Source organism: Maylandia zebra, linkage group LG20 (genome assembly GCF_041146795.1).
Source record: "Maylandia zebra isolate NMK-2024a linkage group LG20, Mzebra_GT3a, whole genome shotgun sequence".
Classification (NCBI taxonomy): domain Eukaryota; kingdom Metazoa; phylum Chordata; class Actinopteri; order Cichliformes; family Cichlidae; genus Maylandia; species Maylandia zebra.
In genome coordinates this window covers 34,549,644-34,693,822 of record NC_135186.1, presented here as the reverse complement: position 1 = coordinate 34,693,822, position 144,179 = coordinate 34,549,644, and the positions used below count along the sequence as shown (strand labels likewise).

Below are 144,179 nucleotides of genomic sequence, written 5' to 3'. Positions count from 1 at the left end.
GACGGAAAGAGAGCTGACAGCTTTGTCCAGTGATTTCATGAGATTTGAAAAGGTCAGCTTTGAGAAACAAACAGAATCAAGGAGAAGAAATTACAGCTTGGTTATTGATTATTGTTGTTTGTTGAAGAGCAAAAAGAGATTTATCTTTACGAGAGCCCTCGTTGATCAAACATATTCCCCAGCAGTAGTGAAGAGAGAGCTGAGCCAGAAAGCAAGCTTTTAATTTCATTTAGTTGTGCCCAGGAGCTCTGGGAAGTGACCGACAAAGCTCGCAGATACAAGTACCCAAAATTAGTTTCCTCCATAGGGTGGCTTGGGTCAAACAGATAGGCTGAGGAGCTCAGACATCCAGGGGGAATTCGGAGTGCGGTTGCTGCTCCTTGGTGTCGAAAGAAGCCAGATGAGGTGGTTCAGGCATCTAATCAGGATGCCTCCTGAGCACTTCCCCTTGGAGGTTTTCCCAACTCAGAGGAAACCCTTTGGTAGATGCAGGAGTCCCTGCCAAGAATATATATCTTATCTCTGAGGGAGCACCTCAGAAGAAATTAAAGTTGCAGAAACACTTAGTAGTATATACAAAAGCTTAGTTGATTGACTGATATAATTTGACTTGTGGCATCTGGATTCCAACAGGAGGAACTGGAAAACAATGCTGGAGAAAAGGATGCCCTGCTTTGCCAGAACCAACTTTGGGTAAGCTTTGGATGGATGTTCCTAACTGGATTCTTTCCTGCACCATAAAACAGAGTCTAAACTCTCATTTCCTTGGTATATAAAAGTATTTGTTATAAGAGGACAAAGGTATTTAAACATTAAGTAGTCTCCATTTAAGAAGTGACGTGAACAAGCAAATCAGGGAGTCAGAATGTACCTGAAAAATCTTAAAAAGCCCTGAATTCTGTTTGTTAAGGGACTTTGAAGTTATCACAGAAGTTCCTTGAGAAAGCACCGAGGGCCATTAACTTTTGATGCTTCGTCTCATGAACGTGGCCCGAGGACTTTATCTCTCAGGGTTGCTGCCCCTCACGTTCTCATGAATACCCATTCCCTCTCCAGGAATGAGAAAATGTTTAACTTCTGACTGTGACAAAGTGGAGAAGCAGTTGTAATTCTCTCCATTTGTCCCATATGTGTTTACCTTTTTTTTGCACATTGTACACATTATTCTGTTTCTATGTATTTGCTATGATTTGCTATTTGTCAAGTAACATTGCTTCACTCACTATCCCAGGTTTGTTTGTGTAAGCGTTCTGTTGCTGGCAAATCAAACATTCTGCAAATTAAGACAAATACTAAGTTATGTTTCTTTATACTTTATTATGTTACAGATTAAGTCATTTGTTCATACTTACTCTGTTTGTCTTTTCAGTCATCATGAGTGTCAGGTGTGGGGAAACGCCCACTTGGCATTTCCTCATTTTAAAGTCCTGATCATGTAACACATGACATCATCAGGTCAAACCATGTGGAGGGGTTTCTTTTTCCAGAGAGATGCTTCCTTTTGTTTGTGTTAATGTTTAAAGGGATTTGTTGAATGTTTTTCCTTTTGTTAATACTGCCATTTAGTTGTGTAAATGTGCATATTAGAAGTGTGTAGAGGTTTTGTGTTTTTAGATAACCTGAGTAGAGTTTTAGATCCCTCAGTTGAGTGAGTGGTACTGGCTGGGCAATTGGAGGGAAATTGATGGCCCTATTTAAAGCCAGTCTCTACCAGATGCAGGAGAGAGGAGAGGTGAGCTGTGTCACCAGAGCCATGTTATGCTGAGTTTTGTTAAATGAATTGATTTGGGGAAAGTTTTGTTAAGTTATACATTAAATTAAGTTCACTGCAAATAAATTTCTCACCTTGGAAACCCAAAATGTCTGCATAGTCTGCTTCCCTACCACCTTCCTTGACGTTCGAGTGTGACTACTTCACACTGACACAAAAGTACATTTGGACTCAGTCTAAGAGGATAAAATAACCACTCATTTAAAGATCCAACTCTGTTATGATTTCATGAATTTGTTCAACAAAATACAACTGGGGGTTGGAGGGCTGTGATAGCAAGTACATTTTACACTTTGTTAGGAACTGAATTGGTAACGCTTATGTTTTCGTGGCCAGCTATTATATTCCTTTAAAGTCTCCATTATGTCCAGGGTCAGATTTGCTGGAGGCAATAAGGGGATTTCCCTGTGGTCTACATAGCTTTGCCTCTGCCTCTGGTTATTTTTATCCCTTAATTTTGCCCCCTACAGTATCCCTTTCACCAAGTGACTTTTAGTGCTGAAATCTTAAACAGACTGCAGTGTAAACTATGAAGAAAAGCAACATCAATTATGGTCTTTTGACCAAAAGCCTGCTGTCTATCTCTGTAAATGGACCGAGGGTGGCCTTCTTTGCTGTCTGCAGATTTGTAGAGAGAAGTAACACACTTCAACTGATCGCCGAAAGCAATGGTAGGAACGCAGAAAAAAAGGCAGTCATAAAAGTAAACGGTCCTTTTATTTTGACAAGTAAAGATGAAAAACTATTCACAGATCTGGACTATCACTAATGTCCTACACAATTTCTTTCCTCATCTATTTGGGTGAAAGCATGTTGTGCTGCTGCATCTTGAACTTACTTTAGATTAAATATTGAAGATGGCTCGCATGACCAAATGACACTAAGTGAAAGATGGATTCAATTCTGCAATGATGAAATAGCTTTTAACCTTTTGCATTATGCATGACTGCATCCCCTGTGTACATGCAAAGGAAACATCAGACTGAGAATATATATTTAATGTTATATATAGATATAGACAGAGAGAGATAAAGTTCTGTAAATGCAGTGTTAAGTTCCAGACTTAATGTATTTGAAATTACTCTATAAACTTTGCATAGATATGGATTATTTTCATGAATGAAAGACATTTCATCCCATACCGGGTTTTAATTTTCAGAAATGTATCCTGATTATTTCAAGTCTGGACAAACTGTGCATGCAGTGATTCCAGTTCAACACTTTATTCATATTTATTTTATTTATTCTTGGAGTTCATTTTAGGTCCTGCTGATACATGCACTTCTAATTTTGGAAACGTAACTTTTTCTGTGTTTTGACCTTTATAGACGTTGTACACGGTGAGGGTTAGGGTCATAATCCCATCTGTTAATCCCTGATAATCTCATTTGCTTTTCCACTGTCATGTGGACAGATTTTTTTTATATGAAAACAGGAAATACTTGCTTTAAAAGAAATACTCTGTACTTGTTGACAGATAAATAAAACTCACTACTTTTGTCCCCATAAATCTACACTCAGTAACAAGATTATTATTATTATTTCTAATATTTGTTTTAGTTGCTTTTTTTAAGGGTTTTTTTGTAGTGGGTGGACAAGCAGAAGGCCATACAATTGTGCCACTGCCAAAATCTTAGGCCATGACAGTATATGGGGTCAAAAAAGTCTTAAATCTCTTAACCCTCTCAAGGCAGGCGTTGCCGATTTGCAACAGTTAAAAACTAACAACCTGATTACCCCACATACATATTTTATGAGGTTTTTTTTTTACTCAGAAGTACCACTGCAGGACTTGGTTGTGCATTAGCAACAAAAACTTTAATTTGAGCCTGAGAGGATTAAATTTAACTTTGTAAACCTGCTTCCCATAGATCGCGATGATCTATGGGAATATAACAGTAAATACTAAATACTGAATATTATTGTGCATCATGTAGGATCGACATGTGCTTTGAGGTAGGAGCCAAAAAGGGTGTAGTTTGTGGGTGTGATCACCCGTGTGTACACCTGTGAGCATGGACGCGCTTGTATTTAAAAGGTTCCTTCATGTAATGATCTGCTAGAGGGTGTGGGGGGGCCACAGCCCCGTCCTCCTGGGCATGAAGCAGGTATGGAGGAGATCAAGACTCCAGACATCCAGAGGTCCCCAGAACACAAGAGACCAAGGAAGACCAACAGAGGGGCAGCCGCTCCACTATCCCAGGAAGAGCTGAGGAGAGTCCCAGATGAGGGCTCACTCAGCAGCCGCGGAGCAGAAGCCAGGGGGGTTGCAGTGCCCGTGAGCTCCGCCGGCAGCCAGCTGTGCCAGAGTGACCGAGCCCCAGGCCAAGAGGCCGAGGGCACCCCACCTCCGAAGTGGCCCGAGCGAGCCCCAGGCTCCAGGCCCCGATAAGCAGTCACCAAGGAGTGAGCCGGTGTGTACCTGGACGCCCATCCCCGGACACAAAGAACCACCAACGCACCGATGTCTGAGGGAGTTCGCCACTGGCAAGGGAAGTGGTGGTAGGGGGAGATAGGCCTCCAAACCTTGGAGGGCCTGAGATGTCCCCAGAGAGGTGGCGTCTGATACCCGACCTGACATATAGACACAGACATACAGGCACACACAGATACAAACATCCATTCCCACCCTCATGCTCTCATATGCAATTATTCAACACTCAACCAACGTGGAGACAGACATAAAGAGACGCTGTACACACGATCACACTCCCCAAGTGTACTCTAAGCCCCAGGTCTAGGTACCCTTGCTCCTGGAGGGGGAAACTGCACCCAGACCCAGGTAGTGTTACCCTCTTCCCTGGGGTGGAGTGAAGCAGACTGCCCCGACTCCGCAGCAGCAGGGAGGCCCCACATTCCAGACCCCAATTGGACAGCCAACTCCTCCTCCCAGCCTCTCTGCCCCACCAGGCAACAGAGAACGGGGGGGTGTGAAGACTCCAAACCTCCCTCCACCCGCTCATTGTAGTGTTGATGCATGTGTGTTCTAAGGTGCATTTAAAACCCAGGAGGGCATGGAGCTACCTGCCAGAGAGCAGCAGGTAAGCACATAGCCCCTCCTTTGACCCTGATTTTTACAATTAAGTCTTTTTGTAAACTGCAAACTTACATCAATCACTTGCCTCTGCCAGTGACTGTGAGACTGATCGCTCCAGTGTTTTCATACCAGGTAGGCGGGGCCAAATGTCAGCCTCTGTCAGGACTTCAGGCTTGTTATCATGACAAGCTGCAGTGGAGAAACAAATGAGCTTCAATAAAGCTTTGATTTGATTAAAGCTCAGTGTGTGTGTGTGTGTTTGTAAAGCCCTGAGTCAGATTGTGCTGCCAGTTAAGCAGCTGCTCAGTCAGCATCTACAGGTGTCTCACACACACACACACACACACACACACACACACACACACACACACACACACACACACACACACACACACACACACACACACACACACACACACGTTGGTGCATATGTCTTTGTGAGAACCCTTGTTGACATAATGCATTCTTGGGTCCCCTGGTATTCCAAAATAAAAGTGTCTTTACATTAAAAACTGTTGTCTGACAATATCCATGCATGTCAACTTTTTCCTAACCACATCTTAAACACACACACACACAAAACAACTCACGTTCAAGTCTGTTAACTTTGAAAACTGTCCTTACTTTTTCTTTTTTTAAACAAATGTTCCCCTTTTTAAAAATGTCCTCTCGTTTACAGACGTCTCCTGTAACCACATATGTCCCCACAATGTCGTAAACTCCCATTGGTCCTCAGAAAGATAGTTGCACAAGCACATACACACCCACAGGGAGCCACTCTCCCAAATTAACCGTTAATCATAAATGGTAAAAAAACGTGCTGAGTCATGAGTTTCCCCTCTTCTTCTGCTGCTCCAAGCCTTGCACACACACACACACACACACACACACACACACACACACACACACACACACACACACACAGAGCATTGGTGGTCTAAGTAATCATTTCTTCCGTCAGTGTGTTTTCTTTTTCTGCTGATGTTTGTGGGAGTCCGCAGACGTTTAGATCAAAAAGTTGTATTGTGCAGCTTTTTTCCCTGATATATCGTGTGATTAAATTGTTGTATTTATTTTTTATTTCTTCCCGTCTGTGTAACATTCCAATATTCGTTTCTTTCCACAGAAGGACCACACGGATTGTGCTTGTTGTATGCAGTGCTGGGTAAGATGTCTGATCCACTACTGCGGATGTTCATGTTTAACGTGAAGCAGCTCAAAGTTTATTTCAAACAGGCTAAAATCACCAAGCTTACATTCATAATGCACAATCCACAAACCATTTAACAGTAAGAAAGTGGACTCATTCTGCCAAATGTTTGAAAGGAAGTTCTTCCATTTAAAGTGAAGCGCTTACTCGGACATTACAGTACCATCTGATCATTGGTGTTCACCTAACTAAAGACGAACATAGCTATCATCACATTACATATTGGTTTGTGAAATCCTTTTTTGAAGCCTTAAGATGCATGTTTTCGCCATCGCCATCAATGTGTTTTGAAAATGGGCACAATAAGAAAGGGGCGGGTCTGAGTGTGAAACTGCACCCACACTCAGCGTTGATATTCCTCCTTTCTGATACTTAGAATGACCAAACTGTTTACAGACTGGGAGGTGAAGGTGCTCCAGGTGGGATTGAGAGACATCATTCATAATTGTGTTGAAAATTTTCTTAAATTATTAGCTGCAAAAAACTGAAAAACCTAATGAAATAACAGCATGGTTTTTAAAATGTTTTTTGGGGTTTTTTTTTTTATCTGATGCATGTGTAATCTCAATCTCGTGTAATTGCTTATTACTAGGGTAGCACGGTGGTGTGGTGATTAGCTGTTGCCTCAAAGCCAGAAGGTCCTGTGTTTGATTTCACCACTTGGTGATGATAGCTGTGATAGGCTGTAGCCCCCCGCTCCCCCGACAAGGATAAACAGAAGAGAATGGGTGGCTAGATGGCCAAAATTACTCAAATAAGTCAAAAACAGACATAAAATTACTTCCAAAAGATTTTTTTAAAGTGCCTGAAAAGAAAGGGAACTAAACTGGAGCAGTGAATGTCACGTACTGGAAGGAGAGATGTTTCTTAGAACTAATTTACCAGCTGACTATTCGACAAAACAGAAAACAATCACATATAAGTTAAGTATTAGCCAAAAACTATGTTGTGTGTATTTTTAATTCAGTTGAATTCCAATTAATTTTTATATTGCACCAAATCCCAACAACAGTTGCCTCAAAGCACTTTAATTTTTAAGGTAAAGACCCTACAATAATATAGAGAAAACCCCAACAATCAAACAACCCCCTATTAGCAAGCACTTGGCAACAGTGGGAAGGAAAAACGCCCTTTTAACAGAAAGAACCCCCTGGCAGAATGAGGCTCAGGGACCAGCAGACATCTGCCATGACCGTTTGGGGTGAAGAGAGGAAGACAAAACACACATATCTGCATCTACGTATCTCGTCAAACAGTTGCACACATTCCTAATTGGAAGCAAAACTGTTAACAGTGTCAGGCTCAACAAGAAATAATCACCTTGAGGTGACAGTTGTTATGATTTAGTGCTATATAAATAACAGATAATTAAATGAAATTGAATTGGAGCTTATGACCATACCATCTCCACGCCTGATCTCGCCTGGTTATTACTTGAATGGAGACCATCTGGGAATACCAGGTGCTGTATACAGCACAGTGGAGCAGTGGCTAGCTTCGTTGGTTAGCTGGGTTCATATCCACCATTTGTCTGGGAACTTTCTGTGTTTTCCCCTGTGCCTGCTTCGGTTCACTCCAGGTACTCTGGCTTCCTCCCACTGTACAATTATAAAATCTTCGTAAGTGTGAATGTTAGCATAAATTATTGTCTCTCTGTGTTAGACCTGTGCCAGGCTGGCGACCTGCCCAGGGTGTACCCCGCCTTTCGCCTTATTGTAGATGGTTTAGGCTCCAGTCCCCAAAACAGACTGGCAGCTGCCACTAGTTGGAACCCTGCCTGGTGGCTGGTGACACCTTAGGGCAGCGGTCCCCAACCCCCGGGCCACGGACTGGTACTGGTCCGTGAGTCGTTTGGTACCGGGCCTCGAGAGTTGAGGCTTGGGTGTGAAGTTTATGGTTTTCAGGGGTTTTATCGTTAACTCTTTTCCGGTGTTGTAGTTTTGTGTCTTATTTTGAAAGAAATGTTTACACGTTACCATAGCAACCAGAGAGCATTAAGGAGCAGAGAGGAGGATGTTACTCTCAATGTTGTTCGCGCATTTCAGGAGGATGCTGCTAATAAAGTTAGACAATTAAACAGTGATTTTGCATTTATTATTATATTTACGTGTCATTTTATTTTGTTATACTTATCTGCAACACCTTAAAGGCATTAAACCGGTCCATGGTGCAAAAGAGGTTGGGGACCGCTGCCTTAGGAGGCTTGGGAATCGAGAAGCGACCAAGGCGACAGGACCCCTTTGAAAGACGGACAGTACACTAGTAGCAACAAGGCAGGGCAGGAGACCAGCAACTGAGTTGGTCTTACATAATCTCCACCCAAGTCTTCATATGAACTCAGTTTAGCATTAGCTGCAGTAGTACCACCAGCTAGCAAAGCCAGCAGGCTATATTATTCTTTACAGTGTGTCATGTGCAGCAGACATTGTTGGGACTAATGTGTCATTAAGTAACGCGTTACAGTAACTACGTTATTATTGTGGTAACGAGCACGGTAAGTAGTTATTATGCCAAAATCAGGAACGCGTTAGTCGTTACTGGGATTTAGATAGGCTCGTTATTCGTTACTTCGTGTGGTGGCTATCGCTGAGCTTCTACAGATTCAGTAACATTAGCAAGTGGTGGAGGCCAGCAGGTGGATGAGGGAAAGGGGAGGCAGGAGGAGGAGAGACCCGAAGCGGCCGCCGGTCCGAGTGTCAGGTGAACTGAACTTCAGGTAAGAAGTTATGACCTGCAGTCTCGTTTCGTAATATTTTCGTTTCGTATTGAGGTGAAAAGGAACACAGTTTGTGACTTCAGCTAGAATGAAAAAGACACAAAGCTGGATTTATTCTGCGTCTTTACGCTGCAGCTGCCTCTTCTCCTCTCATTGTCTCCCCTCTCTCTCCTGTTTCTACTTCAATCATGAAACTGATCAATGATCAGCTGATCGGCTTTTCTCTCTTGTTTGTTTATCGCCCACTTTGGGCCAGAAAGAGGAAACCAGTGGATGTCGCGCTAAACAGCAGCAGCACGTTTAAGCTTGATCAGCTGTTGTTAGAATTTATTTAATATTAATTTCTAGTATCAGCTGATGTTTGCTGGAGCCACAGCTGTAAAGCTGCTGGTCATGATGTTGGTTTGGATATGTGGTGAGAGGGAAACATGAAGATGAAACCAGGAGATGTCCTTACTGAATCATCAGAGCTGTGATGGAGAAACAGGTTTACCTTTTAGGTGACATGAATGAGTTGAAGGGAAGTTATGAACTGTTTCTGAGAGACAAATAACACCAGGATCCTTTTTTAGGTAGCTGACAGCTGGTAACTGTGCAGGGGCGGGTCTAGCAAAGTGTTGCCAGGGGGGCAGGTAGGACATTAACAGGGAAAGGGGGGCACAAAGACATACTTTTCTTTCTTATTCTCATTTAAAATGTTTCGCTTTTAATAAATAATTATCTGAATCTTACAACAAACGATAGATAGATTGATGCATATATACCATCAGAACAGTGTACATCACTGTCACAACAGTGTTTGTTTTCATTCAAAGGCTTTATGATTTTTCCTATAATGGTGGCCGGTCAGTCAAAACGCCCGGGATGATTTTTTGTCCCAGTCCAGCCCTGTATGCAGCTCATCTGCAGTCTGGTGTTACCCACATCTTCCTATTCAGAAGGCAGAATTTCTGAGTTCTGAGTACAATGAAAGCACCACGACTGCAGTTTTTGTGTTGGATGTAAAAGGGAACATGACGCTGTGACGTAGGCTAGAATCATGGCGGCGGTCAACGACGGTCCAGGCGTGGGATTTCTCTCGTGGAAATATGCAAATTATCTTTTCCTTTCTATTGGTAGGTGGCACAGTGCAGTTGTGGCAAGTAAGCAAGAAGACTGGCAGTCTGGCTGAGTATCCAGTTACAGAGCAACACATTAACAAGAGAATTCTGAGTAAAACCAAAGTTACTTTGCCTAGTAACTAGTTACTTTGAAAGTAATGAGTAACTTGAAGTAACTGAGTTACTTTTGATAGAAGTAACTAGTAATGTAACTAAGTTACTATTTTAAAGTAACTTACCCAACACTGGCAGCAGACACACTCCAGGGCACCCATGAAATATCTCAAGACAAAGTAATTGTTGTGGGAAGATCTTGAATGAATGAATGAATATTTCTATGATTGGATAACTCTAATAAATGCGAGAGTTTTCATAAACCTGATAATTTCCCATCCAGGCTGTATTGTCTGCATCTTTGTCAGAACCTAACGAGCGTCATTGGTTCGTCTGTCTCTCACAGTTGAGGGAAATTCCTGGTTCATGTGCTCTGTTTGATCTCACAGATCATGTTAAAGTTAACAATCACAGTGGTTCATTAACTCTTAACGACTGAAGTCACAGCGCCGTCCTCTGCTGAGAATCTTCATAACATAATTGTTTCATCATGAGTGTGTCTGATGTCAGCAGGTCAGATCTGTTTCTGTTAATTACACTGAAGATTTTCTCCCCCAGCAGCTTTAATTAGGTCCAACATTTAGAAACGGATTTAACGGTATCAGCAGGAATTGTTGCTTGTGGCTCGATTCTTATTTTCCAACCTGATGATGAACTTTATGAGCTGAGCTGAAACTCTTCGGGCTGTTTTTTCTCCTCCTGTTTGCACCTCCTCCTCCTCCTCCTCTACTTTCTTCTTCCAGCAGCAAGCAGGTCAACTTTTCATAAGCATGCAAAAGTAACTGTATGTAAGGTCAAAACTGACTTAAGAAGCTGTATAATATATGAGTGTAACTAGTTTGTGTTTGAAAAAGGGCTCAAAGAAGATTTTAGCAATTGAAATCACTAAAATTGTGCATATTTCAGTAAGTTTATGTAGAAGTGAGAACCCTTTTCAACCTGATCTGACTGCCTGACATCCGCTTTATCTGTTTGTTGTGATTACTCTCCAAAAACGGCCAAAACACTAATCACAATTGTCTCTGTCACACTCCACAGATTTTCATTAGCTCTATTTCTGGATAGCTCACTGCTAAGCCGAGCTTTTTAGGGGTTTTTCTTAACGGTTTCCTGAACATCAATATTTAGATGAATCGCTGTTGGCCTGAAGATGGTCCAGGGGGAGATTACGCTCTGTTGATCTGGTTGGCAAAATAATTCAAAGGACACAGCATTACCAGCCTCATATTTTGAAAGGGCAGTGCGTTCGTATCCAAATACATATAATACTGCTTTGTCTGCTGCAGCTCTTCATTGCACGTGAGGTGTGCTTTAGTGTCGGTGTTCTGAGACTCAGGCCACCAGTATATTGACCACTGACAGGTTCAATGGTTGTCCATGAAGTGCAGGGAGAGATGGCAGCATACGTCTCAGGGTTAACAGTCAAGAGACCCTGAGTAGTGTTCGCAGCCTGTTGGCATGTTTTGTGTCACTTTAGCAAAGACAATTTAACCGTCACCGTAAAACTTAAAAAAAAAATATGCAGGATCAAGTCCTAAAATTAGAATTTTTGAGCTTGAATTCAGCAGGGTTTAGTTTTTTAAATGGGGCTTTGGTTTGATGCCTGGAACAAGACATGTGGTTAAAACAAGCTTTAATGTAACAATATGAAAAATGCAGTTAAATGCCAAATATATATTTTTTTATGTGTCCCAGAAAACTTGTTTCCTGGAAGACTATAGTCTTTCTCATCACAGCACACAGTGTGTTATTGATAGTGACACCGGAGTACTGTGAAGTACTTTTATTTGTTCATAGCCTAAAGTTTTAGCATTTTATTGTCACCCAGTTGTTTTTCAAAAACTGGCATTAGTTTGTAGATTGTGTAAAAATGACAAAAGAAAGAAAACAGCCTTTTTAAAATGATGTAAACTAAGCTCTCCTCTTATGTTTGAGGGCTGCGTATTCTCTCAAGCATTTAAGCCCTTGTGTGATGATTCAGATCCAGTTAATATTCATGCAGCGTGGAGAGAGGGACCTTTGCTGGTTATTCTCTGAAGGACTTTTACAAGCTTTTCCTTATAAAAGTAAACATAATCTGCTGACCTTTGTACAAGTCTGATACAGACTAACATTAGGGTCATGTGTCGTGTTTACAGCTTTATTTGACGTGCTGCGGGGCATCCTCGACACAATGGTGCAACAGTATTACCTCAGCTGATTCTCATTTGGCCAACTCACAACTTAAATACAAGAATCACACGGTCATCACCAAATCAATACATTGATTTCTCACATCTAAGATGTTTGTTTCCCACACTCATGCGCACATGGTATCTCTAATGGCCGATCCAGGTCACAGGAGTCATTCAGGCCTTTCACTGGAGCAGGGTCCCTTCACTACCAGACATCAATATAATCAATGACTCAAAGCATAAAAACATTGAACAGCTGCTGCAAACTGACAGCGAACAGAGATTAAAGTCAGGTCACGTCAATATGGATTTATTTAGGCTAATCTCAGAAATTCCAAGTATGTACACCGAGGGGGTTAAACCTTTTGACCACATCTTGTTGGAATAAACATTCACTTTATTGCTAATCGACTGACGAGGCATTAGTTTGCTCATTTTTTATAATCAAAAAACATCACCTTCCTTTTTTTATAGCTCAATACGATATTTGAGAACATGCAGTGTAATTTAATTTATTTCTGTTTAGGCTGTCTTATGTTGTCAAGGCACATGACATTGTAGTATAAAACCATAGACCCTAACAATCAGATGAGCAGCACTTGGCACCCGTGGGGAGATCTCCAACAGAACGTGGCTCGGGAGGGGTAGCCATCTGCTGCGACCAGTTGGAGGAGGAGACGGAAGAGTGAAAAAAGGAGGAGCTTGAAGAGACCATGATCAACAAACAGCAGAAAATGCAGTAAATGCTGATGATTTGCAGGAGCACCATGTAAAGAGATCGAGAGTGAAAAGAGCTGAAGGAATGAAAAACCTCAAGTCAAGTCAGGTGGCATTTATCGTCATTTCAGCCATCTGCAGTGGAACAGGAGACAACGTTCCTCCGAGGCCCTGGTGCTACGTATCACATATAACAGACGAACACACGACTACGTGAAGTGCAATTTGTAAACATTGCACAAAACAAGACAAGACAGCGCAACACTAGACAGAACAGGACGATACAGACAGCAGACTCCCAGCAGTCTGAGCCAATAGCATCATATTATAGGATGAGTCACCATCACCTGATCCAGCATTAACTATACACTTTATCAAAAAGTAAGTTTTAAGCCTAACCTTAAAAGTAGAGATAGTGTCTGTATCCTGAATTCAAACTGGGAGCTGGTTCCCAGTTTGAAAGCTGAAGGCTCTGCCTCCCATTCTACTTTTAAATACTCTAGAGACAACAAGTAAACCTGCAGTCTGAGAGCCAAGGGTTTCATATGAAATAGATATGGGTTAACACTGTGAGGTCTTTAAAGTATAATGGGGACAGTTTAATTAAAAACCTTGTATGTAAAAAAGAGGATTTTTAAAATTCAGTTCTTGATTTACAGTTTTTGCTCGTTGCTTGAACACTATAAACCCATGCTTATACTAAAGTAACACAACTTGAAGCTTTTGTTACCATACCTCAAACACATGTACCCATACCTTAAACAAAAGTGCTGCTTTGCACTCTGGTTGCAATTATGCAACACACTTACTCCTTTATGCAACACACATGGTCCTGCATGCTACACTCTATTTCATACATAAGACACTTCGTTCAAAAATGAAATTTCAGGGTGCCATTTGGAAAACACATGTATCCAAAATACAAAACACATCGGGTAATTGCAACCACTCAAATATACACCTGAAGGCACTTACTTGCAAAACTGAACACCAATTAGCCAACCACAAAAAGCCCTCAGTTTAGCCATTTCAAGAACTTTGCAAGCATGGATGGAGGGAGAGCAAGAGGAAGAGGAGGAGGAGGTCAAAGAGGCCATGCACGGACCCATATTTCTGATGATATAAGAGCAACTTTGGTGGACCATGTCATCAACCACGGCCTGACTATGAGGGAAGCTGGGCAGGGAGTCCACCCACATCTAAGCCGTTTCACAGTGGCATCTGTAATAAGAAAATTCCGACTAGAAAACAGGTCTGTCTTCACCTCCATACCTTCTGCTCTACTCAGATGGTTTCATAGCACTGTTCTACAGTATATCACATTACCATATCAAGTGTACGGGGTGCTAATGCTCCTTTTGCAGCCAAAGTGGTAGTTTCTGTGAAACATACCATGATTACTTATATTGAAGTACAGTGTTGTACAGTGGATGATACAGTATATACAGTAAAGTACTGTAAGAAAAATAAGCAAACCAATGACAATATGTGGTTGTATTTCTCTAGAATGACTCGAAGACCTTCTGGGGGAGGACGCCAACGCCTGTTCACACAACGGCAGGAACTTGCCGTTGTGGACCTAGTGAGGGCAGACAATGCTATCCGTCTCCACCAGCTACGAAAGCAAATACTTGCAGACAGGCAAGTGTTCAACAACATAAACCATGTGAGCATCACCACCATCAGACGCATCTTGGGAAAACACAGCATCACCATGAAGCAACTCTACACAGTACCATTTGAGAGGAACAGTGACAGGGTCAAAGGACTTCGAGCTGAATATGTACCATATCAGTACCACATGAATACATTCTGAGAGCTACACAGGTACCCGTGTGATGGGGTTCTGTATGTGTAGCACTGTAGTACAGTAATATGTTCTCTCTTTTTTTTTTTTTTTTTTTTTTTTTTTTTACAGAGAATCTTGGCCATGGATGGAGCTGCACAGCCTCATGAATTCATTTTCATTGATGAAGCTGGATTCGACCTGTGCAAAACAAGACGACGGGGTCGTAATGTAATTGGCCAAAGGGCAATTGTGCACGTTCCAGGGCAGCGCGGGGGAAATATCACATTGTGTGCCGCCATAAGCCTTCGACGGCTTCTGCATCATCATGCAAAACTAGGTCCATACAATAGCCAACATATACTCACATTTCTAGATCTCCATGATATAGTTGTACAGAATAGACCAGATCAGCCCAGGTTTGTGGTGATATGGGATAATGTCAGTTTCCATCGGGCTGCTCTGGTCCAGGCCTGGTTCTCCAACCACAGTCAACTTGAAGTGGTATGCTTGCCCCCTTACTCACCATTTTTAAACCCTATAGAGGAATTTTTTTCGGCTTGGAGATGGCGTGTATATGACCGCCAACTACATGCCTGCATGCCTCTTCTGCAGGCAATGGAACAGGCCTGCGGCGACATTCAGGTGACAGCAATCCATGGATGGTTTTGACATGGAAGAGGATATTTTCCCCGGTGCCCAGCGGGAGAAGACATTGCTTGCGATGTTGATGAGGTCCTGTGGCCAGACCCCAACAGACGGCGGGATCCATGAGCCCACGTATGCACAATTGTCATGATTTTTTGTTTACAGTATAGTGTTTTTTCTATTACTGTATTATGGGTTGTTTTGTTTTTTTTTGTTTTTTTTTGCTTTATCTGAATTCATGGTACTGCAATGTACAATATTGAGTAGGCCTATTTGCTTTTTTGGTTGTTTGCAAATGTGTCTCCTGAAAATATGCCTTCTGAATGAACAATGGAAATCAAAGACTGCAGTGCTTTATATAAAGTAGACTAGTGTGTTCCTCCTGCTCTGTAGGTGTTTGCATATGATGCAAGTATGTGTCATTTTGTCAACAGAGTTACATTTTGACAAAGGAATGTTAGGTTTTGACAGCAGAGTTTAGGTTTTGAGAGTAGAGTTTCAATTTGGTGCAGATGTGAATGGTATATTTCCCAGTGTTGTGTCATGTTTACTTGTGTTTAGGGTTTTGGCACAATGAGCAAAGTTTTGCAAAATGTGTTCAGGCAACGGGCAAAAACTGTAACAGGAAGCCAGTTAGAGAAGGTGATATGGGAGAAATATGATCAGCTGAAGTCTTTAGGGAAACCTTTAAGAACAATAATGATAATAAGGACTCAAAGTCCAGTCCAGCCAGAGGTAACAAACACATAAAGAAGTTTTTAATCCTTAACAACACTGCACAGACGCTATCGAGACATTTAAAAATCTAAAAATAGAACTATACTGTTTAAGCTAGAGCGCTTTAGAGTCCTATTCAATCTGAGCCATCGCACAAAAACCTCCCACGAATCATGAAGTTCTTCAGTATTTGGACAACCTTTATGTCTATCTGATTGATTTCTTCTTGCAGTCAGAAGAGCCGCCTTGTTGTAATAATAATAATAAATTCAGGTTTAAGAAACTTCCCTTATAATATATAAAGTCAGTGTTTAGTGCTAACAGTAAATTGATCTAAAAGCCATTGCTTTATGTTGAGGTGCAAAATGTGCTGACCAAAACTGATGCACTTTCTGACCGGCTCTGACTTTTGTGTGTGTGTGTGTGTGTGTGTGTGTGTGTGTGTGTTTGTGTGTATTCCTGCACATTCAATCTGAGTGGGTCTGAGTTCATTATGATCGATATCAGTCAAAATATTCAAATACTTCTGGACCAAAACTGCAAAATAAGTCGGTTTGCAAAGTGAGTCCATCTGCAATGTTTGGACCCATGAGAACCTCTGAAAGCGACGGGCCCAGTCAGAGTGAAGGGAGTGGTCTGTGTGAATTATTAATAAATGATGGTCGTCATGGGAGGGCCCATTAACAACACATTTTAGAGGGACGGAAGAAAAACACACACAGAGTCTTCAGACAGATAACGCTCTCTCTCTCTGTCTCTATTGAATTCTGATATCTACGTTTCTTTGCTGTGTGTTTTGGGTCTGTGTGTTTTCCTGCTGATAAAACTTCTGGTTTCAAACTTTGTGTCTGATTAGGAAACTTCTTAAGACTCTTCTTTCTCGGTTACTTCTATTGTTCCTTGGATTTGGAGGAGAATGTATAGGCAGTACAAGATTTAAATAAATCTCTCTGTTTTTCTGTCAGTCCCTTCCTTATCACTATAAACAGACATCTGCACATAAATATTCAGAATCTGCACGACAAGATTTTCGGTAGCAGAAAGTTTCTGGTGTCTAGTGTGAATTCTATTGACCAATCACATCTGAGCACTCCTTGTTTAAATGCAGGTAAACAGTCCTTGTGAAGAGTCTCAGAGTAATATTCTTAGGCATAATGTAATGTTAAAGGCGCTGATTATTACGAATCAATTATTGATAGATGTCTGATAAGCTTTTTAAAATATATCTACATTTGCATTTCAATTCAAATGTATTTACACAGCGCCAAATCACAACAACAGTCGTCTCAAGGCGCTTTATATTGTAAATTAGACCCTACAATAATACATACAAAGAAAAACCCAACAATCATATGACCCCCTATGAACAAGCACTTTGGCGACAGTGGGAAGGAAAACTCCCTTTTAACGGGAAGAAACCTTCGTCAGAACCAGGCTCAGGGAGGGGCGGGGCCATCTGCTGCAACCAGTTGGGGTGAGAGAAGGAAGACAGAATAAAAGAAATGCTGTGGACAATGACTGGTACGGGGAACAGGAGGTCTGCCCTGGCTACCTCACATGCCCCGAAATATCAGTCCAAGAAGATAAGCAACTTGCCAACAGGTTCCCAGACCGATAACTACCTAACATTTGGCTTAGAAACCAATTTTATAACAATAGTGACAGGCCCGTTGAGTCATCTCAAGATATGATATGATATGACATCAGTGTAAGTGTTGTATAATAATACTGTGTTAGTAACAGTACTCTTGGTATTGAATTTACTGTTACCAATCAGGGTATTATCAGAGGTACTGATTGCCCCCCCAGTAACAGACTAGAATAATCTCTCCATCCTTGGTGAGGACGTAGAGGAAGCAGTTAAATCGCTTGGGGAAATCAGTAGGAGTGGAAAATATACCCGCAGGATTAATAAATAAAGGAGGAGATTAGAGAATAACTAACACCATGGACACAATCCCTAATCATTATTCTACCCAAGAAACGTAACTTACACCTCTGGAAAACTGTCCTACCATCAGTCTGATTAGTCAGCCAAGTTAAGGTAACGCTAAAGATACTGCTAAAGCAGGTTTCAGAGCACGCTATGTCCTACCAAACAAATCTAACTGAGGCCACTATGGAAGAAACACCTCGAACAACTTCTGCAGAAATAGAAGAAAACAAAACAGGAATCCAAAATATAAAGTGCAGGAACTTAAATGATAAAAACCTAAATAGAACCAAAACACAGGATCAGGAAAAAATGAAAATTACTATGAATTCAAACCGTTCTTATAAAATAGTAACAAAAAATCTATTTATTCAAGTCCATGAACAAGAGTTGTGACATTTATTCCATGTCAAGCATGAATTTGTGATTTCATTAGGAATTGAGAAGTATTAACCAGAAGTATTAACCAGAAGTGCATATTTCATCCAGAGAAAGCAGGGAGGCTTCTGCAGAAAATAAAGCTTTAAAAATGTGATCTTTGTATTTTATCCAATTTTTCCTAATTGCAACCAGGTTGCCACATTAGTTTTACCATGCATACCATATGTCAGTCAACTCACTCTCATTGGTAGTTGCTTCAATGACTTGGCTTAAAGTTAAGAGAAGTTTAACTTGGGAGTCACTCCGTTCAAGTTATTTCAATGACAGCTGCTTGAAGTCACAAAGGGTCATCAACCCTTTATGGTCTCTGGTTGCCACGTTGCTATTTCCTGTCTTGAAGCACCGTAATACTTGGTACTGAACATTTACATGTTGGGAAAGACACCTCAATCTTTGTAGGTCAAACTGAAACACATCCCTGATGTGTGTTTCAGACATTAGTTCACACGTCGATGAACTGAGAGTACCCATGACCACCGCACAAAATTTGGCATCAACACATTAAAGAGGTGCAATTGTACACACCTGTGCACAGTTCAAATTTAGATCACACATGAAAAGTTTGCTCCCACTTATACCTTCTTCCAGTCACGTTGTGACTCATATCTGAATTTGGATGCATGGTTACACTCTTTGCATCGTCTGCACGTTTTAAAGGTAACTGTTGATGTTTACTCACTTTGGATGAGCTGATCTGACGTCCATACAACAGGAAAGAGAGTTGGCCAGGGATTATACTGCACTGAACCTTCTCTCCCCCTGAGCTGACGTTAATGAGGCTCTGAGTGTTTGTTGTTGAGATGAAAATACCCACAATCCCTCAGGAGAAAATTAACCACCTCCCTTCAGAGATTCAACCAAAAAAAACTGTGGGAAGCCGTTCACTGCAGAAGAATGTAATTTTTAATTATTATCCTCATCATTTAATGACTTTATTACTTTCTTATTTACAGTTTTTGATTTTTGTTTGAATGTAACAGACGCAGACGAATCCCACGTGGACTGGACTACTCTCTGAGCTTCTCAAAAACTACTAATATGCCCTCTCCAGAGAATAGACCAAATCGAGATGTGTTGTTCATCACTGATTTTTTTAGGTCGGAATCCACACATCCCTAAAGAACTCAAATAATGAATAAGTCATAGTCATAGTCATCCAGACATTAGACACTAACCAGAATTATCAATTCCTCTGAAACGCCTTTGGAATGCATATTTAATTTAGCCTGTTTCCAGGTGATAGGCATGTCCCACTGGCCCAGTTTATTTACAGTTGATGTCTCTAATAGGAACTGGCAACAGTTGCCATGGAGCAGCGAATCAAAAGTGTCTGCTCTCCAGAGACAAAGCCAGACCAAAATATGCACACCTCCCTGAGGAAGCCTGAGTCCACCAGTGAATATTGTTTAGTTACAGACTAATCCCTGGGCAGACAGAGTTTGATCACTTAGCTTCATGATGTCAGCGCTAACATGTTGTTTAAGAAATAATAAATCCGTCTTAATCTGTGCTCTAGAGCTAAAACAGGGGTGCATTCTCTGATCTAGATTTCATTTAAGGATAGACTAACCAGGATTTAATCAGGGTTTAAATGGTTAGTTTTACAGCTAAATCCAGAACTACTTAAATATTTCTGCAATAATAGAATTCAAACTCAAGCTTGCCATGTTACTGGCATGCACATCCAACGCATTTTTGTGGAAAACCAATCTTCAAAAATACTCAAAAAAAAAGTTGCCATCAGGCCATAGCGAGCTGGTCCGGATGTTTCCAAACAATTCCCAGGAGACGGCAGCAGCAGGGAGAATTTCATGGTTTGATCCACGAGTTTAAACAGCTGCTTTTGTAGATCTTTCAGGATGTCAGTGGGGCAGTTTAGGCTCTTGTTGGCAGAGTAGGGCCCACACGTGAGAAGGCAGAGAAACCATTTCAGACTGCTGACTGACCCACGGCAGCCTCTAGCTGAGTGTCTGAGGTAAAATAGTATTATTTTACTATTTGCATATCATTAAGTATTTGGTACCTGTACGCGATTTGTGTAACGAGTGTGCCTGTTGCCAAATGCAGTGATCTGATTGGTCAGATCTGATTTTTTGGTTCAGAAAAATTGAGCTTGGTTTTTAAAAAAGTAAATACCACAAATTCATCCAATGAAATTACACGGTTGTGAGGACAGGTGTATTAAGAATAGCTTGGTCCGAAAAATATTTTTAATGCATGAAATATTTGCACATCTGATGTGTAAAGGCCTTAACTCAGGAGTCATTTTTATCTGAAATGTTACAATACATGATTATTATATAATATAAATACTCTGATCCAGTAATAATCTATTTTAAATATATACTCATATATATTTTTGTAGTACTGTAAATCAGCTTATGTTCAGTGTGTTTAAACTGCCATCTTACTTACTGCCTGAATACTGTAATCCAGGACTAATTCACAGCCTAAGTGCTAAATCCAAGAACTAAATTCTCTAATAAAGGATTTGCTCTAATCCAGAACGCCTGCTGAATTAAAATGCTGAAACATAGAACAAACTTACAGCATAATCGCTCTGATCCAGGATTATCTTCGTCCCCAGGACTCTAATAGTTCTCTAGTCTTGAACTACTTGAAAGATAAATCACTCAAAGTCTGAATACTCTTAATACCCAAACCCAGGATGTCAAAGCAGGATTAATCCAGAACCTAGCTATTATAATCCTGGATTCTTTTAGTATTAATGACCTTTCACAAATCCATACCTAATAAACAGCATAAATATCTAAACAAGTTTTAAAAAGGTCCTATTCATTATGTCTGACAGGTGTATGATGGGAAATGAAGTACCTTCTATCTGCTCAACTCTTCACCCTCTCTATCTCCTTTCATTTTCCACTTTCTACTAATCAATTGACTTATTATTATTGATATCTGTAATAAAGGGAGTAAAAGAAACACACACACACACACACACACACACACACACACACACACACACACACACACAGAGTCCGGTCTTTAAAGCTCCAGCCAATTAGCTAATGGCTCGTTAAAAATGGCGTCCATTAGAGCTACTAATCAATCAGTTAAGCAGAGCAGATGAGGATTTAATTGATCTGCTTCAACTTTCCTGACCACATGATGCAGTCGCCACGGCAACCACATGGGACAAAAATGATAATGAGGCTGAGTCAGCACGACTGTGTGTGTGTGCATATAACACACGCTTTGTTATATAAATTATGTGTAGATATTAACTGTTGAGGACAGGTTAATGTCTCTTTTCCAGGAGAGGTTCACTTTGTTTAATGGAGACATGAAAGGACTGCTAAAAGGCTTTAGTAGACACTGGTCCAGGAGTCTGGGGGCATTCGGTCTCTGTTTCTAGTTTTAGTTTAACACTGGATAGGAATTTATGAGCTATGCTGCAAAAACAAACACTAATGCTAAATGTGACCATAAATACCCATGAAACAGAGAAATCACTGGAAAAATAGCTGCACAAATACCACAAAATTATAAACAGTTAGTTCAAAATGCAAAATTACTAAAATGGAAACAAGTGAAAATGTTGCTTTGAAGAGGGAAAGTCTTGATGCATGCTCAATCATCCAGGAAATCCCAGAAGGTTGATTCTGTTCATCTGGACGTTTTCAGTGGGAGGAACATTTCATCACTCGTCCAAGTGACTTCTTCAGTCTCAGCTGACTGCAGGTTTCCCAACCTTATAAACAGTACATTTGCACAATAACTGACACTAGCACCACTGAATGAACAATGGGCTGGGAGGTCAGGTTCTTGATCATTAATATGCAAATTGAAAAGGGAAACTTACTCCCAAGAGACACAAAAATACTACAAAGATTATATTAATTTGAAAGATAAATGTTTGCCACAGAGAAATACAAAAAGAACAAAAAGTTTCTATGAAAATACATAAAATTACTCCAAAAAAGACTAAAAGATGCTACAAGGAGACATAAAATTACTGCAAAATGGAAAAAGGTTTCTATAAAGAGATTCAAAATTCCTCCAAAAACACAGTTTGCATGTTCTCCCCTGTTTCCTGGGTTCTCTCCGGGTACTCTGGCTTCCTCCCACAGTCCAAACACATTAGTGTTAGTGGGGTTAGGTTAACTGATAAGCCCTGCGTCAGATTGGTGACCTGTCCAGGGTGCACCGGGCCTCTCTGCGGTAGCAGGGATGGGCTCCAGTCCCTGTGACCCTGACAAGGATAAGTGGAAGAGAATGGATGGCCAAAATTACTCCAACAAGTCAAAAACAGACACAAAATTACTCAGAAAATGTTTTTTTTAAGTTCCTGAAAAGAAAGTGACACAAAATTAGAATAAAAAGGTTTAAAAAATGTGCCATAAAGAGAGAAAAATTACTACAAATACACAAACCTTCCACAAAGAGACAGCAAATTAGTAGGAAAAGTTAGTTGTTTTTAAAGTTTCTACAAAGTGAGAGAACATTAGTGTAAACAGATATAAAACAGACAGTGTCTACAGGGTCTGGACAGGACAACATGGCTAAGTTTGGATAGCGCTTTACTTTAGCATTCTGCCCCGTCACACTGAAGCCTGGACCTCAGATATCTTCACAGTGGCAGTATGCTGTTTTCAGCATCAGTGAGCTGTAGTTTTATCAGCACAGACAGCAACAATACAACAATACAACACAGCCACACAATGAGAGCAACCACATGTGGAGGATGGGTTTGTGTGTACGTGTGCTTTGACTCTGGGACTGCTGCCCATGAAGTCTCATTAATTTCGTGGCAACAGGCCCACTGGACTACAGACAGAGAGCTAAACCTTCTGCTGATGAAGCTGTGTTCAAACACCAGCAGACAAAACTGTTCCACTGTGCTTCTCTGGTGCTGGCTGCTTCCACGGTGTTTGTTGGTTTTTGTAAGGACCCGTTTTACACCAGGTTTTTCCCCAGCCATCATTTTTTTTAAGTCCGCTTTTTTTCTTTTTTCTATACACAAATCCCGTGTTCAGAGCCAAACTGGGCACCAACCAAAGAACGTCACAATAGATATATATTTTTAGGAGCACACAGAAGTGATTCAAGAACATGTCTAAAATGTTCTCAAAGTGAAACCAGACCTGTCAAAAAAGTGCACAGTCACAGCTGTTTATATGCTGCTGCAAAATTGGTATCGTTGTTTGTTTTTGCTTTATTTTCTGTCAAATATAAACTGTTGCAGTGCTGGATATTAATATGAAACATGAACAAAGTTGCAGTGGCAATAATAAGATCATCTCAGGCACACAGCTGTAGCTGTGAGCGCAGACGTCTTTGTTTGCAAGCAGCAGCCAATCAAAAGAAAACTGGCTTAAAAGGGGAGGAACTAAAATTGTTTTTTCAGACTGAGGCGCTGCACCAAGGCCCAACATCTGCAAATCATGAAAAGCTACTCTAATGGAAATCCAATGAGAATATAAGGAGAAAAAAGCGAATCCGAGTATTTTGTAGAGTTGGTTACTCCAGGGTCTTCAACTGTGTGTTTCATTTTACGTCATAATTCAGACTTCAGAGTTATCACTGAGCCATGACTGCACCAAGGACTAAGTAATGTGACACTAGCCACAAAATCGTAGCAAGCCTTAAAATGCAGGGGTAAAAAGGGCAGACCTGCTAATATACGATGCTAATAGCAGACTAATAAAAACATTAATTTCACTCACCAAAACTGAAACATGGACGTCTTAGGCAGTCAAACCACACAGTAAATCATTTTATTTGTCAAGTAATTTAATTTAATTGTGCAAAAAACACCAGCTGCCTGTGTCTGCATGTCCAGATTTCTCCAGATGCGTGACTTTAAAAAAAATCACCCACCATAAAAACAACAATGAAAAAAACGCCACAAACATGTTATGAAGGTACTTTTTGTAAGTATGCTATACAAATTAAACCAGGATGTTTTCAGGTCGGTGGTCATCTCTGTAGTAAGAAATATGAAGCTGATTTGATTGGTTGGTTTGAGCTCCTCCAGTGTATGACTCCATTCTGTCCAAAACCTCTCAGTTAAAAGCCAACGTATTAGCAATGTCTTACTGGTGGGGAAGAAGATTCCAGATTATTCAAAAATTGTTCTACTTGCACATTCTTCCACTCACCAAAACTGAAGCACAACCTTCCTGTACCTAACGAGCTTTAATATTAATGAGATAATTCCATTAAAAATGCTCCAAAAGGCACCATAAACATGTTGGACAGCTTTACCAGCTACAGCTGCCTGTGACGGGATACCTGCCAATGGATGTGGCCACAACCTGAAATATATTCAGCCGTCCTTGTTTTAAAAAAGAAGAATCTTTCTAAATCTGTGTGTACCAGCAGGTGTCACCAACACTGAACCCTCTGATGCTTCAGTCAAATCTGGACACGTATGACTGAGCTCATGTTGTGTCTGAGCTTGAGAGGTGACATCATGGTGGTGGTGAGGTCATACAGTAGATATTACTGATGGCGGCAGTCACTGTGCCAACATAGAATATTCTATTACAGGGTGTGTGCGTGTCCACTCAGCTCTCTCATCTTTAATAGATGCCATCTCTTCCACTCGAAGAGTTCCTGCCGTCTCGCCTCCATCAGACACATCTGAGGACTCTAACCTGAAACGCTGCTTTCGTGAAATTTAAAAACATCTCTGAGGATTATTGTGTTTGTTGTTCAGTTCTGTGATCCTGAAGCTTTCACAGGGAATGTTGATGCCATTTCTCATTCGGTTTTAGTTAACTGAATATGAGTCATTCAAACACGAGCTTCTTCCTCAGCACTGTTGCCGTACAGTAAGAGGTTCGAGGGTTCGATATCGTTACCTTCACGTTCCCCTAAAAGCTTCATCAAAGACATGGTAGCATAATTCTCAAAGCATTAACTGTATGTGGGCTTTTATTTTGAAGATTTGCTGGAGTCTGTGTTTTGTTCCTGTGTCTGACTTTCTGGGTTCCTCGGCTGCTTCTGCACAGCTTATGCAAAACATAATCCCACCACTATTTTAAGGAACAAGGAGTGCAGAGCTGCTTCTGAAACGTGCTGTGAAGCATGTGCTGGAAATGCAGGCGTGCATATTGAGTGGGTGCAGTCAACTCTGGAACACGTCACAAGTGCACCGGATATATTCCTGTGGGTACAACTCTCTGTTTCTATTTATGACGCTTAGTCACACAGACCTAGAGACTAGTCGGCAACCCTCTGACAACCTCCGGTTGCTAAGGTAAAACGTAGATTCCAGTTGATTGCTGGAGGTTGTTGCCTGTCGTTTTTTTTTTTTTGCCAAAACCAACGTGTTTCAAAAGCTAAAACTTTTGTTTTGAAGGAGAACAGTCTTCCTTTTCACTTTGTATCACACTCCTCACAGTTTCTCGACTGCTAAGTGAGTATTTGCAGTCACATGTTGTGACTGGTTTGTGGCCATATCCCAATGGTTTGGTCCCATCGGGGAAAATCTCCCAATAGCCTGAACGTCATTTTGCCCTTTTCTGACTGCTTAACGTGACCAGTGATGATACACAGTCAATGGACGTCTCAGAATTTATTTATATCACGCCAACTAAAGAGAATACACTCTCGAGCCAGTTTTATTGTGAGGTAAAGATCCGAAATTATTACAGAGAGAACTCCAATGATCAAATGTTCCCATATGAGCAGTGCTTGGGAGAGCTGAGGAGAAAGAACGCTCTTTGAAGAGGAAGAGGCGTTTTGGGAGACCCGGGCTCTGAACTCATCCAGCTGGGGGGTGAGGGGAAAGAGACGAGATGAAAAGATGGGGCATAAAGAGACTGAAATCAATCAAACTGGGGGCTGGTTCCAGAGAAGAGGGGCCCAATAGCTGAAGGCTCTGCCTCCCATTCTACAGGGTGGGCCATTTATATGGATACACCGTAATAACATGGGAATGGTTGGTGAGTCCTGTTTGTGGCACATTAGTATATGTGAGGGGGCAAACTCCTCAAGATGGGTGGTGACCATGGTGGCCATTTAGAAGTCGGCCATCTTGGATACAACTTTTGTTTTTTCAATAGGAAGAGGGCCATGTGACACATCAAACTTATTGGTAATGTCACAAGAAAAACAATGGTGTGTTTGGTTTCAACGTAACTTTATTCTTTAATGAGTTATTTACAAGTTTCTCTTTGTTCACAGCCATTGACATGTTGAAGAGGTTAACACGTGAGGAGCGGATCGAAATTGTGTTGATATCTGGTGAACGCAGTAACCGGGTCATTGCAGCAGATTTCAATGCAAGACACCCTACGAGACCACCCACCTCCCATGCTACAGTCAGCAAACTGCTTGCTAAGTTTCGTGAAACTGGTTCAGTGTTGGATTTGCCAAAATGTGGACGCAAGAAAACTGTCACTAATGAAGAAACATCAGTGGCTGTCCTAGCTTCATTCAGCAAGAGCCCACAGCGTAGCGCTCGCCGCATGTCACTGGAGAGTGGCATTAGTCGAACATCCCTTTGGCGGATATTAGCTAATCACAAATGGCACCCATACAAACTCCAGCTACTGCAGCATCTCAACGAGGATGACCCAGATCGGCGCACAGAATTTGCAGAATGGGCAAAACAAAAGTTGGAACAGGACCCTCAGTTCATGCAGAAGATTTTGTTCAGTGATGAGGCAAACTTTTATGTGAATGGTGAAGTTAACAAACAAAACCACCGCTATTGGTCTGAAACTAACCCACATTGGATGGATCCCTCCAAGGCTGTTGGAACAACAAAAGTGATGGTTTGGTGTGGTATATGGGGTACAACGATAGTGGGTCCATTCTTCATCAATGGAAACCTCAAGGCCACTGGATATTTGAAATTGCTACATGATGATGTGTTTCCCTCTTTGTGCACTGAAGCTGGCACGTTCCCTGAGTTTTTCCAGCAAGATGGTGCACCACCACATTATGGGTGCCAGGTCCGAGCATTCCTAGATGAACAGTTTCCTGGAAAGTGGATTGGTCGTCGTGGGCCAGTTGAATGGCCCCCAAGGTCTCCCGATCTGACCCCCTTAGACTTTTATCTTAAGGGTCATCTGAAGGCAATTGTCTATGGTGTGAAGATCCGAGATGTGCAGCACCTGAAACTACGGATACTGGATGCCTGTGCTGGCATTTCTCCTGCGGTGTTGCTATCAGTGTGTGAAGAGTGGGAGAAGAGGGTTGCATTGACAATCCAACACAATGGGCAGCACACTGAACACATTTTATAAGTGGTCAGAAACTTGTAAATAACTCATGAAAGAATAAAGTTACATTGAAACCAAGCACACCATTGTTGTTCTTGTGACATTACCAATAAGTTTGATGTGTCACATGGTCCTCTTCCTATTAAAAAAACAAAAGTTGTATCCAAGATGGCCGACTTCTAAATGGCCACCATGGTCACCACCCATCTTGAGGAGTTTGCCCCCTCACATATACTAATGTGCCACAAACAGGACTTTAATATCACCAACCATTCCCATGTTATTACGGTGTATCCATATAAATGGCCCACACTGTACTTTTAGAAACTCTAGGAAGCACAAGTGAGCCTGCAGCCTGAGTGGGAAGTGCTGTGTTGTGATTATACTGTGAGGTCTTTAAGATACGATGGGGCCTGGTCACTCGGGGCTTGTTGAGGCTCCGGACAGGAGCAGCTAGTTCACAGGAAAACAAGATCATTCGGCTCTTTGTGTTGCCCCGGAGCCACCTGTCAGCTTACAAAGAATCTTTCCTGTCAGATTTTGCTCCTGTAAATCAAAAACAGACTTGAGTCTAATCGGGTTTACAGCGAATGGCTGAACAGAGCGTCAGTTAACCACAGACCCAATTTAATTCCGTTATGGAAGCTAATAATGTGAGTGAAGTCATCCATAACAGCCGGGAGTGATATTTCTCAGATGTCTCTAGTGATGTTGAGGTCATTTATTGTTTTGTTTTTTTTAATATTTTTTATTTATTTTATTTTGCTGTGTTATAAGTGAACACCCTTCTTTGTGTCTGACGTATTGTGACTTTTATTGTGAAATCCCAGAGAGGCTGCAAATAGTCCTAATGAGCCGCAGAGGTTAAACCACCTGGCAACAGCCGGGAAGCTTTTGCATCATTTATGATAGGTTCTGAGCTGGTCACATGATGCTACGTGTCATATTTAATGAATGAAGTCTGGCCATCATATTAAATCTTCACGTTTACAGCAGAAGGAACTCAGTCTAAAGTGTTCTTATATGGCCAGCTGTCTCGTGACCGCTTCTTCTTTTGAAATATAAATGAAAGGCATTAACACCTGAGCACCAGAAGGATGCTCGGGTTTGCCTTTTTCCTTCTTATAGCTTGAAAACAAAGATTATCTGGCATTTGATGAAAAGTTCACAAAATGATTTCTAACAATGTCGGGAAGATTAAACAAAATGTACCAAGAAAAGTCTTTAAAACCCTCAAAGGTACCGTCAGTTATTATATAGAAAAAAAATGTTGCTCTCATTAATGTACATTGATTAGAGTGTAGTTACATCTTCCAAAAAAACTGATATGTTCTTATAAACTTAGGCCTTGGCACCAGTTTGTGGAAGTCGCCATGCTGAGCCGCCATCTTGAATACAGTGGCTGTAACGGGCTTCGCCCTTCCACCTAATCGCATTCATGTATGTAGTACACCGTATAAGTTACTTTTATCACAAAGAGCTCTTTTAATTTATAAATAAAAGTGTAACATTTGGACATTAGAATTTTACCTACCGTATTTTCACGACCATAAGGCGCACTTAAAAGTCTTAGATTTTCTTCAAAAAGTACGGCGTGCCCTATAGCGCAGTGCGCCCTGTGTGTTGTAATGAGGACGTAGTAGAGAACAACGTGAGAACGCTAAAGGGTGAAGTGTGGCGGAGTTGGAGGAAAGACTCGAGCGGTGGATCATCGAGCAAAGAACGAGCGGGAGAAGCGTTTCGACGGTCACCATTCGGCTAAAAGCAGTTTCACTTTCACTTTTTATGAAACGGTGCCATTTTTCCATCAGGACCGGGACTACGGTAGCGCAGCAACTTCCAGCAGATTATAAGGAAAAGCTGGCCATCTTCCGCTCCTACTGCAGCAAACACATCGGCGACAAAAACATCCAGCCCAGCCACATCACAAACATGGACGAGGTCCCGCTCACTTTTGACATCCCGGTGAGTCACACTGTGGAGAAGAAGGGGACCAGCACGGTAGCGATACGCACAACGGGGTATGAAAGGTCGTCTTTTACTGTTGTGCTTGGCTGCCATGCTAATGGACAGAAACTGCCGCCTATGGTGATTTTTAAGCGAAAGACTTTGCCTAAAGAGAAGTTTCCAGCAGGAATCATCATTAAGGCAAATGAAAAGGGCTGGATGGATGAGGAAATGATGAAAGACTGGCTGAGGGAGGTGTATGTAAGGAGACCAGGTGGTTTTTTCCACGCATCACCATCGCTGTTGATCTGTGACTCTATGCGTGCCCATCTCACAGCCGATGTGAAAAAACTAGTGAAACAAATGAACTGTGAGCTTGCTGTCATTCCGGGAGGCCTGACGAAGGAACTCCAACCGCTGGACATCGGTGTGAACCGCCCGTTCAAAGTAAGGCTGCGAGCGGCCTGGGAGCGATGGATGACCGGTGGAGACCACAGTTTCACTAAGAGTGGAAGGCAGCGCCGGGCGAGTTACGCCACAATTTGCCAATGGATTGTAGATGCTTGGGCTAACATGTCTGCTGGCACTGTTGTTCGAGCTTTCGCAAAAGCCGGCATCATTTCCGAGGAGCCGCACGGCACGGAAAGTGACTCTGACAGTGAAGAAAGTGAACCTGGCATGTTTGATGGAGATTTAGCACAGCTGTTCAATTCAGACACAGAGGATGAGGACTTCGATGGGTTTGATTGATGATAAAAATGTGAGTACCAAACTTTGTTTTGCTCCTGCTTTATTATTAAATATGCACACTTGTATGCTTGTGTGTTGTTGATGATGACGATTACCGGTAATAGAAATGTGAGTAAGGTACCGAACTCAGGTTTGCTCCCGCTTTATTTTTAAATACGCATATGGTACTTATATGCGCCCTATGATCCAGTGCGCCTTATGTGTGTGTTAAATACAGTAATGGCACACATAACTGAGACTGCGCCTTTTAGTACAGTGCATCTTATGGTCGTGAAAATACGGTAATTTTGCTTTTTTATGAAGCCAGCAGGACAACGGCAGGATTCTCCGTGAGGTCTCCAGTCTGGTTATAAGATCCATGATCCATTATCCATAAGCCAAAGTCCTGTACACGAAAACCAGGAATGAGAATTGTAAAACATTTTGCATATAAAGGAATATATTACACGTAAGGGTCAAAGGTCATACTCAGCCAGTCAGTGCTGTTCCTTCACCTGTCACAGCAGTATAATCATCCGTCTTCTCCTGTTAATCTGGAACATAAGGAGTTAATCTGTGACTCACAGCATCTCATTCATAACCGAGACCATCAAAGACTTTTCTTCATCCTGTAATCCCTCGCTGTTACTAATCCCTGTCTTCTCCGCTCTTCTCCATCTTCCTTTATTTCCAGTTTTCATCATTTATTCCTTTTCTGCGGGATCCTTAATCTGCTTCTCGCTCCGTTCACATCACCATATTCTCTCTCTCTCTCCTCGCTCTGCGTTGGCTTCTTTCGTCTTCTGTATTTTTATACCCCTCATTTCTGTGCGTCTCCATTTCCTTTATCTCATCTCAGAGTACTGAAAGTAACAAACCATCAGGCTTTCAGAAAATGATCACAAAATTATTTGGGAGATGCTGGTTTGGACTGACATGTTTTCCCTGATGAAACCCACCTGCTTCTCTTGTCTTCCTGTCAGCAGTTGGTCTGCATCTCCACATGTACAGTAACTCTTTCTAATAGCGATGGCTTATTTCCCCGTAGTCCTTCTGCAGAGCAGCAGGATTCACACAGGGAGAGCTAACCGTTCCTGACGTGCTGTTTGTGGTTGTTTCATGCTTTTGTGGCATGTTGAATTATATTTTGTTTTGCGAGTTTGTGGTAAGCAAACGACTGAAAAATGAAGCCAAAGCCTCAATGCCAAAAACCTGCAGCTCCTCTAATGGCCACTAGAGGCTCTCTGGAAAGTGAATCAGCCATGAAACTACCTGCTGTAGAAATCACTTTTGGTCTCTTACTACTAACAGATTTGCAGGGATTTCCTTTAATAAGTATCTGAGTTTTTTTAAGGCTTAATGTTTCTGGCGTCGTTGACGGGTGTACCTACACTGCTTCACCTCCACTGACTTCAGTCACTGAACCTTTCCTCTTTGTGCTGTTTCTCCCTTTTGGAGAATTTTTTTTATCAAATTATCTGACGAATTATGTGACTTGATGTAGGGTTCGAGAAGTCTGTGCTTCAGTTTTGGTGATAAAAGTCTTGTATTTTATTAGTCTGTTGCTCAGCCCTGATTGGCAGATATCTATACAGTTTAGTTTATGGAAGCTGCTCTCCGTAGCAGAGCCAAACTATTTACTTATTTATGTATTTGATTTGCATATGGCTGTAGGCCAAATATTCTTGGTGTTTTTTCTTGCTCCTATGTGCAAAGCAGGGCTGAATTCTATAAGCAGAGGACATATATGAGGTTGTATGATATATTATCTGATTAAACAAAAATCTGGAATCTTTTTGCTGAAAGCTAGTTGCAGTCTGAGCAGGCTGTTGTGCCCATGTGTAAAAATGCTTCTGCAAAATAAAGAAATAAAAATGTGTGGTAGCTGCTGTGCCACACATTGAGCCATGGTCTTGGGGAGGTAGGCTGTTGTTTCTCTCTCTGTGTAGCTCTGGGCACTTTCATGTCTGGCACCAGCTTTGAGTGGGTCAGCTCTGCGTTCACCCCCCACACACCTGCAAGTTGTTTCCAATTGTGTGGCTGTGTATTTAGGAGCCAGCTCTGGTGATGGATCTCCACCTGATCATTATTTCCACCATGGGCAATTTGGCTCCGTTCTTCATCCTCGTTTCCCCAAAGTTGCTTGTCGCCTCCTCTGCAGAGCTTCGTACCCAAAGACTCACTCTTACCTGTTCTATCTCAGTCGCAGATTCTGTCAGCAGTTTCGTTGTATCCCTGTGGAAAACTTTCCTGTCACTGGAGACTCACCTGTCCACCCACTGTCCACCACCCGCACCAGAAGACTCTGTCAGCCTTTTTGCAAATACCCCTATTATCGTATCTCTGCAAAGTAAGGCTAACAAACACACTAATCAAAGCAGCCATTCATACTTCTCCACTTACCTGTACTGACTCCCTTCCTCTCCCTCCACAGACCCTCTCAGACCTGCGGTGCTGTCTTTTGTTCCTGCCTGCTCCAGTCCCTGTTATTTACTTCACTCATGTAAACACTGTAAACCTGCTTTTCACTGTCTGAGTCTGCTTCCTGGGATTATTTAAAAAAGGGCAATCATGACAATCAGGATGTTTGTATGTTTTACCTGTCAGTCCAACCAAACACAATATAAACCATTACAGAGAAATCTGAGGGGGATTTCTGAGAATCTAAAAACGCCTAAAGAGCATCTGAAACTTGGCTCACTGTGTCCGTAACATGAATGATCATGGAGTCTGTTCAGTGCTCTGATAGCAAAGATGAGCAGAGGTACCGGTCGTGTCAGCACTGTGGACCGAGCCGTTATTGGAGTTGTAAAGTTGTGTTTAAATCATAATTTGGGGCGAAACTTTTATATTTTTTGAAGCACTGGCCTCTGAAAATAAAGTTATTTCTTTGTCCCTCTCATTTCACTATGGGCTTCCAAATAAATGCCTGGATTTGTTCCAAGATGGCTGCCTAGCTGTGAGACTTGCTTCCAGCAGGACTTTGCTCTGGCTCCAACAGACCAACATGGCTGAGGCCAGAAGGCGAATGTTGAGGCTTCGAAATGTGGAGCCCAGAAACCAGTGGGGCCATCATGTGTGGTTACATCATTATCTCCATCTTTATCTTTCTGATCATTTTCTAGAATATCTTCTCCTCCTTTCATCCTTTCACGCCCTCTCGTCTTATTTGCTACTTTCCTTTTCCTTCATCCTTCTCTCCTGTCCAGAGTCCATTTTTTCTTCCTCCTCTTGCCTATATTTCACTAATCGTTTTATCCATGCAGCATGACTCTCACTCTCTCTCTCTCTCTCATGCACACACACATGCACACAGCAGAAGGACACATTACCCCCTGTATGAACCGACTCAGCTCTGCCAGGATCAGGGGGGCTGCACAGTGCTGATAACACTCTCTCTCTCTGGAGACTTCAGCCGTCTCTGGTTTCATGTTGCGGCCGATCGATGAGTCTGAAGAATATTTCTGTCAGAACGCACGAAGACTTAAAGACAGAACCAACAATGAGATGGCGAATACGATGAAGCATGCACAGCAGTTAGACGTGATGTGTGTCGAGACGGAGGCCGAAGCCTGAAAGACCTCAGAGGATCAGAGTCTGCTTCACGTCTGCTGGTGTCAGTTTATCAAACACGATCCAGCATCGTGGGAAGTGCTGCCAGCGCCCCCTGCAGGCTGAAGGCTTCAGCTCATCTGAAACTGGACACATCTCGGTCCCTTCAGCTGAACCTCACTCTGCTTTTTTTCATATAAGCATTGTTCCAGATTATCTTCAACTGCTTTCTTAATATTGTTTCCATTTCATGCATCATGCTGAGAGTCACAAAGAGAAAAAATGGTGTAAGCTCCCCTACAGTCTGCAAAAAACATAGCTTTTCACAAGTGTTTGTGTTGTTCTGTAAAATATATAAGTAGCAAGGTCCTAAATCTGTTAAAGTTTAGACAACATTAGTATCTGAAACAGTAAATCATGTCAGCGGTGATGCAGGGTTAACAGTTTGGATAGGTTGTTGCTATAGTGTGACTGAGATGACAGGACTTAAATACCAAAGTACCTGTTCAGCTCCTGCAGCCACGGTTGGACCCGAGTGCAGACACAGACCACAAAAGGTTTATTAACAACATAGAGATTTTGCTGTAAAGATCATTTCAGGGCTCCTCTCAGAAGTGGAGAAGGGAGGGCTGCAAATTTAACAGGTGAGTGAGCAGGAAGCAGGTAAGTGATCTGGTTTTGAATGAAAGTCCAATTAATTCCAAACAGGTGCTGAGACAGTCCAACTGAGCTGTGAGAGAGCACACCAATAGCTTCTTGGAAAAGGAGACAAGCTGAATACCAAGAAACTAGACCAAGAGGAAGAACTAAGTGAGCCTGATGTAACCGCTGAGACGGCTGTATGATCAGGTAAAGCTGGAGACGACTAGTGCTGCAGATGATCGGCAGATGTGTATCAATGAATTGCACAGCACCATGCGGAGACTGGCCCTCTCAGCGATCTCCATCATCAGGCCGGAGACTTTATTGCAATTTATAGTTTGTGCAGTTCACCTGGTAACAACCCTAACAGGGTTTAAGGTTAGGCTTTGCTTTTGCTTTAGCAACATGCTAAACAGGCTAATAACCTTTAAATTAAAGAAGAAGAAGAAGAAGAAGAAGCCATCTTTCATTTTTCCATTTCGTGTTCAAAACAGGACAAGACTCTTACCTCTATCTAAAAGTTATGCCCTTTACATTTTTACATAATATGGTGCCATTTTGGAGCATTTCAAATTGCTTTACATCAATACAACCATTAGATCCCATATTTTAATAATATTCATTGATTAACACCACAGTTACAACATAAACTGCTAAAATTCACTATAAAGGGGTAAAAGGGGGCTGATATGGATGGCTGAATGATCAATACCCCCCACTCCTATGGTGCATGAGTTCAGCAAAGGTCCTCACAAAGATATAAGCACAAACCTTTGTGTGTGTGTTCACTATAATGACTTATTAATCTGTCCATCGCTCATCCGCTCGCTTTAGCCACTTTTACGATACTGCACTTTCAGTCGGGTTTCAATTGGCTGTTTAGAAAAAGCCATCATCCAATGAAGCATGCTGCTGCCTCTGTGTGTTTCTACTCCACCCGACAACTGGAGGAAACCTTTTAAAGAGTTTAATGTGTGATTTAAGATGTCTGAGCTGGGGTGAGGAGTAGAAGTAGGGAGGGGGAAGAAAACCAGAGCGAGAAGAAGAAGAAGAGAGAGTGGTGGAAAATTCTAAAAACAGACAGAGAGGGAGATAAACAGTCTTTATGAGCGCTGACATTTTTATGAAGCAGAGTGAGTGTGTGTGCATGTGGTCTTGTTTTTCTGTTTTTATGGAGTCTGAGATCGTGTGTGTGTGTGTGTGTGTGTGTGTGTGTGTGTGTGTGCGCACGCACGCACTCTGCTGCCCTCAACAGCTACTGGCTGGTACAGCAGCAGAGGTACTTTTTGTAAATTCCTGTTTAAAAATAAATAATAATTTCAAACATCAACAGAATGTAACAACCAGTTAATATCATTTCATGTCCCAAAAGATCTGAATATGAATTAAAAACAGGCCCATGCTAGCTTTTATGCAATACCAATGTGTACCACAAGAGGGCGCAGCAAGTCAATGTAATCATTATTTAATTAGTGAATTGAGCACATCTTCATTTATAATGTGGACCTGGCAAAGACAAAGCTGCTCAAACAAGTCACACATCCACTAGAAAAAATTACAAAAACTACATAATTACGTCAAATCTTAGTGCAGCATATGCAGAAACATGTACAAAAAATGTCTAGCAAGGTTTATATGCTGTTGTTTTTTTATTTTATTTATTATTTGTTAAGACAAGATAAGATAACTCTTTATTGTCATTGCACAGTCATACATAGTACAATGGTACAATGAAATTGGAAAACTGTCCCACGTCGGCAATACATACAACACAACATGACACGACACAACATGACACCGTAACTTAACTTAGTGTCCTGGGTGTGTACAGTCCCATACAAAGCTGCGTGTCCTCTTGAGACAGCGAGTGTTGTACAGGTCCTTCAAAGATGGAAGAGGATGTCCGGTGATTTTTTGGGCCATATTAATGACCCTCTGAAGTGCAAAGGTGAAAAAAATCGAATATATAAACAAAATTAAGAAAAATTCCTTCCTTTTCTGGGACTGATCTTTTAATTGACTGAAGTTAAAAACATGGCCTGTGGTCTGACTAATCAATATTTTAAAATCCTTTTGATAATCACGGATACAGCGTCCTCCAGGTTAAAGAGGAGAGGGACCACATAGGTTATTAGAGTCCATTTTTTCCTTTGGTATGGGTAATATGCACCTCTGTAAAGGCACCATTAATGCTGAATGTTAGTAAAATAACAAAAAACCAAAATGCGTGTTCCAAACTGGCCCAACTGTCCTCCAGACACAATGAAGACATTTATTACATTATGAAATATGTCTGTGAAGGTTCTCAGTCATCCAGGTCATCGTGGTCAAAGGAGCTTGCAAAGAAAAGCGTCTGGACTTCTTTAAGTTACTTGAAGACGTTTCACCTCTCATCCGAGAAGCTTCTTCCCACTAGGTTTATATCTGGGACTCTCCACCATTTGACCTTAGAACTGAAGAAGCTTCTCGGATGAGAGGTGAAACGTCTTCAAGTAACTTAAAGAAGTCCAGACGCTTTTCTTTGCATTATGAAATATGACAAAATGTTAAGCAGCTGTAATATCCCAACCATTTAAACCATTGTGATGACCTAAAGATCATGTTAGAATAAAAACAAAAACCCCAAAACAAAACAATAAAGTCCAGTATTTTCAAAGGTGTAATATTGTCTTTTAATGATTTCCAAATTATTCCATCCTATTTTTAGTTTTTTTTAGCTGTAATTTAAGTCAGCTGTAATTTTTTTTAAGTCAGCTGACTAAAGATCAGTAAGGATTATGAGAAAACATTTTTGCCATGGGACCCTCGGTTCATGCAGGTCTTTATCCAGTCACAGGCCAATGAAAAAAAACAAACAACTAATGTGAATCTGATATACTTCAGACATAGTTGTTTGCATTTATATTATTTAAATAAATATTTTTTTAAATACAAGTTCCACATGTAAATAATTACCTGTGGAAATAGAACAACAGAGCAGGCTCTTGTCCTTGTTTTGAAACAGGCCTGATTTTAATGGACAGTGTCTCCCTCTGTTGGATAGACTAAGGAACTACTAATTAAATGAGCGTTTAATCTGTATACTACATATTTTATATGTATATCGTATCTGATACAAATAAAATGTAACATGCTACAAAACATGGTGGTCTAAATTTAAGTTAATTTTTTTTCAGAGATTAAAATCTCATGTGCAGAGACTACACGCAGATCGTAGTATTTCATTAATTCGTGGCTTATGTGCATACACCTCCAACAATATGTTGTTATGAGGGTCATGTGTACCAAACAATAAAATAAAAATTTACACAATAATTGGTGAATTTAAAAAACATTCAAATTAATTGAAATGCAATTAATTATCACGTTAAAAAGCAATGTAAGCTACTAAAGGAATTAACTGGAATTATCGCATGGTATTTTTCATTCAACAAAAGATGTAATATCACGTGAGGTACAAAAAGATAATAATTATAAATTCATTCAATGCTTACTATAGAACAATAAAGTGACGCAACGATAGGTCACGTGCCTCCGCTCTTCCGGCTCCGTGTCCAATCATATTTCAAGATGAGCTGGCACTAAAATACCCGGAAGTGTTTACAGCAGGAGGCTAAACTAGCAGCTAACAGCAGAGTCAGTGGAGAATTGAAGCTCCTGGAAGTGCAGTGCGGACGCATCTCCTAGCCTGTGTGCGGTGCTTGTTAAGGTGAGTCCCACCTGTTCACTAACAATCAGCACCCCGATTCTTTCCAGCTTACCGAGGCTAACTGCTCCTAGCAGCAACCAACAGTTAGCTTCAGCGAGTGGCGCGAAATAAGTGACTTGTTTTTGGAAACAAGCGCTTGGAATAGATGTGAATTTGAAACAGAATGCTCGGTTTTCCAGAAAATAGACTGAACCTTCAGTAATAACCTGGGTAATTCTAAAAGAAAACGTAACTAGTAAGGGGAAACTAGCTAGCATGCTAGTTCGCTAATGTAAAAAAACAAAACAAATTTAATTACTTCCCAGCACATAGTTCATTTTATGGACTTTAGTTCCAGCAGATACACAGACCTGCAAATTTATCTGCTCACTGGAGAGTCTGCAAATTGGGAAGATGTGAAATGAGTGCTGGTAGGAGAGTAAAGTTTTTAGGTCAGACAGCTGAGTGTGTCGCAGCTGGTAAAATGTACTGCCAGTGAATCTTTGTGGGTTGGTTTGTTGGCTGAAGTGAGCTGTAACAGGGAGCACAGTGTTGTGGGATCGATGAGGGGCGTTATCAGTGTTTTAATGTGTAAGGAGGCGTGATGCTGCGCTGTGTTTCTGCAGTTTTTGCGGAGCCGCAATGACACAGCTGTTCTGAGCTGCCATATCTGAAGCAAAGCAAACCCCTCACGAGTGCTCACACTGCACACAGCCAAAGAAAACACTCAAATGCTTTATTCAGATTTTGTTTTAGCTTTTGTCTTTTTCACTTATTGTTGTCAGGGATCGTCTACAAAGACGTCAATCTCAGAATAAGGAGAAGCCTCCGGCCTCCACCCATCGGGTTGCTCTAAAGTGGGCTGTGTTGCTTTTCAGTTTTGTGGAAGAAGTAAATGAGTTTATTAGATTTAATCTTAAAACAGGATTAGGAGTGCATTTTTAGAAAAATGTCATTAAGCTTAGCTGAAAGAAGCCATACACTGAAAATCCACTTTCATGGGGTTGTAACATTTTTTATAAAGTATGATCTGTGAAAATCTGGCTTCCACAACATCAGCAACATGACAGTTACCCATTTACATTTTTTCTTTTTTTAAATTTCATGCCGAACTATGTGAAAGTCTTGAGCCACTCCTCGCTTCTTTTTCTTTAGTTTCCAAAGAGTCAGACTTTTTCAAAGTGGTGTTAAAGTAATAGTTTTCCAATCTTTCAAATGTTTTTCTTTGGATGTTTGTTCTGCCTTTTCACTCATTTTCAGTCCAGTCCATGCTCCATTTTCAAATAATTTTATTTTGGCTTTCTAACCTGTGAACTATTCATTATAAAAAGGCACCTAATTCAAGGGATGAGCCAGTGTTGTGGCTACACGTGGCTGACAGTTCAGTTTTATTTTATTTATATAGTGCCAAATAACAAAAACTGTTGCCTTAAGGTGCTTTATATTGTAAAATACAGACCCTACAATAATACAAGAAAACAGAGGAAACCCCAAAAATCAAATGACAAGGTGCAGTGTGTCCTTAAAAAAATGTGAGGAAACTGGGCAAAGTGTCGTGCCTAAAAAGCTACCGGTATGTCTACCAGGTGAATTCAGAAATGGTCTCAATGAAAGGCTGGTTGTCAAGAAGCCATTCTTCAGGAAGGGAAACTGGGAGAAAGGTCAGAGGCAGATTACACAAGAACTCCTATGGAGCAATGGATCCAGATATGAATTTTTTTTTGTCTGGAGGTTGGGAGAGCAGTACAACAGTGAGTGTCTACAGCCAGCTGTTAGACACAGTGGAGACTGTCATAGTTTGGAGCGTTTCAGCCAGCAGTGTGTGGTTCACCACTGGATTCATTTTTCAGTAAGACAAAGATCTCAAACACACCATCAATACAATAAAATGCATCTAAAAGTAAAAATAAAATAGATGTCAGTTACTGACATCTACACAGGCAATCACAAGAGACTCCACCCATTCCTGGTCTCACCTGTTTGGCCTGCCGCCCTCAGGGTGAGGCTACAGGTCTATCCAGACTCAGGAACAGTTTCTTTCCACAAGCCATCATACTGAGCACAGATACACACATGCCCCACCTCAAAACACACACCTCTCTCATGCATACAACGCATACACACAACAACATGCATATTAGCACCCTTGCACATCTGTATAAACGTTTTGCATTTATGTTGTTTGTATTTTTATATTTGTTTCTATTGTTATTTGTTCTGAATTTAATGATTGACTCACAGGTGTGAATGTGAGTGCGAGTGGTTGTCTGTCTCTGTGTGTTTGCGATGGATGGATCTATTCTAAATGCTGCTCACAGGAAGTTGCTTCTGTATTTGTTGAATGTCTGATGTTTAATGACAATAAAGGGATTTGGATTCTGATTGGCCTCCCTGGAAAGCAAACTTTAACATTATTGAAGTCTGAGATCATCTTTATAGAGCGTGGAACAAACGGCAAGGCAAGTTTATTTATATAGCGCAATTCAACAGCAAGGTGATTCAAAGTGCTTTACAGAGACATTAAAAAACAGAAACAAATAAAAAGCATGATTTAAAATGGAGAAAAAAAAGGAAGGAACAGTAGATAAAATCAGTAGTTAAATGTAAGTTTTGAAATTTAAGCTTAAAAGTAAAACACTGTGGATTTGGTGCTTTATTCAAATGCAGCTGAGAACAGGTGAGTCTTCAACCGGGATTTAAATAAACTGAGTGTTTCAGCTGATCTGAGGCTTTCTGGAAGTTTGTTCCCAGAAACCAGCTAACATCCAGAACAGAGCTTTGAATTTCCTTGAGTCATTCCTGAAGACCTGAATGACAAGAAAGCTGACTAGAGTTTAGGCTGTGTTCAATAATAAAGGCAGTTACAGCAAATATTGACTTTCAAGCTAATACAAATGTTTTTTTTGCCTTAATATACTTATGTTTGCATGTGTTTTGTATCTATAGTATTTCCAATTTTCCTAGTAAATTATAAAGAAAGACGGTTGGCTTCACACTTTTCGCCGGTACTGCTGCAAACCAGGAGGAGCTAAAATGCAATAGGTGCTAAGCAGAGGTGCTGTGAAACTGCCACTTTCAGTTTAACTGTTGGATTTAAAGTTTTGTTAGGGTCTGAGTTTTACGTGACGGAGCACACTGTTCCTGCCTCGGTCAGTTGGGTAGTTTGTGTGACTGGTATGTTATCACGTTAATTCTCAATCTGATGAAATGAATATGTTAAACATCAGAGCAGCACATCAGCCAGAGGCAGCCAGAGCACTGATGGATGAAAGTGTCTGATAACTGGGTGGATTAAAGTCATACAGTTTGTTCTAATGTGCACTAACTGCTGTACGTTGTGAATGGCAATAAAGTAGTTATTCTGTTCTTCTGCTTATTGAGAACGATTAACTGTAGATGTCATGATCAAGTGCCATGTGATGGTGTTTTTGACATGTGAACCTGCTGTGTTTCCTGTTCAGAAGTCAGGATGAGTCTGCAGTGGACTGCGGTGGCCACCTTCCTCTACGCTGAGGTCTTCTTAGTTCTGCTGCTCTGCATTCCCTTCATCTCACCCAAGAGGTGGGTAACACCTGACTCTCACACACCTGTCTTGGCATCAGGCTTTTTCCAGCTCAAATCTGATAGCGTTACCTTGGCTTAAGATATCTGCCAGTACAAACTACTGCCTGGAAAGGTCAGTAGTTTGTAGTAAACTAGCAGCTGGAAAGAAATGACTTTCAATCCATTTCACTTTTAAATGAGAGAGATTATCGTCTAAGCTGTCAGTCAGCTGGGTTTGACCGCAGTTTAGTCAATAAAAACATTTGCAAACATACAAACAAGGTGTTGGCGCACCAGTGTGGAATATCTCCAAACTGTTGACACTTTTTTGTTCCACCGAGTTTATGCTTGCCGTCGTTTGAGTTGATGTATCAGCTGGAGCTCAGAGTGCCACTTTACACAGAGGGAAAGGTGATAAGGCTGTGGTGATTTCACAGATGCACATGACACAACCAGTAATGTCGGCTCATTGTTGCCGAGCTTTTGGGCTGGTAGGGGACCAGTTTTGATGCATGCATCCCTACACCGATCCTTTTGTAGTTTAGTACACCTTGAAAACAAAACAAAGTATCACAATCACAAGAAAGTACCTCTATAGAAATCAGACATTTTAACAACCCTGCTGATGGATGTGTCTTTCATGGGAAAAATTACAGACAATTAGACAATTCTGGATATTGAATGTTTTCTCTGCCTTGCTGAAAACTTCCCCAATCATGGATTTTCGATACTGTCACACGACAAACAGACGGCGAGATAAATCTTGGCCCATCTGGGTTTAAAGCAGCCAATGCAAAGCATTTACAACATTGTGTCCGTGTGCTGTTGGCTCCATGAGAGGAAGCTTTGGCCGTTAATTTTTAGCTGGAGAAGCGTGAAGCTCGCTGATGGAAGCAGCAGAGTTCAGTTTGTCCTCAAACAGAGCAGCTCTGTGTGACTGTGATCACATTAAAAGACCTCCTGACTGCCGAATGATGAGCTCTGATTAACTCTGCACACACGGCACAGCGCTGATACGAGCTGAAATCCAACAAAGAAAAAAGTCAATAAAAGTAGAGAAGTTTTAGTGCTAGACCTCATAGAGGAGTTTTTAAATTATTTTATCTGACTAGATATCAAGAATTAAAAATAGCCTTTGTTTTGTTATTTTCATATGTGAAAGAAAGTTTATCATTTTTATCTGATTGACTGTTTGTAGCAATGGTGTAACCTAACATGGATAAATGCAATAACATGACCTCTGCCTATGTAGGCTTTGAGCAACAGTTGCGTTTGTTGGATGGTACATTAACCCAGAAACAACAAGGATAAGTAATATTGTTGTCCCTTTTAGTCAGTTTCACACCGCAATATCATTGTTCTTGATTCATGACTCCACAGATGGAAGCAGGAAAACAACAACTCAACTTACTTTACAGTTTTGTTGCTAACCATAATTACAATTTAATAAAACAAGGTGTCGACATGTTTTTTGTTTGTTTTTTAGACAACAAAAATAAAAATAAAACAAAATGAAATTGTACTTAAACTGTGTAAAATGAAAATGTGCAATTTTATATAATAGCAACGTGGTTATTCAGACTGAAACTTTGGTGTATCCAACTCCCTCATATGGAAAAAAAACCCCAAAACTGAAACTGTTAAAAGTTCTAAAAGTACTAAGAACTGACTCTAGAAAATGGCTCAAACTAAAGCAAATTAAAAAAAAAATTCTATATAATATAAACTAAATAAAAATAAATATAAAACTGTACTAACTATATTCTTAATAACCAGCTTCCTGCAGAGGTCACTGCACAGTTGAGCTCATGTCTGTTTTTGTTTGGCCCCTAGAGGGGGCTAGAGCTCCAGGCTTAGTTGCTGTGTTGTAAAACATTAAGATCACCATTCATTCGTCCATCCTTTCTCTTCTGCTCTCTTCCTTTTTTTTTCCATCACTTCAAGCGTGCTAGGATCACTTTTGGCTCCCAAAAGATGCGATAAGATGGATTTTAATTATCCCAGAAGTTCAGTTCCTGTCCTGCAGAACCAGTAGTGTCCAACAGAACATTTAAAAATTAAATAATGGCTTCATAAAATAACAAAAAACTCATTCAGATTACTCCAAACAAAGAGTAAAAAAATAAACAAAGAAAAGAAAAGTGACTCTAATGTCTCTATAATGTAAAAATGTATAAAAGTGAACTTCTTGAAGTTGCCGACTGATTTGTGTTTTATTCTCCTGGTTGTTGTTTTTTTAGGTGGAACAGCATTTTCAAATCTCGCATCATAAAGGCCATCACTCTCTATGGAAACACCGCCTTCATGGTGGCCATCGCCATCCTCGTCTTTCTGCTCATCGGTACGTCTGCAGTGCTTTTGTTGATTGGTTGGGAGGTGGCCTTTAGCCAAAGTGTAGTCGATATTCTGCATTCTTCCAGTCTGTGGAGGACGCTGCTGTAGCTCCATTTCAATCAAGTTTGATGAAGCACGGGTAAACAACGGCACCATCAGTTCCTTACTTTGTAATAACAGCGTCTTCAGAGTCCAGCTGATGAAATGTTGCCAAACTCTTTATCAAAGGAGTGTTAGGCAGAAATAATGTGTGGCTTTTATAACATTTAAAACTAAATTAAAGTTCGGCATCAGTCTGTGATTTTGTAAAGCATCAAAGTAACTGCAAAATTTTCCCAGATACATAACATCTGTCGTAGTTGGATCACAGGGATCGCAGATCACAGGGATTCGAGATGTTTCCATCTAAACATAGAAGCTACTCATTTGGTTGTGCAGAAAGACAGCTTTATTTTTTCATATGCTTAAATGTTGTTTAGGAAGTACAACTGTAATTACATGTTGTATTGTGACAGTATATCCAGTACTTCTCTGCTCAGTAGCCACATTTATCCGCCCAGGTTTACCACACATCGTGATTTGAACTAGCTTCTAACATAAACCAGGTTTTTCCTGCCAACGGCCTCACAGAGAGTTTACTTAGAGCAAGAGGTTTTCTACTAATAATAATTATTTTAAGCAGTTGTTTAGTTTAAGTTCGGATTTTAAAAACATCAACCATTAACAGTTCAGTACCTGTGCCAGAAATCAGTTCTGTTGTGTGCGTGTGTGGTAGGACAGTGTTTGCTCCCAGTAAGCACCGACTTTGTACCTCAGCCAGCAGGGAAGCAGCAGAGCTACAGTGCAGCTACAAAATAAGTTTACTGTGAATTAAAGATGCAGAAAGGTGACGTTTCCGTGTGTTTCCTGTACAGATGCTTTCCGTGAGGTGAGGAAGTACAGTGTGACGGAGAAGGTGGATCTGGCAAACCACCCGACAGCCATCGAGCACATCCACATGAAGCTGTTCAGAGCACAGAGGAACGAGTACATTGCTGGCTTCGCCCTGCTGCTCTGCCTGTAAGACACACACACACCCCTCACCTCAAGCTGTTTAAGTTTTAGGATCAGCCACAGTAGCCTCACTTCACTGGAAAGACTTTAAACCAAGGATACAGCTGTTAGCTTTTGTGCTAGCAATCGGATAGTTGCTCAGAGAACGACCTAAACGGTCGAACCAGATCGGCTTCATAGATCGGCACATCGCCACTAATATCTGATCGAACTTTCTGGATCAGGATGGGAACGATACATGATGCTGCCTCGTGCATCTGGACTACTCGACCTCATGGAGTCTAAATTCTGTTTGTGTGTCATTATAGCCAGACCGACTCTCCTCCATGGGCTGTCGTTACAGATCTGAGCTCTGTGGGTTTTCCGGTGGGTTTTTTGTTTAGTTTTTTTCGATTTCAATCACAAAAAAGGTGGTTTCATCTTCTTTGCCCTCCCACTTCCACTTAAGAGTCTCTTTATAAAGGGAAGGGTAAGATAAGGTGCTGTAAACTAGTTCCTAGGCAGTGTCCCATCCAGGTAGTAACCAGGCCGAGCTCTGCTTAGACTCAGAGATCACAAAAGATCAGCTGTGCTCAGGGTTTTTAAAGAAGGTGCAACATTTCTGAACTGCGGCAATTTTTAAAATTAAAGACACGGTCTTCTTATTCCTTGTTTTTTGTTAGATCATTAAAAAAGTATTAATTAAATTAAAACATATTTCAAAAATAGATCCAAAATAAAACAAACAATGCAAATAAGCGCACTAAGTTTTAAAAGAGGCAAAGAGCTGCCTGATCCTGTGCTAAAATTGTCACAATACAGAAGTCTGTTTGTGTTGTTGGACACATGGCCACTTTTTGTGTTACAGACTTTGACTCTGTTGTAATTCAGCAGTAATAGTTTTGGTGTCTGTAGCACGTATGTTGTCCACATTCTCCACCAAAGTCTGTCATCCTGCTGTAAAAGAAACCAGAGCAGTGAAACCAGTAACTTTTTCTACACCCCTTCGCCATCCTGTTAACCATTTATCCAATTAAGTGTCGCATGGGGGTGAAACTAGTGGTTTTTAATGCCTAAATCTAACAGTTTCAACACAATTAAAATCAGGAGCTGAAGTGTAAAATTGTTTCCAGCTGTGTGAGCGGTGAAATCATTCACCACAAACTCCGAAAAGAACTGCAAATTAAGAGATTTAATGCCATGAAGATTCCTCAGACTCTTGTTGAGTTTCCTCCATTTTTGACACAGAGTGGATGCTGCACTGTAAGAGTGTTATTAGTAAGCCTTCATCATTGTTGGGACGACTTTATAGCCGACTTTCCCTTAATTAAGGCTGATTGCTTGGGAGTGCTGAATCAGTCGAAGCCTCCACAGGAGCATGCAAACAGAGCGAAAGGGTCGTCGGTGCACTGAGGAGTGAGGAGACGACCACATATGGGAGTTAGGACCAGCGTGCAGCTGAACTTCTCTCTGAACTTCTGTCCTAAAGCGAGCTTGCAGTGGGATACTCAGTCGCACCAGAATAGACCCAACAGGCCGACTGATCTAAACTCAGAGGAATTTAAAGTCGGGCGGAAAGAATGAGCAGCTGACCGTGTGTGTGTCTGTCAGTGTGTGTTTCCACTGTACAGTGTAAATCCCCATCCAGATTGGACAGAGACCTCACAGGTGCGAAGCAGCCTGATTGGCTGACCCACTCAGAGTCAGACGTGACTGAGTACAACTAATCTCAGACTTCAGCAACATGGCATGTTGTTACTGGTCTGACGGCTTGTTGTTGGGTTGAAAATCCATAAAGTTACCAGTGAAGTCCATCAAAGAAGAAGGCTTGTTTCATTCGCCATCCTCACATACTGACTTAAGAAGTCAGTATGTGAGGATGGCGAAATCTATAAATAGATTTCCCTTTTTACAGCAGGAAAAACTGAAATTACCCATTCCTTCATTCCTGAGGTGAAATCCTCAGATCCATTGTCTTAGATCATTTCTGATATCGTGTCTTATTTGGGACAGGGTGAGGAGGGAGGTGTATGATCTGCTGTGACCCCTAAAAGGAACAGCTGGAAGTAGTATTTACTTTTTGTATGTATCACAGTTATTGTCAATACCTGAAATTTGTCTCCTGTGTTCATCAGAAAGTTGCAAAACAAAGTGTGACTTGGAGACCAGCCTGTCTGAATCCTGAGTTTTCACAGTATTTGAATGCATAAAAAGCCTGATCTGAATGCACTGATCTTACACTAAGACTACGTCTTTTTACGGGAGGGTAAAATACAGCAAGCTCTCAAATCAACACCCTGTAGATAATTTGAGAGATTTATATTAGTTTTGCAGCTTTACTTGAACCTTAGAGGGTCTTACTTACGACGCAGCAGTTGGTGAAATTTATGACATTTGCATGCGTATTTTATTGATAACAATTATTTGCTGACGGTTCAGTTTGAGTTGCTGCTGCTACAGTCAGCTGGCTTCTCGTGAGTGTTGTGTGAGATTTTATTTTGAATCTTTCTAAATATTTAGTTGAGCAGTCAGTGGTCATGTGACCCTGACGGATCTTGGTTGACCTACAGCTGGTGGGTCTAAGTGACAATAAATCAGGACAGATCAGTTTGGTGCAGTTTTGATTGCAGAGTTGTTCTGTGCCCCCTGGTCGCCTGCAGGGGGCAGCAGCACGTCCTTCTTGTTGCTGCTCTTCTGGGGTACTTTTTGGTGTGCAGCAGCTGCTGCTCTGTGACTCACTGTGGCAGCGTAGCATGTGATGCGACAGCTGCTGTAACGCAGATGCCAGGAGGAAGTTTAGACCGTGCCCTCCGCTGCCAGGCCGCTGTGATTGGGAACTCCAGCTCAAGAATTTCCAGCCTGAGCCAAGAAGAAGACTGTGGAAAGGCTGAAGCTCTGGCAGCTGCCTGGTCAGATTATTTCAGGCCTGTGAAGTAACTGACAGCCGTATTTGGAACAGACAGTCGCTCCTCCTAGAGACACTTGAGATGGAGAAATCTCTTTTATTCCTCGTGTAAACTACTCCACTTTTGGTCACCTTGAAGCAGTTTACACACCGATCCAAACAGGCTGCTGTGGTGTTGCAGAAGATAAATCAGACTTACAACCTGATGTATCTATTAAACCGCTAAAGACACCAAACTTAAACCTAGCTATACACACACACCCTCCTGCTACAACAAATATGGCATCCAGTGACATGTGTGGAATAATCCACCGCTGTTCCTGACTAATGCACTGTTTTTTCGACATTTTCCGTGTTGTTATAGTAAACATTCAAGGCTGGGGAAAAAGCAGTGAGGGAATTTTAAACCATGAACAGTGATGTTGCTAAAACAATCACTTTGTGCCTTTGCAGAAGTAAAACATTGCTTATTAACTACTTAAGAAGTAATGTATCATCCTGCGTGTTCGAATACCTTTACAATACTCTGCACCATCCGCTGAGCTGTGGTGTTATTAACAGTTAACATATTTTTCAGCCTTACTTATGCTAACACAGCAGCACAGATCAATAAGGAGAACATACTTCTAGGTGTGGCTTTTCAGGCAAATTTTGTTTTCTCTCGTTGTTACAGTAGTGCATATTTGCCTCACCATAAATGCCCAGAGTCACCCAGTGTGATTAATCTTGAGCAAAACAAAGACTCTTTGGTCTAAGTGAATGTGTCCCGCTGAGTCTCTCACCTTGGTCCCCTTTCAGCACCATGTGATCAGGCTGTTGGTCTCCATTTGGCTACTTTTCAGATCTCCTCTATGAATCTGTCAGAAACCAACTGTTGCCCTTGCACAGACAGCCTTTGTGGTTTAAATCACCTGCTAGTTTTGAGTGTAATTCTCTACCAGATGACCTCTCCAGCTCCTCTTCAGCTGTTCTGTCCCCAGTTAATTGTATTTCATTTGAATTCTGTTGAAAAGTCAAGAAAATTCTTGTTGTAAATACTGCGGATTTAAAAGATCATTAAGCCCCAGTGTGTTAGATTAATAACTGAAATTACAAAATTTAGCACAATAATAATAATAGTAGGGCTGCCACGATTAGTCGACTAGTCGTGATTATCAAAATCGTCTGACTGATTTAATAGTTGATGTGTCGTTTGAAGTTTGGTAAGATCCCAAAAGACGCAGGAATAAGTAGCAGGATTTAAGAGTGTAATAACGGACTGAAACAGAAGATGGCAGCACTGCATGTACAAGGATGCCAGCTGCCGTTAAACCCCGAAGAAGAAGAAGCAGCTGTGTCCCAGAATTCATAGCGCAGCCCAGCTTAGTTTCCAACAATGGTGGCAGCTAGTTAGTTTTAATATTACTCTTATTATTCTTTCTGGGTCACAAAATAAACGTTCAACATATTTTCAGGCGAGAATGTAGCTGTGTAAACCTCAAATATCGGCTCAGTTTATCAGGACACCACATATTTTCAAAAGCGCTCCGACGTTTTCGGAGACGTCTGTTACCCACTAGCTCGATAGCGAGCCGGGGGCTAGGTCACTAGCGCGGTGAGAACACCGGACTCCCGGCAAATTGTTTTCAAACCCACCGCTGTCTTTCGCTACTCAGGTTAAATATATATGAGTCACTTAGATAAATTAAAAATGTTGTTGTTTGGTTTTTTTCAGTATTTTATTTGTTCCTGAGTAAATCGGCTGAGTTTATTAAACTTCACTGAAACAATCTGCACATTTAATTAAAATTTAATAAACTACCATCTAGAGCAGGGCGATATGGCCAAAAATATTTATCACGATATATATTTGAAAATTTGCGATAACGATATAACTGACGATATAATTGATGCGAGACAAAATACAACTCCACAACATTACTAGCGCAAAAAGACAACCTTTCATTTATTTTCACTTAAACAAGAAGCTGGTTTTTATGTACATTAAAGCTTTATAAAAATGTAACAGTGCAAATGCAAATTCCTTGCTGAAAGTTTAACCAAAAAGCATTTCCAGTAGAAATGGGCTGACATATCCTGAGCATAACCATGTATAATATCCACTGAAGTTAAAAAGAGGTGCTTTGCAACATTAAACTGCAGTGTGCAGTACGCATTTTTCGGACCATAAGGTGCACGGGATTATAAGGCACATTAAGCGAAACAAAGCAGTCAGATAAATCAAACTTTATTAAACTCATTCTTCTTGCTTCCTCCACTTCTGTACCATTGATTCATTAATGTTGAATTCTCCGGCAGCTGCTCTATTCCCATGTTGTTGCAGTATATTAATGACTAACCTTGTATTGTGGATGGATTATCTCAGTTGTTCTCCTGACTGAAGTTTGGTCCGTTTACAGCATCCTGCCATGCGATTGCATTTGTCTCTAACTATCAGGAACCTTAACGTTAACTTTTATAAGTGGAAAAGTGTTAGTGTTCGTCCTCCAGCTTCACTGTTTATGTTATGCTAACATAGCTGTGTCGCTAGCGATCACGTAGCACATCATTATATACCAGCTAGCCCAACTTCAGTAACCCTACAAACGTCACTGCTGTTTAGTTTCCTGTCTTCATTTATGTTGGAAGTGATAGCAGAGCTGTACGTTTGATTTTTTTTCAGAAATCTCTCAGTCAGAACGTGCTATATCATGCTAAGGTAACTAGCGAAACTAGCGAGCTAACTTCCGCTAGCTTCCTGCTAACTTCTAACTCCGTTAAATGTAATAAATTTTGTTTTCATGGATGCCTGGAAGTTAAACTTCATAGTTACACCTGGTAAAGCAGCAATGCTGATCGTTTTATTAAAGATGAAAGAATTTAGACAGTTTTTAACTCTCAGTGATGCTGCAGTGTTGTTTGACCTGAACGATACGGAGTTTAGGACCCAGATTACTCCCAGATTTAAGAGCATCTTAGTCCGACAAATACGACAATAACGATGGCCGCTTGCATGTTCTGCAAAAAAAATGTGCTTTGTCGTGTATCTGACGGACAAACACCAAACCAGTTCCACATCACTGAAGTTGCACCATTTTTACAAACCAATTCTGGTTCATCTGTTTCACTCAACAATCAGCCATGTGCGTATGAAAACAAAGGCACTGCGCATGCGCGTTTTACTCATATTCTATCGCGATATTTCATTTTCCTATCGTTGCCTAACATTATACCGGTATTACCGTGAACGGTATAATATGGCCCAGCCCTACTACCATCTTGTCTTTATTTTTAGTTAGCACTAGAGCTGCCACGATTACGTCGACTATCAAAATCGTCGACGACTGATTTAATAGTCGACGCGTCGTTTGAAGCTTTGTAAGATCACAAAAGACGCAGGAATAAGTAGCAGGATTTAAGAGTGTAATAACGGACTGAAACAGAAGATGGCAGCACTGCATGTACAAGGATGCCAGCTGCCGTTAAACCCCGAAGAAGAAGAAGCAGCTGTGTCCCAGAATTCATAGCGCGGCCCAGCTTAGTTTCCAACAATGGCGGCAGCTAGTTAGTTTTAATATTACTCTTATTATTCTTTCTGGGTCACAAAATAAACGTTCAACATATTTTCAGGCGAGAATGTAGCTGTGTAAACCTCAAATATCGGCTCAGTTTATCAGGACACCACATATTTTCAAAAGCGCTCCGACGTTTTCGGAGACGTCTGTTACCCACTAGCTCGATAGCGAGCCGGGGGCTAGGTCACTAGCGCGGTGAGAACACCGGACTCCCGGCAAATTGTTTTCAAACCCACCGCTGTCTTTCGCTACTCAGGTTAAATATATGAGTCACTTAGATAACTTACAAATGTTGTTGTTTGGCTTTTTTTTTTTTTTTAGTATTTTATTTGTTCCTGAGTAAATCGGTTTGTCTGAGATTAAAGTTATAGTTTTTACACAGCTGAATAAACGTCAAGCAGACAGCTGATTATCAGAAGTGTGAGATGCTGGAGAATATACTCCGGTGTCCTGTTATATTTTAGATAGCAAGGAGTTTATTAAACTTCACCGAAACAATCTGCAAATTTCATTAAAATTTAATAAACTATCATCTTGTCTTTATTTTTAGTTAGCACCTTAAAAGCTTAAAGCTGTAAGCTAATGATAGTTATATAAGAGCAGATGCTGCTGGTGCAATAAGCTGTAGTTTTACGTCCAGTGGATGATGATCTGATTAGTCGACTAATCGCAAAAATAATCAGTGACTAGTCGACTATCAAAATAATCGTTTGTGGCAGCCCTAAATAATAGTGAGACTGTTTTTTGGGCATAATCGATCAGAGTGAATGTGTATTGGGTCACTTTTGCAGCTCACAGAAACTGGTCAGTGTGTATTTGACATTTTGTCAGCGCTGTGTGTTGCTGGGGAAGTTTTACACCCTGAAAATAGCTGCAGGTTGAGTGTGAGTCAAACTGCACAGACAGAACCTGCTGGTTTCTGCTGTTTGTCAGAATGTTCCTGAATGCATCACCAATGAGATATTTACAACTGGCACATGGCTTCAGCCTCACATGATGGGGAACCAGCAGCCACGAGGTAACTGCTCACCGAGGTGGTAAATTTACCCCCAGCAAGCTTCACATCTGCAGGTTTTTTACAGAGTGAAGTCAGCTTCAAATTTCAGCGTCCTGTTACTCATCTCTGCAGGAGAAGCCTGATTTTACATTCCTGTGTTTAATGTTTCATTCAAATAGGTTATTCATAACAAAAACACTGAAACTAGGCAAACTGTTGTGAAGACAGTTTGCCTAGTGAATTAAAAGCAAAAGTAGAAAATACTATTTCAATTAAAATCAAATGCTAAACTGTCTGCTTGTTAACCTACTGTATGTGCACTAAAAGCATCTCAATACGTGTCATTTTGTCCACAACCAAAGATGGAGCAGGTGGGGATCTTTTCACATCAAAAGTCTCAGAGTCTGGAGTCTGATGTGAGCTGAGAGGAAACGCACGGTTCATACTTTCATTTTATTTTTCTGTCTGATAACTATGTTGGCAGAAGTGCTCTGAAACTTTCCAGCCTGCTCAGAATAAACTCTGGACTACTCCTTTAATCCAAAGCTGCAGCTCAGTGATTCTCTCCCACAACTTACATGAATGGGGGCAGATATTCAGTGTACCCGCCCGCCCTCCACCCACAGTGAGCTACAATTACATCACCGCCTGTCGACGCCACACACAGCACGAACGCCTCACACAGCACGCGGGGAAATGTCAGGGGTCACAGTGTGTTACTATACATGTATCCATGCGTGAAGCGACTCCTGACTTTGTGATGTCATAATCCCGGACCTCTTTACTGGGAACATGGTAATCCTGATCTGATGATTTCAAAATCTCTTTACTGCGTTGTTGCTTCTGTTCAGAAGCTGCGGTCAGATGACCTCATGCATGGTTTACTATTCCTCTTTAAAAGATACCTGCAGATATACTAGGCAACTCTGTTTTTAAGTAATTCAACATTTATGTAATTTTTCTGTGGAAAATATAAATGAACCCCTGGAATCTGCTGCCCCTCTTTATTAGGAATATCTTGTGGTAGATGTTTTGTAAAACAGATCACTAGTTTTGGATACTCGATGGCTGGAATTCACAAAATTCAAAGCTCGTTCATTTGGAAGATATTTAATGGTTCTCCTGTGGGTACTGCCCACTCTCCAGGATGTTTACTGATGAGTTTCAGGTGATGCTGAAACATTTATCAAATTAAAGGAGGCTGATAAGCAGTCTGTTTAGTGTGATCACATACTGATGTTTTGTCTGTTGCAGGTTGCTGCGTCGCCTGGCCACTCTGCTCTCCCAGCAGGCTTCACTCATGGCCTCCAACGAAGCCTTCAAGAAGCAGGCGGAGGGCGCCAGCAATGCCGCCAAGAAATACATGGAGGACAACGAGATGTTGCAAGAGGTGAAAAAAACACGCACACAGAGTTTTGAGCTTTTCAAGTTCTGCTGGTAGAAAACCAGTCGTCAGAGGTCATGGGTCACACTGCCGTAGGGATGGGTATCGTTTAGGTTTTATCCGATACCGGTGCCAAACCGGTACTTTTGAAACGGTGCCGGTGCTTAAACTGTGCTCAAACCGGTACTTAAAGGATGGAGAACACAAAATTGGTCCAAAAACCTCTCATGTTCAGCTGGTTTTTTTTGTAAAAAGATAACAATGTTAGCCTTTTCTGCAGCTATGGGGCATATATGGTATCACTCTTGGCTGGAAGCAGTGCTTAAACAATGGAAAAAACACAAACTTTGTCCAAAATCTCTCATGTTTAACTGTTTTCCACTTTTTCTTTGGTCATTTTAGCCTTTTTGGCCAGGGTGAAGGGAGCATCTGCCATCAAACAAGAAGACAGCCGCATGTAACTACGACGGTGTTTGCTAGTTCACCTTACATGCATTAATGTAATAACGTGGTTAGCCTACTCAGCGTAAATTACACCGTCGCCAGGTGTTTCATCAGATTCGAGGTGTTACCTCCTTTGACAGTATCACAGTATCAGCTTAAAGCACTTGTTGCTGCTGAGTTTGCATCTTTTGCTATGAAGTACAGCCAGACTTTGACCGCTTCGCCTTGGGCGTTTTTAATCTGTAGCTCTGCTCTAAAAGAACGTACGTACCTGGGCCCGCCTACTATCCTCGGAAACGTAAAATGATTGGCTAGAATCTAAAGTGTATCACAGCTCAGGGAAAAAAAGCACCGAAAAAAAGCACCGAAATGTGCGCTGCTTTTCGGTCTGGTTACTACCGTTTATGTCAGACCCGGTGCCATCATGGCACCGGATACCGGTACCCATCCCTACACTGCCGTCATGGTGATATTTGGTAAAAATGGTTCTGTTCTGTGGTTGAGGATTGGCTGTTTCTGGAAGAGATGTCTTTCATAATAAAACTCCATCCAGCTTCACTGTTCTGCAGAAACTCCAGACTGGAAGAAGCGGATTCCCAAGTTTCAGTCCTGAGTTTTGGAAGAACAGACACAGCATGCCAGGCACATTTTATAGAGCAAGATACTCTAAAAGCAACTACAACAATTAAAAAATTTTGGGTGCCGCTCAGAGACGGGAAAAGGCAGTATTTTTAGGTCTGTGTGATTGAGAGGCAGACCCCACAGGAGCCATAACTTAATAAAAATGACTCCTGGGTTTCTTGAAGTGGTTGCGGTGGAGCATTTTTGTGCAGGAGACTGTTTGCTTCTCTTCTTTGGAGTTTAAACTTTGTCTTGTGAGCCAGTTATTGTTTTATACGGCTGAGAAGCTGCAGTTTGGCTTATCTCAGCTGCTTTTCCATTTTCCATCCCAGCCCTGACAGTTAAATTTTATCCTGCATGTTAGTTTTAATGTGTTCTTGCTCTAGTGCATCCTCTTTGTGCTGATTTCTCTAGTTGCACTCCTGTTTGATGCAAACACCACATGCTCATGACTGGAAGCGTCATCCTTCATCTGGAAATTGATTCAGCACATTCAGAGTTCAGTTTGAGTCACCACGCCGATTTGTACAAGGCACCAAATCTCTTTGCTTTTCTGCACCAACATGGCAGATTTTGTGCTGTAAATCTCAGAAATGAGCCCTGAATTTTTTGTTTTCTCCTTCCTGCTTCACAATAAGGCAACACGTATCCCTGCAGGCATTATGGGATTTATTTCCTGCTAGTGTGTCCTTAGGCCTCTCGGGCCACAACCTCAGTGGATGTAACATTACAAGGCGAACTCCCAACTCTTGAGCCACGATCGCCCCGGGATACAGGTTCTCTCAGTAAAACATCAGCTGCTGGCTTTCAGTTTCCTCTCTAGAGAAAGTGTAAAGAGCTCAGAGTAGATCTGCTGCTCCTTGGTCACCTGACAAGGATGCCTACTAAGTGAGGCATTTTAGGCGTGTTCAGCCGGAGGTGGCCCAGGACAAGCTGGAAGGCTCTGTGCCCCGACCCCAGAACAGCTGAGGTTATCGAAGTCTTTGCTAAAACTGCTGCTAAGACAGAAATGTTGACTCTGAAAATGTTTTTAGCATTTTTGCAGTGTCTCTTTTCTATCAGATGTTTATTTCTGATCACACGTTTAGTTTGAGATGTAGTTACAAGACAGGAACACTAGAGGGTGCTCAGCTAACAGTAACTGTGGTCCCTTCTACTGTTCAGTTAGTGCAGGGGTGCGGGGACTCCAGGCCTCAAGTTCTGATGTCCTGCAGGTTTTAGATGTGTCCTTGATCCAACACAGCTGATTTAAATGGCTAAATGACCTCCTCAACATGTCTTGAAGTTCTCCAGAAGCTGGTGATGAACTAATCATTTGATTCTGGTGTGTTGACCTGGGGTGAGATCTAAAACCTTGAGGCCTGGACTTCCCCCACCCCTGAGTTAGCTGCTCACTGCAGCTTCACTTGCAGATTAACTAGCATGTAGTAGGTCTGCAGCACAGACGCTGTAGATGTTGTTTGTTAAAGAGAAATGTGCCACTCACTGAGTGTCCTGCTTGAGTCATGATGATACACAGTAGAGCTGACTAATAACAAAAAATGTTAATCACTAACATTGAATTTGACTCGTGTTAGTTTAATAAGATGTAACCAAGTTAAAGTTGTAGCTGTTAAGCATTTAAAGCAAAGGGTAAACCAGCTGTCTGGTTAAAGTGGTATATTCACATCGTTTTAATTCTTTAAAAAAAGGGTTTGAAAGACTAAATCTGAGTTTTGAAATAGTGGAGTGGTGCAGGGTTAGGTTTAGACAGGAGTTTGTTAGTTCTGGACAGATAGGGGTGCTAGCTCACTTTGTGCATTATTAAATTGAATCCCATCCTGGTTCGCTATCACAGTAGCCGGTTCTAATAGGTTTTCTGGCAGAAACCTCAATGATTGATAATAAGAGTTTATCAGGTGCTGTTCGCGCTTATACTGTGTTGTGCTTCGTATTCCCCCCCCGCACGCACGCACGCACGCACACACACACAATCCATGTTTGACATTGTTTCATTGACCGTGTCCCAAGGTGAGGAACGGACAAACTGTCCATCCAAAGCAACGTTCCCAAGGTTGAAACTTTGGCAGTGTGTAAACTGTGGTAAAGGGTCCTGACGTTATTTCATCAAACCCCACTTCATCTCTGGGTTTGGTTTCCATGAATGTGTTTACACGTTCGACATTTCAGGAATATTTGGCGGCAGCGGGGATTTTTCTCAGTGACTCAACAAGGATTTTATAAACTCCCTTGAATGTTTCCCAACAACACGCTGATTGATCTCATCAACCAGAGAGGCAAAGTTCAGCTTTCTGGCAGCTGTGCAATAGGTAATAGTAAAATAAGAGAAAATGCATATTTTAAGATTTTTTTAAAAAGTATTCCAATGTAAATTATTGAGTTTTTAAATATATGACGTGGGCTGAGAATTGCCCTCATTGAGCATAAATGTTCTTTATGGCAATGACTGCAGTTCCGTAAATAACCACTCGAGGCAGGCTGTAGAAGTAAGTCAGTCCTCCCCATACAGCCCTATATTAAAGTGTCCAGCTTTACAGCAGAAACAGAGAAGTGCTGCAGACGCAGTTTTGGCCAAAGGGGACAGGTTTCTTCTTTCATAACTCTGTCTGTTTGTTTGTTTGTTTTAAATAAACCGTCATGTTGGAAGTGGTGAAACTGCTGTGATTGACACAAGCAGCTGTAAGCCTCCCTTCTGCTAATTGCAGTCAGAGTGTTGATGTTGAAGTGGTCCCGTCTTTTGTCTTTTATGCCTTCTTTCTCAGTGACTGTGATCAGAAAGTGTCAGATGCTCGTCGGAGTGAAAACTAATTCATCTCATTTTCATTTCCAAAGTGTACTGTTGTAATGGGCTTAGGGAAGTCATTTATAATGTTAAAAACAATAAGACAGCAGTGATATTTAAAAATGATATGTTATACTTTGATTCTGGCCTTTTTTTTTTAAATCTTAAACTCATCTAAGAGTCAGTAATACAAAAAAGTTTAAATGAATCGGTGACAACACTAATAAGTAAAAACTTGATGTTATGCTCATGTGTTCACAGGTTTGAGTAGGCCACAGGAGATTCTCAGATTTCATAACGAGCTGTGGTCGTCTTTTTTTTCTTTTTTTTTTTCTTTTTTTTGTTAGGATGTTTTGCTCCAAGGAGTCTTCTCTTAAGACCCAGCGTGTGTGTGTGTGTGTGTGTGTGTGTGTGTGTGTGTGTGTGTGTGTGTGTGTGTGTGTGTGTGTGTGTGTGTAGCCCCAAAGGTCAAACGTACACGTGGAGTTACAGGAAGACGCAAGTGGTCGTGCAGCACTCACTGATTTGTCAGGGTGGAGTCACTTTACTGCAAACACAGTTACACAGGTCACAGTTTACACTGAGGGAGGTGTGTGTGTGTGCCTGTTTAGATGTCTTTGTGAGGACTGAAAACTGTAATGTTGCGTTACTTGTGGGGACCAACGTTCACTTATGAGGACAAAAGTGCCCGGCATTTTTGAAACTCAATGTGGTTTTAGTGACAGGGTTACAATTAGGTTATGGTTAGGTAGGTCAGGCTAAGGGTTAGGTTTAGGTTGGTGGTTAGGGTAAGCGACTAAGGAAAGAATCAATGAGAGGTCCTCACTAAGATATCAAAACAAGAGTGTGTGTGTGTTACTGTAAAGGCCAGTAAGATGATCCTGGGCACCTGCTCTGCTCCATGTAATTACGCAGAGGGACTTCTAACTACTAACTAATGTCGAAATTGCAGATCTGAGATCATTTATTTGCTCTGTAAGATCTTTTTTTTCCCTGTGGGTCCATGAAGCAGGCAGGATTTTCTTTAAAAAAAGAAACCTATTTTGAGTTATTTTGTCTTTGGTTTGGTGTAGACAAAGAATTAACTCAGCAAAGAGTTCAAGGTCGGTGTTTATCAAACATGAGAGGAAGAAATTGCCAAAAGTCCTCAGAGCGTTGCATTCCTGCTTTTGTTTGCAGCAGCAGATTAAAAGCTTTTATCCTTTCCCACTGATAGAATTTTTTAGAGGGAGTCCTGAGCTGAGAGGAGCTGCAGGAGGTCACATTCTTGTAGAGATAATCTATGAGGGCAAAGCCTGGCACAGAGACACAGAGGAGGGCTGTAGCACACTCCTGCCAGCAGCCTCAATGTTAATGTGCTGTACCCGAATACAGGAGAGAAAGGGCTGTTCCCACAGGCAGTGAGTGAAAGAATAAGCAACAAGCTGATTAGCTGCCAATACATGTAGCTGTCGATGTGTCACAGCCGCCCCGAAAAACATTCAAAGCGCTTCTTTGGGCGCTGGTGCCTGCTGCTGTGTTCGCTGTCAGAGTGATCCCACACTGCTTCAATAATGTTGAAGTTCAGGCTCTGGGGAGGCCAGTCCCTGCCTGATGGTGTTGTGTGTTTTTTTTTATATCCCTGTGCTTTGTTTGGGATCGTTGTGAGGCTGAAAAATGAAGATTTGCCATTCAGAGACTTGCAGATGCTCACTGTTGCACCCCTCTCCTCTGTACATATTGATGAGCAAAAATGTAAAATGTGACTCCTTACTCCATAAGATGTGTTTTTGCTGACTCTCAGTTCAGTGCTTGTGTAATTTGGAGTACCTCTCCCTTCTCTCCTGGTTTCCCCTTTCCTAAGAACAGCTTCCTGAAAGCGTCCATCTACTGAGACAGTTTCAGATGAGGCGGGTTTTTTTCTGTTTCTTTAAGATTTCCAGCTCCTCTCCATCTGCTCTGTATAGTTCAGTGTCTTTTAGGTTTGTCGCTTCTTATTTTGTCCTCTACTTTTTTACGGTTTTCACATTGATATTTATTTATTCATTGTAAGGACACAAATGAATGAAAAAAGCCAATTTCCTGAGACCATAATGTGAAAGGTCTTGAGAAAGCCAGGAGAGCTTTGCCTAATAGCACTTTAAAATATTACAAGATCGTCTGTCTCCTTTGAAGCAGATTATAAAGAAATGGGGAGGTGGCTCAAGACTTCTGGAAAACACTGTATTTCCTTACAGTGGTGTTGTGACATAAAGCTCTGCTGGACAGATACAGCACTGTTTGACCCTAAACTTACTCAAGCTGTGTCATGTCAATGACTCAAAAATACTTACTAGCAAAATTACAAGAGAGGAAATTAATTTAATTGAAGGGCACAAAATAAATCAGTTCAATTAGATTTATAATAGCATCAAATCAGTTGTCTCAAAGCGCTTTATACTGTAAGGTCAAGACCCTACAATAATTATAATAATAACAATAATAATGATACAGTTGGAATTTTTTCAAAAGTGTATTTTTAAAACTAAAATGTTTTGTCACAGCTAGTTTAGTTCACTGTAATAACCTTGTTAACCTCCTATAATGCTTGCCTTTTTATTTTTACATCTGTTTCTACATTTTAAAAAAGCTGCTCGTGTTTCACTTTTACTGTAAATTTATGGTTTGTGACTCGACCGCTCGCTGCTCTGTGATCTTTGGTGCGTCGGTCTGATGACATCGTGCCATCGGGTTCAGTTCAGAGCAGTGAAACCAGGGTTTATGGCCTCGTCAGTTAAAGGACTAAAGCTCAGCAGCTGTTTAACTCCGTCACACTGAGCGAACACGCCAATGCGTCGGTCTGACAAACTTATTGATGCTCTGAATATTTCTCAATTAGGTTCTGTCTGTTTCCAGCTTACAGCGAGTCACAGGAAGATTTTCCACAGTCTGCTTTAAAAAAAAAAAAGAAAAAAAGAAAGAAATTACAAAACTGATCGAATGAATTATGAAATGAAATAAATCCAGTAATCCTCATGACTCCAGTTCCTTCCTCAGCAGAAATGGAAACTGAAGATGTCACCACCACTTTGGTCACACACACACACAGTGATGGTTTCATAATGCAGCGTGAATCAAATTTGAAAATGTTTAAACGAGCACGAACGCTGATTTTCCTCACGTCACCCTGCATGAATTATTGTTCTTGAGTAGTTTGGAATAGGGCTGGGCGATATGGCCTAAAATCCATATCACGGTATAATTTGAAGCATGTGCAGTAACGATATATATCGCAATATATTCTTTTCTTCTGTATAACGTATTTTCCACACTACAAGGCACACTTAAAATCCTTTAATTTTCTCAAAAATCGACAGTGTGCCTTATGTAGGAATCTGGTTGTGCTTACTGACCTCGAACCGATTTTATGTAGTACACGGTGCACAGAAATCTATCAAAAAATATTTAGTACAACTTTGGTAAGCTATGAAGGCGCACCGCTTGATGGATTGCCGGAGCGTTACGGCTACCATAGTCAGGAGGCTTGTGGAGTAATCCAAAACTCCGTCCGCTTCAGGTCCCAAAGTCAAACGAACTCTGCGGCATCACTGAGAGTTAAAAACGGTCTAAATTCTTTCATCTTTAATAAAATGATCAGTGTTGCTGTTTTACCAGGTGTAACTATGAAGTTTAACACCCAGGCATCCGTGAAAACAGAATTTATTAAATTTAACAGAGTTAGAAGTTAGCAGGAAGTTAGCTCGCTAGTTTCCACCTAAACATGACATAGCATGTTCTGACTGAGAGATTTCTGAAAAAAATTAAAACGTACAGCTCTGCTGTCACTTCCAACATAAATGAAGACAGAAAACTAAACGGCAGTGACGTTTGTAGGGTTACTGAAGTTGTACTAGCTGGTATATAATGATGTGCTACGTGATTGCTAGCAACACAGCTACGTTAGCATAACATTAGCACAGTGAAGCTGAAGGATGAACGCTAACTTTTTCCCACGCGATAAAAGTTAACGTGAGGGTCTCTGGTGGTCAAGGACAAATGCAATCGCATAGCAGGATGCTGTACACGGACCAAACTTCAGTCAGGAGAACAACTGAGATTATTCATCCACAATACGAGGTTAGTCATTCATATACTGCAACAACATGGGAATAGAGCAGCTGCGAGAAAATTCAGCATTAATGAATCAATGGTACGGATGTGGAGGAAGCGCAGTTTTTGCTTTCCCCGTATTCCAGAACTGCTTTGCCTCTTTGCTATTACTGTCGCCGGCATGATTTGCAGATGATGTTGTTTTTATCCGCCGCAGCTTGATGACACCATCAACTCATGGTAGAGCGGTATAGTCAAAATCTCTACCGTTGGCCAAATTTATATCGTTTCTACCATATATGGTTTATACCGCCCACCCCTAGTTTGGAGGAAATGCAGTTTGCTGCAGACGGGTCGTTAAGATTTCAGCTGCTGTTATTTGTTTTGTTTTTTGTTGGCAGTGTTAAATTAAGTCAACGTCTGGCTCATAAGAGTCAAGCGCCACTTTCTAACGAACTCCAAATTCACTTGTTCTCCCAAAATCTCCGTTAGTCAGCATTTCAGAAGTTTTTAAAGTGGTCAAGAATCTGTGGTCAGCCCTTAAATGCAGGCTGCGAAGTAGGAAACACAAAATATGTGTCACTGCCAAAACCTTCAGCCATGACCGAGCTCCTGATGAATGAAAAGGTCAGGTATGGACCAATGAGCACAGTTGTGGTATAAAGCAGTGGTGCACAGCCGGTGTGTTGCTGTAACGGTTCTCTGGACTCAAACTGGGTCAAAAGTTTGGAGTTATCTGTGTCAAACGGAAAGATTTCAAATATGCATTAGGCTTCTTTCAGCTCTCTGGAGACTTTCAGATCTGCACCAGAATTTAAATGGCAAACATCTGGCAGATGTTAAAGGGCTCCTTTTTTTAAAAATATTGTTTGTTTTTCTAGAAACTGCGTGAGGCTGGTCTTGAGCTGCCGGAGGCTGGGAAGAAAGGACCAGGACCACAGGAGGAGAACAAGACTCTGAAGGAGGAGGTGAAGAGCCTGAAGGAGGAGCTGGAAGCCACCAAGAAAGGTAAGGTGGAGGAAACGCAGTCAGTAGGTAAAATCCACAAGAGATGAGGAGGAGAAGAAGTTAAAGGAGGAAGACTGAGACAGAGAAGATGAGATCTGAGTGAAAATGAGAAATCTGTTTGTTTCACAGCTCTGCAGAAGTCGGACAACGACGTTCGTGCCATGAAGAAACAGTCCGCGAACCTGACGGTGGAGTACGACAGACTGCTGGAAGAGCACAGCAAACTCCTGGTAACACACACACACACACACACACACACACACACACACACACACACACACACACACACACACACACACACACTAAAATCTCCAAAACAAGAATTTAAAAAAGAGGCAAAAGCACGCAGGAACCAAGGCACAGAGCCCCCTGATGGCCCTCGTTTAGAGTCATTGCTTAAACATGCATTCACTTCTATTATCCACCAGGGGGCGATACCTGAGGTTGCAAAAGAGAGGTTTCTGGTCCTGTAGAGGTTAATGGGAGAGATGGCCCTTCGCGCTGACCTCTGTAAACATTTACTGATGAGTTGATGAGCTCAGTCACTCACTGGAGGCCATAAATAAAATACTTAGTCCTCTTTTCTTTAACGTTGGTCTGAAAACGAGGATTATCCAGGATACACTGAGCGGAGGGCACAGCGATATTTAGCGTGTGTGTGAGATCAGTTACAGTTACAGCAGCTCATGACATGGTTTGGCTGCATGTTGTCATGGCGATCAGCTGTTTTTATGTATTTTATCCGCAGGCGAAGAGCGACAAGAAATCAGACTGAGGAGGACATCGACGGTTCCCGGCTTCTTTCATCTTCATCACCGTCCTCAGTAAACTGTCTGCTGCCTCTGCTTCCACCTCCGCGATGTGATGTCACCGACTTTTGGGCCAGCTGACATCACCGATGGCTGCGATTGGTTAATCAGACTGTCTGAGCTCCAACATAAGAATGTCGGTTTACTGTCAGACTTCCTGTGTCACTGTTTACACCTCTGAAGTGTTTCTGTTTTTCTCTCTTCTGTCCACTTTGCTGTTTAAAGGCCAGCTTTGGGGTTCTGTTGTCCTTTAAACAGCTGACCTTTTCCTTCACTTTCCATAAACTGTTTTCTTCTGAGGACATTCCCTGATTAACATTTTTGGAGCAAAGTAAATCCAAACAATGAATCCTGTTCCCTGCAGGAAAAGATCATCTTCATTCCAAAATAAAAGCATTTAGTCCTCTCTGCACATTCTGGTTTAAAACATGCTTAAAAAAGTCCAAAGGATGGCTGTGCCGTCAGATTTCCTTCTTTCTTAAACTGTAATTTCCATCGAGACTCTTGTGAATATGAATGTTTGGAACTGCAGCAAAGATCACTTATTACGAGCAAAACAAGACTCCGGCGTCTCCCCTGGTTTCTTCTTCTGGTTTGCCTGAACTCTGCCTGAACTCTTCGTCACTGTTAGCCGTGTGCTGAACACACACTTTAAATTTTGGAGCTGTTTGATGCTCCACTTTCGGTTATTCATTACAAAATGTTAAGAAAAGAAAAGGCACCCGTGTCTGTTCTGCTTGTGTGGTGTGATCAGATTTTTGTTGTGTCTTTAATGACGTGTCACAATAAACATGGATGATTTCAACAACAGTAAGACCCCGTGTGGTGCAAAAGGGTTTGATATGTCAGGTTTTTATAGGCTTAAAAAAAGGAAATTAGTGATAGGAGGAGGGCTGATGATCAGCTGATCATGAAACCATTTTTTTTTTTTTTGCTTGAAGGAAAAAGTGCGTTTATCTTTGAGGATGGATCAGAGTCGCCACCTTATCCCTCTTTAAAAACACGAGCAGGTTTTTTTCTGAAAAGGTTTAATCATCATTTTTCTTGTTTATGTGGAACTTCTGGTTTCTTGGCTTTTGTTGGGGGAAAGTGGACGCAGCTTTCACCTCAGTTTACCGTTTGGCTGTGGGTCGATTTCTGATCGTTCTCATGTACGAGCGTCACTTCACGACTTTACTCGGGTTTTGTTTTTGCGTTTTAATTCTCATGAGGTTTATTCTGCAATTAATGGCACTTTTTAAAATCACATTTTTGATATTTTAATGCATTATTTTGTTCTTTCATCTCATTTTGCCACATTTCCACTTGGACTATTTTGAAGCCTTTTCTCCTTTAACCGCAATTAAAGTGCGTTTAGTCTCCAAATCTCAAAGGCTGCGTGTCTGAGTGACGTCACAGAAGGAAAAATATTTTCTGTTTGAATTCAACCATATTGTGACCGCTCTGTTGACATGGGTTAAGGAGCGATCCCCTAAATATTAATATGTAAAACAAACTGTTCGTGGTGATGGATGAAAGTGTTTTATTTAATCACCTACAATTTATCTGGAGTTTTTCTTTTTACAGTAATTTTTTTTTTTCTTCTGTTAAACCCACAATGAACAAAATGTTCTTTAATTTCTTATGAAAGCTTCTGTCGTCTATTTTATGAGTGAGGCTAACTTTTTTTTTTTTTTTTTTTCCTCCATTTGAAGAAGAATTTGAACTTTATGGCCGTATACTTTAATATCATTAACATAGAATCACTCGTGGGTTTTTTGATGCAGTGAAACGTTTCACTCTATCTTTCCTGTAAAAAATAGAATAAATTGTTTCTCCCAATGGAAAAAATCAAATTCAGGATCTTAGTAAAATGGAAAACGTCAAAACTTTCTCATTCTGATTCTAAAGGAGTCGGAGGTTTTTCAGAAGCAAATAAAATTTGAGGAATGTTTCCTGGAAGTGATCTGGAAGCAGACCCTGTAAGTTGAAGCGTTACCACCTCAATCAGTGGTTTAAGATCTGCTGCATGTGTTTGTTCTGTTTCAGTCACAACCTTCAATAAACTGACAGAAACTCCGACAGCCCTTCATCAGGACGATTATATTCAGATCAAACTTTGTGTCGATTCTTTTTCTTTCTCGTGGCTAAACTTGGTGTCGCATCTTCACCTCCTCTTCACACTTAAAAAGGCAGCTGTTGGTCTAAATGGGCGTTTGGCATTAGAAACTGGTTTGAGCCGCACGGCCGAGCCTTCCCACCGTCCCGCTGGCTCAGCTTTCTCCATAGATTATCCAGTATTTCTTGTCAGCTGCTTCCTGGAAGTTCAGACTGTGTTTGAGCCGTTCAGGCCTCAGTGAATATTTATAATGATCAACAGATCTGCTGCTTTCATGGCCACAGTGCATGCAGTACAGCAGAGGATTTGAAAGAAAATCTGATGTCCTGCTGGTTGAAGATCTGGTGTGTTTCGTTAAATATCATCTGATTGAATCTCCTTTAACATGGACTGTAGCCTGCTTTACTTTTCTTAGATGTTTCTTAAACACATCACATGACCACAGGAGGACAACAAGACTGATCACAGTCATAAAGTTACAGTTTGGAAACGAGGACAGCTATAAGGATATTCTGCCATAAGTCTAAACCAAAGACTAAGTGAAAAACTGATCGGAGTAAAAACATTTTCTTAAAAGTTTGTGTCTGTTTCAGGGTTTAGGTTTGATGGGATAGAATTAGGTTCAGCGTACAGGACTTGGCACGCAGTTGTGGTTGAAAGTAGAGTTAAGAAACTTAATGTGAACAAATGTCCTCAAAGATTTGGGCTTCTCCTCAGACACACAGGATTTTGCCTCATAACACTGACACAATAACTGACAGATGGCCATACGGTGATCTGTTAAATACGAGTGGAATACTGGACTTTTTGGGCCGAGCCTCTGACTATCCATCCGTCTTCTTAACCGCTCGGTGTCTACTTGAAACCTTTTTTTTGTAATGGACTGAGAAACGTTGTGGGGTCTCTGTGAAAAAGTTCGAGAACCTAAATGAACCTAATAAGTGTGTATTTTGGACTGAGAGGTGAAACCTGAGTACCAGGACCCTAATACAAACAAATATACTACCAAAAGTTTGGACACAAACTTTTATTTTCATGAATATTTAAATTGTACATTCTTCCTGAAGGCATCAAAACTGAACGAACACATGCAAAAGTACGGAGCAAACAAAATAAATCCTAAATAAGTCTTAATATGTTTTATATTATAGATTCCTGAAAGTAGCCGCCCTTTGTTTTGTTACCAGCGCTGCAAACCCTTGAACGTCTCTCAGTCAGCTTCATGATGAAGTCACCTGAGATGGTTTCACTTCACATCTGTGCTTTGTGCCTCATTTGTGGTATTTCTTGCCTTCTTAATGAGGTTGAGACCATCAGCAGTGCAAAAGTCCGGTTGGCAGACAGCTGACAGCCCTGTTTGACAACTGTTAGAATTCAAGAACTGAAGTTCAGTCGGTCCAGGAAAATTCTTAAAACTTTGAATGAAGCTCAGTTTATGACCTCAGACACTAACTGAACTGAATAAAACATTTAGTCCTTTTTTTCTATGCTGGTCTCCAGGATCAACACATTATTGAGTGGAGGGCACACCGACTTAAAGGTATATTTAGCAGCTGCTCGACGTGTGTGTGTGTGTGTGTGTGTGTGTGTGTGTGTGTGTGTGTGTGTGTGTGTGTGTGTGTGTGTGTGTGTGTGTGTGTGTGTGTGTGTGTGTGTGTGTGTGTGTGTGTGTGTGTGTGAGTGAGAGAGAGAGATCAGTTACAGTCAGGCTGAGCTTCTAAAAGCGTTTTCAGATATTTGATTTGACACTTGAAGCTCAACAGATGCAAAGTGTCATTTTATATTCACACAGGTCACCAGTTGCACTCTGTTGGCAGATTGAATTACAGATGTGGCGCACAATATCTGAGTAAGAAGAGCTCTGTGATGATCTGGAATAAATTTGGATAACAAAAGGAAAATAGATCAAAATTTGTCCGAGTGGTGTTTTTCACCCCCAAGTCGAACCAGTTTAACGCCGTGTCCCTTGTGAGAGTAAATGGATGACACAGTTTGGCTGCAATTTACTGAAGCAATCAGCTTCAATAAGCTTAAATAAAATAATTACACACAAACATCTTCAAATCAGTGAAGTCATTAGAAGTAGACCATGATTGATTTTAATGGATCATTGAGGCAAGCGTACGTACACCCAGAGTTTTAATATTTTAATAATGTTTTAATATTCCATTGCCTTACCTAAACAATTTAGAGGTCTGCTTCTCAAACTCTTTCTGAAAATCCTGATTTTAAATCTGATTATGATTGGAGTGGCCGTCATGGATCGGCTCGAGATAGTTTAAAATATATCAAGCATCCAAAGCAATTGACAGTGCATGAGAGTAGGGAAGAAGAGAGCACAGACAGGGTGGAGTAGGTGGAGACAAGTGTCTGGAGCAATTTGTTACAGAAGGGTGGCAGCAAGAGTGGAGCAGAGGTTTACAAGGTGGTAGAGAGACCTGCTGTGATAAATGGTTTGGACATAGTGCACTGACAAAAAGACATGACGTCGAGCAAGAGGAGGGACAGGGCAGGAGGAAAAGAGGAAGACCGCAAACATTATGCATGGATGTAGTGAAGAAGAGCATGCAGAGCAGCCAAAACAAGTCCTTCTGCAAACTTTTATTTTCCCCACAGAAGTCGGATTCATTGAACTTCATTCATTCTTAATTCTATATTTACTCTCCCCACCTGTGGGGGCTGTATGACCCTCAGTTTAAAGACCTCTAGTGTAATAAATAAAACCTATTTTATGTGGGAAATTGTCGAAAATGGAAGATTTCACAACATGATATGCACTACCAGAAAGTGAGAGACTATGGAGCACAATGGGAGAAGAAGGAGACTTACAGGTGAGCTGTTCAGCACTGAAATGGGCCAATAACCAAACTCAGTACATAAAGCAGGGGTGGGCAACTCCAGGCCTCAAGTGCCGGTGTCCTGCAGGTTTTAGATCTCACCCTGGGTCAACACATCTGAATCAAATGTCCAGTCCATTAGCGGGCCCTGGAGAACTTCAAGACCTGTCGAGGAGGTAATTTAGCCTTTAAATCAGCTGTGTTGGATCAAGAACACATCTAAAACCTGCAGGGCACCGGCCCTTGAGGCCTGGAGTTCCCTCACCCCTGACATAAAACCATATCTCCCCTCCTCCATGTGGTGACAGCAGATGGTTTGGTCCAGCTCCGCCCTCTGCCTCCTGTTTTGTTCACCTGGAGCAGCACACAGGTAATGAAGTTTAGTGTAAACCAAATGTGACGCACTGAAATACTGTCTAGTTCTTAACTGTTTTTTAAATTGTGTGCTCATGGATAAAGCCAAGGACATTTCAGTGCACGAGAGTGGCTTCAGTGTATAAGCAACAACCTGCAGGGCTGAAAGATTAAGCTAGCATACAAGTACTCAAAGCTGAAGTTCCTCTAGTTACCACTTGAAGCTGCCTCCATTGGAGTTAATAGAGACAGACTCTTATTTTAAAATATATAAATTTAGAGATGAAAATAACATGTTTACATCCAGGTGCAAATGTTTCTTCTTTTAAACTGTTTTTGTTGTTCTTGTTTTTTTCTGGCTTATTTCTCCCATCATAGCAATTGTATAATGGGCTAGTTTTCTTAATAACTTATCCATATGGGTAATGTTAAGGTTTAAAGTTATAGTTTGGAACTGAACCCCTTCACTGTGCTGGTACTTTCTGCATCATTTTTATGGAATAATCTCACATACTGCCCAACAAGTCTGCCTCCCAGCGCTGCTGAGTGAAATGCTGCTACTTAGTTTGACTAATCTGGTGCTTAGTATGGTGGATGTGGTTTGCTAACAAATTATTCAGAACTCTTGTCTAAATATGATCACTCTAAAAAATAAAATGGTAGCTGCCAAATTGCAAATGTTTAGGCTTCAAAATGCAAAGTTTAGAAGTCAGTAGGTGACATAAAAATGGGAATTTCCACAGTCTGTGCTACATCAAATACAAACTAGGGCTGCCACGATTAGTCGACTAGTCACAATTACGTCGACTATCAAAATCGTCGACGACTGTTTTAATAGTCGACGCGTCGTTTGAAGCTTTGTAAGATCACAAAAGACGCAGGAATAAGTAGCAGGATTTAAGAGTGTAATAACGGACTGAAACAGAATATGGCAGCACTGCATGTACAAGGATGCCAGCTGCCGTTAAACCCCGAAGAAGAAGCTGTGTCCCAGAATTCATAGCGCAGCCCAGCTCAGTTTCCAACAATGGCGGCAGCTAGTTAGTTTGAATATTACTCTTATTATTCTTTCTGGGTCACATAATAAACGTTTAACATATTTTCAGGCGAGAATGTAGCTGTGTAAACCTCAAATATCTGCTCAGTTTATCAAGACACCACATATTTTCAAAAGCACTCCGATGTTTTCGGAGACGTCTGTTACCCACTAGCTCGATAGCTAGCCGGGGGCTAGGCTCACTAGAGCTGTGAGAACACCGGACTCCTGGCAAATCGTTTTCAAACCCACCGCTGTCTTTCGCTACTCAGGTTAAACATGATATATGAGTCACTTAGATAACTTAAAATGTTATTGTTTGGCTTTTTTTCAATATTTTATTTGTTCCTGAGTAAATTGGTTTGGCTGAGATTAAAGTTATAGTTTTTACACAGCTGAATAAACGTCATGACAAGCAGACAGCTTGTGTGAAGAAGTGTGAGATGCTTGAGAATATACTCTGGTGTCCTGTTATATTTTAGATAGCAAAGAGTTTATTAAACTTCACTGAAACAATCAGCAAATTTTATTAAAATTTAATAAACTATCATCTTGTCTTTAGTTAGCACAGACCTGAAACACTTAAAGCTGTAAGCTAATGATAGTAAGAGCAGATGCTGCTGGTGCAATAAGCTGTACGTTTTGTCCGATGGATGCATGATCTGATTAGTCGACTAATCGCAAAATTAATCGGTGATTAGTCGACTATCAAAATAATCGTTTGTGGCAGCCCTACTACAAACAACCCCATCTACAGATAGATGCTACAGATATTTTATAAATTTGTAATTTAACTGTCTTAGATAGACTTGTGCATAAAGACTTGGGTGTCATCTGCAGAGTGAAGGAACTGTATTTTGTGTTTGGCTGTATTATAATTGTCAACAATTTTTCAGAAGACATCTACTTCCAAGATAACATTATTCTTTTTTTGAAGAGCTGAATCCAAAAATATAACATTGAAAATAGCCGATTCCAAACTATTTAATGTTTAGATGAGTTTTAGTCATAAATGATAAGCTTCTTGTCTTCTCACCTTTTAATTGTCGTTTGATATGTCACCTTTTTTGTAATTATTCATAAAAAGAATGTCATTATAGAGTAGACATCTTATAAAATATTAAATTATGAGAATTATTCCCTCTCAAAGGCTGCCAGGAAAGTCAAGGTGTGTGAGGGTAGGATGTTGCGACAAAGCATCAGTTTCAGCATTTACCCAGAATATTATACATGCAGATATGTTGGTTTCATCACTTGGCTACGTGTCTGTGTATGGATGAGAAGACATCAATCCATCCAATTTATGCCACATATTCCCAAGTCCGTCCAGTGATCTCTCAAGAACAGTACTTTCAAAAGCTTGTTGTGGAAGAAAAATAAAAACATTACCTGTGGTGTATTTTTACATGCTTTAAAAAGGATACTAACAAGGTCACATATGAGGTCAGAAGGTTGAAAAGTTATCATTTGTCAATTGTTATAGTAAAATTAATACAATCATAATTTGATTAAAGTTGAATGAGTTATTTAAGAAGACTGGCCATCTAAAATTAGCATCTAATCTTTTCTAAAATTCAGGCGTTATGATGTATATGAAGACATTTTCCCACTTTAAGTTAAAAACTTTCACTTTCAGCACTGAAATAGCAGCATCCCATTAAAACTGGAGCCAACTAATAGATTAAAGCATCAGTTTCAGTGCCACAGTCACCAATGTTTGACTACATAAGGGGCAGAAGCATTCTGGCTGTAGAGCAGTGTTGTGTGAGGGAAGTGTGATGGTGAAAAAGTATTGGCCCCAGCAAAGAACCTTGTGGAACTCTATCATTAACTTTTGTTTGTCTTTATGTAAACAAATGAAATGTTCTCCTCTTGGTCACAGAGAGACGTCCATTGACTGAATCAGTCTGTTTTTTGCTTTAGGTTCCTGAAAATCTGAGTCTGTGATTGACAAAATAATAAAGTGTGAATAAAAGAAGTGAAGTTTTATTAATGTGAACGTTAAACCAGTGGGATGTAACCAGTTAATAACTCTCCTTCAGTGGACCTTATATACTCCAATAACCACACAGATAGATCAGCTGTTTGTTGTGACATTAGTTTTATTGCTGTTAGTTTACTGGGTGGTGAATGAGCACAGTGATCACAGCAGCTGGCAGCATGGAGACCCTCGCAGGGGTCAAAGGTCGATGAAACACAGGTGACACCGACAGGGCTCAAAGTTAACTCTTTAACATTGACTCTGCAAAATTTTTGGCTGGTGACTCGTTAACATGAAGCCCCCGAGTTACGTTATTATCATTAGCACGACTACTAGTTACTTCGTTAAGCTACTTAATCAAGAGTCTGCTCTACAGTTATGTATGGAGGACTGTGGTTTACACAAATCACAAAGACACAGTTACAACACTGAGGGCACCATGTAGCTGTGTCTGAGCTGGGACAGAGGCAGGACCTGCTGGCTGAAGTCTTTCCTGTCTGTTGCGTGTACACGTTCACTCAGAATCTGTTATGTTACAGTGAATGGGTTCAGTTAATGAGATGATGTTTAGCTACGGTACTTTTGCCTGACTGTGATTGGATGGTTGTTTGGTTTTGTACTTTGCCTTCAGTGGAAGCTACTGTGACAGTCATTTCACTCACTTGACTTCCAATTTTAGCTTGATCTTGTGTACACGTCAGTGTTTTTATTGAACCCTTAATTGATTTCAGCAGGTTTTAATTGTCAGGGGTCTCTGTCTCTGTTTCCAGCCCAAACTTGATGACATTTCCCAGGGGAGGAGAGCGCCTCCTGCTGGTTCCACTGCTGCAAAAATCCCACCTGAGGTTAGCTTCCCAAAAAAATATTTCACACGGTGATATTTTTGGTTGTTTTTCCACAGCACCAGTTATTTGCTTTTCCCAGAAAACCTTCCTGTTCCGTCAAGAAACGAAACCTTAATGCATCATCTCGTTTCTTTGCGTGTTCCCTTTTAGGCTTCCGTAGTTCTGGTTTATTTGGATGTTAAATATTTTGGCAACTTATCGGCTGTAAAATAACCGCTAAACATTCTGCTAACATCTCTGCTGTGAGTGTTATCTACTTTATATGGGTCTGAGAACAGCAGGAGGATTCTGGGAAATAAACGCTCTCCACTGAAGGAAACCAGCTGAGCGAAGTATCATTTATCAAAAACCTGAAGTGAACAATCGGACAGTCAGAGCAACATGGACAAGTTCAGGGATAAAATTTAAATGTAAAAAAAGCATCCGTTCTGTTCTCTTTCATAAGATTTTAAAAGTTTTAACTTTATTGAATTAAAATATAAAACTTAAAAACTGAACATAAGAGCCTTTTCTGCTCTGCTAGTTGTTCCATCACCAAGTTTCAGGTGTGATTTCTGTCGTCCTTAATGCTACGTTTCTGATTTAATTTTTACAACTGCAAATTAGCATTAAAAATTTCGGCACAAAAAAAGATCTCAAAAAATTTAACTATGGATACATTCTGGATGTGCATTTCAAAATGCTGCATAAAAGTAATTTGCTAAAGATTTTCACATTCTGAGTACAACACATCGATGTTTGACTTATTTTTACTTTATTTTAGTTCTTACTCTTTAAAAATCAGTTTTTGTTTGTTTGTTTTTTATTTTTAAATACTTGTCTGAAAATGAAAATAATAGGCAGGCATTAAAAAGTTTGATATGTAAAAGGTCAGTTACATCAGTTACTGTTTATTTAAAAAAAATAGTAAAGTGTGGCTTCAGTCCAGATGAGACCAGAACATTTCTCACTGTGAGAATCCAGATTGGGTCATTTTTGTTGTCTGAATGTCTGATTGTTCGTCCAGAAACACGCAGGCTGAAGCACAACCGTTTGCATAGCATGTTCAGTTCACACCATCACCTGTGACATCACTCACTTCAGCCTGAGTGAGGAAAACTAAAAAGAGCCACCTCCCTGCACCTGTGCAGGTGTGTTTTACAGCATCCAGCCTGGCCGTTTCCAGTCACAGTTTTGGATTAATGACTCTGTCACAACATGTGTTTTGGCAGAAGAGCACACAAACTGACATGAAACAACATTGATTTTGTAACATACATGTTCATTTTCTTAAATGGCTGTAGATTCTTTTTGTTTTTTCACACTCTGACCCACCCAGGCTCCAGTCCGGAAACAAGACGAGAACACTACAATACAACTTTTAAAAAAATCAAACATTGAACATTAAACTGTGAGTTTGATTGGTTATTGCTGCAAGCTTAGTTTTACTAATGAAATAGTTATCAGTGACATTAGTTACTGATAACTTAGTGAGTCATCTGTACATTTTAAAAATTAGAAACTTTTTGTCTTTGATCCATTCTTGAATTAGTTGTGTACAATAACTGAAAGAAGGGTTTGTATTGAAGTATTTTTGAGCTGATGACTTTTGTTTTGGCTCCTAGAAGACGTCCCAGCACACTGCAGCAGAACGCTGCACAAAAGGCATCCTCGCTTTAGATTCTCATTTAAATATGAAAAGTTTGATCGACAGATGAATCCTAAACATTCTGGGAACTGGCTCATCTGAGCTCTGCACTCTTTCCCTTAAACCCCATTTAAGGTGGTTTTCTCTTTGAGAATTGTAAGAGAGTCTTTTGTGTATTTGGGTAGTAACTGTAAAAGTTCCAACCACAACAAGCTCCTCATGAGCAGGATTCCTCTTCTTTCTCTAATTTAAAACCCTTCTTTATTTTTCTCTTATACATTATTTTTTGTTCCCTTATTTTTGATTTGTTCACGTTTTTCTCAGCGAGAAGCACAATTATTTTCAGGTCACTGACTCTGAAGAAAACGGGAAGATTCTCAGGCTAACTATGGGCTTTTTCTTAAAACATCAAACTTTTAATATAGATTTACATCAGAGGTATTGATATAATTGAATGGTAGAAGTCATGCCAAATCCAAAGAATTGTGTTTTTGAAGCATTTTTTTTATGCAGATGATGTTTGACTTTACAGCCCAAATACTGTTTTTAAGTCCCTTTGGTTGGTCTTCATAATTAGGTTTCCATTTGGTCTGAAAATGACTGAGTTTGTCTTGTTTGTGTCCATTATGCTATGTTGACTTCTTACTTTGCATAAACCAAACATGATAGAGGGCGACTGTTATCATTGTTGTAAAGGATGCAGGTTTTTGAACTCAACCATTTCATCCGACTCGTTTATTTGACTGGATTAAAAACCTCGATCCGTTCTGACTGAACAGGGCTTTAAGCCAGAGATTAAATACAGAAACCAGATTTGTGTCTGTTTTGCTGATTCTGCTAATGCTGTTCTTCACGTTCTTGGGTATCTGGCTGTAATTAAGGTCTTAAACTAACCGGTGGAGTATCTTAGTGTTTGTTTTTGTTTATCTTTTCAGCTGCACGCATGTTGGCATTGTCACTCCAGGCCTGACCACCTCACTATACTGAGACAGTGAGTGGCAGGAGCTTCCTAATTACTTCAAATGGCAGTTACAGCAATTATCAGCAAATTTACTTTAAAGGATTGTTTGTCATACTTTTCTATCAAACTCAAGTAATGACGTGAGAGCCGTGGGGGGGTCGTTGGGAGAACACTGATATTGATTTAAAACCCAAAGAATAAAAATCATCTAAAGCTAAAACTCTTCAAACACTTGAGCACTTTGAGCATTAGAAGTCAGTAAAAGAGAGAACCCAACAATTCCCTTTTGAAGTTTGCTCAGATCCACACGAAACCTCGACAGTCTTCATATCACTGCATCGCAGCAAGCCCGCCGGAATAATAGCCCCGCCCTACGCTGGTTGTTCACGTTAGCTAGTCATACACCTGGTCAAAGGCCTCGCAGTATCAGTGTGTATCAGCAACATTAAATTTAAAAAAAAATTCAACATAAAAATCCCCAGTTTAAGTTGTTTTAAAGCATGACTTTTTGTTTTCATTGGTGTCGGAGAACTGTAAAGGTTCCCACAATCCCCTCCTGCTACCAGCCGGTACTGCTGACAAAACTTTGCATAAAAAGCCAAAAGAAATTTGCTTTGAAAGTCTGAATGAGGAGTGAGGTAGCCTGAAGCTCGAGGTACCGCTTTGCTTGTGCTTGCCAGCTAAACGTGAACAATCAGCCAGAAATCATCATCATCATCGCAATTATATACTGCATCAAATATAGATAACACACAAAGATATTCAATATATATATATTTGTCATATTGTATGTATCAGCAAAATAAAAGCCTCCATAAAATAAATCTCTGATTCATCTTACAATATGTAAAACAAAACGCGATTTCTAACACGATTCTTTTTTTAAAGTGCTAGCAACATTATTTCTTTATTTTTTTTCTTTTTTATTTTTTACAGTAATGTGCAAATGTAGGTAATTTTCGCATATTTGACATTCTAATTGTTATAGTTCCCCATGATGGGTGGATGGTGAGGGGTTACTAGGAGACAGAGTTATAGACACGCCCCCGCAGACTGCTGATTGGTTTGATATAAACCAGAGCCATACACAGGACGTCCTGTAGGGCTCTGGGTTTGGCTAGTCAACCGTTCAGGCTCTAGAGTTAAGACAACAATGTAAGGCAATGCTTGGCACCACACTGAGTCCTCCGGCTCTCATCTCTCCACCAGCTGACCGGACGGCAGGTGAACACGGACTCGGTTTTAAAGTCAAATCAGGTCTTTTTCTGGTCTCCAGACTAAAGGTGCATTTTGGGTCCACTAAGCAAATCAGTGGAAGTCCTGTTGATAGTTTTTGTAGCTAATTTTGAGGTTCATATTTCACTTCAGCAATTTTTCTTAAATTTAAACACTGTTTGAAGTGTGTCAGTACTTTAGTGTCTGCTCATCTGTGTGGGGCTTTTTTGTGCAGACGATTTGCACAGGGTTCACACATTTCCAACGTTATAAAATCATTAACACTAGAAATTAGCCCCGTGCTATTTTTCAGTTAAAGAAAAAAAAAAAAGGTGTAGCACCCAGCTAAATCATATTTATCAGTTTAAGCAATACAAATGACCCCTTACTGTCATTTTCTGCTGTTAATTTTACACAAATAATATTTAATTGTGTACAGTTACATAAATTTGTCTACGACTGACAGTGTGTGAGTGATTTCTTGTTTTAGTTTATTTTGCAGTCTAACTTCATGAATGTGAGTTAGTGTTACTCAGTCGATGCATTGTGTAAGGAAGAGCACCGATGTACTTATATTACCATTTTATTGATGCTAGTTTTCTTATTTCAATTCAGAAAGTATTTTATTCAAACCAATCTCACATCGATATTTCTTTTTCTTGAGGAATCTTAGAAACCTGTTAAATGTTTTGTGATAGATTCTAATATTGGACCTCTTGGTGGTTTTACGTACAGAGCAGTCACTAGAGTGTGAATGTCTAATTTCCATTACTGTGCGGAGACGAGGTTAACCACATACAGAGGCAGCGTTGCTTTTTGTGAGGAGCTACACCCAAAGGGAGGCCCTTAAAACAAATGGCTAGAATGATATGAACTCTGATCACACAGGAAAAGTTTAGGCGTATGAAACTGAGAATGTGAGATGGAAGGTGCCACCATCAGTGGTTCAGTAGGAAGAAGTGAGGTTTGGATGGAGGACTGCAGCATCGATGAGACAGAGACGAGGCAGAGAGAAGAGCTAACAGGTTGATTTTGGCAGCCTGGAGTCCTGGTCTAGGATCAGCCCTGCAGGGCGGGCAGCGCCCCATTTGGCACTTCAGTCAACCTGGGGGACACTGAACGAAGCCCGACCTCTGACCTGATTCGCACACAGGCCTGAACCTCCTCACAGGGAGGTCAGACACATGACAGGGAAGGGTTAAAGGTCAGATCCAGTGAGATTTCAGTCTAGTTTCAAATCAGTTTCAACAGCTGACGGCATCTGTGTGTTTGCATCTGGTTGGGGTTAAAAGCTCTGAGGAGATTTTACTGATCTTATTAATTGTTTTTGATTGGATTCAATTTAAAGCCCTTGTTATAACTCTGACTGAAGTCTCTCTGGACATTTCCCTCTGAGATCAGATCTGTTGTTGCAGATCAGAGGTCAGCGGTCAGAGAAGCACGACACTGCTCAGGAGCCAGGACTGTTCTGGGATCAGTAGTAAAAAGCTGGTGATTTGTAGTATTTAGCTTCAGCAGAGCTGCACCGATATATTGAAACGTTCAAAAGGAATCAGGGCATCAGTTTGAGTTTTAGGATTTGGGCCTCAACAATCAAAGTGCTCAAAGGGTGTCTGAGGGTGTTTTCAGGACTCCGAGCACAGTCTGGCTTCCTGGACCGCTGGTTTGCTTGATAACAGGAGGTTGAACTTTTTACTCTCCAGTCCCGGAGATCGTTCAACCCGATAGTTCTGGTTCTCGGTTGATCTTTTCTTCCATTTTTATGTTTGATGACGGGACTGCGTCTCAGACTATTTCCTGTCATTTATTAAATCCTGTTGCAAAGCAAATGACCTCTGTTAATTTTCTGGGGGTCAGTCAGTCTGTCTGTCTACAACTCTGTCTGTGTGAATAAACCGCCATTTTTTAAAATAAAAATCAGTGAGCACAAGTCCCTTTAACATTTAATGAGATGATTGTATGTAATGGCAGTTTATTAGTTAACGTTTCATCCCACCCACCCAGAGAGAAGAGCATTGATACTACCGATCATCGGTGATGGAGGAAAACTGACCTCTGACTTCGACCTCGACAGCAGACACTCTTTTGTTTTGTATTTTTAGAGAACACAAAATGATTCTGCCTTTAGTGAAAACTTTAGATTACCCTTATTTAGCATTTTATCCACATTCATGCAGAGTATTTCTTTTTCCCGGTTGTTCGTGGTTGTTGGAATTATGAAGCTTTCTGAAGGAGCTGTGTCACTCCTCTTCTGTTTTGTTCTTTTCTAGGTATTAAAAAAAAATCTTTAGCATTGGTTATTTTGGTGACATGAAGAGACCAACTGATCAATAGGTCCAAGGAGACCCATCAATCAATTAATCGAAGGGCAAAGGCAATCAATCAGTCCACAAATCTAATCAATCACTTCGAGTCCTTTCTGAGGCCTCTGTATGGGTTGGAGGTAAAGCTGAAGGTCGAGTGTGGTGCTGTCGGTTGTCTGGTCGGAGGTGGATGGATGGACGGGGATGGAGTCCTGCCTACATGACACTCTCGAAGATGATGACTTTGTTGTCATCGATGCCAGGCGACATGGAGCTCAAGGACTTGATATCCGGGGCCATGTACTCCAAGTGATGGGCTCCCCACACCGGAGTGGTCAGGTGGGCCCAACGCTGCAAGACATCAACAAACACGTGGTCACACAGATTGCAAGTCATGTGATCTGGAGGAATCGCTTGGTTTGATTAAAGCTTTTCCTGTTTAGAAGTTAGACATGCTGACCTGGACTGTGCAAACTAAATTATCTCCATTTCAAAGCAAATACTTTTTGTGTCTCTAGACGTATACCCAACAAAATTTCCTTAGTGAGGCCTCGGTCACAAAAATATGTCTTGCTATCCTCCAACTGGTTGTAAGAGGTTGCAGTCTGTCACTAGGTCTCAAAGACAATACTGTTCCTAAAACATCCTTGTGATTGCTTTGATCACTAGCTGATGGCCATGGTCACCTAAAATTAGCATGGAAGATGACAACTTATCTGTCAAGGAGAACTAGTGGCAGCCAGCACCTCAGGGGAGCAACCGGTAGTTTGGTGATTTTCTCCAACCAATCCACCACCTAACCTTCTATGTGCCCCTCTGTTACACTCATAAGTCAAGTTAACCCATTTCAGCAGAGGTGTAGGTGCTAGCTAGAAAGCTCGATGTTTCCAGACTTTCTACAACAGCACCAGTCCAACTGTACTCGCTCTCCCCTCTCCATCGAACTTAACCTGTCACTTCCAGATCCTTGAGCTTATCATGATGCATGATGCATGTTTATTGACTTATTTGTATTTAATACAGCTGCGTTAAAGTTAATTGTTCTGCAAAACTGTAGCAGGTGATTAACTGTAAAATAAAAATTCTTAGCCAAAGTTGGTTCAACAAGCTTAGAAACCAGAACGTTCAGAGAAGAAAAGTTTAATTAATTCATCTGTAATGTTGCATGTGTTTTATTATTCATTTAAGGTATATTTCCCAGAATTTGAAGGGTAACATGTGTCACCACGTGTGCTTATGTTACAACAACGACTCTATATAAAGTTGGGCAGCGTGATGTGATATCTTAGAAATGACCTCTGCTGTCACTCAATAGGAGTGTTTGCATTAGTTTAAGTCACATGTTCTGCTCTTCATACCGAGCTACGAGCGCTGGGACATACATTACAGTTACATAAAACCTTATTTTAAACCAAATTTCAGGTAGACTGAGGTTTGCCTTTTACATTTTTACCTTATAAAATCTAAATGTAAAACTTTTTGTGGTCTCGGCTAATTTTGTTATCTGGATAGTAACTACATCAGTTTTAGGTCAATTTAAAGTCTGCATGTGAGGTAAGTCTGTACCTATGCTTTTTAAATACATTCATAACCCTTTGTTTCAGCGTGCACGTCCAGGGTGAGCTGGCGCTTACCTCTTTGAAGGTTCCCTTGGCTCTAAAGAGTTTGTAGAGAAGGCTGACAGGAATGCACAACATGGAGGACAGAGCCAGACACCAGCCGATCACCTCGCCCCACCATGGGTACACGTACACATTGTTGTAGGTCAGGGGCTTATAGTTCACCAGGTGGAACAGAAAGATACCCTACGGGAAGAAAGGGGAGATTAAAGAGGAAGATTGGCACATATTTGGCATCATTTACATGATTTGTGGTGTTGATACTGTGAGATTTCATTATGTTGTCACAGCAGAACTGATGAATAATGTTGGTCTATGCCTGTTAGTTTTAATATGATTCTGCTGTATGCTCAAGAGACAGCAAAAGGTAAATATAAGTGTATAATCAATATAAATCTTTTCTGAATTTGTTCCTCTACAATAATCAAAAATGTACGTATGTGCTCAGCTCTTAATAAACTGGTATTAGTGCCTGATAGCCTGGAGGAAAACTGGTGTGTGTGGTTGTGGGTTTCTATTTCTGGATGGGATAGTGTTGTTCAGTCTTACTATGCAGACACATGGAGTTATAAAAGACCAGCACCACTTCATCCAGGGGAAAGGCCGGTAGCCGATCATACGAGCCACATCATCCATGAAGCGGTCAGCACCTGCAGTTCATTAATCAGCAAGTCAAAGACAGGAAGATGCTGAGGATTCTTCCCCACTCACGTCATAAAACACTAGAAATTCTCCATGATTGTATTCACACTATGACAAAGCTTAATAGTCTTTTGTTGCCATATTATTCTGTGATATTGTATTTTATATTAGCTTGTGACAAAAAACACGTTGACCCGTGACCTCTAATATCACATCATCTGAGATGATTTTCAGACCTATTTTGAGATGGGTTACCTCACTGACAAACTTCACAAAGGCTCTATTTACAATCACGTTGCTATGAAGCACTACACTGTGTGTTTGTGTTTATTACATACCGTAGACCCAGGCAACTACTATGCATTCCCAGAATGCTTGCCACAACAGAGTCATCCCACTGGCCGAATAGTAGTCAAACAATTGGAAGACGTACATCCCTCCCTGCAGAGACAGAGGAACAGACGGCTCAGTGAACAGTGTCGATTTAGTAAACCAGTTCATCAGCTGAAGTGTTTCTTGTTCTCTCATAAGCTCCTTCACACGTTATGCGTTTTCATTTTTGTTACTACGAGCTAGTAAGAAAAGACAGTTTATTTAAAAATGGTATAAATCATCAAAAATTTAAATTTTTGAGGGAAAAGTCTTTGTTCATCCAACCTGTGTCACCATGGAGAGGTCAATAATGAAGCAGAGTAAACAGCATATCGCCACAGCAATCTCCCTTTTGTAGCGATGATAATGCTTTCCAGGAAACAGATCCAGAATCCCGGTAACAAAACCCTCCACCCCGACAAACTGCAGGGACAGACATGGAGAAAGACATACAGTGTCTTCAGTGTCTCTTTGCTGAACAGAAGTGGAGGAATAAAGCTGAATACAAGTAAAATATTGAAAACCAGTTAAAATTTCTCTCCAATCATTTGCTTCTGTGGTGTCCCCCAAGGCTCTGCATTAGGACCACTGATCTATTAAACATTTACCAAAATCCTGCGGGAAATATCATAAATTCAGTTTATAACCACATGACACCCATATTTATAGATATTTATATTTCCATGTTACTCCTGCAAACTTATTGAGAAAATGCGCAGCTGATTAAAGGTATGATACAGAGTGTGTTGGTCACCTGACTGTCCAGTCCGAGCAGCAGCAGCATGAAGAAGAAGAGCGCCGCCCACAGCGGGGCCACCGGCATCAGACTGACTGCCTTTGGATATGCAATGAAGGCCAGACCTGGACCTGAAACACACACAAACACAGGCATTAGAGACTTCACAGGATTTTAACATGCGGCTCAAGGTTTGGCTCATACAGCATGTTTTTCCAACATGTGCACAGAAGATGTAATGTGTGCAGAATTTAAAGCTGCAGCGCCACCAGCTCATTTTCTGGCTCTACAGTATAAATATTAAAAGAAAAGAGTCATAAATATGAAATTGGTTGGCTAAGCGTTTGACCATGATGTCATTGTTAGTATCCACGATCAAGGTTGACTTGACCATATCACGTACTGTATCACATGAAAGGGCGCGGAGAGAGCTGTACAACACCCATTTTATTTTTTCAACACAACACTCTGCGATGTCACAATGAAGCAATAACAGGCTGACGTCATCATGCTGTAACAGAAACATCATAAAACATCCAGCTTTGAAAGTAGGTTGTTCTACTTTAAATGCTTGTTTGTCCTGATTATGAAAAAGTCTCATCTGCTCAGCTATGGTCAGCTTCAAATACCACAAAATAAATTTGCTGATATGCAGAAAGATTAAAGGTGCAGGACAAATATTTACAGCAGGACAAATCACGGCGTGTTTCATCAGGCAGCACAGAAATATGCACTGGAGAGCTGTCGCATGCGAGGTGAAAGGCCTCGCTTAAATAATCCGACAGTTAATACTGCACACACACACACACACACACACAGATGCTAATACTTTAAACCAGTATAGACGTGTCAGATTGGATTCAGTAAATTGGATTTACTTTTGTTCTTTTTACAGCAAGATTAAATAAAAAGATTCCTGTCCTCACACACAGACACACACACACACACAGACACACACGCGCACACACACACCATTCCTGAGGAGGTACACGAAAATATTTTCAGGCAGATGAAATGAGAACATGATGAAGACTTTAGTGACTCATTAATGCACATCTCATTATAGTCACACATGAGAGGAACACAGCGATCCATCTTCTGTTTTGTTTTAGTTTATTTGTTTGTTTTACATTAAAGAATAACTTTATTCGATTGATTGGTTTGAATGTTGTTCTTCTGAATGTTATTTAATCTTTTACTTATAAAGCAGTTTTATTTCTGTATGACCGAGCTCCTTTCTGTTGTACAAGTTTCACCTTATTGAGCCTTTTTATTAAACGTTATTATATTACTTTTATTGAGCTATTATAGCTTATTGAAGCTAGTTTCTTACAGGGTGTGTTGACTGATTTGGCATCCCAGTTTTTCTGATAAACAGTGCATGATAATTTGGGATAAAGTGTATATATAATCTTAACTTGTACTTTACCATAAGATGCTTTTAATGCCACACCTTGGACGAGGCTTTGTTGTAGTGTTGTTGGTTTAACCTCTGAGGCTTGAAAATTTATGAATGAGAAATTGAAATACAATAAAACTCATTTTGATTATTACCAGCCCAGATTTTTAAAAATCTCCATAATAATATCGATCACGCTGCTTTCACCTGACCAAAGTCATAAATAAGAGGGTCGATAACAACCATAAATCAGTGAGTCAGCAACGCTGATGTTATTGAACCTTAAATGAACCTAAATATTCTCAACTGCTCATAAATCTGAACAACAGAAATGAAGCGGACTGAAAGATTGAGCACCTCCAAGTCTCAGAGTATGATTGTCAGAAAAGGGTGGAGTTACTGCTCCAAGTGGGAGAGTTGAAATAGGCTGACACCGTGTCTATCAGACGGCTCGGGAACACTTCAGTATCCCTCCAGAAGAGCTGGAGATCTGGGCATCAGATGGATGGACGGAAAAATGATCAGTTTTAGTTTAACAGTGTTACAGCTCAGCCTCTTGAACACATCAACAGCATCAAACTGAAAATCCTCGTCGCTTTGTTCTTGAGTTATTGCAGTTTTCAGAATTCTTGGCCCTTTATCATAAACTGTATATTTATCACAACCACGCCTCCACCAGGACTGTTGCTCTTTATCTGGGGGCTGAAGAGGCCAGGTGTAAATAGCCAAAGAACTGTCATGTGACTATTCTCACCTGGCTGTAAACATTAGCTCTGTGGTTACATAAAGTCTTCATTAAGTTTGAATGAAAAGCTTTGATCCGAACAGCCGCTCAGAGCTGCAGCCTTCTGTGGACAAGCTAAATATAACGGTGTGTTTGTGATGCCACGCCACGTGATGCTTAGCTATTAATACACACACTGCTGGCTGGAGTCTGACACGCGCGCACACACACACGCACACACACACACAGGTTCATTCAGGTCTTCATTACAGTGCAGTGAATCCTTCTGTAATCATTATTTTTATAACCACCATTTGAAATCGTCGAGGCTACACAATTATCAGCTGACCTCATGTGACCTGACGCTTTTTCCCCTTCCTGTTTTTCCTAGAATCTGGATTGTGATTGGCTCTTAAAACAAGGATTATCAAAGCTGGAACATGCACCACAGTGGATGCAAGCGCTGCTTCTATATGAATGTATAGCACATCCAAAAGTGTGAGACAGAGAGTAAAGATTTGGATATTTTTTTTGTATTTTAATGCATCGTTACAGTGAAACTCTCTTGGTCTCGTTTCTCCTCCCGAGAAGTGATACAGAGATGCTGCTCATCCTCCGTCTTTACAACTAACAATCTGACTTCCAGCATAACAGTTACCCTCGTTATGCTGGAAAACCAAAGCACAGTGGGGTGGCAGCAGCTCAGGTGGTAGAGCTGGTCACCTACTCACTGGAAGGTTGGTGGTTCGATCCCCGGCTCCTCCAGTCTACGTGCCAAATATCCTTGGGCAAGATACTAACCCCATGTTGCTCTCTGATGCACTCCATCGGAGTGTGAATGTGAGTGAATGTTAGATAGAAGCACTAAAAAAACCTTAGATAAAGTGCTTGTGTGATTGAGTGACTGCAGGAGTTGTATAAAGCGCTTTGAGTGCTCAGTGAGTAGAAAAGCACTATGTAAGAACCAGTCCAGTTACCATCTATATTTAAAGCTCAGTATGATGCATTTTTGTTAAACCAGCCTCAGAGGCTTTGGGGTCGAAATAGGAGAGCACCACCAACGACACCGTTTGTTTAGATGATCTGATTTTTTTATCTCATGTTTCGTGTATAATGTTACTATGTTCTATGTTTATATTGAACATGGTTCAAATAGCACTGTGCACTTATGTAAAAGTAATCCCCATGAGCTCAAAGCTCAGGTTTCAGCCTGCTCTTATTTCTTTCTGCGCAGCATGGACACCAGTACTCAGTGCTGCCCCTCTGTAGGCTTCTGGAAGTTTGCCAATCAGATGGATGTTAGCTTTTTGAGAGCGTTTATAGGGAGGAGCTAAAACAGCAGATGAACTGAAGGTCTACTGAAGGGCAGCGTATTAAAATAATCATTTACACTGTGAATCGTGTAAAATAGAGCCCAAGAATAAAAAAGTGCATTGGAGGAAATTATTAGAACAGGTCCGGTGTGAGTAAATACCTGATTCAGCAACCTGCGATATGTCGACTCCCTGCTCCGCAGCCATGAAGCCAAGAATAGAAAACACCACAAAGCCAGCGAAGAAACTTGTCCCGCTGTTTATGAGCGCCAAGATGAAGGCATCTCTGTGAGGAAGAGGAGAGGAAACAAGGCGCTTAAGGTCACGATCAGGTTTAAGGTGGAGTAAATTTAAAGATTCACAGGGTTTAGATATGATGACTGAGGTTGAAGGAGTTGGTGAAGTGTGTGTGTGTGTGTGTGTGTGTGTGTGTGTGTGTGTGTGTGTGTGTGTGTGTGTGTGTGTGTGTGTGTGTCGTACTTGTAGCAGTCATTGTTAAAGCGGTTGTAGCTGCCTAAAGCGGTCAGAGCACCAAGGCCGATGGCGTAGGAGAAGAAGATCTGAGTGCCAGCATCTATCCACACCTGTGGAGTCACATGGGTTTGATGTTTGATGCAAACATTTAATGACAAACGCTGCAGCATCTTGGATGCTCAAGCCATAAAAAACAACAGCCAGCCCGACAGCCTAAAACTGGATTTAAACCTCCCACTCGTGCACTTTCAGGTGCTTCACCCACCCCAACAGAGGAGCGAAGTAACGAAGTACAAATACTGCAGGTATCTGTACTTTGAGTATTTCTTTTTTACGCCACTTTGTTACTTTTATGTTTTAACACAAATATCTCGGTTTTCTACTCCCTACATTAGGTTTAAAACTTCTACCTAAACAACCTAAAGACAATCCTGCTGGTGTATTCACCATGAACGCACATGACAAAAACTAAAATTCATAATTTTATAATGAAGACCCTTTAATGTCAGAAGGAGAGGCCCAGTGATTCAAACTGCCCCATGCAATGACAAAGTCTGCCTGTAAGTGAGATTTCAGGATGATGAACTGACCTGAGCCTCCTCCAGTTTGGACCAGTTGGGTTTGATGTAGTACATGATGCCATCGTAGGCTCCGGGCAGGGTCACCCCTCTGACCAGCAGGATGATGAGGACCACGTAGGGAAAGGTGGCCGTGAAGTACACAATCTGAAACACAACCATACTATCATAAAACACACACTTCTTTCACTGAATCCATCAGTCTGTCAAAGCTTCAACTAGAAACTCTTTGTCTGTTTTTAATCACCTGCCTGTGAAACAAGCAGGTTAGACTGTCTCATTGTTCACCTGCAGATAAATGCACAGTGAACTTTCGTGCGTTTGACGGTTTTATGTTTGCAGAATTGGAGTAACACAAATTCATTTACCTAATCAAAATCAGGTAAGTGAATTTGTGTTACATAGGGGGAATGAAGAAGAAGGGGTTTTGTTTCCTGACCTAAAAATCTCCAGGGGGTTTCTGCCATTAAAAAAAAAATCCATGAGAATCAGGTAACGAAAACAAATGAGAGGAAAGCAAAATGAACCTGATCTGAGACCTGCTGAGACAGAACACACACACGGAGGAATGTGGCATTTCAGCACCACGGAGAGCGCCGGGTCCCAGTTAGGGTCGAGTGTCAGTGCAATCACAGCGGAGCACCTTCTCAGGTTGACGCACACTCACAGTGTGAAGCTCAGGTCGTTCGGTTCAGTGTGTTAAGGAATAAGAAAAAACATTTCAGTCGTCTGTTTGAAACGTTTCTCAAAGCGATTCATATTTTTAAAGCTCGCACATGACCTTTTGATCTTCTGCTTATTCAGCCATTTCTGGCATATTATTCTCATTTTCATTGCATTCGTTCATCACGGGGAGTTCTTTTAATCCTGATACTTTTATGTAAACTGATATAAATTTGATCGCACTGATAAATCAACAGATCTCTGTATATGCAGCATGATTAATGCCAGGATCTGTAGGCTGGTTTGCTAACGAGTCGTCTCACTTTGGGTCTTTTAAAGAAGCCTGTTCATCCGACAGTCACGTGACACTAAAGAGAGAAATCTCTGGATGTAAGGACAAGGGTGTAACAGAAACATGTTCATAGTAACAAAGACAAAACATGCACGTAGCCACCGCGCCATCACCCAGGGGTCTGTTTGTGGCTCCACATATCCAAGACTCCACTTCAGCTTTAATCCCACTGCGATCTTATTTTCTGGGGCCGAAGGTGACTGTGGGCATTTCTCACTATCAAATACTCCGAGGTCACACTTCAGTCAAGCACGTAATCATGTCAGAACTCTACTGTCTGCTCTGCCTGTTTACTTTACTGTAAACAAGATTAATATCTACAATGAAAAAGTCGAACATTACGCCCAATTAAATGTGGGTTTTTAAAATTAATTCAAACGAATGTTTCCTTTAAGAGCAGACATCTTGCCTTTGTGACTGGATTGGCTGTCTGTCTCTCTCTCTTTTCTCTCTGTGTGTCTCAGGCTGTCTCGCCCTGCTCTGACCTGATGCTCAGCTTTCAGCCTCCTGCTGAAGACAAACAGCAGATAATGTTTCTGGTGGTACTGAGAGCCCTGCGAACGCGGCTTGACTTGCCATGAGACTAAAAACACAAACACACACAGACTCTTACATAAGAGATACCGTATGTGTGTAAACTACCCCATGAATGGAGCTCGACGTTTAGGTCACACCGTGTGAACCTGTGTCCCAAAACTAACATGTTAGGATTTGGTTTTGAGTGTTTTTCACATTTAAGGGACCAAAACAAACTTTCCTCTCTTCACCGTGTAAGAAATGAACTGTCACAGCCTGGTTGCAGCGTGACCAAACAATAAGACTCAGAGTACAAGCGTGAAAACAGCTTCCTCTGGAAAGCATCAGCGCTCTTACTTCTTCATGTATCTCCTTGCTAGCAGACATCCCAGGCTCTAGTTCTGCAGGCAGCTCTTTAGTGTATTTACCCCCCATCATAACTGAATCAGCACTATCACCATGTCTCGCTGGCAGCTGCCTACCTCAACATAGAGAAAACGTTAACTTTGGACCCGCCTGCTCTTCTTTCCTCAGATTTTTACTCACATCACATGGTCTACGGTTGCTACGTCACTACTACTCTCATCCTGTGTGGATGATCTTTCATTCATGAGGTGCTCAAAGTAGAGCCGCTGCTAGTTTGGGAACCCCACCCTAAAGAGTTGGAGGAGGTCTGGGTATCTCTGCAACCTGACCCGGATCACGGCAGAACATTTCTATCTATAATTAAATAAAAACCAACAGGAAGTTCCTGCAGAGTCCAGCCTGCAGACTTAAAAGCCCTTTCACTGAACATCTTCTACATTCACTTCATCAAACTGCTGTGAAGACACAGCTGACCCAGATAATATGAGGACACGGGGTTCATGAATGCAACACAGAAACAAGCTGCTGGATTCGTCTCTATTCAGGTGAGCACAGAGGTTTCTACTGCACATGCTCAGTCTGATAAGTGAAGCTGTTTTTGATTGGGTCATTTTGGCAACACCCTAAACTGAAGCATTGAAAACAAGAAAAAAAAAAGAGAAGAAAAAGCCATTTATCTGATCCTGGGAACGTGTGTGTCGAGGGTGTGCGAGTGTGTGTTTACAGATGTGTGTCAGAGGTTAATGTGGTTTACGTGCTCTAGTTTTGCAGCAGCTTAGTGCGATTTCCTTTTCAAAATGGAGTAATAACAAAACTGATGTGTTTGCTTGTTATGACGACCTTTAACTCGACAGCAACACTGTGTTCCAGCTTTTCAGAAACACTCCTACACTGTTAGATGTTCTTCCCATTAATCATGCTTTTAACACCACCTAACAGCAGCTGGTTAGTTTTCAAAGAGCATGATTCACTTCCCTTTGTTCTCTGGGTCAAAAAGTCTGCGAGCACATAAAAGGTCTGTCACATTTTTATGTAAACACGGAAATAAATGAAAATATCCAGAAACAAAAGAAGTCCTGATCTCTGTTTCCAGGTAATCAATGAAATAAGTCTGAGCCCTTCCACTGAAGCAGCGCTCAGATAACACCCGTGCCCTGCGTTTAAAGCAGAACTAAGAGAAAGTGTCACAATTCTGACTGTTATTCAGAGAAAAGAGGAACTTTTGTTGTTGGACTGAAAGTGAGTAAAAGGGTGGTGCACAAAGTTCTCAAACCCTGGATCCAAAGCAGAGCTGTAACACAACTAAAAGCTTCGGAGAACTGCGTAAAAACCAAAGCTTGCTGGCTCGTTTGGGCTTTCCTGCACACCTGAACTCTAAAAAAAAACTCCTGACATCACAAGAAGCTCCTTGGAGCCAGATACTGTGTATAAGGGGGGGCATAGCCACTGTGACACCACCCATTGGTTCTGGATTCTGCATTTGAACGGCAAGCACAGATGTTTTTGCTGCACAGCCAGCCAAGAGATGATTCCATTAAAAATGCTTCAAAAGGCTCCAACAGCACAAACACAGCGGAGAAGCCAGGAGGTGGAGATGGATCATATCAGATGCCAGCTTCCTGTTTTTAGCACATCAGACACACTTTACCTCTAAATCACAACACAGTCCAAATGAATCAGCTGTAGAATATCGCCTGCGGTTTCCTGCGCTTGCAGAAGTAGTTTTATTTTGTTGTCAGATCGTGCAAGGACAACATGATTAGAGCTGGTACTGTTCGTGCAGCTCTAATACTGCTGACATTAAAGGAAAAAGGGGGTGGAGCAAACAGCGGGATATCCTGAAATTCTTCCAGATCTGTCAAAGACTTAACGGTCAGCTGGCGTTTTCAGCAGGAAGTAAATATTTTGGGATTAAAGCGAAACAAATAGAAAACAGCAGAGTTTTCAGTGTTGATCTCAGACTTTTTAACACCATGAAGTTTTATTTTAAAACATACAAAGAAAATATTAAAAACCTTTTAAGGTGAAAAAGTTCTATTTGTGGGTTCCAGTTAAACCCATCCTGTATCCTGATGGTTTTTCTGTTATTTGTCCTGTTAACATCAGACATCAAGAGATTCACAATTTTACTGTAAGAGATTAACAAAAAACAGCATTTGCATATCTTCTGTAAGACTTTAAGTTCTTCCTTTAACTTATGTGCATTAAAAATCAGATCCTTGGTGCTCAAAATAAATTTTGGATGGTTTGCTAGGACCAATTCTGTTTACATTATACATGCTTCCCTTAGGCAGCATCATTAGAAGACATAGCATACATTTTCACTGCTATGCAGATGACACCCAGCTCTGTCTGTCCATGAAGCCAGATAGCACACACCAATTAGTTAAACTGCAGGAATGTCTTAAAGACATAAAGACCTGGATGGCTGCTAACTTTCTGCTTCTTAATTCAGATCAAACTGAGGTTATTGTACTCGGCCCTGAAAATCTTAGAAATATGGTATCTAAGCAGATTCTTACTCTGGATGGCATTACCTTGGCCTCCAGTAACACTGTGAGGAACCTTGGAGTTATTTTTGACCAGGACATGTCCTTCAACGCACATATTAAACAAATATGTAAGACTGCGTTCTTCCATTTGCGCAACATCTCTAAAATTAGAAATATCCTGTCTCAGAGTGACGGTGAAAAACTAGTTCATGCATTTATTACTTCCAGGCTGGACGACTGTAATTCATTATTATCAGGATGTCCAAAAAACTCCCTGAAAAGCCTTCAGCTAATCCAAAATGCTGCAGCAAGAGTCCTGACAGGGACTAGAAAGAGAGAGCAGATTTCTCCTGTTTTGGCTTCCTGTTAAATCTGGAATTCAAAATCCTGCTCCTCACATACAAGGTCTTAAATAATCAGGCCCTGTCTTATCTTAATGACCTTGTAGTACCATATCACCCTATCAGAGCACTTCGCTCTCGCTCTGCAGGCCTACTTGTTGTTCCTAGAGTATTTAAAAGTAGAATGGGAGGCAGAGCCTTCAGTTTTCAGGCCCCTCTTCTGTGGAACCAGCTTCCAGTTTGGATTCAGGAGACAGACACTATCTCTACCTTCAAGATTAGGCTTCAAACTTTCCTTTTTGCTAAAGCATATAGTTAGGGCTGGACCAGGTGACCCTGAATCCTCCCTTAGTTATGCTGCAATAGACGTAGGCTGCCGGGGGATTCCCATGATGCATTGAGTTTTTCCTTTCCAGTCACCTTTCTCACTCACTATATGTTAACAGACCTCTCTGCATTGAATCATATCTGTTGTTAACCTCTGTCTCTCTTCCACAGCATGTCTTTTATCCTGTCTTCCTTCTCTCACCCCAACCGGTCGCAGCAGATGGCCCCGCCCCTCCCTGAGCCTGGTTCTGCTGGAGGTTTCTTCCTGTTAAAAGGGAGTTTTTCCTTCCCACTGTCGCCAAAGTGCTGCTCATAGGGGGTCATATGATTGTTGGGTTTTTCTCTGTATCTATGAAGCGCCTTGAGGCGACTTATGTTGTGATTTGGCGCTATATAAATAAAATTGAATTGAATTTGTTATGTACTCTAAGTTATCAGCTCCTTGAATACCTCTTATCTGCCGTCCCATGGAGAGAAGACACTTTGTGTACCTGTGCTTGTACTTCAAAAGTGTCCTATCATCCTTTCCATGATAAATGGAGAGCAGTCCAGATAATGGTGAGAATCTGAAGAGGTTATGTACTCAAGTGCATATAAAATCTACTTGAAGTCGTCACTATCATGACCTTGAAGCTGGTGCTTGGGAATACGTTGTCATTGCTGAGATGCCACCTGGGTAAAAGTCACTGAATCTATGTCACCTTTCCTGCTTATCTGGAGAGACATTTGTTCATCTTTCAAAGTAGAAACACTCATTTCTCATTCCCATTATTCCCGTTTAGTTTACCATCAGGTCCACCATGAATTAAAGTCATTAAAACTCATTAGCCTCCTTGTTTATGAAAGAGACAGCCTGCTGGTGATGCAGGAATGATAACAGCCATTCAAAGGGCTGCTCTGTTTCTAAACTTTATGAGTATGTATCATAAAGTTCTGTCTGTGCATCAGCGGTGGTGTTTTGGGATAAATGGCAGTCATGCACTCAGGCTTTCAAATATTTATTCTCATCTATTCTCATTTAATATTATTCCTGCCAAGTCGGCACACGAACAGGCGTGACTCACTCCTCTGTGCTCATTTGTGTTTGTCTGCTTCCAGCGTCAGAGGCTCTGATGTCAGGCTGCTTCTGTTTGGCAGCTGTTTGCCTCAATGTTACATTTAGTTTTATTTTATGAGAAGTGCACTTTTATACACCAGAGGTCTTTCAGAAGGATTTCTGCCCATGTTCAAAACATTGTGCACAGTCATAGAATAACAGGTCCTCTAATCTTTAGGAAACCACAGTCATGAATCTCAGTGCAAACCACATTTCCCTCAGGAGACACTAGCAAACTAGCTACTCTTTCTTCTCTTTGCCCTAATATTGGATTTCCTCCTTTCTGGCATCTTCATCATTTGGTACACTCGACCAAAAGAGACGACACATCATCCTACTGCTGACCAAACAACCAGATCCAGGGTCAAAAGAAAATCAAAGCCACCAAAAATGCAGTTCCTCTCATGGCCACTTGAGGCAGACTCCAGCAGTGCTGAAATATCTAACCTTACAGTAAAAATAAACATGTTTACAGCCTACTCTTTCAAAGGTTCATTTATTTGTAATAACTTAACCTGGATAATTGGATTAGGGGCGTGGCCACTCTGAAGGGTGTTCCCCCGCAGCCGTGGCTAATAAGATCCTCTGGGCCTCTAACTGGTAACAGTGAGCTGTGTTACTGTTAGGTGTTTATGCACGTTTAGTAGTTTTCCCTCATGTAGAAAACTTTCTACGTGGTTGGGGGCTTCACCAACTCCAGCACAGTTTCTTTGTCCTTCTCTCTTTCTGTTCCTGTCTCGTCTTTATTTTTGTCCAGACCTTAAAGGCAAAGGCCCCACCTTACTCTCTTTTTAAAGGTGCTGTTTAACCCTCATAATGTGCTCCCGATTTCCTTGCACCTGTGGTCCTCAGGGGTCAAAAATGTCCCCACTTCATTTGAGTGTTTTTTAAAATATAAAGTATAAATTGTCAATCAATTCAGTGTTACACCTTAGTTTTACTTAAGACCAACACATTAACACAAAATCTAGCCTACATTATACATTTTAGGGCCACCAGACCTTGTTTACATAAAGTACACTCTGTTTTTTTCCAAGCGAAAATAAAACAAGAAAATGAAATCTTTAATTGTTTAGATCATTTTGACTGTCTGAATAACTACAGAGTTCTGTGTGTTGAACTTTAGTGAGAATGGTTTTTTTTGAACCATTTAAAATTTTTAAATGAAGTTTGTGTGATTTCATAGCTAAATCATCTGTATGGTTATCAGTGATGCAGAGAGAGCTTGGTGCTCCTGCGCTGCTGATCTGGGTCGAATTCCAGGACAGATTTTTTATGTCCCCGTTTGTCCCCGAGTGGAGTTTTCCTACAGTACAGGAAAGGGGGGCATTCGCTCTCCGAGTGGCTCTCAGTCACGTCCCACTGCAGTCAGCTGCCCTCCTACCAGACAACCAATCACATGCCGCCACCTCACACACCCCCACACTCTCCTCCCCACCACCACTACCTCTAGGGTAGTCATAGCAACTCTTAGCCTGCCATCTGACGGCACCGTGTACAGTCTCGTCATCACAATCCGATGACACACACACGTCGTTTGAAGGTTGTAGTTTTAAAGGAACAGTCCCGTATTTTTTCCACCTTCGTCACAGTGTGATGTGGTAATGACATTTTAACTCAGGATGGTCAGTTAGTTTCAGGGAACAAAGTTTCACACATATTGTCTTAGTTAGGGGACATGGATGACAACAGGAAGCACTAAGTCTTCTCTGTTCGACTTCTTTTTGTAAAGAATTATTCAAACAGTGGCTTTTTAAAGTCAGACAAGATCTCCGTATCTTCAGTTTTATTGCAAATTTTAAAAAAAATAATCTATGAGAATGACTCAATCTGACCTTTAAGGAGAGAGGACACTCTTTTGAAGATGCTAAATTGTTTTAATTTAAAACTGGGAAGATGGTTTGAGGAGTAAAGAGGGGCATCTATGTCCACTGTGAAGGACAAGTGATGAGCAAAGATGGCGGCTTATTAAACAAACCATGAGCCATCTACAGCGAGTCTGAGCACTTTTCCCCGGTGACAGGGATAAATACTGGGAGTCTCCATCAGCTGTTAGTCAAACATCACGAGCCAAAGAGGAGTCCAGCTACTTTCTCTTCAAGCACTCAAGATCGAGTCTATTTCCTGATCGTGAAGCAAACAAATCACCATAGCGACTAAAATGACTGCAAGGGTTCATAAAGGACATTAAACATGTTCCCTTTCTTCCTGCAGCACTTTCTACTTTATGTTTATCATAGCCGTTTCATTTCATCGTCCAACTTACCAGCTTGGCGGCAGGAAACGTTTTGATGATTAAAAATGTCACAACAAGCTGACTCGGTCACTCGAAGGTTAAACTGGAACACATTTTTAACGTTTACTTGTTCGACACGTTTCAGTTTGTGTGTCCTTCGTGGGACTTTTCTGTTTATTCTTAACTGTGTAAACTTTTCCTGGGACACCGACCGGAGTTGTTTAAGTTTTGTGGGTTTTTTAAATTTGTTATTGTGATTTTATTCTGACGTCTTGACTTTGATTCATTGTCAGTTGTGTTAGTTTCCAGAGTGGGTTTGCTCATTTCAGTTCACTTTTGTGCTGAGCAAACATGTTTAGTGTTAGTCTCTTTGGGTGGTATATAAAAGTATTGTAGGGTGTGTTTGATGGGTGCAGAATTTAAACAATTCAGACAAGACAACAATCGATGTGAGACATCGAAGATGCACCAAAGCCTCTTCAGGCTGGATGTGGGGTTTTTTCACATCTAGTTATGATTTTTAATTGGTTTTGGTTCGTTATAATAATCTGGACACAGACTCATTCACATGCAGATGTTCTGATCTGATCCTCAGTTAATAATAATAATATTAATATGTTATATAACAGGGAAGGTGACAAAGTGCTAGACACAGGTTGGGACTCCATTTAAAAAAACAACGTTTTACCTTCCCGGTGGATTTGACTCCCTTCCAGACGCAGAAGTAAACCAGAACCCAGACAGCCATCAGACACAAAATGAGCTCCCAGTTCATCTTCCCCGGTTCGTCCAGACCAGACGAGATGTTCAACACTTTGTTTCTGCGCAGAGAAGATCACAAAGAGCCCAGCGTCAGAGTCACAGAGCAGATCTGTGCTTTCCACGGGAGCAAAAGACAGCTGGCGGAAAACACTGTGCAGATGTTAAAAAAAAGACTAAAGGGGGCCTATTTTCTCACTCACACACACACACACACACACACACACTCTATATTTGGCTGAGAGCAGCAGCGCTTCCTACAACATTCACAGTCTTTTAACATCATCGCCACCTCGTTCCTCAGAGCCGGCGCGCTGCTGACTGACTCGAAACTGAAAATCTAACGAGCTCAGTCATCTGACAAACATCTCTTCACCTCATTAGCTGCTCTGTTGTGTTAATAAGGTGCCAGGACATCATCTCAGGTTCATCTCAGAATGGTTAAAACATACCTTCTTAGTTGAGCCCTGGCTAGATGCAAGGATCTAGAGATTTCAGACCTACCATTTATTAGCTCAAACATCAAAAGACATGAATGCTTTAAAAGTATCAACATCAGCTTTTCTCTAACAGCATGGTGGGACTTTCTAAAAATAACGGAGTCTTCATTAATCCCATGCAAACGTACACCTATCTGGAATAACCCTGACATATTACAAAACAATAATATGATTAATTTCCCAGAATGGAGTTGTAAAGGAATTAAATACTTAGAACATATATTAGAGGGAACAGAATTTATTCCATTTGACAGACTAGTTGAACAATATGGGATCAACAAGACAAGGTTTTTAGAATATCAACAAATTAAATCCATAGTAAAAAAAGAAATTTAACCTCAGTCAAGTTGAATTACAAACACCACTAAGTGCGGCACATTTTCTTACTCTTAAATCCCCCAAATTATTATCTAAAATATACAGAACACTTTCTAAATTAGATGAATCAATATCCCTTCCTACTGCAAAGTGGGAAGCAGATTTATCAGTCAACCTAGACCAAAACTTCTGGTCTCAGATTTGCTTAAAAACTTTTAAATTAATTAAAAATCCCAGTCTGCAATTAATACAATACAAAATACTTCATAGAGTGCACTATACAGGTCATCGGATGTTCAAGATGGGCTTTACATCTTCCAACAACTGCTCACACTGTCAAGGCAATACACCAGACAATTACATCCACGCTCTTTGGTTCTGTCCACCAGTGCAAAAGTTTTGGCGCGAGATATGTGAAGACTTATCAAAGTGTCTGAAATGTAACATTCCAACCTCCCCCTTAGTGTGTTTGTTGGGCAGCTTAGATAATATCACTTCAGAAAAGAATATAGCCCATATGATCTTCACTGCCCTATGCATAGCCAAGAAAACAGTCCTCATGAACTGGAAAAATAAAAATAATCTTAATTCTAACCAATATAGAAATTATCTATTAGATTACATTAGTCTTGACACAGCCTCTGCCACCACATCAGATCAATTGCTCTGGGCCCCTTTTATCAGCTCCATCACCTAGTGGGGGTGGGGGGTCATAGTTTGGTCCCGCCTTCACTGTTGTGATTGGTGAGGGGGTAGGGACAGGCTTAGGGCGTCGGGGGGTTCCCCGGAGGCATCTTCCTTGGGGGGCTCAACCCGGGGTAGCGGTCACGTCCGGTTGGGGGCTCTGTTGGCTCTCAGGTGACTGTTTCCTCGCGGCTGCGTGCAGCGGGGCTAGGGGAGGGTCTGTGCTGACGGACGTGGGTTACTGACCTGGCAACCTGGCTGCCCCTGGGTGGGTCCGGGATGGGCGTGAGGTTCTGGGGGCGCTCCGTCTCTGGGCTGGGGCCCGGGCCGGGCCTCGGGGGCTTGGGTCCTGGTTGGTGTGTTGCCGGGGTTGTGGGCGGGTGGGTGCATGGGGGCCCGGCCCTGGAGCAGGGTGCCGCCGGTGCGTCGAGCCGCCTGGGGGGCTCTTCAACTGGTGGGGGGGATGGTCACATCTTGCAGGAGCTTTCTTCTCTTCAGGAACTCTCTGCAGGAGGGGGAGATACAGGAGAGGTGGAGGAAGATCTCAGCCTGGGCGTTTACCGTCTTATGTAGTCTGGAAGATGTGTGGTTGGTGGGGTGGGTGCAGTTTTCTCTGTGGTGGGGTTGGGTGGACTGTCCAGGGCTCTGTGGAGCCGGGGGGCGCTACTGCACTGGGCCCCGGTCTGATGGGCCTGGGCCCCCCTTCCCTGGCGGGTCGCGGAGGGTGGGAGTGCCTACTGGGGTCAGCGGGGGAGCTGGCCCCAGGGAGGGGTTACCTGCCCCTCCCTTCCTTCCCTCCCCATCTCCAGCTGCCTCCCTCTTCCCGCTCCTCCACAACCACCCACACATGCAGGGCCTTGGAGTAGGGGTATGTCACCAGGGTGCAGAGGAGGCTACCCCCCCCGTCCCCTTCTGGCTGCCTCTGCCTCAATTTTATCCCACAACTTAGACATTCACATTATTCACACTCTCATTACACATACATATAGGATCTTGGGGGTGGGCACAATCACGGAGTCCAAATCACCATCAGGGTGTATACCTCACCCCTGACGTCGTTGCCCACCTCTCAATTTTAAATACACTTAGTCATTGAGGGTTAGCAGGAGGGACCATGCGCTTACCTGCTGCTCCTTGACAGGTAGCTCCATGCCCTCCTGGGTTTTAATTGCACCTTAGAACACATATGCATCAACACTACAATGAGCGGGTGGAGGGAGGTTTGGAGTCTTCCCCCACCCCCATTCTCTGCGGCCTGCTGGAGCGGGAGGGCTAGTAGGAGGAGTTGGCCGTCCGACTGCGGTCTGGGGTGTGGGGCCTCCCTGCTGCTGCGGAGTCGGGGTGGTCTGCCTCTCCCCACCGCAGGGAAAAGGGTAACACCTCCTGGGTCTGGGTGCAATTCCCCCCTCCAGGGGCAAGGGTACCTAGACCCGGTTTGTAGAGTACGCTTGGGGAGTGTGATTGTGTGTACAGCGTCTCTTTATGTCTGTCTCCACGTTGGTTGAGTGTGGAGTGAGTGCATATGAGAGCATGAGGGTGGGAATGGATGTTTGTGTCTGTGTGTGCCTGTATGTCTGTGTCTATATGTCAGGTTGGGTATCAGACGCCACCTCTCTGGGGACATCTCAGGCCCTCCAAGGTTTGGAGGCCTATCTCCACCCACCACCACTTCCCCTGCCGGTGGCGGACTCCCTCAGGTGTCGGTGCGTTGGTGGTTCTTTGTGTCTGGGGGTGGGCGTCCGGGTACACACCGGCTCACTCCTTGGCGGCCGCTTGTTGGGGCCTGGGGCCTGGGGCTCGCTCGGGCCCCTTTGGAGGTGGGGTGCCCCCGGCCTCTCGGCCTAGGGCTCGGTCACTCAGGCGCAGCTGGGGGCCGGCGGAGCTCACGGGCGCGTCACTGCAACTCCCCCTGACTTCTGCTCCGTGGCTGCTGGGCGAGCCCTCATCTGGGACTCTCCTCAGCTCTTTCTGGGACAGTGGCGCGGCTGCCCCTCTGTTGGTCTTCCTTGGTCTCTTGTGTTCTGGGGGCCTCTGGATGTCTGGAGTTTTGATCTCCTCCATACCCGCTTCACACCCTGGAGGACGGGGCTGTGGCCCCCCCACACTCCCTAGCAGATCATTACATGGAGAAACCTTTGGAATGCAAGCATGCTGATCCACACAGGTATGCACACATGGGTATTCACAGACGCGGACTAAAGCTTTCTTGGCTGCTGCCTCAAAGCACACTGTGCGCTGTCTATCTTGCGTGCTGCACAATATCGTTTATTACTTAGTAAATACTTATATCTATGACTAGCTAGTTTATTGTGATGGTGCTTTGTTTTCTCTATTATTATGTTGCTCTTTGTTGTTTGCTGTCTCCTCTGTTTGTTTTTGTTTGTTTGTTTTTTTTTGTTTTTTTTTTCTCTTCTCCATACAGGTGACCCAGGAGTTCTTTTTTTTTTTTTTTTCTCTCTCTCTTCCCCCCCCTTCTCACCGTCTCTTCTCCCCTTTGGTTTTCTTTCTTTCTCTCCCCCTCTCTCTCTCATTCATTCCCCCTGTCCTATTTATTAAAAAAAAAAAAAAAAAAAAAAAAAAAAAATGACAAAGGATGAACTGAAGCTCTGCCATCACGTAATGTCGCATACTGCTGTTTCTGATGTCATTTAAAAAAATAAAAAAAAAATAAAAAAAAAATAAGGTGCCAGGACGACACAGCCTCACCACGAACAGGAGCACATGTGAGCCTTCATCATGATCGAAGAGCTGAAAATAGCTCCAGTGGCCATTAAAGGAGCTGCAAGCTTCACAAGCTGCACATCACATCTGTGAGCGTCTCATTCTCACCTATAACTACAGGACACGTCTGCTGTTATTTTCTCTGTCATCACATTCACACCAACAATGTGTTAGTCCATCTCTAATTCTTACCTCCCTGCTTAGTCTGTGGCTCTCAGCTGCATTCAGCCATTATAACACGTCACAAATACTTCTGTGAATTTTATATAAAACAAACCTCAGTAATAGGAAATAGTTGGAAACATTCAGATTTAAAACTCACTCCCAGAACTCGATGATGGGCGATCGCGCGTCGGCCAGGTCGGCGCAGGTCATGTTGCTGCTGCCGATGGTGATGTTGGCAAAGCTGGCGTTTTTGCAGTCTTGGTGATGGAAGATCTCGATGCAGCTGGGCGTGTTCCACTCGTTGTTGCAGGAGGACCACGGGAGCGTGGCGGTGAAGGACTTGATCAGGTAGTAGAAGCCCCAGGCCAGCACCATGATGTAGTAGGTGTTACAGAAAAACACAATCACCATGGAGGCATAACCCAGACCTGCAGAGGACGAGAGCACAGGGAGAGTTTAGCAGGTGGAAAACAACACGTTTATTAACAGAAAGAGATGAAAGCATAAGCTCATTAAAGCTCTTTGTTTCTATTTGTGCTGACTGGGGTCATTAAAGTCTAGTCACCATTTACAGCTTCTTCTTTTTTTCTTGCTGGTGTATGATGCATAAAGATGCTCACTCATACTTTCTCCTGGTTAATCAAAGAAAATGTGTCATTTTGCAACAGATCCTCACAAAACTGTTTTGGTTGTTTCTTCTGTAAATGCAACAAAGATATTTTCCTAATCTTCTCTGACACTGCAGGGCACTGAGAGCTAGCCTGCAACTGCATGCATGCACTTGACTGAAACATGTGTTATGATGTTGAACTATCCATCCATCCTCTTTTGCTTATCCTCATCAGGGTCGTGTGGGAGGCTAGCCCAGCTACCACAGACTGAGGGGCAGGCTACTGGACAAGTCGCCAATCTGACGCAGGCCTGGCTTATTAAATTCTCTTATCTTTTATACTTTGTAGTTTTTGTGTGACTATTCTGACACACTGTTAAACACTGTTGGTCTTCAGCCTGTATAAACCATCCGACTGCTGCTATACATAAAGTATACAAAGACTGAAGCACACAACAGAACATTTTTGTTTCTATTCTTGTACATTTGATGACTTTCATTGCACAATAAATAATTATTTCATAGAGACTCGAGCTTCTGTTTGTACAAACATTTCTGAGTTTATGCGTGTCAGTAAAATCCAGACTGCACTGTGAATTAAATGAACTCTATCTATTAAACTGAACACAAGCTGAAGGTGGCCCACATCCCAGCACCACGTGTTTTCTTTCTGACGACCAACAATAAACTGAACCACATCCAACACACATGTAACGGTCTAACCTGAAAAACCCACAGTTTCTGTGTGAGGACAAAATCTGATCACACGGGATTTTTCAGTGACTACATACAAACAACAGCAACGTTTTTGCCATTTTTGCTAAAATTACTGCCAAACTGTGCTGAATGATTTTGGGAAATCAAATTTACAGCATGATATTAGTCAGTTTTTTAGGAAAATATGAGGAAAAATACAAAAATTAATCCCATGATAGCCTCTTAACCCAGAGGTGGGGAACTCCAGGCCTCAAGGGCCGGTGTCCTGCAGGTCTAACACCCTGGGTCAACACACCTCATTCAAATGATTAGTTCATTACAGGCTTCTGGAGAACTTCAAGACATGTTGAGGAGGTCATTTAGCCATTTAAATCAGCTGTGTTGGATCAAGGACACATCTAAACCCTGCAGGACATCAGAACTTGAGGCCTGGAGTTCCCTCGCCCCTGGGTTAACAGTAAAGAAATTTAATCTACAGAAAATTATAGAGGACATTGAAAAACAAATGCTAATGTAAAAAATGACAGGTTTGAAAGTAGAGAGAAATGTTTCCAAATCTTCTTGAACTCACAAAGACATAAAAGGCTGAAGTACTCAACCTTTAGGCAGATCAGACGCTGCTCATCTTTTCATTTAATCCAATTCAATTTTATTTATATAGCGCCAAATCACAACATAAGTCGCCTCAAGGCGCTTCATAAAGACTACATAAAGAAATTAGAAGAAAAGGGCTTCAGGCAGAGCTGCAGAATAAACGTGTTTATATCAAATATTGACTTTTCATGTGTTTCCATGCATGTTTGGACATCTGTCTGCTACTATTTGAATGTATTTATTTTATTTTATTTAAGGTCCATCCTTGTATTTTCTAATATATAAAACTAAATCTGCCTGTGATTGGCTCGTTCTTTGCTCTGCTACATGCATCCTCATGCTCCTCCTGCTGCTCCATATTTAGCTCCATTCCTGCTGAGACTCTCAGAACAGATGAATGAGCTGTTGGTGTTGACTGTTGGTGTTGCTCCCTGTAACTGTATCAGACTGAATGAATGTGAAGGCGGAGCTCTGTCAATACTGCACTAAAGGTCAAAGGGAGGCCGGTGTAGTAAAGTTAGCTACTGATAGAGCCGAAGAGTCATGTGGTCTCCTGTAAAGATCAGCTCTCTGAAAAATGCAGTGTGCAAGCGTTATTAAGTGGTACAAGACGTGCATTATTACTGAGAGTGTGTGTGTGTGTGTGTGTGTGTGTGTGTGTGTGTGTGTGTGTGTGTGTGTGTGTGTGTGTGTGTGTGTGTGTGTGTGTGTGTGTGTGTGTAATACTCGTGTTGTGGGGCCATAAATATAGTTAAATAGTCACATTATGAGGACATCATGATAAATGATAAAATTTTATGGTAAAGAGATGTTTATGGTTAAGGATAAGTTGAAGGTCAAGTTTAGTTAAAGGAAACGAGCACATTCACAAATGCACAGTCTGTGTGTGTGTGTGTGTGTGTGTGTGTGTGTGTGTGTGTGTGTGTGTGTGTGTGTGTGTGTGTGTGTGTGTGTGTGTGTGTGCGCGCAGTTTTCCAGACGGGTGTGGAGTCACGTACAGCAGATCTCAGATTACCACCTGCAGATAAACCTCCACAGAAAGCTGAATGTGCGCTCACAGACTGACGTGTCAGACTCACCCGCTCATAAGGATCGGCCAACAACATTTCTACTGACCTAAATCTGACGACACGGTGCCTTTATTCAGTCTTTGAATGTAAAATTCTTAAATATCTTTGGTCTGTTTGTAAAGCCTGACGACAGGTTTGCACTTGAAGCCAACAGAGTCTGCAGCGGCACACCCAGGACTTTTTTTTCCCCAGTGGGGGATTTTAGGAATAACGAAATCTTCAGAAATTAAAAACAGGGAAGGAAAACTTATGAGATGCTTGTGATTGTGAACAATCGAACCATGACTGTATTTATGCTCTGTCCTTTGATCTATGACAGACATTCTGGTTTTCAAACATTTCTGTAAATTTAGGTCCAACTCATCTCCTTCGTTTGGATTTTAAGGCTTCTGCAGCTGCATATCTCATTATTATTCACTGAAAAGCATGACAATGCAGTGATTAGCAGTGGAATTTATAATCTGATCAAATCTTATAATGGTAATAAAAAAAATAAAAAAAACACACACACACATTGATACACAGCAAGAAAACTTCCCATGATCAGATTAATGGGCCAAATATTCCAAAGGCTACGCTGCAGAGGTGGAATTATAAAATTTCACTTAAAAAAAAAAAAAAAAATGTAAAAGTAGTTAAAGTCCTACTAAAGTGTTTTGTTTTGGTAAATGTAAAGTCCCACTTTGTGGCGTACTGCACCTTTAAACAGCGGCGCGATGTTCCAGACGTTGATGCTTCCCGCTTTCATGAACTGACCGAGAGAGATCTCTAGGAAGAAGATGGGGATTCCTCCAACGAACACAATCAGCAGGTAGGGGATCAGAAACACACCTGTGGGAGACAGAGTCATCGGTGATGACGTGTTCAGGGACGTTCAGACATCTGAAAACTCTAACCGTTCTGTTACTGTTGCACAAGAAAATCTTCTTCAAAATCAAGAGTTTTCTCACAGCATGTAGATGCGCTGCTTATTATATAGTTTCAGTTTTCCTGTTCATGAAATTTCAGCAAAAACCTGCAGTTCTTCTAACAGCCACCTGAATGGGTCAGTACGAGTCTTCTTGAAACCCTCACAGTGGAAGCATGTTTACAGCCTCACACACAGTTTCAGCCTGCGTTACATCTGCACAGTGGATGATTTTTTTTAATAACTCAAAGACTTTTGTGATGTTTGCCTTATTGAGCCATTTTATTCCATAGAGCCGTTCGGTTTTGTCATAATCACCTTTTCCCTTCTATATTTATATTTTTATTTCTGGAGTTGCTTTATTAAATTATTGCTTTCTGCTTAATTGGACTTTCTTTTATGGAATTTTAAACATATTTAACCTTTTGATTTTGTCGCACTGGATTTTATTTAACTGAGATATAAAAAAACTAAAGCGAATTAGAGTAACTTGTGTTTAGAGCTGTTGAGATAGATAAACTATCTTGTTTGATTATTTCACAAGTTTCTGACCTAAAATAAAGACTATGACTATTCAGTCATAAATAATTTGTTTCTACTTGAGATTCTCCAAATGTTAATGTTTTAACAAAAAAGGCAATAATCTTCTTTAAAGTTATTTTGAATCAATCAATAAATCTTCATTTCTGCATGTTAGGCTCAGCTGCATGTCTATAATCATAAAATCAAACAAAATTATTTTGCTTCTCAAACATTTTAACGACTAAATCTTTCATTTGTTTTCTTTTGAGCAGAAATCGGCTCCTGTATGATGTTTTAATGTGACTGAATGAAGTGTAACATGAACCGTACATGTTAGAATCACATTTTAATGCTTTGGCAGTGATGAATTATTGATGGATCTAAAGAAACAGTGAATGAATGAGTTTCCTCTCCTTCACTCTGAACTGCAGCGAGAGACATGAATGAACAATTATGCTTCCTCTTCACTCTCTCGCTCCGACTTTGGTATTTTAATTGGCGTGATGGTGGATACACACACACACACACACACAAATATATATACATACACAAACAGCAAGGGGTAACTGGGTCACACTGCCACCAGGAACTGGTATGAATGGAATCAAACTGGCATGACACTGGAGGGGTGAGAGAGAGAGCAGGGGGCAGAGAGGGGGGTGCTGTGTGCCAGCAGTTACATAACAGCGGCTGCCATTACGCTCTCAGCTCTTACACAAGGAGAAAGAGGGGTGGCCACTATCATCATATCATAACTGCAATGTTAAGGGAACAGCTCAGTGGTACTTTATTATGTTTACAACCAGTGTAGATGCTTTCTCCCACAGCAGCACTCTGATGGCAGCCACAACATTAAGTTTTTCCATTATTTTTCACATGAAATTGAACCCACAACATTAAACATTATTCAGATGTTTTTCCTGTCATAACAGTGTTCAATATACATGTGGTTAAAGTTTTAAACAAAGAGGAGGGTAAAATAAACTCCCTGTGAGTCACAAGATCAGTTTTATGTGGAGGTTTTAGTACTGTGCAAAGGTAGCTCGAGTAGCACGTGCACCTTGAGCTGATTTAGCTAGATCAGGCACAGCTGCAAGCTTCTTTGCAACCCACTTTCACCCCAGCTACACCTGTTATGTTGCATCTGATGTAATCAACGTGCATGGAAGTGTGGGAGATTTCAATATTGATCTTCCTTTGACTTTACTTGCAGAGTGAAATAATAAAGATGCACAGTAAAGAGCAGTGAGGGAAAGCTATGGTTATTGATTATTTATTTATAGCAGTTTTCCCTTCAGAGAAATCACTTGGTGAAAGTCGTTGAATGAATAAGCCTAATGTGATTTACTACATCTTTCAGTAGTCTGTTTACTGCTAATTGGACCATTATTTAAGATGAAAACAAAGTTTGGGCTTGATGTGCCTGCAGTAGTTTCTGATAAGAAGAGCAGCGACTGAGAACAGAGTGTGTGGAGAAAACACTGGGTTGTGTTCATTTACAGGAACGTTAGAGGGAAGCCTTATCAGAGCAGATTGAATGTTGTTCTTAATTTGTTTAATAAAATAAAGAAAACACAAAACTTCCAACTAGAAAGAGGTCGTGCAAGAGCAACGGGACCAAAACTTAATGCTACCCTTCAGTTTTTGGCCTCTGGTTCTTTTCAAGACATAATGAGGTTTTATGTTGTCCCTCAAACCTTTGCAAATATTTGACTTAATGACATTTAAACTGTCAGCACCACTGACTGTCCACGAGATTTTCCTCAGCTCATTGATCCTCATTGGAAATGGAAAGGTGGACATGTCTTTTTTTTTCCCCCCAGAATTCTGACTTTAATTTTAGAATTCTGGAAAAGAAAAAACAAAAAAAGACGTGTGTGAAGGTTCTCAGTCATCCGGGTCATGGTTGTCTAAGGAGCTTGAAAGAAAATGACTGGACTTCTTTCAATTTCATGAAGATTAAATCTTAATCCTTAATCTTGGATTTTAACAGTTTTGTTGTTTAAGTTAAATAAACAAGTCGCGTTGTCTAGCTGTTTTGCACAAAAACATATTGATTTCAGATTCTCCACCCATCAATCCTTCAATCGTCTTCATAAAACAAAAAATATTAGTAAATATTGAACATTCAAGTTCATAGTAAACTCTTTCAGTTTGCCGTCTCTCTATGAAGAGATCTGAAGTGCCACCTAACTGTACGACCTTGATCAACTGTTCTGTCCAGGGTGTGCAAGTCTTTTAACCAGACCAGCCATCTTTTAAAGCAAAGCACGGCCACTGATTCGGTTTTTACGGTAGAGCTTGCTATAAGCCAGAACAGGAGCAGGTAATGTGAGGTAGTGAGGAATTAACCTGGGCTGACTGCACCGTGCTCAGCTGCTACAGTTACATCATTCCAGGTTATGTCACTTAAAATGTAACCTGCCTGTACAGCTGTGAGACAAACATGAGAAAACCCTGCCTGAATAAACACACCTCAGGTCATTATATTTCAACATTAAAACCTTCATTATAAAAGAAAAATCATAAAAATGCAATTGTGGATTTAGCCTGATTGAATACCTGCTCATTAAAACAACAAATATTTGAGTTGAGGTCATCTTTAAATAATAATAATAATAATAATAATGCTCTAGATCGTTAAAAAGCTGTAATCATTGTGTCCATTCAGAGAATAATGCCCGTATGCTTCGTACACACACATACAGTGGGGCAAAAAAGTATTTAGTCAGCCACCGATTGTGCAAGTTCCCCCACCTAAAATGATGACAGAGGTCAGTAATTTGCACCAGAGGTACACTTCAACTGTGAGAGACAGAATGTGAAAAAAAATCCATGAATCCACATGGTAGGATTTGTAAAGAATTTATTCGTAAATCAGGGTGGAAAATAAGTATTTGGTCACCTCAAACAAGGAAAATCTCTGGCTCTCACAGACCTGTAACGTCTTCTGTGAGAAGCTTTTCTGTCCCCCACTCGTTACCTGTATGAATGGCACCTGTTTGAACTCATCATCTGTATAAAAGACACCTGTCCACAGCCTCAAACAGTCAGACTCCAAACTCCGCCATGGCCAAGACCAAAGAGCTTTCGAAGGACACCAGGAAAAGTATTGTAGACCTGCACCAGACTGGGAAGAGTGAATCTACAATAGGCAAGCAGCTTGGTGTGAAAAAATCAACTGTGGGAGCAATCATCAGAAAATGGAAGACATACAAGACCACTGATAATCTCCCTCGATCTGGGGCTCCACGCAAGATCTCATCCCGTGGGGTCAAAATGATCATGAGAACGGTGAGCAAAGATCCCAGAACCACACGGGGGGACCTGGTGAATGACCTGCAGAGAGCTGGGACCAAAGTAACAAAGGTCACCATCAGTAACACACTACAACGGCAGGGAATCAAATCCCGCAGTGCCAGACGTGTTCCGCTGCTGAAGCCAGTGCATGTCCAGGCCCGTCTGAAGTTTGCCAGAGAGCACATGGATGATACAGCAGAGGATTGGGAGAATGTCATGTGGTCAGATGAAACCAAAGTAGAACTTTTTGGTATAAACTCAACTCGTCGTGTTTGGAGGAAGAAGAATACTGAGTTGCATCCCAAGAACACCATACCTACTGTGAAGCATGGGGGTGGAAACATCATGCTATGGGGCTGTTTTTCTGCCAAGGGGACAGGACGACTGATCCGTGTTAAGGACAGAATGAATGGGGCCATGTATCGTGAGATTTTGAGCCAAAACCTCCTTCCATCAGTGAGAACTTTGAAGATGAAACGAGGCTGGGTCTTCCAACATGACAATGATCCAAAACACACCATCCGGGCAACAAAGGAGTGGCTCCGTAAGAAGCATTTGAAAGTCCTGGAGTGGCCTAGCCAGTCTCCAGACCTCAACCCCATAGAAAATCTGTGGTGGGAGTTGAAAGTCCGTGTTGCTCGGCGACAGCCCCAAAACATCACTGCTCTCGAGAAGATCTGCATGGAGGAATGGGCCAAAATACCAGCTACTGTGTGTGCAAACCTGGTAAAGACCTATAGTAAACGTTTGACCTCTGTTATTGCCAACAAAGGTTATGTTACAAAGTATTGAGTTGTATTTTTGTTATTGACCAAATACTTATTTTCCACCCTGATTTACGAATAAATTCTTTACAAATCCTACCATGTGGATTCATGGATTTTTTTTTCACATTCTGTCTCTCACAGTTGACGTGTACCTCTGGTGCAAATTACTGACCTCTGTCATCATTTTAGGTGGGGGAACTTGCACAATCGGTGGCTGACTAAATACTTTTTTGCCCCACTGTATGTGTTCTTCTATCACTGTGAGGACCCTGGCTTACACCATGCATAGCTAGTATTCTAATCTATAGCCTAAAAATAGGTTTGAACCCTCAAACAGCTCAACTAAATGTTGAGCTTACATATTTAAAACTGTATATCCACAGATGTCCACACAAATGTCCTCCGGAAAACAAAGTCACAGTATCCATCATTCCCTAAAAATGTCTGTACTTTTAAAAGCTGTTCACAATGTTGACAAATGTCCTCGCAGTATCTAAATCTACATGTCTACAAGATTTGTCCAATTTTCACCAATGTCCTCACAATGATTGGAAAAAAAATGCTCACAATAGCTTAAACTTGATCCCCACTATTAAAAAATATCTATCACTATCCAACAAGGCCTTTGATGTAAGGCCTTTTCCAAAGATGCCCTCACTTTCTAAAACTGTCCACTGTGCTGACAAATATCTTCATTATCCAAAACCGTCCACATTTTTCACAAATGTCCTCATAATATCTAAAACCTCCACTGGTCCTCACAATGACACACAAACAGGTGCACACCACCAGCTCTCAGAGTGAGGCTGCTTCACATGCAGCTCACATCACCGCTGATGACGTATGAGACGCACGACAGGTTGAATGACGCAAGCCCGAGTGAATCAACGTGGGTTAGCGAAGGCCTGCTGCCGCTCATAGTCAAACACTGTTCTGTTGTGTTAGCCAAGGTTAACTTAGCATGAAAACACACAAGCTGCTAGTGAGTCATGACTGCAGAGAGAGAGAGGATGGAGGAAGGGGGAGGGTCGGCTATGCCAGCAGCTCGCTAAAAATTCCCCCCCCCCCACACACACACACACACACACACACACACACACACACACACACACACACACACACACACACACACACACACACACACACACACGGTCAGAGCTAAGTGGTGTAATGCTGTTAGCTCATCAGTAACTCAGTGTTAATGGGATTACAGAGTACTATAGCCTCATCACAGTTAGCTGCACTGAAACACACCAACTTAACTTTGCATTAAGCAATGTGATAATAAGATGCTTCATTTCAATTTTAAAGTTCCAGGCGTTTGACGGCTCCAAAACATTTTTACAGATTGTTTGTACTCTATTGGCCAAAACTCAGATTACGCATTAAAAAAAAATTATTTTGAAGGAAGACTGAATACAGTTTGCAGGAGATGTGCAGTCAGATCAAAGCGAAAAAGCTTTTTGAGAAAATACCATTAGAAGAAAATTAAATGTATTATTTGAACAATTATCAGCATTGAGCAGCTCGGTCGGTTTAGTAGATCCAGCTAGCGAAAGTAAAGTTATTCTAAAACAACAGTTCGATTTTAAATCATCTTCTATGGAGATTCTGATTTTCAAATTGAGTTAGAGCTGCCGCAGATAAATCCCGATCAAAGTAAGCTGGGCTGAGTTTGTCTGTCAGGTCATTTAGTTAGCTGACAATGAACCGCCGGTCAGTGAGAATCGATTTTTCAGACTGATAGCATCAGAGATGGTGGAAGTCGCCAGCAGTGCATAAACTAACCAATCTGACAAGATTCAAGAGTCCTACTGACGAGATTCTTCAGTCCAGCCTTCTACCACTGATGAGATTCTGTCGTCTAATCTTTGGCTAATGACAAGATTCAAGAGTCCAGCTTTTGACTACTGATTAGATTGTACAATCTTGCCTTTGACCTCTCTGTATCTAGAATATAATTCTAGAATCTTATTTTACCTTGACATTTAGCCAAACTGATGATAACCCACAGCAGACACACACATGCACAAAACTGTAGCTACACATGGAAACACATTACCAAAATGTTAGAGGCAGACATTATGTTATGTCGTTGGGAAAACATCAAAGAAATGTGTAAAGTTTGTATAAATGCTTATTGCTCGTTGCATGAAAGTCACATGTTGTGTTAAAAAAATACATATTAGCTTTTGTGCAGTTGTTTGCAGTTCAATCAATTACCAAGATTTCAGGATGATTACATGAGTAACCACAGGACTGACAGTTAAAAGGTCCAACGTGAAAAAGGGCATAATATCACCCTGTGCTGTGGTAGCGTCACCTAACGTGTCCCACACGTGGTCAGTTCAGAGTTGAAAGTAAGTCAGAAACAAATAGAGCCACAGCTGCAGTTACCTCGCTAAGCTGCAGCGCTACAGTTAGCTAGCTAAGCTGGTTAATCCGAGGTAAGTCAGTGGGCTAAGCACTGACGTGCTGAGGGACTGACAGACTGATAACAGGGCTAATGACAGAGCAGGAGATTCGTCATTGCCCTGATAACTTCCAATTCGTATCTGAATGAATTGTGCAGGTCTATGTGTCTCTACTGTTCACTAACACACCTGAGAAAAAACACTCCAACACTCTTAATCTGTGATTGTCTGCTGCTATGTTGACCTTTTAGACAAACATTTAAACTTCCATCCATCCAGCTTGTCCAGGGTTTCCCAGGCCAGCCGAGAGATATAATCGCTCCGGTGTGTCCTGGGTCTGCCTGGGGGCCTCCTCTCGGTGGGATATGCCCGGAAAACCTCACCCAGGAGGCGCCCAGGAGGCAGCCTCGTCTTCAGCTTGGTCTGCTCAAGCAGCTCACTGTAACATTTCCATTAGTGATGTGGACCATCTCCTCTTATCTGCCATGTATGAGAAAGGGCAACTGTGTGAAAGCAGCTTAAGTATCATCCAAATCGGCCTCATTACAGGTTTATGAACTGTTATTCAATCTGCCAACTCACCGATAAAAGGTCAATTATTGTGTGAGTGCAGATATTATGTTTGCTACTTAAATAAGGCTCAGTAACACGAGAAGTGGGAGTGACTATAGCAGGCTAAAATCAAATAGAGATAAGCCTAAATTCAACTGATTTTCCAAACTGCAAACACCAACTGATCAAATATTTTTATTTCTGACATACATGAAACATTTCAGTGAAACATCAGTGCCGACGTTTGGTTTGTCAATAGAAACATCCTGAACACGTCTGGTAAAAATGTTTTGGGTCTCTTTCACAACTGTGACATTTCTTATTATTATAGATTTTGTTTGGAGGTTAAACTAGTTAATACAAAAAGAGGGAAAGATATAGATTATTATTAAATAATTGCACATGACTTAGTGAAAGTATATAATATACATGCTCACATGGAAACAGTTCATTAAAATAGGAATATAGATTTTATCCTTGTAGTACCTGGTCCAAGTATCATTAATTAGCTCAAAATTCTCTATAGCTGATATCAAACATACAAACCTCCAGCTAATTGACTCATCAGTCACTTTGATTGCATAAAACTACACACACAGTGAGATAACAGGTTCCTGTCTACTTGCCAGGAGCCTCAGTGACATCACACAAACACTAGCTGCCAAATTCTAACCTCAGCTCGGCTGAAATTAGACTCGCCCACATTAACTGAGCAGAGAGAAAGATCCATAACATGACTCAACGAACAGCTGAAGGCCGTAAAAAAATAAGAAAAATATTGTAGAAATCAAATACCAAACAATTCTGTGTCTAAATCGAGGTTTATATGAGTTTCATAAAAAAAATTATAAAAAGTCCTCATCACTGATGGAAGTAATTTCTGTACTGGACCATCAAGACCACGTTGAGCCTTTGGAACATCCTGAAGAAATGTTCAGGATGTTCAGGATTACTACTTCTTTCAGGAAACTCTGACTTGCACGTTTCAGGACTTCAAAGAAGATCATCCTAAAAGTCCCTCCATCTGCAACCACTTCAAAAGTGAACATGAACATTTTAACTATTCTATTCAATACAGTTTTGTTTATAAAGCTTAATCAAGCTTAGTTGTAAAGACTCTACAATAGCACGGAGAAATCATCAACAATCATATGACACCCTATGAGCAAGCACTTAGTGACAGTAGGAAGGAAGAACTCCCTTTTAACAGGAAGAAACCTCCGGCAGAACGAGGGAGGGGCGGTCATCTGCCGTGGGGGTGAGACAAAGGACACATTGTGGAAGAGAGCCAGAGATTATTCATAATAACTATTGATTAAATACAGAGAGGTGTATAAATGTATAAACACACAGAGACTGAAGAAGAAACACCCAATGCATCATGGGAATCCCCCAGCAGCCTACACCTATAGCAGCATAACTAAGGGAGGACTCAGAGTCACCTGGTCCAGCCCTAACTATATGCTTTAGCAAAAAGGAAAGTTTGAAGTCTAATCTTAAAAGTAGAGATGGTGTCTGTCTCCTGAATCCAGGAGAGGAGAGGAGAGGAGAGGAGAGGAGAGGAGAGGAGAGGAGAGGAGAGGAGAGGAGAGGAGAGGAGAGGAGGAGGAGGAGGAGCAAGCTCTGTCAACAGGATTAAAAGATTACAGGCCACTCCTGTTAATCTCAGGTCCACGTGGTGAGAGGGATGATGATGTCACATTTGGCAGGGAAACACACCCGCACACAAAATCTGTATCCAACGTTGACTTCCGACCCTGACACCTCACCAAAAAAAACGTTCCCATGGAGACATGAAGCAGAGCAGGAACAATCACTTCTGATCAGATCAATCAGACTGCTTGACTACAGAGCAGATCAATACTGCAGTAACTGGAGAATGGTCAAATAAACAGCTGACCTCCCTGTTTCCAAACAAGCTTAATTATGCAGTTTGTTTATTATTCCAGGGTCTTTTCCAGCATTTGATATGTTGTTTATTTATCAGATATACAGAGTTTAAATGATTAGCAAATAATTGCATTTTGCAGGACCCTTGGAAAACCTAAATGTTCCAGAAAAATCTTTCTTAGGTTCTAGTATAATCTCAACCAACCTTGCAAATGCTCCCAGGACCACCAAAAACCACAGCAGCACCATTGGAGGCCTTTGGTTGAACCCTGGGAGAATTTCTAGGACTTATGGAGTCTCAAATCAACAGCACCCTTAGAAAACCATCAAGAACTCCTGCAACATTTTCACTGACCTTTCCAGGTCTTCTGCCTTCAACTCAATGTCCTTCTAAAATTAAAACACTGAAATGTCTCGTATAACATCCGCAGCATCCTCCTCAATGATCTGTGGAAGCTAGAAGTCATTCTTTGAAAGATCCCAATGGTACCCTGGAACACCTTCAAGGACCCTTGGCACATTTTCACTGACCTTTGGTAAGTCTTTAGGCACTCGGAGAATCCCCTCAAGGATCCCGGTACCCTCTTCTTAACCCTTTCAATTCTACAGAAAGAATTAGAGAAAGGGAAGTCATAATATTCATCACCAAACTGAACCTTGAAATGATCCACTTCTCATGCACACAAACGTTCACAAACAACAGCTTGGACAAAATGTCCTCGCTGAGAATATTTTAAACTACAGCCGGTCCTCTCAAAGACAGAAGAGGCGCACACAGACGGACGAGCGATCTGAAGGACAGAACTGATCTGTGAAGATGAAACTGAGCTGCAGGTCATTTTATAATCACTGAAGCAGAGAATGATAGTGTGTGTGTGTGTGTGTGTGTGTGTGTGTGTGTGTCCTTGGTAGGGTGACTGCAGCATGAACACGCTCTGCAGGATAATAAATCTAAGTGACTTGGATTTATTGGACAACGAAGACAGAAAGGACAGAAAAGGATAGAGGACAGAGGGAATGAGGGAAGGACACAAAGGAGTGAAAGGAAGGATGTAAAACACAACATTTACTCAGATAAAAGTAGAAAGTAGCCTGTAAAACATTTTTATTTAACATATAGAAACTTTCCCTTACTGATAATGGAGGAAACTGCCATTTGTCCCTTTTTGTCTAACTCGATGACCGTTCATCTGATCCACTTTAAACTAGGCAGGTTTCTCTCTGGGGACGAGGGTGAGCTCACTACCATATTTGAGGTCGTTCGGATGAGGAGTTTTCTCATTTTTGCTAAAAGTTTCTCATGTGACCGTTATCTGTACTAGAAATTCTATTTAATGCTTTGCCAAGCCTCTTAACATCCAAGATTCACCTCATTTCACCTTCAGTCATCTTAAACTGACCTAACTCTAGCTAACCTCAACCCTCAACAACAAGATCTTGAAGCAGTGTTTTTAAAAAAAAAAAACCAAAGGCTGGCCGAACAATTGTTTTATAAAATTTTGTCTGTCTGATGTAAAACTCAAACACGTATCTCACAAAGATATTTGGGAATATTTAATTCATAACGTGTGTGTTAGCTTCCTGGATGAGCGATTCTGCACATCAGCGAGTGTCTTTTTAGCCGACCTCTTTTTGAAACAGGAACTTTGCGTTTGTCTGCATGTGACACGTTTATGGGTCGTCCGGATACTGTAGCTACAAAAACCTGGCCTTAGTCTACAGCTTAGTCTACGCAACAGCAAATCGAGACGAGATCAGTTATGAATATTTAACCTTCTTCCTCAGAACAGCTTTAAAAGAATAAAGCGGAAAAATTGATAAAACAGCTACAGACCAGACTGTAAAGCTGAATGAATAATTTAACCAGATACTGTTAAAGATTAACAGGAGGAATAAACAGCAACAAATATTTCAAACAAAAAAAGGAGAGCTGCACATGTTTGCAGGGAGTGTCACGCACTAACACAAAATACTGCATGTGCGCATTTTCCCATAGACAAGTTACAACAATGAGCGATTCGGCTGATTGATCGTGAATATGCAATAACATTACAAGACCGTCCGGTTTACAGAAATGACACAAGAGCACTAAGAGAGCGTGAATGGCGAGGGCCGATGTCAGCATCGGTAAAATGGAAATCTAGTGTAGCACGTTAATCTTTTTGTGTCTTATAATGGTGTATACCCTTGTGTGTCCTCGGGTCAAAAATGACCCCAGGTGTATGGCAAACAAGTGTATGGGAATCCCGAGGACATTACAAGGATTAACAAAATAATCCGATCAAAGAAAGCGTTTATGCCGATCAATGGCTGATGTATTGATTTAAAGTGTCGAGATGATCCAATAGAAACTAAAGCTGTTTCCTAATTCATGTGAACCATGAAACTTTATTTTATTATTATTACCTATTTGATTGAAGCAGAATTGGCTAAAATCCTTCTATAAACTGTAAAAACTTGACATTTTATTGTCTGTTCATGCAGTGTGGGATGTTTGCAAAATCGCCTCCCGAGGTCTTGTTGTGAAGTTTGAAGATGATCCATAAAACATTATGGGTAATATAAAGTTTTATGTTGGCCTTGACCAGATTTACACCCAAATTAAATCTGCTCGAGCTGTTATTGATAGCTCATAGAAAATTTAACCGTGATATCTTGAAAACTGTGGATGTTAGACTGTGAACGAACAAACGAGCAGACAGAAGTGATTGCATGGCCCCTCCCTTCTTGTGGAGAAAACAACCTTTAGGAAAATCAGGTCTTTACAGTTTTCAAGATTCAGCTTCAACACTGATCACATGTCCGCCTGATGGGGACGTCTCAGAGGTGCAACGTGTGCATAAAGTGCTGATTGCACATCTTAAATCAGAGTCAGCGACTAAACACAGGAATGATGCGTTCAGACCAAACGCGATGGAGCGTGTGTGCAGTGCGTTTACCTCGTGTTCTGATATGAAATGCTACACCGTGATTTGCATGCAAGTTACAATAATCAGCTGAAGGTGCACAAAGTCACCAGGTTTACACACAGAGTGAAACAAACTAAATGTGGAGACGTCATCTGAAATTTTAATGCATCCTACAAAATAAACCATCTATGGAGGTGACAGGTTTGGCTTTTTGTGTTTTCTTAGGACAAATGAATGTAATTTATCTTTCTCTGCTGACTTGCTGAACAACATTTGGTTTCGTGGCCTTTTTGACAGTCTTCTTAGACTCGCACATTCCCTTTTTAAGCTATTGTTTGCCATTTTCTCTCGTTTCCTGATTGCAAAAGTCAGAAGAAAGAAAGTTAGCCTAAAAGGGAGAGGAGCTAAACCAGGGAGTGTGACAAGGACCAGTATAAGGCAAAGAAGGATGATTTTGAGCAGTGAGTCACACAAAGCTACTCTAGCAGTTAAAATGTTAAAATGAGCTGGAAATAAAAACCTAACAGGTCCTGCTTAGAGTGTCTCTGGAATGCTTTTTTTCATTAACAATCATGTTACTAATTAACCTAATCAGCTCTGAGATGTTCTACCTGGTGTTTTTAATCATTACACAGCTTTTACAGTCTTCTGTTGAACCCTGTGGCTTCCATTAAACAGTTGTTAACACACAGTCGTCTCTCAAAGACGAAGGCAATAACTGAGGCTGCTGACAAGGCTGAAAAAGCGCCAGAATGATCCTTTAACTTTGGTTTCAGATGTGAAGCAGGTGACCTTTACAGAGTCACATGACGACGGTCTGCAATGTGAGAGCTGAACTTCTTCTCTTCGCTCTCTGTGATTTAAGCCTGACCTCCTCCTCTCTGCGAACATTCAGACCTTTCCCGTCTCTCCTCCTCTCCGTCCAGCTCAGACTGGTCGACTGTGTGAACGAGACCTTTGCAGGTGAAAGGATCCAACTTTTTTCTCCTTTCTTTCTCTGCTGCTAAAGTTCAGCTTTGACAGAACAAACAGAGGTGATGAATCCACCTGCTGACACCTCCTCTACTCCCAAAAAACCTTCATTTGAATTAAATAGTTTTTAATTAAACTGGGAGAAAAACGCCTAAAACCACATCTGTAAGTGTCCAACGAGCCCAAAAGAATTCAGTTTGGAGTGACTTAAAAATAAAGTAATCAATTGTAATCAATTTATAAATCTATGATCAAACAAAACAGAAAACGAAGCTTTACAAACTTTTTGTGACTTTATTGATATACGTTTAGATTATTGATTAATGCGTCTAAAATTTGAGGATTTGCTGAATTTTAAAGCGCCTGAGCTCAAAGCAACTAGATTTCTTTTAAGATTATCGACAGACAGTCCTGGTATTTAAATACCAGTGCAGATGTGTAACTGTAACCACCACTGGATGTGAGGCTTGGAGATTCCTGGGTTTATCCATGTTTTTGAATCATTTCTCCTGTGATGCTAATTCCTTTCTTTTGAAATAAAGTTCCTTTGAATATAAGTCTTGCTTTCCTACATTTCACTGAGTCTCTTCAAACTGGAGAGAAGGTGACAACGTGCACGCAGGCGTCCATGCCCAGCCTCACGTTTACAATGTACCCTGCAGCAGCGTGCAGGAGCATCAGGCTCAATAAAAGTCAGTTAACTCGAGACACTCACACACACACACACAGTTGTATTATATATGGTAAAAGGCATCACGTGCAGTAACAGTATCTCCCTCTATGCCTGCTGTGGTTCTTTTCACACACACACACACACACACACACACACACACACACACACACACACACACACACACACACACACACACACACACACACACACACACACACACACACACACACACACGTTACTGTGCTGGAAGCTGATCGGCTGAACCTGCTGCTGTCACTCTGATCAATAACACACATGTCGCTGCCACCATCCAAACACATGCAGCCAATTATGTCACTGAGAAACTGAGTCCAAGCCTCTCTACAGCAAACCACGCCCCCTGGTATTTTAGCTCCTCCCCCATCAGCTACAAATTTAATTATTCAGTAAAATAATCTGAGATTCAAACAGCTGGTTTGACTGACATAAGGAAAAGTTCGGAAAGGAAAAGTTTATTTTTGATGTTTTTCAGCTCCAGCGCCACGCCACAGTTAGACTGAACTTCCTGTTCTGTCCTGGACTCACCTGAAGGTGAACTGAAACCTACACTGACCTGTGAGGAGGATAAAATTCTGGATGTTCTCTGACATCAGCACAAACACAGAGGAGGAGTCATTTTGGGGAGTGGGATAATGCTGGCCCACCTCATTTCTAAAGTGAAAAGACTTTAAAGCTTTCATTTTTCTCTTAAGCTATTATTTATCTTCTTTGTACAGCTTCAAACATGCAGCATGTGTGTTTTAATCCCTAAAAAATGTCTGGTGGTGTCCAGCCTTCGAATGTGAACTTTTAAAAGTGGAAAATCTTCACACCCATGTACACAAACGTGAAGCTGTGGAAAAGATCTGCTTATAAAATTAAAATAAGCATTCCCGTTCACATCCAAGAGCACGAAAACTGGACAGTTTGTATCCACAAGCACAAATCTAAGAATCTGTGCTTGTGGATACCAGTAAAAAAGTGTCTGTCTCACTGGTTGTCTCACAGCAATCTTGCAGAAACCATTAGGTAAAGTGAGGATGTGCACATGCCCCGTACAGGTGTGTGTGTGTGGTGCATCTCACCTCCTCCGTTCTTGTAGCACAGGTAGGGGAACCGCCACACGTTTCCGAGTCCTACAGCAAAGCCCACGCAGGACATGATGAAGTCCATCTGTCGCGTCCAGGTTTCCCGCTCCTGGTAACCAGGCCCCGCTCCGTTGACCACACCACCTTTTTTGTCCTGTCCAACACAAGCAGTGCCCACCACTCCACCAGCGACGCCTGTCCCCGCCACTGTCAGCGGGACGAGGCTGCCATTAGCGGCCGCAGGGGCATAACCACTGCCACCGCCCCCATTAGAGAGAGTTATGGGGCTCTTTTTGGTCTCTTCCAGGAGAACCAGAGAGCAGGAGGAGGCTGGAAGAGCCTGCTTCTCCATCATTCACAGAATGGGAACCAGTCAGGAAGTGCTCCAAATATTCAGCCTCTGTATCCCCTTTAATTCCTGCAGGTTTTGTCTGCAATATCTCTTATTTCTGTTCAGGTGTTTCCCCACAGTTCCCACTCAGGCTAGCAGTCAGACCAGTAGGAATAGTCAGCAATGGTTCCCACTTAGAATCCCTTTATTTTCTTCAGATTTCAGTCTTTTTAAATCACTCCTAAACCCAGACACCAGTTAGATACCAGAAGGAATAATCAGCTGTGATTCCCACTTTAGAGTGTTTTAATTCCTGCAGATTATAATCCTTAAAGTCAGTTTCTCAGTCCAAAAAGCACTCAGATACCAGTCAGCAAAGGCTGGGTGGTGTTTTCCCTTTAATTTGGCTTTTTGTATTTTTAGAAGTCCCCAAAACTCAAGTCCAAGCAACCAGTCAGGTACCACATAAACCAGTAAAACACCAGTCCCCCTCAGCGTGCTGTTATTTTGAAGGTTTTGTCTCTTTAAAGACTGAGTTATTCTTCTCCTTTTAGTCTCACAGTCTCAGTTTTCCACACCTCGTGTTCACCTCCTCTCAGACTCCCACTAAACCAGCCAGCTGCCAGTTACAGACCAACAGTCACTCAGAGACAGCGGGTCAGGACCTTTATCCTCGGCCCCTCTCACTCTTCCTCACTCACAACCAGAAGAAACGTGATTCTTCCTCTGTGCCGCCGAGGATCCAGACTGTGGTCTTTTATTTATGACGCCAACTCTTTTTCAGATGATTTAATAATGTTTTTATTTTATTTTAATTTTTTTTTAAAAAGGAGGTCACAAATCCAGAAAGTCTATTGTTTAAAAAAATGGGGGGGGGGGGTCTCGAATTACAGGGGTTTAATTTGAAAAATAAAATAAGAATAGAAATAAAAGAAAGGGAATTACACCGACGATCGGACAGCGACCTCAAAAACAATCCACGAAACACTTGAATGTGAGTCTGAAGAATCGCATGGGAACAGAGAGTCACGGAGGAGACGGCGGCCTGCTGGAAGACAGAGAGGACGGCGGAACCGAGAACAGTCCTATTATTCCCCTAAAAAATAATCAAAAAAGAAAAAAGAACCGGAGCTGCTCACGACTTCAGTCCCGGCGGCGACGCAGACTGTGGAGGAATTGCAGCAGCAGCTCCATCCGAGGAGGAAGAGCGCGTCCGGACCGAGGAGAGTGCGTCCCGCTGCGCAGAGCTGTCAGAGATCCCGGCGGAGTCGGTATTTAAAGTCTGTCAGTCCGTCAGGGACCAGCGGCTTTAAAAGGAGAAGCTGCCGCTCTGTGTGACGTCACGACAAATACCACGCCCCCCGATTGCCATTCCTCCCCTCTCCATCTCTACCTCCCTCTCTCTCTGACTTTCCTCCTTGTCCCCTCGCTCTTCTCCCCCTGTGCCCTCTCTCCTTTCCTCCTTCCTTCCTTTCCTCTTATCCTCCCCCTCTCTTTCACTTCTCCTTCTTTTTAACTCCTTTCTTCCCTTCATATCTTTCTCACCTCTTCTCTTCCTTCCCCGTCGCTTTTTCTCCCTCTTCTATTTACCCTCTGTGTCTCGCATCATTTTAACCATGTAACCGTGTTCCTGGAGGAGTCTCTCAGATTAATTCACATCCCAGACGCCACATTTCTCGTGAAGATTGAGTGATCTGTGGCTTAACCTGAAGCTGTCAGCACCAAACCTGCAGCTGGAAAAAGCTTCAGGGAGGAGAAACTAGTGCAAAGGCTTGAAGTTCTCCTGCATGACCGAACCACACCCCATCAATATAATTCACTCACTATAAACACAAGTATGGAAAACTGAATTAGTGACCTACGTTTTTAATATTAAAAAGATAACTGCTTTTAGAAAATAATTATTTTGAGCAAATGTTTCTCACTGGTTAGGACATGATGACCAACCTTTAGTAGATGACCAACAGTCATTTATGGGGATAAAATGCATTTTGAGGCTCAAAAAGTGGTTTAATGTCAGGGTTACAATTAGGTTAAGTTTAGGAGGGTTAGAATTAGGCATTCATTTTCATTGGAAAACTGTGCTACTGTTAGCCCAAAACAAAGGAAGAGGAAAGGGGGAAGTCATGTTAGAAGGCAGTGAGAGAGAAGAAAGGGTGGTGGAGGAGATCTAAATCTAAGGACTATGAGTGGTATAAGAGAGGAAGAAGGTGCACCCAGGTGTAGTATATCTTATGCAGAGTGTGCGGTCTGAAAGTGATAGGAGACTGTAAGGTGGTGGCATCTGTAGTCAAAGTTCTTGAGGCTGAGATGGTTCAGACATGTGCAGAGGGGGAGAGTGGAGACACACAGGACAGTATCTGTATCTGCAGACTCGACCTTAAATATCGATGTAGCCACTATTGCTGTCTCTGCATTTTGAAGCCTCAACATTAGCATTTTAGCTTTGACAGTGTCAGATTTACAGCCTGACGCTTGAGCGTCGGCTTGTTTTTAGCACACGTTTTCACATGTGGACAGGTGACAATTTAACGGAAAACCCTCAGCCTGTTAGGATCCGAGTGAGCTTCTGGTGTTTCTCCGCTGCCTGCCGGTGTTTACCTGTGTCAGCCTTCTCAGTTCCTCACCTTACCTTACTCACCTGACATCACTGAGGCACTTTAGGAGACCAGCACTGCCATCATTTCTCCACCAGTCAGTCAGCTCCCTCATGGTGATAACTAGGCCTCAGCGCTTCTTGTGCTCTCGCTTATGCTTTGCACCACCGCTTTGCTCACCTGCAGCTTAATTACCTGGACGCTGGTCATATTGGCAAGATTCTCCTCACGTCTCTGCAGTCTAATCCTCGGATTCAAAACTACATACCATTTTCCCCCGCCTGTGGATCATCAGGAAGATAAGGCTGGCACCTCATTCACCCACTCACCTTTCAGACACTCATTTAGTTCTCCTCCCCAAGGCTTCATGACCTCTACCTCCACCAGTGAGCCCCCGAGATCAATATTCCTCTCACCTCCTGGTATTCACTCCTTCCTCCCAAGTCTAACTACACTCGCCCTCTGTTTGAGTGCCTTCATTGCTATCTTTGTGTTTATTATAAACTTGTAAATCACTGTTTCTGTTTGGTGTCTTTGCTTGGGTCCACTCCTATGTACTGGCCTCTGGGCCCCTTTGACAGATCTGACTTTTACAGTGAGGGTATCTGGTGGCTCAGTTACACTGTGGGGGAGGTGTGGGGCATTTTCCAGGTATGGTGTGGCACAGACATAGGACCTCTGGGGGTGTCCTGTGGCATCTGGCATTGTAATGCTGGCAGTAGATCCTTTGGAAGGGGTCTCAAAGGTAGTGTTCCTGCAGTAACTCAACAGACCACCAGGGGGCTGCAGAGCCCCAATAAAAGTTTAGAGGCACAGAAGGTGAATAAATACATCTGAGGAGAGGGAAGGGTAAACTTGTAAGAAACACTTCAGAAATTTCATCATGTGGCAGGAGTGCGCAGGCAGTTCCTGGAGTTTGAAGGAACTGACACCACCGACTCACCCCCACGCTTGCATGACATAAATCTAACAGAACACCTCCGGGACATTATGTTTCATTCCAACACTGCCAGGCTGCAAATGTTATATTTGTACTTTATCTGTCCTGAACGTCTTGCATCTGCCCCTGCCACTAATAATAAAAATACTAAAACGCTAAAAGTAAACTGAAAAGAAAAGAAACACTCTGGAATGTAACTGCAACTAAACCCAACTCAAAGTTAAAAATGTAACAGCTTTGGTCCCAACCAACTTTTCATTCATTAAAACTGTACAAGCTGAGATCAAAATCTCAGGAAATAAACGGGAACTGGGATGTGCACTGCTGCGTGCGGATCGAGAGGAGCGGATTGTTTGTTCATTCGTTTGTTTTATGTAAAAGAAAAAAAAACGCTGGATGGAAAATATTAGCTCCACCACGAACAGGTGATAAATAAGTGCTTTCTCATTTTACTTCAGAGTGAGAAGCTCTGAAGCTGAACTTGGAGCTTCTGAGCAGCTCCAGCATGTTTTCCTGTGGATGCTTGTGATTCAGAGAAACGGCGCCGCCTGTTAGTGGTCTGAACAGCTCTGACTAACACTTGAAACCGTGTGAGGTTGCTGTGAAAAACACCTGATGTTGTGAAAGAACTTGGTGAAACCCTGAGGAGAAATGAACGACGTCATAGCTGTCAGAAAGTGACAGACTGGAGACCAACAGCTGGGTTTTCTGAGAAAGACCCTGAAGCATCCTTCATGAGAGGAAATGAGAGGAGACCATCACGCTGTTCAGGACACGACCTTCTGACTTGAAACTTCAGTGGCAGGCTGTTCTATGTGATATACTTGGACACTTAATTAGGCACACCTTGCTGGTACCGGCTTGACCCCCTTTTCTCTTCACATCTACAATCATTCGCACAGATTCCACAAGGTGTTGCTTCTCTGTCCATTTCACCTCTCACAAACACGTGAAATGGACTCGTATTTTCCACTGGTGGTTCACGAGAAGAACAGGAGGTGAAGGACCTACGATTAGTATTTGTAGTCCATCCAGTTTCTGCAGCAGATCCAAGTTAACAGGATCCATCGTCACCCCAGTCTCGTTCTTCAGCACTAAGCTTCTAACTTCTTATTAAGTCCCTTTAACCGCAACTGTGCTGTAGTTTCAGGTAAAAACGAGGTGAGAGAGGCCTCAACTTGAACGTGATGCAATTTTTATTTCAAAGCACCGTTTATCCTCAGGCTACGTGAGCAGGACTGTGACATCTGTAACTTACTGATTGATGAGGTTAAAATACTGAGGAGACGCTACAGGAAACAACTTGAAGCTGAGTTTAATCAAATATCTGCTCTGAACTTAAGAGAGGGTTCTCTGAGGAACCTCTAACGGCTCTGTTTAGAGGAAAAGTTTCTGTAGGAATCGTATAAAAACTTTTTCTAGAAGATCACTGCGGGCCTGCGTTACACTTTATTTTATTTTTTAACATGTTGTGTACTTCTAGCTGGGTATAATGTAACATGCACTCACCAGCCACTTTTTCCAAGGTGCTGGAAACATTGATTGTGATCCACATTGACATGATAGCGTCACACAGATGCTGCAGATTTATCAGCTGCACATTTCTGGTGTGAATCTCCTGCTCCTGCACGTACCAAAGGTAAGAGAATCAGGTGCCTAATAAATAAAAAGACAATAAAAGAAACAGTTAAAAATCCATTTTAACCACGAAAAAAAAAAAGGTTTTAACAGCTTTTCACAAGACTGCAATGAACACCCAGAAAGCAGTTTGATCTGAGCTGATCCTGCTTGAAGCAGGCGTCACAGTGTAGCTGGTTACATATTCACTTGGCAAGCGAAAGGTTGCTGGTTTAATTCCAGCCGGAGAAACAAATCTCCAGAGTGAGTAAAGCCGTTCAGGGTAAAACATGTGGTGACCACTTGTCAGGAGGCCAAAGGTGAGCAAATATCCTGCTGGAAGCAGCCATCAGAAGATGGGTACACCGTGGTCATGAAAACAGTAACAACATCTATCACTGCCAGAGGCAGGTTGGAGCTTCTGACCCAGGATGTTTTTCTGTGGACACTTGCGTTTCAGAGAAACAGCCTCAGCCTGTTGGCCTCTGAAAGGCCCTGACTAATACTTAAACTCTGTGAAGTAGCTGTGACAAAAATTCAGTGTTGTGAAAGAACTCTGAAACCCGAGGAGAAAGGAACCGTCAGCAAGTGACAGGCTGGACACGAGCAGTCAGTTTTTCTGAGGAAGGATTCTAACAAACTGGCGCGACCCTGAAGTAGGGGAGAGCGATATAAACGATATACCATAGAAACGACCAGTGTTGCCAACTCCTCAGTAAGGAAAATTGCTATTGGCTGTCATAAAAGTCGCTAAATGACGTCATCGCCTAATTTGCATAATTGGTCATGCTAATATAATTGTAACCTACGTTGTTGGGGAGAGAAATAACATCGTGGAAGAGACTTAAAGTGAGTAAAAAACGTCCTAAATGCATTTAGAGTTTATTTAGAACTACAAATTAAATTTCTTTTATTATCTTTTATTTCCTCCTTTAGCGGAGGACAGACTGGAGTATCCTCTATGAAAGGAGAAGAGATGAGATTATCACCCTGTTCGTGCCATAATCTTCACTTTTTCACCTGCAGTCGTGACAAGGACGCTGATAAAAAGCAAAACTAGAGAACAATCAGCCAGGAGGGTAGCAAAGAGCAGCGGTTTGTGTCCATCCTACAAGACTGTCATCTCTTCTTCAGTGTATCTGATGTCACCAAAGCAGGTTGATTCATGATTTCTTCCTTTTTTGAAATAAAAAATTACCACCTTGGATTCTTTTTCCACTGGTCGTCTCTTCCAGGACCTCAGATTAGCTTTTTGTAGTCAGGACTTTGTAGTTTAAGTTCAGTGCTGTCTCATTCTCTTTGTCTCACTTCTTATTTTCAACACAGCCCAATGCTTGAATGAAACCCTGATGGGTGACATTTTCTCATTAGTAACTCTGGCATTATGTAAGGGAATTTGACTAAACTTTGCCAGGAACTATAGGAACTATACGCCTCCACACGTGGAAGAGGCCCAGCTCATCACCAATCCTGATAAACATAAACTGTAACTTTTCTGTGGTTTCAAAGAACAAAGGAGGTGGGAGAGGCTTTCCTGGGAAGGTGTTGCAACTTTTAATCAAAATCTTAGAAATATGGTATCTAAGCAGATTCTTACTCTGGATGGCATTACCTTGGCCTCCAGTAACACTGTGAGGAACCTTGGAGTCATTTTTGACCAGGACATGTCCTTCAATGCACATATTAAACACATATGTAAGACTGCGTTCTTCCATTTGTGCAACATCTCTAAAGTTAGAAATATCCTGTCTCAGAGTGACGCTGAAAAACTAGTTCATGCATTTATTACTTCCAGGCTGGCCGACTGTAATTCATTATTATCAGGAAGTCCTAAAAACTCCCTGAAAAGCCTTCAGCTAATCCAAAATGCTGCAGCAAGAGTCCTGACAGGGACTAGAAAGAGAGAGCAGATTTCTTCTGTTTTGGCTTCCTGTTAAATCCAGAATTCAAAATCCTGCTCCTCACATACAAGGTCTTAAATAATCAGGCCCTGTCTTATCTTAATGACCTTGTAGTACCATATCACCCTATTAGAGCACTTCGCTCTCGCTCTGCAGGCCTACTTGTTGTTCCTAGAGTATTTAAAAGTAGAATGGGAGGCAGAGCCTTCAGTTTTCAGGCCCCTCTTCTGTGGAACCAGCTTCCAGTTTGGATTCAGGAGACAGACACTATCTCTACTTTTAAGATTAGGCTTCAAACTTTCCTTTTTGCTAAAGCATATAGTTAGGGCTGGACCAGGTGACCCTGAATCCTCCCTTAGTTATGCTGCAATAGACGTAGGCTGCCGGGGGATTCCCATGATGCATTGAGTTTTTCTTCTTCAGTCACCTTTCTCACTCAACATGTATTAACAGACCTCTCTGCATTGAATCATATCTGTTGTTAATCTCTGTCTCTCTTCCACAGCATGTCTTTATCCTGTCTTCCTTCTCTCACCCCAACCGGTTGCAGCAGATGGCCCCGCCCCTCCCTGAGCCTGGTTCTGCTGGAGGTTTCTTCCTGTTAAAAGGGAGTTTTTCCTTCCCACTGTTGCCAAAGTGCTGCTCATAGGGGGTCATATGATTGTTGGGTTTTTCTCTGTATGTATTATTGTAGTGTCCACCTTACAAAATAAAGCGCCTTGAGGCCACTGTCATTGTGATTTGGCGCTGTATAATTAAAATTGAATTGCATTAAAAGTGTTACAACCCGGCTCAAAAGCCACAACATAAAAAAAATAAATAAAAAAAAAGATGAATACCAGAGTGTTAGTAGGAAGAGGTTTTTTCTTAAAATGGAATAGCAGGTTGGCTAAAATGACTGGAGCCACCAAGGCAAAGACAAGTGAGCTCTCTGGAAGCTTGCCTCAGGTGTGCCTGACTAGGTGTGGCCAATTAGCACCAGCTGAAAACATTGAGGAGATTAGGGGCGGCAGAGGGACGTAACAAAAGCATTTGACAACATTAATAATTAAATATTATGATGTCTTGATACAGCCAAGTAAGTAAATTCCCAAAAGTTGATTCTGTTCATCTGGACGTAGCGTTTTGAAAACGCTACGTCCAGATGAACAGAATCAACTTTTGAGGTAAATATTATTATATAAATTTGAGATCTAGTGACCGTTTGAGTAGAGCGAAGTCATCGTCACGTTCAAGAAAACGGTTTGAGATAATCTGAGTTTTGTGAGTTTTTTTGTGAGCGTCATCCTGCAGCCATCAGAGGACAGTACCCTGCCGTCATAAAGGGATGGACATGGTGAGGAACAGGACTCAGGCATGCTGTGGTGTTTAAATGATGCTTAGGTGTTACTAGGGACCCAAAGTGTGCCAAGACAGTACCCCCACGAGTCTGAACTGTTGCTACAAAGCAGGATCGATGGTTTCATGTTGTTTACACCAAATTTTCGCCCAAACATCCAAATGTTGGAGCAGAAATCGGCTCCTCGGAGCAGAAAATGTTTTTCCAGTTTTTAGCTCCCAGTGTGGTCTTCTGCTGCTGCAGCGCATCTGCTCCATGTTTGACAAGATCTGGGCTTAGAGATGCTCTGCTCCTTCGTTCCAGCGAAGAGAAGAGCATTCTGACAACGACGACCTCATTTGAAAACAGATGATGAACAGCATAAGATGTCTGAAGATAAATATGCATCGCTTCAACATTTTTTTCTTGTTGTTATATTTGAATAAAAATGACACAGGATATTTTGTCAATCAAGTCAGTCAACTTGCTGTGATCTTAAAAAAATACCCTTTTTACCAGGAACTGTTTTTATGTAAAACATTTAAATTAACTGCTTTATATGATCCCCCAGGAGGTCTTGGCTACCACAGGACACAAACTGTGGCTTGTCCTAATACCCGGATTTTATAACGCTTCCCACAGATTCAGCCACAGCCCGGATGAGAAGGCGGCTCTGTTCGATTTGTTTAAGTTTCCATTTGTGATAAAAATCTGGATTCATGTTGCAGTGAGGAGCTGAATCTCCAAAGGTCATCATCCTCCTTCCCTTTCAAAAAACGTCCTCTGTCGCCCCTCGGTGGCTCTGAGACAAATTACATGTCAAACTCCAGCTATTACATTTCAGCAGTAAGAAGTCTAAATTTACACTATAATGAGCAAATCTGGGCTGATTAAGTTTTGTTAAGCTCAAGTTTCTGTTTCTCATAAACAGAGAAATATACTAGCTGGTAAATCTGTAAATGTGCACAGCCTCAGATCTTTAAATCAATCAATCAAGATGAGCATCTTTGAGATGCCTTCATGAATACAGGAAATACAGAGGGTTTGTGAAACGGTGCAAACCACCGTTACACTCAAGAACAAACATCCCAGAAAAACATTTTAACGAGTCGGCACAGCTCTGGAAAAAAATCTGTGGATGAATGAAATGAATGAAAACAAGGAAAGTACGGAGAATAAGAGACATGGCTCACGATCTGATCAAACCACTGCATCTCCAGGGTGGAGGCTTCGAGACTTTCCCAAATATTTCTGAGCCTCTAAAAAAAACACTGGGCCTGTCTATAAAACTGTGACCTTTAAAAACACATCATCGATTTTTTCTTGAATAAGAAATGAAAAGGCACTGAACGTTTTCATCAGTTTAATTTCACAAAGATTTTTTTTTAAACATATCTTAAAAAATGGAAACATCAGTTAGTATGAAAACACTTCACAGAATTCAAACTAATGGCCTCAAGAGTTTCAGATCTCTCTCTAAGAGGACCTGTTCAGCTTATTTCCAGCTTTTATTCTGGAACTCTATCAGAGTAGCTTTGCATGATTCACATAAAATAATTCATCTTTGCATTACACTGCCCACTCAGCTCATTTTGTGTTTGAAAAACCCAAGAAGCTTGGTTTCTCCTGATTGGTCAACGTCAGGGAGCCTATTGAGAGGAAGGACTAAGAATGTGTGAGGTGCACTTCCTGTTAAAAAACGAAGTGTTGCGGCGTAGAGGACTTCGGCATGTGGCATTTGGATTTAAAATGACATGAAATAAGGAAAAAAGCAGAACAGGTCTCCTTTAACATCTCAGAAAAAAGAGAAATCTTTAAGGCACAGAGTCGAATACGATTACAACATGTCGAACTTTCAGTTGTTAAGCATAAAATACTGTCGCACGCTGAGGAGGAAACGCTGTAAACGGTCACTTAAAGGCACTTTTCGTAGAAATCCTCAGCAACATTCAATGAAAAGGAGTCAGAGAGGCGCTCTGTGCATGAACATCAGCGACTTCAAAAAGACGTTTGACGTGTTGATGACGTTCTCGCGGTTACCAGGAGTGTTTAGTGTTTCATGTTGGCATCTGATTTAAGAGAAATGGTTTTCTCTTCCATCTATGAGCTGCTTTTTTAACTCATCTTTCCTGTTTTATCAGACGATCACTGCGAGTCGGTGCAAACCGAGCGTACAGGAAACGTTTTTAGTTCTTATGCTTCGATCAGCTGAAACTTTCCAACGCATCCAAAAAACGATTCCTTTGGTCACGATCAAACAAACGTGGTCATTACAAACCATTCAGCTCCCCTCAGTACCCGAAGCCTGAATTAATCCCTAATCAGTCATTCAAGTATAACATTTTGTTTTATGTTGTTCCTTCATATCCTGTATCTTTGTGTTTTTTTATATAATATTTTATTCTAAAAGAACTTTGATGATTTTTCAAGTTAAAATAAACTAAATATTCAGTCATCAGTTTTGAAATCACCAATATTAAACTTATTCTTTATTAAATTTATATACTACAAAAAAATTGACTTAATAAAATACAAAAAATAAAAATTTGTCAGATTTAATGACAAATGATTTTATTTTGAAATGACATAGACCGCTTTATTTAAAAAATAAAGGTTTTTCTTTACAAAAAAAAAAAATTGTGTTAGTGTTTATTTAGTATTAGTATTTAATATTTTTGATTTAGTGTCATAATGTTCCCTTTAGATTTTTTTTAAATAGGTTTTTCTATATTTTTCTTTCCTGGAGGAAATGTTTTTGGGTTTGTTTGTTTTTTGCCTTTACTTTTGAAATGAATTCATTTTGATTCAGTCCATCAACTCAGTTTTATTCTTTGGCTCCTGACATCTTTAAAAGGCTGAATAAAAAATATGGATGAGTGTCACAGCGTAACAACCCACAGGTGTGTTGTTCATTATCGGCTGTTGGAGTGTGCTTGTTGTGTTAAAGGCAAATAATCACCTAATGGTGCACACTGGAGTGTTTTCTTTATGAGAAGCAGCTGAAAACTATGAGAGGAATATTTGTGACTACAGTACTTTAGCTTTAGTGCAGCAGATGCAGGAGGAGTGCTGTGGTTCTGAGTGAAAGTGGGGGTACTCGGAAATGTGTGGATCTCAGCAGGCAGGTGGTGGCAGGGGTCCATCTCAGGATCCTTTCTCTTTACCTGGACACCTACAGAACAGATAGAGGAGGAGGAGGAGGAGGAGGTGGTTAGATAAAGACATCACCCTGGCTGCTACAACACACGCTGAATGTTTCAAATCTTCTTTTCATTACATCACAGGGGCACTGCAGTATTTAAGCTTTACTCAATGAGGACTCGTGTTTGACCTTGTTTTCTGTTGAATGCTCACATTAAATCCCTGGATGCTCAATCATCCAGGTAAGTAAATCTCCAAAAGTTGATTCTGTTCATCTGGACGTAGCTCACAGACGCTACGTCCAGATGAACAGAATCAACTTTTGGAGATTCATATGAAATATGGTCAAAGTTTCTAGTAATTACATAAAAGTATATAAAAGAAATCTCTATGAGCCAAGAACTCGGGCTTCAAACTGTCGAACATCAACATGATCAACACGACCCGCTCAAGTTCAAACTGAGCATCAGAGTGAAGAAGAAAGGGGAAGTACATGACTCTGTGCCAGACCAGCTGATCTGAGTATTTCTAAGAATCTGATGATCTGCTGGATTTTCCCGCACAAACATCCCACAGTCTGCCCGAGCACTGCTGCTGACCATCTCCATCCCTTTACGGCCACAGTGCTCCATCTTTAGATGGCTGCTTCCAGCGGGATCGCACACCATGTCAGAAAGATCAGACCATCTCAAAGTCGTTTCAACTACAAATGAGTTAGTTTTCTTTACATGTAACTTAGTCTCTGGGTCAGTGTACGTAAAACTAATTACAGGTAAAATAAGTTACAGTTACACAACAGTACTGTTACAGGTGGCTTTAACCATAAGCGTTTAAAAAACCGTCACTTATCTGCCTACAGTCGGTGTTTTTAGCGCTACCGGAAAAAATCATTTTACTGAAGGACGAACAAAATTCTTTAGCCTGTTAAAGTTTCGTGGATCTAACTAAACCTGAGGACCGATTCCCCCACATGTCCACATAAAGAGAGTGATCACTTCTGAGAACTTTTATAACGTTATATTATGTATAAAAAATAAAGTTTTTTAAAAAAATGTAAGCTGTAAAAACCCTCAAAATATCCAAAAGTAATAAATTAGACAGAAAAAAGATTTAAAATGTTCTTTTCGCAATTTTACCAGGTTTTCATAAATTAAAAAAACAACTCAAAACTTATCACAAATATTTCTATATTAATATTTATGTTTAAATACAGTGTTGTTGGTTTAAACCAGCCTCTCATATTTTCCCTGCGCTCTGTTCTCTCTCTCTGACAGAGCTGGGTTACTTTATACAGAGGAGGATTTCCAGAAGACCGAACACTAATCGTTCTCCTAACTGGAGTATCGGGAGCACTGTTGGGAGAAAACTGGGAGAAAGAAGACTAAAGTCTCCATATTTGGAATAAAAGGCTGGAATATCACACCTTACCTGCCGACTCCCACAGAGGGTCAAAGACTTGTGAAGTCCAGACTTTTTTCCTCCATGATTGTATCTTCTAATTTCCCAGATTTTTCCCGAAGTTTTCCGAATACTGTCAGAAATCGTCTCTCTCGAACCTGAGAGCAGACACTGTGTGTCGTTCACTATCACTGATCTTTAAATTAAGACAAACCGCACAGTTTTTAGTCCATGTCTTCATTTATATAAAACTTTTACCAAAGGAAGTATTTACAAATTCAGAGGCATTGATACAAATCAACAATCAAGTGCAAACAGATCAGAGATGAAACCAGCTCACACAGATTTCACACAAACTCAAACCAACAGGAAGAGGAAACTAAACCCGATCCTGCAGGCAGATCTCCACCGAGGACAAACCAACCTCGGGAAACAACCGCAGCAGGATCTGATCAGAGGACGTGGTTTAAAACCGCCAGCAGGAGGCGCTGCAGAGCGTCAGCGGAGAGAAAACCTGGAAACTGACTTTGGAGTATCTGCGTTTCAGCCTGTGCTGAAAAAAATCAAATAAAATGAATATGGATTTTCATGTAATTAAAGTGATATCAGCCTGTGTCAATATCATTTTCTATATAAAATTTATTTTATATAATTTGCAATATTTTAGTTTTTAATGTAGATAAAAAATAAGGTAAAGTAAACGTAAAGAGGAACAAACAAGTTATTTTTCTGTGAATCTGTAAGATGTGACAGGATTATTTTACAGAGCAGAAGTAGATGTTTATCACTGTTTCTACCTCGAGTGAATAAAGAAGAATCAATGTTGTCTTGTTATTCTAAAAAGGTGGAAAAAGCCACTGCAAGAGAGAAAATTGGGATTCAAGTTTATATTTTCACAAGAAAACATTGAAAAAAAAAAAGATGTAAAGTTTATGATGTGATGTTTAATGAAAAATAAACATCCCATCATAATTCCTCTGATATAAATCAGCTGATATCTACATAAAGACATTTTAATGTCAGTTTGAGATTAAAATGATCATCTACAACGATCAATTCATAACATTTAATAAGTGCAGAAATGATCCTTTATTAGACGCACAGAACTCAAAGGACTCATTTTCACTAGAAATTTATGTCATTAAGAAGAGCTTAGAACAAAAAGCTTCTTCTGGCTGAAATCTGAAGCTTCCTGCTGGGTTTCCTCTTCCTTTCATTCACCACCACCCCAAAGATTCCCACATTAAATAAAAACAGCTTATATATTATTATGTATGATAGATATTAATTTCAGACTTCCAGAGAGAAAGTGTCAGCTGGAGGTTTTTTGTTTGCTTGTTTTACAAAAACTGAAAATAAACGTTTTTTTGTCCCTTCACAGTTTGATTTTGATAATCTCACACTGGAAACAGAAAAAGAGCCTTCAATCATCATGAGAAGAAATCGGAAAAATAATTAAAGTTCATTTTTATGCTTTGGGAGATGTGGCTTCGTGTTTGTGTCTCCGCGTTTCTCCGTCCTCAGGTCAGTTTCCCGTGAAATGATCGAACTCCTAATATTCACAGACTGTGAGCTACATTTATCCCACTTTAGGTTTAATTGAGGGTTTTTTTCTGACACAATAAAAACATCAGAGGTTCAGTTAGTGAACTTGTATTTGCGAGTTTGTCATCTTTACACATCAGTGGTTTATGTTTAACTGTATGTGAGGAGAACTGTAACTTCTTTAGTGTAAACTGGCAACATTTTCAAGAAAAATATTCCACTGGGGAAAAAAACCTTTTTAAGTAAGAAGCTTTTACAGATCTGCTGCGAGGAACGCACAACAAATCCAAGACGTTAATGTGTGGCACTTTAACACCACACACATGAAGCCAGATTAATGTGCAGAGTGCACCTTCCCCTCAGGCAGGTTAGCATCCACAGGCCTGCCAAACGTCTCATTTGGTTATACGTGTTTACTCTGACACAGCCGAGCGTGACAGAACCACGCATGCTAGCATCCGTCTCTCTTTCCCCTTTGTATCCACTTCCTGCTGCACAGAGAGAGCAATGGGGCGCTGCTGCAGCCCAAACTGGTGGTGGGTGGTGTTAACATGACTCCGCTGCCGACTCATGAGAGCAGCAACTTTCAATCATCTCCATCCATAACCACATCCCACTGCATACATGTATAGTGTGTTGTGGAGCCTGAAACAGTTATAGTGAATAGCGCTTCATATAAGCATCAGTAACAGTTCTTGCAGTTTGTCACGAGCTGCAGTTACAAGAACCTGAAGTGCAGACCATCTCACTTCACACGGAAACTTATGCTAAGCTGCTTAATCAACAAGATTTTAGTAGAATTTATTAGTAGATTTATATTTTCAATAATAACCTGTAAACTGCTTTAAATGAAATGTAGTTCAGTAAATGCTGTGCCTGTATAAAGACTTTAAAGATGGAGCAGCTAGCTTTCCTTCCAGCTCCTTAATTTAGAGCTTTTTCTTTTCTCCACACAGATGTTTTGATGGCTAATGTAATTGGCTGATAATGGAGAGTGTTAACGGACCGATCAGTCCAATCGGGGGCTCAAACAGGCCAGCGTGAAGAGACGGGGTTACATCAAGTGCTGGCAGGATTTAAATGAACAACAACAGAGGCAAACTGCTACACGGCAACGGTGGTGGATGTGAGGAAAAACAAAACTTGCTGTAATCACAGAATCTTAACCTGCTGCAGAGATCAGGAGACCAAAACGACTCAACCTCTCCTCCCAAAGCTGAACGACGTAAACACCGAGAAGCAGCTCAGACACACACACAAAGATAAAAACCCACAACCGCCTCGACATGATCGAGACAAACAGGAGCAGAAAAAACATTCAGGACGCCACCGCAGGACGCCTACTTCAACAAGACGCCTGCGGCAGGACATTTTGGCGAAAACAAACAAACATCACGTTATGATCGTAGTTTAAAGGTGCTCCAATCAACGAGCACATTCCCCGCCGACACGGGAGCTGCAGATAAAGCAAAGCCTCCCGGACAGTCCCGTAACTGTACACCGCAAACTTTACACCAACACAGTCGTATGGCTTCTGTACAGATGAGGAGAAAAGGCACCAACACAAACAGTCCCTCAGCGGAGACGCACCCGGAGGAGCAACGATTTACCCCGGAGGTTTTCACTGTGCAGCCAAGAAAAGGAAAGGGCGGTAATTTGTGCAATTTGGGAATTAAAGACAAAAAAGGAAGCAGGTTTTAACAAAAGCAGAGAGTTATTTAGGGTTTTAGTCTTCATTACTATGATTTCTCCACATATTTAGCTTTTTTAGTCAACACACGATTACAAATGAGCCAAAAGCTCATTACAGCCCAGATAAATGACTTTAGTTCATTTCTGATTATTGCAGAAAAATAAAATAAGACTAAATAACTTTCAACTTTCAAAACGTTGAATTTTTAATGTACCTTTTGATTGAATTTAATTAAATGTTGTAGTTTTGTCTTCCTTGCATTTCATAATGACACTTTTATCACTTTATCTTTCTCAATTTTAACTTTCCGATTCTGCTTCCATTTCTGTGACTTTTATTTACAAATGCTGCGTTTTTATTTTAAATTGTTGTGATTTTCACTGAACTTCCTTTAGGTTAAAAATGTGTATTGAATTTTAAAAGTTCTTACATCACTTCAAGCTACTTTGTACATTTTGTATACAAACATGTAAATTACTTATTCAAAGTTACACTTCGGGCTCCCATAGAAACCGTCCCTTTTTCCTGTTTTAAGGTGGAATTTAAACAGGACACTTTAAATGTACGGGGGCTGCACAGTGAAAACTTTCCATCAGACTACGGTTGCCGTTGTCCTCCACCAGCAACAACAATAATCAACATATGATCGATATTCAGCGTAAGGCGATTCTCTTTTCATTTAGTAAAGAGTTTTAAGGCAGAGCTGGCGAGACGCCGCGGAGGAGAAAACAGACTGAGGGTGGTGAGGGTTTCTGACACTCTGCGGCTCCTTCCTCATCCTCCTCCTCCTCTTCCTCTTGCTGCCGTTGTGCTTTGAGCAGTTAGGTTGTGATGTGGACAGCAGAGGGAGGAGACACGCCTCCCTGAGCTCTGAGGAGGAGAGAGGAGAGATTAGTGATTAGGAGGAAAAAGCAGGATAGAAGAGAGGGAGAGAGGGGTAAAAACCCAAACCTTCCTCACCCTCTCATCCTCCAAAAAGGAGGACGATACAGGAGGGAGCAGCTCTCCTCTGCATCACAATGCATGTGGTTTAGTTTTTAGGTCTGAGGAGGCCATCTTCTCCTCCTTTACATTACTGGAGGAGGAGAAAGGAAGCAAGGAGGTCTGTGTTTTTTGTTCAGGGGTGCAGAGAAAGGAGAAGGAAGGGGGAGAAGAAAGCGCAGTATCCTATAGTCCAGATGAGGCGAGGAGGTTAGGAGGTGAAGGAAAGAAGGAGGCCAGGAGGGAAGGCTGAGCTCAGGAGGAGGTGTGGAAAAGGCGAGCAGGACGTCAGGAGGAGGATGACTCGGGAGGCCATCAGAGGGGTGAGGAAGCAGGTGAGTGAGCAGCAGATGAACCTCTTTCTTTCTGATAGATGCCCAGTTTGACCTTTGACCCCGCCAAGAGCACACAGGAAGTGAGATGCCCGAAAGAGAGAGAGCAGAGAGAAACAGGAATCACTTCACCAGCACTGACTTTGGCAGAAACGCCTCCATCTCTGCGTCTATGTCCGTCTTCTCGGACGTGGAAGATGAGGAGGAGGAGCTTGCGGACGCCGAGCCGGCAGGCGCTTTGGGGAGGCTGTACATGTAGACTGCACCGATGACAAGCCCCGCCCCTGCAGTGAAGAGTACGTCCACATGGAAGCCGAACAGGTAGATGGACGTCACCGTGGAGACGATGATGGAGAAGGAGGTGGCGAAGCCCTTGAGGATGTTGTCGGCGTACTTCACCACCAGGGCCACCAGCAGCCCACCGAACGCCTGGTTGAAGATGACGCACCATACCATGCTGGTGTACCCAAACAGGAAGCCACGCTCGGCAACGGCGGCGCCATCATTCCACCACAGTCCCAGCAGGCCGAGCACCATGCCGAAGATTCCCAGCTGCACATTCCTCACCCACACGGAGGCGGAGCTGCCCTTCAGGATCTTCTCAAAGTATACGCCGGCAAATCCCGACGACAAGCAGCTGATCACCACGGCAACCAAGCCCACGGTGTAGTTCTGAGTGGAGGTGTCCTTCACCGACGCCTCTTTGTTGCCCTCCTGCTGCACCTGCAGAGAGATGATCAATGCGTCAGCGTTCGAGCCGGGCTTCATGTTTACGGGGAACATCGTCCCTGAAAGGTTCCCACACGATTACGACTGAAGAGCTTAACTACGCCCATCCCTGTTTATTCACCTCCCACTGCATTTTTCTGCCCCCTCTGCCACCTCACCTACGCCACAAACGCAGCAGCTCATTTCAGCATTAAAAGTTGGAGCCACAGAAACCGCAGAGACGCTTAGTCTTAAACCTCTCTGTGAACTGTGGCTACACAAAGCAGCCGCCTGATTTGTTAACTTAAATTTCAGGGCTTCTGGGGAACGGCAGGTGGCGGTAGCTCACCTGCACGATGGCGACGCCGGCAAACAGCAGCAGCAGAGAAATCCACTGAACTCTGGACAGAGACTTCCTGAGCATGAGCACGCTGAACAGAGCCGTGGTGAGGATCTTCAGCTGGTAGGTCACCTGAGGGACGGAAAGGAAGTCACCATTTAACTGTGTTTAATCGAATGTACACAGATCTGAAGCATTTATTAAATCTCAGTGTCTGTAAGTCTGTGCATTAAAAGTTTTACAAGTTATTAAAGAACTTGGCAGCTCAAGATAATAACGTGTAAAGAAAATTGCTCCTAAAATATCTGAAAAATGCCAAAAATATGAACAGTATAAAATAAAATTAGTATTAGAAGTTTCATTCCTGTTGAAATATTGATTATGTCCTACTAGAATCAAATGACAGAACAGATCCAGAACACCGTTATTGGTTTGATTAAACCTTTCAGTTTATAAAAAGATGCCAAATGTTTCGGTCAATCGACAAACCCGTTAATCACCCGGCTGTTTCGATAAGAACAGACATGCAGAGACGAGGCGGGTTCGAGCGCCTTCTCTGTGAACGCGGTCTGACCTGGAAGGTGGCGGCCGGCAGGTTGGAGATGGCCACGTACTGCAGGTTGTTCTGCAGAGTGTAGATGAGAGAAGGAACGGCGAGCTTCAGAGTGTCTTTGTACTGAACCACGATGACGTCGATCAGGAAGTACACCGTCTCCTTCACGTTTACTGCAGAGAGAAAGGGGCGGAGCTAAAGGCTGGTTTTGTGCCTGCTGATCTTTGATCGTAGCCTCCAAAGCAGCTCAGGTCTATGATCACAGCAATAAAAAGTAAGCCATGCTCGAGTAAGTAGCCCAAAATTGAGGGATGGGGTGCTGCCCCCTAGTGTTAGGAGGCTGCTTTGCATCTTATACCCAAACTGGGGTTAAACATAATGAAATGTAAATAATTGCCCTTGTTAGTTTTTAAATAGAAATACTAGTTTTTTGGAGTATTTATTTAGCATGAATAATTAGAACAGGAGGAAGCTGCTGCTTTGTTGGTCAGGGCTGTTTTAACTCCACCCAAATCAAATCACTATTTGAATTTAAAGCCGTCCCTCACTGCTACAAGCAAAGAATATTCCTGTAATTAACCAAGTAACTCATTTTCATATCATCTCCTAAAATAAATTAATTCTTTTGTCTATCAAACACTGCAAAGAGAAGCTCGGCATGTACAGTTCAGGAATAAAATGTCTTAAGTTCCTTAAGATGATTAATCAATTATATCTTTTTAAGTATTTTTGATCAGTTAATCAATTGATGCAGTTTTTTCAAACAAGAACAGCTACAAAAGCCTGCGAGGCTACAACTAACTCTTCTAACTCCACAGCCAAGAAAGCAGCTCAGTAGGATTTACTCACGTCTCTTCTGCAGTAGGATGATGACCAGACACGTCAGGACCTTCAGGACCTCCGCCATCACCACGGCCGACGTGGTGAAGAAGCGGTCGCCTGGCAACGTGCGGACGTACCGGATGCTGAGGATGAGCGATGCATTCTGGACCACGAGGACAGCCAGGCTGATGTACTTCAACCGTCTGTTAACTACAGGACAAGAGCTCACCATAAGGCTCACCACAGTTTTCATACGAGGAAGAGATTTTACAAAAGAGCAGCAAAGTCTAGGTGCTCCGCTTTAGGATGACGTGACTGCATCAGGGGTATTTTGTGGGCCACAAAGAAACCAAACAGAACTTGAGTGGACCGAACAAATGAAATGAACTAATAAACCATTAAATAAAATAAGCGTGGTATATCACCATGGCAACATATGCTGCAGGCCTAACACGATGCATGTTTAGCATCCACAGGCCACGATGCGGCTGACTGATTGGCTTACCATTAATGGAAAATTAAACCTCAGTGCAAAGTTTTTAATCCATCAGTAATACACTCACTTGATTCTCAGGAGCAGCTTTCTTATCTTTTACTTCCATCTGAAAGCAACTTTAACACTGTACTGTAGGGGTGTCAAACATGCAGCATGGGGGCCAAAACCGGCCCATCAAATGGTCCAATGCGGTCCGTTAGATGGCCATGGGAAACAGCCGAGGAGGAAGGCAGCATCACCTTCACCTTGTTGAGGGACACTGAAGGAAAGTGGTGGTGTTGGTGGTGCAGGACTCGACAGTGTGAGCTTTCACTCATGTCTGCACGCCCAGCAGGCTTCGTTACCAAGAGCACAGGTTTTTTTTTTTTTTTTATTAAGCACATGTTGCTAATACCCCTGTTTACATTCATACCTGACTTAATTCTTCATGGCATAGACTCAACAAGAGCATCACACAGCTGTTTGCTTTTCTGTGTATGCAGTAATGAATATGTCAGCTTCATGCAGACCGGTAAAACCACAGGGGCCCAGTGGGAACATACGTCTGTTGTGGAAGTATGGAACAGTAGACCAGTTTTTCCTCCTTGGAACTTCTTCTGGTGGCTGTTTGCATGCTGTGTCTATTTCTTGTCCTAATGTATGTGAAGCCACTCAGGTGTGCCAAAGGTGTGACGTTTGTCAACATTTTTAAACAATTCGGAGCCGTTTATCAGCTAGAACGGGTTCTCTGCTATTCCAAGGGTGTGTCTGGAAGTTTCTACCTGAGTGCACCTGGCTCTGAGGTCTCCGTGGCTGGCTCGGCCTGCGAGGCCATGCACGCACACACACGCGCGCACACGCACACACTAAGGGGGAGGGGGGTGAGCACAATGGAGTGTGTGTTCTCTGCAGAGGTGTGCCGTGTGTGTGTGTGTGTGTGTGTGTGCGTGTAAACCACAAACTCCGCTGGACTCAAAGTCCACGTCACCAGCCGTCGCTCTCTAACACACCTTCACACTGCACCTTGATCATGGCAGTGTGTTAGCGTTAGCAGCCAGGCAAGAGCCCATTAACAGACACGGACTAGTTAGCTGCTGAGTTAGCCGCTACCTGCTGAGGCTGCTGTTTTTCACTCGTTTAAAATCACCTAAAGTTTTATTTAATAAACACCTGACTATCGCCATTAGCTAGCTAGCACACAGTTTAATCTTTCTGGTTAACTAGTTTCAAGTCGTCGTTAAGTCTGTTTACTCTGGTTGGCTTAGCAGGTAGTTAGCTTGCTTCCACCACTCTGCTAAAACAGACCGAGAAACTTTATTATATTTAATTTATGTTAAGTTCAATTTCATTGTTTTAAACTCTCCATCCCTCCGAGTCTTATTCACCCACTGACCCAGGCTCGGAGCCGTGAGGGCCGTGTGAAGTTATCCCAGCTCTCGGCTCTCCCTCCGAGGACTGCTCACCTTCACTCTGACCGCGGGTCGCTGTCTTCTCCTCTCCCGTCTTGCTGAGGTCCCCCACGGCCATGCTGCGCTCCCTGTGCTGCCCTGCGAACCGAGCCCTTACACCGCTGCCTGCTCGGCTAACACTCCGTTAGCCCACCAGCTAGCCCCGCTCTCAGTTTAGACCCCACCGGAGCTCCCGTTCCGCGACGTACTGCGCGGCCTAAAGCGCCGGGGCCGTCCGACAAATACTGGGCTGGAGGAGAGAGGAGGCTGCGGAGGAACAACCGGAGGACCCACCGGGATCATCAGGAGGAGAAAAATACTTCGTGTAATATGTGAGGTGTCCAGGAACTGAAGAGACTACAGCTGCAGAGACAGGAGCGGCGAGCAGGAGGTCTCACGCTGTGGGAGAAAACGGGGCGCAGGAAGGGAGGACCACAAACTGCCCGACACCAGGAGCTCCAGAGAAACTGTCAGAGTGAGACATCCTTCTCTCCTCCTCTACCAACAGACGAACAATCCTCCAGGTTTAGCAGGGAGCATTCCTATTGGCTGCTGGTGGGACCTCGCCTGTCAGATGGTTTGAGTGTTCAGCGCCACCTCCTGGTCAAACATGGAGGAGACGTTTATCCAATGAACGAACACACATACGGGTAAAGATTACCTTTATGAACTGCAGTCTGCTGTTTTGGATTTTAATTTACTGTATGATTTTTAAAATAAAAACTAAAATGACTTTATTTATTTAATAAGAAACCTGATCAATCAAAAAACAGTTAAACTGTTAGATTCGATTCGATTCGATTCGGGTGGGTTCCTCCTGGAAATTCAGTTTCCAGTAGCAAAGCACCGAAAGAAGTTGCATGTTACAGATACATTAAGGGGAATGAGAGTAAGGATATAAGCATAAATACACCATATATACACATATATAGATACAGAATATACAATATGGATAAATAGGATTGCTCATTTGAGTGAGTATATTGCACAGTGATTATTGCACAGTCAAATATAAGAAAAACAGACAAAACAAAAAACAAATATTGCAAATATTGCACAGTGTAGAAAAGCACCTACAACTCAGTTGTTCCCGCCCTCCCTTGTCCCGTTTCTCCTCCCTCTCCCCTCCAGTGAGGAGTTAAACAGTCTGATGGCGTGTGGGACAAAGGAATTTTTAAGTCTGTTGGTTTTTGACTTTGGGAGAAAATTTTGTTAATCAAATAATTTCCTCTCTGCTTCTTTATTCTGCTGGTACTCCAACAAAAACATCATGTTTGATTAATTCTTCATGTTTTCTTTGTATCTGCTTCCTGTACCTTCAAACTGAGCATCAGAATGAGTAACACTGGTGATTCAACTGACTTTGAATGTGGCATAGTTGCCAGATGGGCTACTGCTGAGATTTTACCGCACACCCATCTCCAGGGTTTATAGAAAAGAAAATATCCAGGTGAAACGACTCGTTGATGTCAGAGGTCAGAGGGGAAAGGCCAGACTGCTTTGAGGTGAAGGCAAAAGTAGCTCAAATAACTACTTGTTACAAGCATGGTATGCAGAAGAGCATCTGTGAGGGTAGAGCACGGTGAACCTTGAAGTGCACGAGCTACAGCAGCTCTATTGTTGCTGTATTGTTTAGATGTTAGAGTCAGAATTTGGCCTAAACTGCATGAAAGCATCTATCTTGCTTTGTATCAGTGCATCAGGCTGCTGGTGATGTAATGGTGTGGGAGATATTTTCTTGGCACTCTTTGGTCACGTAGGCCCAGCTGACCATTGTTTGCCTACCTGAGTAGTGACCACACTGTATCTGTCCTCTGATTGGTCCGTCAGGCAGGATAACACACTGTGTCATGAAGCTCAAATCATCTGAACATGACGATGAGTTCACTGTAACGAAACGGCCTCCACCGGCAGCAGATCTCAGTCCAACACAGCATCTTTGGGTTGTGGTGAAACAGGAGATTGTGCAGCTGACATATCCATGATTGCTTCTCATAATTATTCGATTTTTAATTACAATCAATCAATTTTAATTGATTTCATTGTAATCACGCACTGTTTTTATTTACATGGATTTGATTTTCTACATTAAAATGTAAAGTTTTATCTTTAATGTTAATCATTTCATTTTATTTTGGACGTTTTTGATTTGATAATTTAAAAATTTCCCTCTCACAGTTTTAATTCAGTAAATCCCAAATTTTGAATTTTCCTCTTATTAATTTAAATTTGTATTCAACAATTATATCATTAACAACTTTGTCTCAAAGGTTCTTACAGTTGCACTTGAGTTTGTTGACATTTCTGTCACTACAGTTACTAAGTGACTAAAAAAATACTTGTTATCATTTTTATGTCATATTTGTGACGTATACCTATATTCATTGTTTTATATTTCATGTTTCTCTTTGTAAAAGTAGTTTTTCCTGCTGGATTGTTGTACAGTACATACTTAAAGTAATGCAGTAAAGCACCTCATGTGCATTTCAGTAACTCTTCTTGATTGCATGTTGTGCAGCGAGGCAGCATTTCCAGTTTTAACAAGTCACCAATCAAGCGCTTCAAGTTTCAAACCAGTTTCTTCTGAAGCTTCACCTCGGGGCTTCTTTGGCAGGTCGAGCAAAACCACTTCACCTCCCACAGCACTCACAGACACTGATCTCTGCTCTTAGACACAAGACTAAGGTGACATAACCTCACAGTCCTCCTGAGCTAATAGGAGTGTTTAATATAAACAACGACATTTAACTGCTTAGTTTTGGTGCAGCAGCTTATTACATGAAAAA

At 41.6% G+C, this 144,179-nt stretch overlaps 3 protein-coding genes and 1 long non-coding RNA gene across 6 annotated transcripts; 2 read left to right on the top strand and 2 right to left on the bottom strand.

Moving 5' to 3' along the window:
* The first annotated feature begins 37,981 nt into the window (after positions 1-37,981).
* bcap31 (B cell receptor associated protein 31) lies at positions 37,982-64,410 on the top strand. The gene is made up of 8 exons (XM_004568185.6): positions 37,982-38,140; positions 41,581-41,680; positions 43,903-44,003; positions 44,911-45,055; positions 53,739-53,874; positions 62,665-62,791; positions 62,921-63,021; positions 63,540-64,410. Exons 2-8 carry the CDS (start codon positions 41,589-41,591, stop codon positions 63,564-63,566), a joined length of 729 nt encoding a protein of 242 aa, XP_004568242.1. The 5' UTR covers positions 37,982-38,140; positions 41,581-41,588; the 3' UTR covers positions 63,567-64,410.
* A 4,363-nt stretch (positions 64,411-68,773) lies between these two features.
* Positions 68,774-80,599, top strand: LOC143414199 (uncharacterized). Its single transcript, XR_013094708.1, has 4 exons — positions 68,774-68,905; positions 72,677-72,751; positions 78,825-79,196; positions 80,462-80,599. It is a non-coding gene; the product is annotated as an uncharacterized LOC143414199 (long non-coding RNA).
* slc6a8 (solute carrier family 6 member 8) lies at positions 72,008-120,878 on the bottom strand. 2 transcript variants are annotated; one of them, XM_023152239.3, is made up of 14 exons: positions 119,251-119,332; positions 114,125-114,196; positions 103,941-104,072; positions 100,408-100,678; positions 95,792-95,924; positions 86,727-86,861; positions 86,143-86,246; positions 85,824-85,948; positions 82,245-82,357; positions 81,776-81,913; positions 81,457-81,559; positions 81,026-81,126; positions 80,492-80,662; positions 72,008-79,208 (listed from the first exon to the last, which is right to left on the bottom strand). In XM_023152239.3, exons 3-14 carry the CDS (start codon positions 103,987-103,989, stop codon positions 79,074-79,076), a joined length of 1,578 nt encoding a protein of 525 aa, XP_023008007.1. In that variant the 5' UTR covers positions 103,990-104,072; positions 114,125-114,196; positions 119,251-119,332; the 3' UTR covers positions 72,008-79,073. The 2 variants fall into 2 exon arrangements, with proteins under 2 accessions (XP_023008007.1, XP_004568241.1); XM_004568184.4 differs by lacking the exon at positions 114,125-114,196 and having other exon boundaries at positions 119,251-120,878.
* An 8,427-nt stretch (positions 120,879-129,305) lies between these two features.
* Positions 129,306-141,895, bottom strand: slc35a2 (solute carrier family 35 member 2). 2 transcript variants are annotated; one of them, XM_004568182.6, is made up of 7 exons: positions 141,409-141,894; positions 139,498-139,680; positions 138,670-138,821; positions 138,105-138,227; positions 137,190-137,770; positions 132,527-136,604; positions 129,306-131,129 (listed from the first exon to the last, which is right to left on the bottom strand). In XM_004568182.6, the coding sequence occupies exons 1-6, from the start codon at positions 141,470-141,472 to the stop codon at positions 136,556-136,558; spliced, it is 1,152 nt and encodes a 383-aa protein (XP_004568239.2). In that variant the 5' UTR covers positions 141,473-141,894; the 3' UTR covers positions 129,306-131,129; positions 132,527-136,555. The 2 variants fall into 2 exon arrangements, with proteins under 2 accessions (XP_004568239.2, XP_004568240.2); XM_004568183.3 differs by lacking the exon at positions 132,527-136,604 and having other exon boundaries at positions 141,409-141,895.
* Positions 141,896-144,179: the final 2,284 nt, after the last annotated feature.

What these genes read in the sequence shown, in the direction of transcription:
- bcap31 (XM_004568185.6), top strand. Translation starts at nt 41,589, where the DNA reads ATGAGTCTGCAGTGGACTGCGGTGGCCACCTTCCTCTACGCTGAGGTC. An exon ending in CCCTTCATCTCACCCAAGAG is followed by an intron (nt 41,681 to 43,902) that starts GTGGGTAACACC and finishes TTGTTTTTTTAG; the next exon opens with GTGGAACAGCATTTTCAAAT. An exon ending in AAGAGCACAGCAAACTCCTG is followed by an intron (nt 63,022 to 63,539) that starts GTAACACACACA and finishes TTTTATCCGCAG; the next exon opens with GCGAAGAGCGACAAGAAATC.
- slc6a8 (XM_004568184.4), bottom strand. Translation starts at nt 119,608, where the DNA reads ATGATGGAGAAGCAGGCTCTTCCAGCCTCCTCCTGCTCTCTGGTTCTC. An exon ending in CCCATCATCGAGTTCTGGGA is followed by an intron (nt 95,925 to 100,407) that starts GTGAGTTTTAAA and finishes TTCTCTGCGCAG; the next exon opens with AAACAAAGTGTTGAACATCT. An exon ending in TAACTCCATGTGTCTGCATA is followed by an intron (nt 80,663 to 81,025) that starts GTAAGACTGAAC and finishes TTCTTCCCGTAG; the next exon opens with GGTATCTTTCTGTTCCACCT.
- slc35a2 (XM_004568182.6), bottom strand. Translation starts at nt 141,472, where the DNA reads ATGGCCGTGGGGGACCTCAGCAAGACGGGAGAGGAGAAGACAGCGACC. An exon ending in CATCCTACTGCAGAAGAGAC is followed by an intron (nt 138,822 to 139,497) that starts GTGAGTAAATCC and finishes TTCTCTCTGCAG; the next exon opens with TAAACGTGAAGGAGACGGTG. An exon ending in TGCCGGCCGCCACCTTCCAG is followed by an intron (nt 138,228 to 138,669) that starts GTCAGACCGCGT and finishes TCCGTCCCTCAG; the next exon opens with GTGACCTACCAGCTGAAGAT.